Source organism: Thamnophis sirtalis, unplaced genomic scaffold (assembly GCF_051295495.1).
Source record: "Thamnophis sirtalis isolate CommonGarterSnake01/CBP01778 unplaced genomic scaffold, rThaSir2_p1.2 scaffold_1, whole genome shotgun sequence".
Taxonomy (NCBI): Eukaryota; Metazoa; Chordata; class Lepidosauria; order Squamata; family Natricidae; genus Thamnophis; species Thamnophis sirtalis.
The window spans coordinates 102,292,103-102,436,281 of record NW_028261381.1 but is presented as its reverse complement, the minus strand read 5'-3'; the positions used below and the strand labels follow the sequence as shown (position 1 = coordinate 102,436,281).

Here is a 144,179-nt window from a genome sequence, read left to right as displayed (position 1 = left end):
ATTCATATGTCCCAAGAAAAGTAAAACAACATCATCAACAAGGAAGTCTTTTCAGAAAACACTTTTGGGACAACCATGACCTGGACGATTGAAAATTTCCATAGAGATTGACCAGATTCATACATCACTCATGATCTACTGAAGACATCACAATTGGCTGGAATTATAGGTAGCCTTTGATTTATGATGACAAGCGAAATCAGAATTTCCAATGTTAAACAAGACGGTTGAATCATATCTGATTTTACAAGCTTTTTTGCCATAGTTGTTAAGCAAATCACTGCAGTTAACCGAATTCAGCTTCTCTCATTGACTTTGCTTGTTGAAATCTGGCTGGGAAGGTTATAAATGGTGATCACATGACCCCAGGATACTACAAACATTGTAAGTGCTGGTTGCCAAGCATCCAAACTTATTGATAGCTTAGTGTGCCCATCAATACCCAGTCAATAATGATTTGTTCAATAAACAAACATTGCTGCTTAGTTCAACTGATGTTCCACATATGTAGGTGATATATAGCATATATTGTGGCCCTAAGATAATCTGATATCTTCCAATGGAATAGAAGTAGCCCATGTTAAAATATGCTTGTTTAGTCAACTTTTGTTTGTGAAACTAGGGGAGGAAGTACCTTCCTGTCTTTCATCTCAGGGCAGCAAAAGGTCTGGGACTTTATTTGGAATTCAAGCACAGAACCTCAGAATGTAGAATATTCCAGAATGGTCAGGGCAAGTACAATCATCTATAGGGCAACTGAAATGCTTATCTTATCTATCTATCTATCTATCTATCTATCTATCTATATCTATATCTATATCTATATCTATATCTATATCTATATCTATATCTATATCTATATCTATATCTATATCTATATCTATATCTATATCTATATCTATATCTATATCTATATCTATATCTATATCTATATCTATATCTATATCTATATCTATATCTATATCATCTATATACCTATCTCTATCTATCTATCTATCTATCTATCTATCTATCTATCTATCTATCTATCTATCTATCTATCATCTATTGCCAAATACGACTCACTTATTACTAAATCTCCAGAACCGTAAAGCCTACAAACTTGAAATTTGGCATATATGTTCCTCTTGGCTTCTAGATGATCGCTAAGAAAGGCTTTTTTCAAATGACTATCAAATCATTAGTATTTCTTATACAGTAATTAGCACGTTCCGATGCTAAGGAGTTCTATTCCCCCACCCACCTGAAAAGAAATCTGTTCCAACTGCCAGTTGCCTCTCATTTCATTAGCTCAGTTGAAACAGGCAGACGTTCCACTCCTTCACTCACAAGCAGTCTGGGGTTGCTTACAGTACTAAATGTCGGTACCTCACCAAAATGTCTACGCCTTCCACCTATGGAACTACTTCTGGACTCAGTGGCGGCAGGAGCAATATTCCCTTATGTGTTTCAGTCACTGACTACCACTGAGCCAACAGATTGAACCCGAATGAACTGGATTTCTCCTGCATTGCCCGATCACATAGTTTTGTCGCGAAGCACGGGTATCCAGCTAGTACTTCATATTACAAAATGGCATGAAAAAGCAGCATTCTTTTTTTTTTATTAAGACCTTCATTCATTTTCAAAGACTATTGGGCAGGTGAATAATTGGCTAATATGGGGAAAATTTCAAGGTGTATTCATTAATCCAGATTGTTCATAATTCCAGCCCTTACCTGAAGGATGCTCATAATTCTACAGAAGATGGAGAAACTATCTGATATACTGGCATCACTTCTGACTTTACTAGAAACAGCTGGCTGATAAAATGAAATAAATAGTTATCTGGTGGGGAAGAGGAAAGGCCATGATATCGTTCTACAATGTGTGTAAAACCTTAATATGGATCTTTCACAAACTCGTTTCAAAGAGCTCAGAGAAAAAAGGGGGGGTTCCAAAGAGGAAGAAGGGGAGAAAAACATTTAGAGGGCACAAATGAAAGAAAACTGAGAGGCATCTAAGAAAATGAATGTACTCACAAAAGGAATATTTTTGTGAGCTGAGCTTTTTAAAAGGGTAAGGACAGGAGATAGAAACAAGGAGCATTTTAAAATGATGAAAAAATGCTCTAACTCAAATATAGCAAGGATGATATCAGGAACACTGCAGCCCAGAATGTTCAAAGGCTTGCAAAAGATGACTAAAATTAAATGAAAAAGAAATATTAGGTTAAGATGCAAGGAGGGCAAAGAAGAAAAAAAAAGACCGTTCCAGTGCTTGGAGGAAATAATAACATATGATTAAGAGAATGTGGAATCACTCAATTAGCATACTACCTAAGACGACTTCCACAAAAACAGAAATCTGTTCTATATACAGTATTACAAAAAGAAAAATAAGAATGTAAGGATAACTTTGAATTCAAGGTTAGGAAAGAAAATGGCTGGAAAATTCCCCAGTTTTTTTTAGAATGAATATGTATCTTTCCAAATGTATGCGTTTGAAAAATCAAGGGGAAGTCATGGATATTGAATATTATACAATATCTTGATTTCAGTAAAACACTTAATATAAGTCACATTTATTTATTTATTCATTCATTTATATTTCTAGAAAGTGACAGCTTTGGGATAGCAGATTGCAAACTGAAAATGAACTAGCTGCATGCTGGAAAATTGCTAAATTGCGGGGGGGGGGGGGGGAGAGCCAATGCTATGTTAGCGACTTCTGTGAAATATTCTGCAATGTCTTCTGTGCCACAATTTAAGAAGGACATAATATTGCATATCAAGTGGAGAATGGCTAGGATGATTTTAAAAAGTCATTCAAGGTTACACTTGTTTATTTTGGAGCAGAGACTATTGAAAAAAGTGTAATAGACGAAGTCAATGTTACTTTTATAAATTAGACTATAACTACTCATAGGAGGCAGGTTTCAAGTAAACACATTAGGAAATCTCCTAAATGGAGAAGTCTCAGGAAGTGGTGGGTTCTCCACTAGTGATTCATAATCAGAGGTTGAACATCCATCTGTGAGAGATGCATTGGGCTGGAGAAATTATCCCAACACCATTTTCACCTCTGCATTTACAGACAAATGTGCATAATATTTTAAAGTTTAGTTCCATATGAAGTGGTTATGGACCTGTGAGATCCCATACCAAATTATCTCTTCCATATTCCTTCAGTTATGACTCAGCCTTGAAAATATGCTTCTATCCTGATCTACATATATACTTCCTACTTAAGCTGTCTCTCACATTGTTCATGCTGAGCAATGACTAAAGTGAGATGAATTTATTAATTTGTAACTACAGATAGCTTCTTCTTTTTCTTGTTCAATAACAGTGCCAAGATATAAACTTAAATAAAATAATAATTCTATGTTCTCTTTCCAAAGCTAGAATGTTTATTGCATGAGTATTGGTTTGTTGCAGAAAATCAGGAGATTCGGACTGCGAGATCAAGAAAAACTTTATTTGGCTAAATAGTTCAGATACAGATAGCAATTTCTAACATCTGAACAGCGTTCTAATCCAAACACACATTCTTATGGTGTGTTCAAAGCATCAAAAACACGGAAATATTAAAGTATTTCAAATGGCTAAGAGAAGTCAGAGAAGCATTCAGGAAACACTAGTTTCATTCTGCCTTTTGTGGCTAAGCTCTATGTCTGATTCGCAAGCGAGACCTCCAACTGACTTGGCCTACTTTCAACAGGTGTCACAGTTTGACATTTGAAACTTCCTGTGTTCAAACTTCCTGTTTTTCTTCAAGACTAGAAAATGTATAACGAGCTAGAAGAGATAGATGGGGGCCCCAAGAAATCCTCTAGTCTGACCCAGTTTCATGTTCAATCTTATGTCCAAATCTCGCTTTATGTCCTGCCTTATTACAGTCTACAGTAGATATTGGAACCCCTCTTCTGCTAGCAGAATGATGATGGTAGGGAAGATAGGAAAGAAATGTTTTAACCAATTAATGCTTATTAAGTAAATTGCTGGCAAGGAATAACCATAACAGATGCTAGAGGCATGCTGTTGTTTTTAAGGAATTTGTACTGTTTAAAGGCTGCTGCAGTCTGGAAATAAACATATGTCATGAAGACATAAGACTTCGGTGCTGTCTCCTCACAAGCTCACAAATCGTATGAAAGACACCTACAAAATTTCTATAGTAAATGCTCAGTGAGAAGTGGAAAGCTAAGGCAATGTGACTTAAATGAAATACAAAGTGATAAACATTTTCGTAAAAAGTATAGCCATATTTAGTGAATAATGATATTAATAACATTGGCGCCTCTGCTGTGAAACGATTTGTGCACCCCTATTCCCATTCATCAAAACAATTGCAATTGTATTAATACAGAGTTTTCTCTGGAGAAGCTCAGTAATATTAATTCTGTCAGATAGATTAAAATTCTAATGCTAATAAGAAAGATTGGGAAAAAGCTATCTTCTCCAGTGTGATAACTGTGCAGATGTTACCAAGTGTATACTTTCCAGTATTCCAGGCAACAAGTTCAAACCTTCTGGATCTTGCTGGATTAAGAGGACTGGTCTTACGTTGTCAAAGCCTTAAACTTTGACCAATTCTAGAAAGAAACACAGAATTATAAAATCTACCACTTCATTGGTGCAATAATTTGCATTATACTGTAGCTTCTCTGTATAAAACACAGGATGGCTTTGCTTCAGAGCAGTATTATGTGGCTGAGCTTGATTAACTATGACAATGGAGCTCAAAGAATTTAGAAAGAAATCAGTGCAGTCATTCCTCCAAAGATCTCACATACCCTGTTTCCCTGAAAATAAGACCTCCTTGGATAATAAGCCCGATTGGGCTTTTGAGCACATGAGCTAAAATAAGTCCTCCCCCCCCCAAAAAATAAGTCCTCTCCTAAAATATTTAAACACATGCGCAGCTGGTCCCTGCCATTTTCTTGGGACAAAGGGGAACATGCCCCATGAGCCCCACATGCACCTGCAATCCACACAGAACAGCCTCACGGAGGCCACTACCGCAAGCCCTAGCTACCAATCCCCTTCTCTTAGTGGTGGCTGCAAAAAGAGCAGCAGGCCCAATGACTTTAGGGCTGGCAAGAGTGCGCCAGAAACAGATACAGAACCTCTGGCCCTCTCTGGATCAGCTGATTCACAGGCCACGAGTCGAGATTAAGGGGCCTTCTGCACCACAAAAATAATAAGACCTCCCTGAAAATAAGGCCAAGCGCTTATTTTTTTTTGGGGGGGGGGGTTGTCAAAAGAAAATAAGATGCTGTCTTATTTTCAGGAAAACACTATATATACCCTCGCCATCTTGCCCTCACTACAGCCCTTAAAAGAAATTTGATCTCAGAGCTTGTGACTGGCAAAAGGTTATTTGGTGGCTGTGTAGGTAAGTGAAGATTTGTGACTGGATCTCATCAACCTTCATTAAAACTCAGAAGACTTGATTAAAAAAAGAACAATGGGCAAGAGTCTAGCTCCATCTGTACTGGAACATTGCGTCATTGACTAGATCAAAATTTTGATCTAGTTTTGTTTGAAGTGTTTACTTTTTTAAAATTTAAATTAATAATGTTTCCCTTTCCAGTTCCTACATTTCTGACACAAGACGACACAAGATGATATCAGAAATTGCTAATTTTTTAAGACATTATAGAGTACGGCCAAAGAAAAGAGTAGTTATATTGATAGGTGATGGGACCCTCTCAATCAATCCAACCCTGACCTTAGATCTCACCTGCCTTGGTTTAAATTTGGTTATGCAGCAATTTCTATTGCCACTATCCACCTTTTTTGGAGGAAGGAAATTCCTCTCTTTGGCTTCTAATCCTTAATACTTGACTTCTGAGAGAGGTGGGCTTCTCACAGCCTGACATGCCAAAATACTCTCTGTGTGTGCGTGCGCACTTGTGTGTGTGTGTGTGTGTGTGTGTGTGTGTGTGTGTGAGAGAGAGAGAGAGAGAGAGAGAATGATGATGGTGATGATTTGCCAATATAGTGAAGTGATGATCATAATGGAAAACAAAAACTAGCATTATTACTACTACTAGCCTTAGTAGTTTCAAAATGTTGACCAGACAATAGTTTTCCATGCAATTTCAGTGGAATTTATTTCTATTCAGATTTCTATAATTACGATTGTAAACCTACCGGCAATCCTGTAGCATCTTTCCTAACATGTTTTATTAAAAGGCATAAGCTTTTATGAATTTGGGAAAAGTTATGCCTTTTAATAAAGTGCATTATTCAGGAAAGATGCTACCAGAGTCCTGATTTTTTGCTACTGTTGACTAACAGTTCTCCTCCTGTACTGATTACAACTCTAATATCCTAATTACTCCATAAACACATTGCATATCCCAGTCACTAGCTTCATCACCTTCTTATCTCCAAGAAGCCAACAACACTTTAAACAGCATGAAGCAGAAGGCAGACACCACTGAAAGAATTTGTTGTCTAAGGAGATTTTCAGTCATCCAGGTCATGGTTGTCCCAAAAGTGCTTTTTCAAAAGACAACTGGACTTTCTTTGTTTCAGGAACTGAAGACGTTTCTTGGGTGAGAAGTGAAACGTCTTCAAGCAAAACAAAGAAAGTTCAGCTGCCTTTTGAAAAAGCTCCTGAAAGAGTTGTTTTCTACCTACAAACATGCAGCCAACCCCCCCCCCCCCTTTTTTTAAAAAAAATATTGGGACTGTAACGTGGATATTTAGCTTTCTCCAATTCCATATAGGTGATCTCTGAAATTTAACAAAACCTGGATGGCCTTGATTTAGCTTGAAAATACTAAATATAGAAAGAGCTGGTAGTACTTGGATGGGAGACTATTAAAAAAAATCCCAAGGCTGTATGCTAGGCTGGGAACTTGAAAACAATCCAGAAAAATACATTAGGAAAACTCTTCTTACTTTTACAATTTGCATGAATACATTCCTGCAATCATTAGGAATCTTGCTTGAGAAAGGAGGATTTTCTCTTCCTATTTTTCTGTACTTTAAACAGACTCTGAAATGCTTGATGGTAAAGCATTTAGTAGATCATCTTTCAGCAACAGTTTCCTCCAAGGAAAAGGGGTGTTGACTCCTTTATCTCCCCTGGCTCAGCTGCTATCATATCAGAATGTTGTGCTTTAAGTTAGAGCTACATGTTGACTTCAACAGAGAGTACATGATCCCACCCTTCCCAGCTGCCTTTCAATAGCATTGACAAAGTCGCTTAGAAATGAGATGGGTAGCATATAAATTTAATAAGTAAATAAATAAATAGCAAAACACACCTGCTGCATACACATTGTAAACCGCATCACACTGCTTGTCTAAATGCAAAATTTCTCCTAATAGAGGTGAAAGAGGAAGTGGGTATAATCATCTTTTAAGAATAAGAGAAGGTCTCATAACCCAGATCACCCTAGAACTGAAACTATGTCAGTAGGCTATGACATAATTTACTTTAACCACAGCTTGTTGAAGAAGCCATAGTGGCTTTCTTTATATATAATACCAAACTATTAATTATAGAGTACAATTTACAAGGGGATAGCCTTATGGGCTGGTTAGGTTAAGGTCAAACAAGCCAATTTATGGATTTAGCATAATTAGAAAATCAGTTTCTCAGAGGCGGGTTGCTCCCAGTTCAGCCCGGATTGGGTGAACTGGTAGTAACGGTGGTGAGAGGCTCTGCTCACTCACCTCGACGCTTCTGCCCATGCGCAGAAGCATCACGTGTGCGAGCGCGCCCGAACTGGTAGTAAAAATATTGGAAACCCATCACTGCAGTTTCTGCTCATTTTGATGGGAAGTAGCAATTTAGGATTTAAATCAGAAATGGACATTTCCAATTTTTCATGGCTGTTTAACTGAAGTCCTAAGGATTGTTCATCAGATCTTTGAACAAAAGTAGTTTCATTTAATTCAATTCTTCTAGTAAAGGGATGTCAAACTGGCAGCCCATGAGCCACATGTGTCACACACAGCTACGCCCACCCCAGCTCTGCGAAGGGTAAAACATTGCAAAACATCATGTGACTGCAACGGGATGTGGCGAATTTGACACCTATGTTCTAGTAGATATTTGAATATTTAATATAGGAAAAAGCAACTTTCCTGTAAATCGTAATATGTATGATTGGGCTGGAAGAGCCATTATGCTGTAACAATGAAGACATCAGGCTAAGAGACCATGAGTTCCACTTCCACCTTAAGGCATAAAGTTAGCTGGGTGATGTGGGCCACTCTTTCTCTTTCAACCTTGGGAAGAAGATAATGGCAAACCACTTTTGAAGAAACTTTGCCAAGAAAACTGCAGAGACTAATCCAGGCAGGCATCCGGAGATAACAATGACTGAAAAAGGAGGTCTTGGGGATACCTTAAGGGGGAAAAAAGTACTCTTTTGATATACTTACAGGCTCTGCCCTCATGGAATGTATAGCGAACAATTCACAAAATAACATTCTGGTTAGCCTTGCTTCAAATTCACTTCATGGAGAGGATTTTGTTTTGTTTATTACATTAAGGACATTCCAGTTCACTGACCCACTAAAGACTTTAAAAATTATAGTAATATCAAGGCAGAGAAACCCTGTAAATACAAGCTAAGAATAGCTCAGTAGAAAGATGGATGACATATTTCCATTACCGAAAAGGAAAATGGATAAGGGAAAAAATAGATACAGAGGTTTTGAAAGAAAATTTTGTGCAAGAGAGATATTCTTTATGTTTTTACCAGAATCATAGCTGATAACAAGAGAATATATCTTCTCATAACTTTAGTAGCAAGACAGTTTACTGAGTTTAAGTAAACTGAGTTAAAAGGCTTTTTTTTTCAATTTACCGCTTGACAGGATTATTCTTCAAGAGTGTCCATATTACAGAGTACTCTTTTCTTTGAATATAATCAGTTTATAAAACAAGATCCTTCGGGTTTTTTAACTGATAATGAAGAATCGATAAAGAAATAAGGATGAAGAAACTTCCAGCAACAATGGATACTAAATAAATGCTTGATTGGTTGGTTGATCGGTTTGATTATGTGCCATTATGTTGGTCTTGACTCTGAGCTCTAAGATAAGCAAAATTCATTTGTATACATTGAATTATATACATTTGTGCATAATTAAATATATTAGTTAGGTTAATTAAGCAAATAATTCAACACTAATTTTTAACAAAGCAAAATAAAAAAGCACCAAGATGCAATTCTTAAATATATTTAGTGGAGTCAAAAGTTGTCCTTACAAAACAAATAAGTCATTAATCACGACTAATAAACCAAAGTGGCTGTGTTCACAGAATATATTAAGATCAACCAAGCTATAGCTTAATATGTTGACTTCATTTATACACCATGCTAAGGTAAGTCATTCATTTGATTTAGATTATATTGGTATATAAGCAAATGGCTTATGATTTAGTGTATTCTATAAAAGTTATTTCAATTGTAACTTTTGCTTCATTGATTGAGTTCACACGCAACACTAACCATTATATTACAGGTAGTCTTCAACTTACAACAGTTCATTTTTTTAGTGATCGTTCAAAGTTACAACGGCACTGAAAAATGTGACCTATGACAATTTTTCAGTTACCATCTTTCCTGCATCTTCATGATCATGTGATCAAAATTCAGATTCAGTAACTAGTTCATATTTATGACCATCGCTGTGTCCCAGGCTCATGAGATCCCCTTTTATGTCCTTTTGACAAGTAAACTTAGTGGGGAAGCCACCTGTAGTCACCATGGGTCACCATTGGGCAATGATATTAATTGGATGGATGGATGGATGGACGGACGGACGGACAGACAGATAGAATGAATCAAGATTTGTTCAATAAACTCCAGGGGCTGGGTTAATATAATATATACTGTTATTCATGATATGAGAACTGGTTTACACATTGTCATGAGCCACCATTTGTTAAACATAAATTGTTTTTAATATAGTTATCTAGTATCACACATTATGCTAAGCCATTGTTTGCAAACCATTCTGCCTCCACTTTCACAACACTAGGGCTGCCTTATCTGGACTGCACAAATTCAGGCAACTACTAGATGGCAGCAGAGAGGTCAAAATATCTATATTTGCCTCCATCTAGTGGTCATCTCAGGTTTTGCAGGCCAGTTGTGGAAGCCCTATACAACCCACATAAGCCAAAACTAAGTGAACCATATTCATGTATTGCTTGGCACAACATATAAACCAGCTAGTGACTGAAAGATATAAGTGGGATGTTTCCAATAACTTTTTAATTTTCAAGAAAAAATATAGCATAAAAAGAGTTGATTTTAGATTAATATATCCAAAAGCTCCATGTTTCCAACCAGGGGTATCTTGTAGAGGTGTAAAAAAAATGGCAGAATGTGTAAGCTTGACTATATGATTGAACTCCTGCCCCTTTTTAATGTGCAACACACCTCACACAGGTATTAAAAAGGGAGAATTATGTGCCTTATTGATTTCTGTGATCTTCCCAACAGATGCCCTTTTGCCCAGCTCAAAAGATGATGCAATGATTCATATATGAGAGCAGAAATGAATGTTACAAGATTCAAAGTAGCACTTATATCCATGCACCCAAGATCTTCCATGTTTGATAATAGAAGAGGGCATCTGCTTAGCTAACCCCGTGATAAATATCCACTTTCCACTGCATGGTACAAAGCTTGTGGTTCAGAAAAACATATTGTGTTAGTTTGGTGAGTACTTAGATGGAAAACTACACAAGAGAAGCCTTGAATTCTACTTAATCAATATATTTAAATAATATTTGGATCATCTTTCCATACTGCATATGTGCAAGGGTTGCACATATAGGTCTAATTTTTGAAACATAGCACAGCAAATTCCTGTGTTATACAGGATAAATCTCACCAGCTTCTCAACTAGGCAGCTCTGTGCTATTAGCAATTCAGTATGGAAATTAGCTGTTATAATCTTTATCCTGACTGTGGAAACCTAGACTGATTCTAAATATTTAAGATGTTTACTTACTGTGTTACATAAACTATATCATAGAGGTTTACAAATTGTTAAGCAGTGATAAACAACACTTAATAAGGATGAAATCTGTCTGCTCACAAAATGGGAAAAAGGGGTAGAATAGTCACCCTGATTTTAACAATCAGCTGGAATAGAGTGCACTGTTTGTGCTTCCTTGTAGACAGTCAACAGGGGAGATGGCTGTATACGCATTTCCTTAGAACTGAGTTACATTATGTAACAGTAGAACTGCAAAGAAAAAAAATTGCAGTGGCTAGGGAAAAAAATTGGAAATACAATACAATGGGATATATGCCATCTTTTTCCAAGAGTGCCAGACAAAGGAACACTGGATTTGGTCAACAAGCCAGACTAAAAAGTAGTTGGCAAGTTGGGGGGCTCAGGATTTTGCCAATTCAACCACTGTGGTTAGTTTGTAGTCCAATGTATTATGTGAATTCAGGCAGTTGGAATAACTGAGTGCACGGTGTTCTTTTCATCATGCTTTATTACACATGCATATATATGGTTTGCATCACTGCAATTTGTTGAAGAAGCTATAGTTCAAAACAGCCCCATTTCCTATGCAACGAGGTGCTGTTAAAAGCACAAGATTGGATGTGCCTTTTCTTGACCAAATCATTCTCCTTCCTACAAAGGATGTTTGGTCCTGGGAAACACCAAGGCAGGCATTGGAGGAGACTACAGAAGAGGGGCAAAATGGCAGGAGATTGCTTTGGTCTGGCAGTGTGTCTATCATGCTCACCAGAGGTGGTATTCAGCAGGTTCTGACCAGTTCTGGAGAACTGGTAGTGAAAATTTTGAGTAGTTCGGAGAATTGGTAAATGCCACCTCTGACTGGCCCCACCCCATCTATTCTTTGCTTCCCAAATTCCAGCTGATTGGGAGGAAATGGGGATTTTGCAGTAATCTTCCCCTGCCTTGCCCACCAAGCCATACCCACAATAAAAAAAATGAATCCCACCACTGATGTTCACCTATCATTATCTAATGCAAAATTATGATTTTATGCAATTCACTAAACCCAATAACTAAATTAACTATACAGGCTGTGTCAACAGAGTACACTTCATTTTTATTTGCCAACATTAGTCCCATTAGACTACTGTACTACCAAGACTGGGCTAGCACATTATAAGCATATTGTGTTTAAATTATGTACTAGATTAAAATGTGACTTGGTGTATGTGGTACCAAGGCAGGCAAAATGGGGTTAGTTTGTCATTTAACATGTATGAATCCAAGCAATCTGGTTAATGAGATGAACCATGATTCTGATTTTGTGTGTTGCTTGTGTATAGCTGAAGAGTTAATATACGGTATTCCACAAGAGATAAGGAGGAGTAAATTCAATTCCAGTATATAAACATGCATCACTCATTATATATAATTTATAATGTTATTCAGATACTTAGTATTTTAAAAATCCCATTTATCTTCTTTTTCTTTTACTCCTGTGGGAAGTATACCCCAAAAGGACAGTGCCAGAAATCTCACAGCACCAGAAACCTCAGAAAACAGCCTTCTCCCTTTAAGAAAACCCCAGGCAAAAGCATCAGCTGAAAGGAAACTTAAGTAGAACCATTAAGATAAGAATTTTCTTCCAACACTCCCATCCTCATGAAAATACTGAATCCCAGCAGCTTTTCTGAATTCAGACCAGTTTATTGCCTTGGTTCCTTAGAATTAGTTTTAAAACAGCATTATCTACTAATTTATGTATTTATTTTCTGAAATAAGGCTCTTATTTAGTTCTCTGTGAAGAATAGTTCTCTTTGAAGCATATCCTAGAGTAACTGCTTACCCCAAATATTTAGAAAAAGTTAACAAAATTTCAGCCAAGTTCTACAGCTCTTTCTTAATGTTATTTTGATGTGCAACATTTGATTATTAAAGGGTTGCAGCCCTTTCTTCTCACAATGCACTGAAACAGGAGAAGGAGTTTGTCTTGCTATCTCAGCTCCTTACAATAGTTTGCTTCATGTAATAGACATAATGAGGTCAATTTTTTAAAAAAAGTAAATGCCTTTGAACAACAGGCTTAAGTGTTTTATTTTGTGTGTGTTTGTGTGTATGTGCTGTGTGTGTGCGTGTGACTTAATATGTTCTGAGAATCCGTATCTTACTTATTTTATTATCTAATGTGTTTGGTGGACCCAAAAATAAGTAATTAAATTATGTATGCTGTATTGTACAAATCCAGCACTATTTGTTAAAGAGATCATTCAATCACCATTTACTTCCTGTGTTATGAATATTAAATTGCCTTTAAAGATACAAAGTTTATCAAGCCATTTATCTTCATCTCTTTCCTACTTAGCTCTTCTGGCAGTCTTATAATCACCATTGTTAAAAGTTGTGAACTTTTTCTGGTAGAGAAAATACCTTGACATACAAACTTTATTCAAATACTGCATAAAACCATGCCTTAATTATTGATTAAACCACAATTAGCTGGATTTGTGCCATATGCCAAACCTAGAATCAGGGCTAACGAACCAAGCACATCACAAAATGGCTTCCTATGGTACATGATCTTGGTGACATTTATCTAAATGTAGCAGCTCTTCATTTCAGGATGATTTTTGTCCCCTGCAAATATGCTCAGGATTATTTCCTCTGTTTGATAATTTTGACTCACACATCAGATCTTTGGAGTTCAAGATGGAAAAGAAGTTAAACCTGGTGAGAATAAAAGGTTCTTTAAAATAAAATAACTATTTTGCTTATTTCTTAAGGGTTTGATTTAAGGAAAGGTGCTTTCTTAATTTGCATACTTTAAGACTTTCAGCTGAAAAATGATAGTTTCTACATAACCCTATTATGGATCTGTGTTTCCTAGTCTGGCAATTTCTGACATGTTGGAAGACAGCTGAAGCACTCAAAACCTCATTTCTGTTTTTCTCTCCCATCTGTTTTCACTCTCACTTAAGTATGAACAAGGCTTAACATCACTGAAAGAAAGTATCCTTTTCAGCCAAATTTCAACAAATATCTTCAGCCTCTCCATGGACATTTTTTTGTTAATATTAGGGGGTGGGAAGGCAAAGGTTATCTCTGTTGAGGGAAAGCTATGCATTACTAAGAAAAATCATACCTTTTTTTTGCATTCAGCATCCTATCTGGGCTTGCAGAGGAGAAAGAAAAGGCAAAAAAAAAAAAAACAACCCCACCCCACAACCCTGTCTTTTTCAATATGTACAAATTATGGTAATACGCCAGAAAAATATTAAACATCTTCTTATGCCTCTTGATTCGTTTGAGCATTCATCATCTCTAAAACATTTGTCTAGATTATCTGGGTGGATATCTTCTGCATTTTAGCTTTCGAAAGATAGACCTATGAAAGAAATAGATACAAAAGGAAGGTAGGTGATCCATTTTTCTTTTTTAAAAAAGTTGGGCAAGCAGCATATGAACATATATTCAATAAGGAGTCTAAAAATTCCTGGATAAGTTATTTCTCAGCAAGAGATCCAATTTAGTTGTCAGAGAGTAATGGAACTGGATCATAGGTGATACCCATAGGCACCAGATAACCATATTAAGGTTCCCTTGAGTTGATTCCTGGTGATTTCACCAGTGCATACCTGTAGCTTTTGGGGGGGGGCAGCAGTATACAAGTGATTTGCCACTGCTTTTTCTTCTGGAAATATTTTCCCCCGATATCCTTATCTAGCTTAGAGTCCTGGGCTCTCCTAATGGTTTTCCACACTACTACTAACCAGGAAAGATTAGTCATGATTAGCTTTTGGAGGATCAGTCAAAGTTACCATACCATACCTGATTTCCAAAAGTATGGAGAATTAGTAGATGGCACCAAGAGTTGGTATTTCTATATCTAGATATGTCGTATTTTTCAGAGTATAAGACGCACCTTTTTCAAAAAAGAGGCTGAAAATCTAGGTGCGGTTTATACACTGAATACAGCATTTTTTGCCTCCTGAAACCCTGCCCCCATCACCAAAAGTTGCCACACATAGCCTTTAGAAGGCTTTCAGAGTGCTCCTGGCAGCTGGTGAGGGCAGAAATGAGCAAAAAACAGGCCATTTTTGCTCAATTTTGCCATCCTCCCAGGAGCACTCTATAAGCCTCCAAAAGGCTATGCATGCCTTTTGAGAAAAATAGGCCTGTTTTTGTGAAAAATGGGCCATTTTTTTCCTCATTTTTGCCCCCCAAGGAGCACTCTACAAGCTCCTAAAGGCTATGCATGCTATTTTTAAAAAAAATGGGCCAATTTTTGAGAAAAACCGGCCATTTTGTGGAGGTCTGCAGAGTGCAAAAACTTTTTTTTAAATTTGTCTCTTCAAAATCTTGGTGAGTCTTATACTCCGGTGCGTCTTATACTCTGAAAAATATGGTATCATCTATATATATTCTATATTATGTAAGTAAAGGTAGCAATAGCAATAGCATTTAGACTTATATACTGCTTCAAAGTGCTTTACAACAATATTTAAGTGGTTTACAGAGTCACCATATTGCCCCCAACAATATGGGTCTTCATTTTACCAGCTTCTGAAGAATGCACCACCATGGCTCCCATTTTTCAAACCCTGGCCCGGAGTTTGCAATACTTGGGGAGGAGGGACCCCAGCACAGGAGGTTGGTGGTGGGAAGACCATCTGTCAAAACCTGAAGCTGCAAGCGGCATCCCAAACCTGAAGCTGCAAGATTAAAGTGGCAACCAATGAAGAATAGCTGATCTAGGCTGAAGGCAAGACAGCTAAGGATCAGCTGATCGTGGTTGCTTGCAAGCTGGCCAAGTGCCAATTGATCAACTCTGCCGGCAGCCTGATGATTGGGTCTGCTGGGTGGTCAGCTGCTCCGGAGGTGGAAGGGCACGCACGGCTCCAGCCTTCAAAAGGTGCTGGGAGGCAAAGGCACCCAGCACAAACTTTAGTCCTTATTTTTAGTCCTTATTTTTTTCAGAACTCACCGTGTGCCTAGAATACGGCTTAATAAACCACTTAGAATTCGAAGCAAGTGATGTCCTAATTGTGGGTTCGGTCCGGAGCTTGGACCTTTGAGACCCATAAGGTAAATGTAAAGAATTTTCTGTCCAGGCCGTGTCCAATTCTAGGGGGCAGTGATCGTCTCCATTTCTTGGTCTTCAGCATTGTCTGAAGACATTTTCTGTGGCCAGCATTGCGATAGGCCAAACATGCACAGAACACTGTTACCGTTCCACCAAAGTGGTACCTATTAATCTACACACATTTGCATGCTTTCAAACTGTTAAGTGAGCAGGAGCTGGAGCAGATTATCCAGGTAGAGTAGGAGTTGCCATCAGCTATAAAATATAGAGTTATCCAATTATCACTGTGATGATCTACTAATGAAGACCAGCTTCATATTGCCATAGCAATGGTTAAATGATAATTTAAAATACTATTACCATTTTCAGCCTTGAAAATGGTAATTTGTAAGCGAATAAGAAACAACATCTTGATCAGGCCTATTGTGCTCTCAAAATTAAAAACCAGCTGTCCGAGAAAAGATCAAGCAGAAATTGCAAATACAAGGGTTTCCAAATTTGGGGTTCTTAGCAACTTCTTCCCATGGTTGCTGACATCAACATGGCTTGTTGCCATTGTAACATTCTAATATTGACAATTATTTTGTCTTCTCTTCCTAATGAGTCTCAATATTGCCTCCTTTTTTTTACAGCTACCCATTGGATCGATTCATTTATCATATCATCTACCATGAACCCAGAACTATTCAGGTTTGATAAATTTAAGATTTCCTGATATTGAGGTTGTCCTTTAGATATCACTCTGAGGACTCTCAGTCATGATCAGTATAACAAATGAACTTCTTATCTATTCTTTTTATTTTTATATTATATAGTATACAATACACAATCTAATTATGAATCTAAATCTGACCTGTGGTGACGCAGTAGTTAGAGTGTAGTACTGCAGGCTTCTTCTGCTGACTGCCAGCTGACTGCAATTTGGCAGATCAAATCTCACCAGGCTCAAGGTTGACTCAGTGCTCCATCCTTCCAAGGCCGGTAAAATGAGGGCCCAGATTGTTGGGGGCAATATGCTGACTCTATAAACCACTTAGAGAGGGCTGTTAAGCATTCTGAAGCGTATATAAGTCTAAGAGCTATTGCTACTGCTAATTATAATACTTAAATATATAATTATAAAATAATATATTATAATTCCAATGTAAGTATTGTAATTATATATTATTAGTACTATTCCCTGAAGAGCCGAGGTGGCGCAGTGGTTAAATGCAGCACTGCAGGCTACTTCAGCTGACTGCAGTTCTGCAGTTCGGCTGTTCAAATCTCACCGGTTCAGGGTTGACTCAGCCTTCCATCCTTCTGAGGTGGGTAAAATGAGGACCCAGATTGTTGTTGGGGGCAATATGCTGACTCTGTAAACCACTTAGAGAGGACTGAAAGCCCTATGAAGTGGTATATAAGTCTAACTGCTATTGCTATTCTCTTTTCCTGAATTCCCTTTTAGTATCTTTGTGAGAATTCATTTACAGGACTTTGGTATGGAGACTGATCTTAATATACATTACAACTTTTTTAGAAGATAAAAGATTACATTTGAGGTCAAGGATATGGACTCCTTTGAGGCATTCAAGATATGCTTTAATTTATTTTTAAATATTTACTATTACCATTTTTCCCTAGGAGAGATTAAAAATCAAAACTCCTTAAATTCTAGACAGGAAGTTAGTGAATGTTGGTGTAATGGACTAATTAAAAAATTAAAATAATTTTAAATGTATATTGGTAGTGAAACCACAATATCAGGAGAATAATTTCAAATGATATTTGTATTTTTTGCCTAATTACTAACAAAAACTGCACAAGAGTTGGGACAGTGGGTTAGCTGATAATGTAGCATTTTTGACCTAAGACAGGCCAAATGTCCTCCCTAACTTTGTAGGGAATATTCCATTAAATTCCTTTACCAAAGCCAAATAATATTTTTAACCTATTTTTCATATTGGCTACAGTCTTAAATTACATGAAGTTTGGGTTCTTTTAATAAAAACACTTTTAATAAAGCAAATCACACCCTTCCTAACCAGCGGCTGTCCTCTTCATAAGAAAGACTTATATTGTCTAGAACACTGTTGCAGGCCAATGTGCCAAAACTATACATTAGTTTTGGGCTTTTTCTGTCTTTCCCTTGCTATACTCAAAAACAAATTCCAGAATTTGACTCAGAATGCTTACCAATAATTCCTCTGATCTATATCAGCATACTCTCCACGTGAGGGCTCTGAATCCCTGAATTATTTAGAACAAAGACTGAAAGATAGATGCCAATGGGCATAAGGCCATGTACACTGTATGTGGATTCTCTTTTTCTGACAGTTATGCTGAGTATGCACAAACATTGCAAGGAAACTAATATCACTTAAGTGGAATTGGGTGGAGGTGGGGGAGGCTGTACCAGAACTTTCATTATAACACACCCCAGTTTAGATCATTCCTGAACAGTGATCTAGTCATCTTGTGATCTTCTATTGCGGACTTTCCCAAATAGTCTAAAGTTTTCTGCTACTTTTTATGTTTGATATTTCTGCCAAATTAGATCTCAGCTGCTTGGTAACATAGATTTGTCATTTAGATACTATCCTTTATTGGCTCCTACTACTGGCATCTTATTACTGAAACATCACTAGAATTATCTGTGCATAATATAGCCTAACTCAGTAACAATACAATGTAAACTGTATTTAAACAATTACGCTAAGGGATGTCTCCTTTTAACCACTCAAGTGAATTCTTTGGAATACAGAAAATGAAGGCAACTGGATACAATTGCCAGCTATTACTGAATACCTTGGTTGTAGATTATCATTTTGAGTATTATTTCACATTTAAGAATCAGTCATTTCTGGCAATATTGTGAAATGGAGCTTGCTGGGACTTTAATGTCTGTACAAATCAGTTAAATTTCCTGGTTTGGATTAAGTCTCAGCTGTAATTGAAAATCCACATATGTATTATTGACATTTAAATCAACCACTGGAAATATATAATCCTCCAGATGAAGAACTGTCATTCATGATTTATTTCACCAGTGGCCATGTTCTCTGCATTCTGGATAAATATTTACATGTTGTTGGAATTGTTTTATAGTCCTGTATCCATGCTATTTTCTATATGAAGACTAAACTAGGATAGATAGTATATTCCTAAGAAATGTAAACCAGCTTAGCTGATTTTTTTTAATTAGGACAATGTAGCCCTTCTGTTGGGAAATGTTTTATTTTAATAACATGGAACAATTTATTGGAATAAGTTGCATTATCTCAAGAGCTGATATTATGTATCATTCTTGATCAAATTTCCAAACTGGAACTTTAAAGCATATATTCAGTAAATCTTTTTCCTGTACAGAATGCCTGTTGCTTTCTAACAGCTCCTGGACATTGTGCAGACTTTTCTAATCAGTTCACAATGGCATTTATTAGGCAAGAATAATCTGTATCAGTAGCAAAAAGTCAATGTCAGAATACAGAGCACACTGGAAAGCTCAGGATTATGATTATAACAAACTGAGATAATTCTCAACTCTTTATAAATGCTTCATTTATATTTTCAGAGTAACCCTGCGAAGCCAAATTTCATGAAGCACTAGGGTGGAAGCATTTGAAACCTATTCTTTGTTGTGAATATAAATGGTCATTATCCAGCTGCAGTTAAATTACATTTCTGTATATAAAATTGTGGCTAAAAGAGCCATCTTTGAATCTCCAAACCAATACAATAAATAAAGAATCTCTACTGGTTTCTTACACTACAAATTATGGAGAAAGTCTGCTAAGTAGGTGAACTAATAAATAATATAAAATATCTTAAGATATAAGATTGTTTCATTTAAGCTTGGATTAGTAGCTTCCAGCTTTCTTAAATGAACTTTTTTTCTAGATATTGAAGGTTTTTAATATTGATCATGAAAGTAGTACTTTCCTGGCTCATCCTCCTGTATGTTAAAATCAATGTTTTTTTTAAAAAAATTCCCCCATTAGAATGAATGAATGAAATATATACACACACACACACACACACATATAGGCACAGCTGTAATTCAAATGCTGTTTCAGTGGTGCTTTTCAATGTTGCCTACCAATTTGTCTGTCTTACACAGGAACACTGGAACAGAAGAAAGGTATAAACAACCCAAATTTACCACATTTAGTGTTCAGGTCTTAGTGCATTTTGTTTTGCTGAATCTATAGACTTCAGCAAATCTTTTTAATTTACATTTGTTCCCAGAAAAATCTGCCCTGATATTTCAATTAATTCAGTAAGCATCCAGATTGGCCAAGGCCTTTCCAGAAATTTCCCCAAATGTACTACCTCTTGCAATTAGATGATCAAATCTGGCAGAATAAAGTAGAATAATACTGTAGAAATACACTATGGCAAGAATGTTTATGTGGCAGATGAAATAATATATAAGCCAAAAGTGTATTGATATTCTGACGCTTGCTAGAAACTAGCAACAGTATTTCTTCAGTTCTGAACATGTTATAAAAAAGACTGTAATTTAAAATTAAAAGTAGAGAACTATGTAGAGAGAAAGGGAAAAGGATCCAAATGCTATGCCCTTCTCATAAAATATTGATTTCTCATCCAAATTCTTGTGTGCCTTGCATAATAAACAGCATCACTACATCTACTCTGAAACTTGACAAACATTTGCCTGAAGTGTGTGTGTGGGGGGGGGGGGGGGGTGTATGCCAAGCCTTAAGAGACTATTTTGGGGAAAAAAGCAATTAAAATATCCAAAGCAAATACAAATGGTTGATTTAAAAACACAGTAACTTAGAGTTGATGGAATAGGAAGTCAACTAATAGTTAACACAGAAACATTTTTGTTCTTAACATACTTTCATGTTTATAGCAATTGTTTCTTTATGACAAAACTCTACAGTGCCTTGGCTCCACTCCAGATCACTGTTTCCGTGCAATACCATGATTGAAATCCATCAAGGAGCACCGTCCACATCAACCAGTCTAAGTGCATTGTGCAAATATATCAGCTTTATTTCTCTTTTGTGGAAATAATTACAGGCATTCAGGTAGAAACATATTAAATTAATGCAGTCTAGAGTTTAAATGCAAAAATAAATATGAAGTCCAGCAGCTGATGGCATTCATAAAACTTTATTTCCCCCTTCAACCGTTTAGAAAAAGATGTGCAATTTTCAAAATATTTTCTTCATATTGCAAAGGAAAAAAAAATCTCAAACAGCCAGGCTAGAAACATACAAGCACTTCCCCCACCCCCCAACAAAATATTTCTCTTTCAAGACTGCGCAGATTTGCAGACTGCTCTTCGAATCTACTACATTCATACTGGATCTTATTGTCGATAAAGAAAAAAAATAAGAAAATAAGAAGTGGAGGAGGGGATTCCCATCCTGTCAAGTCTCCTTGCAAGGATTTAGATTTATCATAACAAAATAAATCGGAGCGTCCCAAAGGCTATTTTTGTGCCGGGAGGGAAAGCCGAAACGAAGGTTTATTTCTCATCAAGTCTTTTTCAGAAACCGTCCCTTTCATTTCTCTCCCTCCCGCTTTCGGATGCTCTTCCACAGAGTTCCTCCGCCAACTTCAGTATGAAGCAGAGAGCCGGGCGTGCGGCGGGGCGGGTACACAGTCCAAGGCGGCAGATCCGCTTCTCCCCCGCGGTGGGTGAAGCGCGTCCCGAGCCCAGCCGAGGCGCAGCTCCCGTCTTTCAGAGGGCCGAGTCGGAGTCGGAGGAGTCCAGGCTGTTCCTCAGGCGGCTGCAGCTGCTCAGCTTCTTCTCCTTCTGCAAGCTGAGATTCTGGGTGCTGCGGCGGAGGCACTCGAGCGACTGCAGGAACGACTTTTTGGCTTTCTCCTCCTCCATGGGGGAGACCCCTTCCTCCTCCACCTCTTGGATCTCGTCGAAGGTCACCGGCTGCGTCTTGAAGCGGGACTGGCGGGGTCTGCGCAACTTGCCCTTGGCCAGCTTGGCGGGCCGGATGGGTTGAGGGAATTCCTCGGCGATGCACAAGAAGTGCGGCATCACCGCCTGGTAGCTCGAGCAGATGCCCATTAACTCGGCGGGCTTGGCGGCGGCGGCGGCTGCCATCCTGCTGTTGCTGTTGCCTTCGGTCCCCCCTTCCGCGCAGGGTCGAGGCGCAAAACTCCCGCTCGCGTTTGGCACCGGCCGGTTGTGGTTGCTCCCCCTGGGGGGACTCTGGCTCCGCTCCGTACTGCTTGAAGTTATACTTGCTTGAAGGAGCAGAAATTGCGCGGGAAAGCCGCCCAGGAATCTCTCTCTTCTTTTTTAAAGCCGAGGAACTCCGCCGAAAAAGGAGCCCGGCGCGCGCGAGGATCCTCGAAGCTCCCAGCGACTCGCGTCGGCTCTTTGCTTGAGAGCTCCGCGCTGCGTCCCAGCCTTTTTTATACCCCTGGCCGGCCCACTCAGGAGCATGCTCAGATGACACGCGATTCCATTTAAAGGCGATGAGGCTGCTGTCCTTCCGCCTGAGGTCTTCCCGGCTCTCTCCTCTTTCTCTCTTGAGAAAAAAATAAGCAAAAAAGCAACAATGACAAAGTAACGGGGACAACCCCCGCGCTCACCCACTGCGGAGTCGGAGGAAGAGGGCGCGTTTCTGCCTCGCCTACACACCAGGCCCGCCGAGACGATTGTTAAATGCTGGAACAAGACTAATGTGGGGGCCCCTCACCTACACATGGACCGCGCGTTTTTGTTTTTCCTTGCATTGTGGAGCTCCCGATTTTTGAGATGACATTTCACAACCATTCATAAACTGAAATGAAATATAAAATACATTCCTAAACGAAATGAAACTAAACTTGCAAACTTAAATTAATAAGTAATGAAATTACAATTCAATATATTCCATAAAGAATTGTTCACTGAGTTTCAGATTAATAAAGTTTATGTCAAACAAGGCTACAAGGCGATTTTTCTATACATATGAACTATATAGCCAATGTTTTTTTCCTTTAAAAAATGGTTTTGTAAAAATCTTTTTAAAAATCCCCCTTCATAGCCCCCCTTTGAGCTCCATGGGCCCCCGGCTGCACCTCCCTCTCCTCAGGCCTGCTACACACACAGAGAGAGACGTTTTGCAGTCGGCAGAGAGAGACGGGGAGTGGGGGGGGCAGATGGGGGGATGCTCTCCCCCGCAGCCAGAAAAGCACCTTTAGAGGCGCCCGTGCCGAAATCTAGGCGGGCGCATCACCCCAGAAGCTGCGCGGTGGGATCCCCGACTTCTAACACCGATTTAAGCAACTTCGACGAAGCCCCAGGGCGGCGATTTGCTTTTGCACCTGGTAGCCGCTCTCGACTGGACGGGTCATTTTTAAAACTGGATCGGTGGCGCGGGGACATATATTCCAGACTCCTAATTTCTGATCTATGCCCCGCTCGTCCCCTTCCAGCGACGCAGGTTGTTACACCCTCCTATTGCAATCAAGAACAGATTGATCCGTGTATTTAAGCCTATGGCATTTATGAAAGAGAATTTTTTTAAATCTTTCTCATTGTTGCTTCCCGGGTCGCTGAAAAAGCGAAGCTTTAAGCCTTGTCTAAAGGTAGGAAGGTGGTGTCGGTTTCTTTGGGTTCACTCACTCCCGTGTCACTCCCATCTCTGGTTTTGTTTTGCTGGCATCTACAAGACCGCAAGAGGTGCCATCCAGCCCCGCAGCGAGTCTATGTTGATGGCTACGGTTGCTTCACAATCATTTCTGCAGAAGAATAGCAAGTTTGTGGGAGAAGGGATTCAGGTAATTTGTTACAGTAGTGCAAGAAAAGGAGCATCCATAACCGTACATGTTTTATAGGTGCATCCTAGAAAAGCTAGATAAATTGATTAGTTAAAATCATTTCAAGTGACTAAAAAGTGCCTAAGAAAAAATAAGCGCAATCATATCTTGACTGTAATAAGCTGGTTTCATAAGTGTACATGTTGTGCATGTTGTTTCCTATTGTATTCCACAAATCTCAGGACCAAAGACCATACAAACATATCCTGCTGGCAACATTTTTAGGCCATGTCTCATGATGTTGTTTTCATCTTGTTCTCAGCCCAGGAGTTTTTATTTAAATAAATAATACATGAACCCAGGAGTGAGACAGGTGTAAATTGTCCTTAACTATAACTGTTGTACAAATATTTACCAACTAAGCCCATAGTCATCCAAAGGGACCCTCAAGGGTATACATTCGTAATTAGTGATTTATAACTTTATCCCTTCATATCAGTGAAATAAAGCTTGTTTTCATTACTAATATAGTGACCCATCAATGGCAGAAAGATGATGATGATGATGATGATGATGATGATGATGATGATGATGATGATGATGATGATGATGATAAAATCCCAGGTGAAAAATGGCCTTTGTCATCCATTGACTTGCCAGGAAATCAAATGATCTGCAACAGGTAATTCAGAGAGGATGAGATTTGGCACTGGAGGCAGCAAATTTCACATGCTATAGTGTTCTATATATATCAGTGGTGGGTTCAGCCAGTTTGGCCGAAACAGTAGTAGCGGTGGCGGGAGCCCCAACCCCCGCCCAGATGCTTCTGTGGATGTGTTTGCAGGAGCATGCCCAAACCAGTAGTAAAAATATTTGCAACCCACCACTGATATATACCGTTGCTTGTGGTGGTGCAGTGGTTAGAATGCAGTATTGCAGGCTGGCTCTGCTCACTGCTACGGGTTCGATCCTGACTAGGTCAGACTTCCATCCTTCTGAGGTTGGTAAAATGAGGGCACAGATCGTTGGGGGCAATATGCCGACTGTAAACTGCTTAGAGAAGGCTATAAAGAATTATGAAGCAATATATAAGTCTAAGTGCTATTGCTATTGCTATGATCCACAACACACGTCTTTAGCTGAGGATTTTTATTCTTTAAACTTCTCACAAATCTCCTTTTGAAGAATTTTCTATTCCTTTTGGTCCAATTGGTTCTTTCTTCCTACATTTATTTTGCTATTTACTTCTCATTAATTCTCTCTATATCAAACCATCATATCGTATTTCATATGGATGATTTAGTTGTAATTTAATCCATATGTCCATTATCTCTCCAAGATCCAAACCAAACAATGGTCTGTTTCACATTCAGAGCCTCCCAGAATCTTCTTGCTTCCTTCACTAATTATCTCAGTTTCTTATAATAAACAATGAAATCAATTGTACATTTTTATTTACAAATTATTTTCATTGATTTATTTTATCGCATATGAATAGGTTTGTTTAGTGTATTGGAAACTAATATAGATTTTTCTGTAAACAGTTACCAGTTGTTAATTCATTCTTGAATCTCTCAATAGCCCACCAATTTTTCTGTTCTCTCTGATTTAAGGATTATTGGAGTTGAACTCCAATTCATTATTCAAATTGGAGAAAATTACACAATTTCCCCCAAAACTCACTTGTTTTTTCTGTTCCACCAGTGGAATGTAACCTGTACCCATGACCATCCTTTGAAGAATGACTTTCATGCAACTCACTATAATCTCTTATTCCAACTTTTTGACATTTTTTTTCCTTTTATTCATAATTAAGTCAGCACCTTCAATCCCAGCCATGTATTCATCAGCTCCACAAGATCTAACCATAGTCAGTCAGATTTATCAAATCTGAAATAAGTTGTTATTTTGTTTTTTTTTATTCATTTGTTAAGATATGATTTTTACCACTTAGTTACATTCCAAGTCACAATTTTCCAAGTGCCTTCACTACTCATGATGTTTCTCATAGTTACTTTGTTAGTATTGCCTTCAGTCATTGGAGCAAAGATTATGGGAGCTGAATTTCCAGTCTTCAGATTTGAAAACTCAGTTTAATGGGAATCAGATAAAATGTCAAGAGTTATGAAGTTTCTACATGTAAAAAGAAACAATAAAGTGTTGTTTTGGAACATCAGTAGAACAAGAGTGAAGTTTTGGTTAATCAATTAAAACCTAAGTATTTTATTACTTGCATTTGCTACAATATAAAACAATGGAAGCAGCATCTTGGTGTCTTGTCCAGAATCTTCAAGACATTTCCCAGATCACCCTTTCTCAGAAACCAAAGCCTCTGCATTAACCTAGGACCGAGGTTAATGCATCATCTGGCTCGCTTCCTAGATCTTTGTGAGGAGTATGTAGAATTATGTTTGAAAGGAAAAGGAAAGAAAAGAAATAATACTAATTTGGCAATGGTGAATCTTACTACCAATTAAATGAAACTTTATCAGTATTTTAGGACTACTATAGAAGGATTTTTTTAGACTCATGGCGTGAATAGTATATTATTATATGATGGAACCTTTACTAACACTGAGCTCGCTACATTATTATTATATAGCTTCAAACACATAATCAGTTGGCTCAGTCATAAGTACCACCTATGTGTACTGAAGACTACTGCAAGTAAAAATTCAAAGTTGAGATACAAACCAATATTTGAGACTTGAGGGCCTCATGTTTTTTTTTTTTTACAAAGCCTTGGTCATCTTACCTGAGAAATTGAGGAAACATTTAAAACTATTTGTTGGGCATGAAAGGTTTGCACTGCAGGTGCAAAACAAAACATTTCCATCAAGTACATGAAATAGAAAACCTGGAAGCATGATGCTGACCTCAATAATCAGGTACTCCAATAAAACATTAACATAATTGTTACTTCTATTTTAAGCCCAAAGTAAAGTCATAAGTATTTCCAAAATCTATTAAACTAACAAAAAAAAAATCCCTCAATTTCTCCTCAATGGTAATTATATATATGATATGCATACAGTATATAATTTTTAACAAATGAGTCAAGCTTTGTTTAGCTATGTGGGTAGGGAGCAAACAAGGAGGAACAAAATAGGGAAATGCTTATGGATTTAAGAAGAAGTAGGTCCAAGCCACTTAAATCAGATATTATTTTTTTTGCAATATTCTTATAAGCTGTCCCAAAGGTGCTTTTTCAGGAGGCAACTGGACTTTGTTTTTTTCTTTTGAAGATGTTTTGCTTCTCATCCAAAAAGCTGCTTAGCTCTGACAGGACAGTGGGGAATAGTGTCAGAGCTTCTTGGATGAGAAGTGAAACGTTCAAAAGAAAAAGCAAGAAAGCCCAGTTGCCGCCTGAAAAAGCACCTTTGGGACGACCATGTCCTGAGTGACTGAGAATCTCTACAGGTTCTTACAAGCTGCTACTGTTTTATGTGAACAGGTAAATTTACAAGTTGGCTCACTGTTATCTCCGATTAAGAGAGTATCAAATGCCATCTGAAAACTCATGAAATTATCATGAGGTTCTTAGAGATTTGACCTAAACTTTGGAAAACAAGCTATTAATAATACATAATTATTATTTTATTTAAACCATTATACATTTTATTCTTTTTAAATTTTATTTAACGTTTCCTACTTTTTTATCCATTGATAAAATATTACAGTCTAATACAAAATTATGCATTAATCTAATGCCAGCTTTGAAGAGACAAAGAAGGTTTTGCTATTTGCTGGAAAGCTACAAATAAGATAAATGAATATTTATTGCCTGGGAAATCATTCTGTTCTATAAATATAATGGAAAGTGGAGGTGGGAATTAACTGGATTCAGACAGTAACAACATATAATTGATACTTAAGCTGAGAGTTGGGTGGCATGCATATTTAATTAATGATTAATAATGCTAAATCCAAGTGCATTATTTATTAATTTATTAAATTTCTATCCTGCTTTCATTCTAGAGCTCAATGTACTGTACAACTTTGTCCCTCCAATAACACCCTGTGAGAATTAAGGCTAAGCTTAGAGAAACAAATGCCTAGCCAATGTCATCCAGGGAGTTTCCCTGGTTAATGTACTTGAATGAACCTGAGTGTCCATAACCCTAATCCTGGACCCACCTCTTAATCAGTACACCACACTGACTTTGGAGATTTGGCATTAGATTTAGCATCTTATGTAATGTATAGCATTTTGGTTTGTTATCCACAATGGCTCATTTCATTGTCAGCCGCCTGCCAACAATAATGTTGTCAGGGAATATATGCGCAGAGCAGAGCTTATTTTTAAAAAAATCTTTGCGAAGATTCATATGCATCCTGTTTTAAATAAAAGTAGATATTTTTGTGATCTCTTTAGTAAATTGTAGAAGTTATTAGAGATTTCAGAAAAAAGTGCAGATATAGATATGTAGCACTAGCAAAGCATCAGCCATTCAGTATACTGGATCAGCTCTCCTATCAAAAGAGTGGTTTTCTACTTCTTTTAATCAAGATTAATACTCCCCAGTGTTCATCCCATGATACAAATATATTTGAAGCAGATGATCATTCTCATAATAAATTAGTTAGAAGGATTGCTTTACTTATCAGCAAATAAATAGCTGATAAGGGGTGTGAAAGAAGTGCAATGCACCAGAGCATGCAGGACAATGCAAAATACAATAAATATGACTTTATGCTTTTATGAAAAATATATTCTGAACTTTTGAATTATTTCCCATGCTCTTTAAATATGTTCTCTTCTAGAGTTTATAATATGGCTTTGGCAGTGCCAATCAATGGGACTTTAAAATCCACTGAAAAAGAGATAGACCAGAGCACATTACCACTTACAGCTTCAAAATATACTTCTGCACAATGAAAAGAATTGTTATCCATGCAAAGTTGTTATTACAAAGACATAAAATAATCCTGTGATGCAATTAACTATATTTCTCCAAAAATTCATAAACATATTATTCTTGTATCCATTCTTTATTGCCTCCTCCACTGCTCTCTTCTGGAACTCAGGCATCTCTTTAAAAAAAAAACATAGCTTGTTTGCACTCAAAATTAGTAGCTGTCTTTTCAAATGATGTGAATTTTATTATATTAATAAGTCAAAAGGTCCTTATTCCAGTTGTAAAATTAGTGTTAACGAACACGTATTAATTCACATACAGTGAGGCAAAAAAGTATTTAGTCAGCCACCAATTGTGCAAGTTCCCCCACTTAAAAAGATGAGAGAGGCCTGTAATTGACATCATAGGTAGACCTCAACTATGAGAGACAAAATGAGAAAACAAATCCAATCACATTGTCTGATTTGGAAATATTTTTTTTTACGCCATATCATTATGAACATAAATGGGTTTGGATAATTTTCTGCTGAGCATGTTCCATGTAGCTGAGACTGCTATTTGCTAAGCATTGGGGCTGCATAGCCCCTTTTTTGTTAATATGATCCGTGCAGAAATTCTCTTAGCCATACTGAAAAAAGAATATAAGATGCGTAACAGGTGGGCAGAGTAGTTTTTGCTCAAGCAAGCCTAAAATTTTTAGTGGAATTATTCACTGATGTAATTTTCTAACTTGGGTTTTGACTTGCAAACTGCCCTAATGTCTATATTTGTTCCAGTGGCTTAAGTCATTGCTTTAATCTCCTGGTATCTGAAATGTGACACTGACATATAAATGACTGATACTTCATGTCACGCAGTTGCTCTAAGTAAGTATATTCCTTGCATACAGTAAATCCAATATAGCATATACATAAGGCATTCTGACTATATCTGGTAACATTTGAACCACTACATGTTATTTAAATCAACGCTAGATAAAAGAAAAGCAATAGCAACATTGTGACTGACCGTCATTCTGAATTATGTATTGTTTTCACTATTTATCACCATCACCAGCTGACTAGATGAGAATGTATTCTGCTGCAATTTTGGCATAGTTCTATTTGGTCCAAAAGCTTCAAGTCCAAAGGCTGCAAGCCCCATTTAGCTCAGGGACTTAATTTTTGACTTAACTTTTTTAGTGTTAGTGAACAGTTGTGAGTGATTTATCAAAGCACCAAACATCGAGGAATAAAGCTGTTTACCTTGAATGTAGAAAAGATTTTGTAAAGGTAAAGGTAGGTTTTTCCTGTCCAGTCATATTTGGCAATAGGGGGCAGTGCTCATCTACATTTCGTAGCGGAGGGAGCCAGCATTGTCGGAAGACAATACCGTGGTCATGTAGCCAGCATAACAATGCACTGAGGCACACATAACACTGTTACCTTCCTGCCAAGTTGGTACCCACTTATCTATTCACATTTGCATGCTTTTGAACTGCTAGTTGGGGCAATGAGGTGAGCTCACTTGGGTCGTGAACCCAGACTGTCAGCTTTCTAGTTGATAAGCTCAGCGTCTTTCGTTAATATTCACCTTTTTCTCAATCCTTTACCATTATTTCACCTATATAGTATCATCATTTCCTAGAAAGTGAAGGGGGTGCACCCAGATCCTCTGAATGAAAATTTGAAATTCCAAATTTCTTTTTTTTTCTTCAAAAAACAAAAGCCTTTATCTGATGTCTTGCCATAATACATCTGTAGAATATGGGTATTTATAAAATTAAAAATCTTGAAGGCTCATTTCATTATACTACAATTAATGTGCATTGCTCCCAATAATCACTTATTAAAGATTTTGTCGGCTGTGACCAGGGGGGCATTTGCCCAGGTTCGCCTGGTGCACCAGTTGTGTCCCTACCTGAACCGGGAGGCCCTCACAACAGTCACTCGTGCCCTTGTGACCTCAAGACTGGACTACTGCAACGTGCTCTACATGGGGCAGCCCTTGAAGAGCATTCGGCGACTTCAGCTTGTCCAGAATGCAGCCGCACGAGCGATTGTGGGTGCACCCCGGTTCACCCACGTTACACCTATCCTCCGCGAGCTGCACTGGCTGCCTATTGGTCTCCGGATACGCTTCAAGGTGCTAGTTGTCACTTATAAAGCCCTTCATGGTATTGGACCTGGGTACTTGAGAGACTGCCTGCTGCCAATTACCTCCCAAAGACCCATCAGATCCCACAGATTAGGCCTCCTCCGTATCCCATCTACCGGCCAATGTCGATTGGCGACCACCCGGAGGAGGGCCTTCTCTGTGGCTGCTCCGGCCCTTTGGAACAAACTCCCCACGGAGATCCGGACCCTCACCTCCCTTCAGGCTTTCCGTAAAGCCGTTAAAACCTGGCTGTTCCGACAGGCCTGAAGTTGATGATTTCCCTTCCCCGCTCGAATTGTGTGACTGTTGATTGTTTTTAAATTTTCTCTGTATCCTGTTTGTTGTTTTTGCCTTGTCTGTGTTACCCCCTCCCCTGGGTTTGTTAGCCGCCCTGAGTCCCTCCGGGAATAGGGCGGCATATAAATGAAATAGACCTATAACCTATAACCTATTTTATTTTTAAGTACTTTGTAAACATACCATATATCCTTTGTCAAATTTAACTAGGAACAAATAAATGAATCTGAGTGTGGTAAAGTATGCAGCACATGATTCTAAGTTGTAGTCCTCATGATTATCTCATTTCTGTAGACACTATCAGTTTACCTACATGATTTTGTTTTAGGTTTAAAGCTTATCTTTGAATTTGGAAATTGTTCACAACTACTAGCATTAGGGCTGTCTCATTTTAAAAACATGTCTATATGCAATTTCATGTACTATGTATATGATGTGGAATGCATGTGAGGAAAATATTTTTGCATCTCAAGTCTATTACGTCTTAATATAGGCACTACTATCTCATTCCCTCTTACTTTTAGCCTACTTCAAACTTCAACTGAAATTCATCATCATCCAGAATTATAGACCGAGATTTATTTGAGGCCTGGTAGTATTCATCAAAGTCAGAGCACTGGTTACTTTCCAACCATATGGTCCCATTACTAATAAATTATCCTGCCTCTGGACAGTATTAATGGGTCACATCCATTGTTACAGCCTGGTGTGTGGTGAATTTTTCTCTTACTGCATCCCTCCTCCTTTATCTGCAAATCTTTTCCACAGAATTTCCCAACTTTCCTGGAGGGAGGGAATGGAAGAAATCTTTATTTTACTGGTCAAAAACTCCACCAGGTTTAACTCTCCATTTAATTAAAAAAAATTTTAAAGCCTAAGTTTTTTTTTTAAAAAAAAAACAGGGCTAAAGTAAAAAGGAAGTGCACAAGTATGAAAAGGGGATATGTCAAAGGATATAAACATTTCAGTTTAGTACAGCTTAACGCAGAGACAAAGCAGAGATAGCTGATTCTGGATGAGAAAAATGAATGTTCCAATATGGGTTCTGATGCAGCAAGTGGCTGATGTAGTTCAGTTAATTTTGCAGACAAATGTCAGACTGAATAACAGCTTGTCTTCTAAACCATCAATGCCAAGCTATACTCATTAATTCAGCAAGTAGAGTACAAATGGTTTTCTGCCAAATGTATAAAACTGGCATATTTGCAAGGATGGTATTTGTATGCATACAGTATATTTTAAAACATGGAATTAAAACTGAATGGCTACGTGAAAGAGCTGTTGACAAATCCGCTTGTTTCCATTCTCTGTGCAGTCGTGGACAAGACACAGCACTTTGTACTTTTATCAGGATTATTTTTAATAGTTGCTTCACTCACATGAAGCTTCACAAATGATTTTATCTCTATAATTTCCAGAATCAACCTTTGTCAGATTCAAACCAATCCCCCAAAGATGTTGTACAAGTCCAAGTAGCTTTATTCTTTGGAAACTACTTCAAAACAATTGAATTGACACACAATTATTGTTCTTATATGAATAATAAGGGGTCTTTTCGGTGAATTTTGTGGAATTCTGACTGGGAGTTACCAGAATCCCTCAATCAACAGTGTGAAAATAGACATGAAGATAAGGACCACACAAACTGTATTTTAGCTTTAATCATCACAGATTTTACAATCTACATTAAGAGTTCCAGAAAAATCTACTTTCATAAGTGAGCCAATGGAGATCACAGGCCTTGGGCAAGAATGGGTGGTGCATCGAACCAACTTGGAAATAAGGAAGAATTTCCTGATAGTGAGAACTATTAAGTAATGGAACGGCTTACCATTCAGCACCCAGATTTGGGTGCTCCATCACTGGGATTTTTGCAAAAAGAGTTGGCAATCATTTGCTTGAGATGGGCAGGGGATTAAAGAACTCCAAGGTCCCTTCCAGCCAGAGGTTGTATTCTGCTGGTTCGCCCTGGACGAACCGGTAGTGGTGGCGGTTCCACCCACCCACCCAGACATCATCACAGACGCTCTATGCATGCACAGAAGTGCCGCGTGCACATACTTCCGGTTCTGAACTGATAGTGAAGATAAGAGGATTTCATGCCTGCTACCAGCCCAGAGGTTGGTTGCTCCAGGTTTAGCCAAACCGGTAATGGTGGTGGCAAGAGGCTCTTCCCAACTGCGGATGCTTCCATGCATGCACATAAATGTCCACACATGCACAGAAGCATTATGCGCAAGCATGAGTGCAAGCACAAGCGAACGGATAGTAAACCGGTTAGCAACTCACCATTCTACCAGCCCTACGATATTATGATTCCAGTTGTGCTGCATCATTCCAGCCGTGTTACTACTTTAGCTTCTATAAATATTTAGAAAATTATAAAAACAAGGAAGAAAGGCAAAGGCTAAAACAACAAAACAAAGTTCAGAGATTGAGCATTATGAAGATTTCCTGAAATATTACCTTTGAAATGCACCAAGTACTTCAACTAAGCCTTGCATTGCCCTCTAGAAAGCTTCAAGGCAAAGCTGATACCAGAAGCAGGAGAGACAAAAGTAAACATAAAGGCAAATTGCAAAAAAAAAAAAAAACCCAACCCTTGCTCTTCCAGTGATGCTTGGCTATTGATTTCCACCTGATTGGCAGGACTCAGCATAGCCTGGTACCGGCTGCAGATAAATACAGAAAGATTGAGGCTCTTTTTAAGCAGCACACAGGAGAGAGGGGAAAAAAAACATATTACTCAAGATGTCATCAAGAGGCATCAAAATTGCCCCTGCACTGAACCCTTTTTTTTTAAACTGCCCTGCAGGCCTCTCAACGTGTTCCAAAAAAGGAAGCTAGGATTCAGGCAGAGGAGGCCAGCTCTTGTTGATTTGCGGGTAAACACCGTTCTTCCTTAATTCAGGCATGTATACATCTGTCAAGTGTCTCTGTGTTCACCAGGCCTGCCTCTTCCTCCCACTCCATTGTTGGGTGGGCAGTTCATTCCGATTATATAGTGCCGGCCATCTCAATGGTGGGCACAGTGGTTGTCCTTATCCCTCCAAATACAATATTAAAAAAGTTTGTGAAAAACATCAATCTAAACTAAACCTAAATAATGGTTTGGGCTTTTATCAATATATGCTTTTAACAGTGATATTAAAAGAAAGCTGTGATCATCCCTTGTCACTGACCAATGCTAATAATGTAGTTGAGTGCAAAACACGAAGGGCCCCCGATTGTCTAATCTTGAAAAGATCATACCACATTATAGCAATAGCACTTAGACTTATATACTGCTTTATAGTGTTTACAGCCCTCTCTAAGCGGTTCAGAGTCAGCATATTGCCCCCAACAATCTGGGTCCTCATTTTACCCACCTCGGAAGGATGGAAGGCAGAGTCAACCTTGACCCTCGTGAGATTTGAACTGCTGAACTGCAGCTAGCAGTCAGCTAAAGTAGCCTACAGTACTGCACTCTAACCATTGCACTCCCTCGGCTCTGTGATTATGATCTAACTTCTCACTGTTTGTGTATAATATAGAAAACAACTTCCCCTTATGAGAATAAACAGAATAACAAAGAATGGGTTAATTTAGGGGGCCTGCTAAATGTATAATGTATTATATATAATGTATTACATTATACCTAGATGACTGCTGAATGGCAATTATCTTTGCTATCAGATTGGGCTCATTTGGATTTTTCAGGCCTATATATGATACACTTCCTTTAAAGAGGCCTCCCCCCCAAAAAACATTCAAAAGTTGAACACCTCCTTTCTAGTGTTATTGCTTTAATTCAAATTGGGGATTCCTGTACTGTAAAAAAAGATATGAAAAGAAAGTCACATATTGTGTACTTCCCAGAAGAAGAGGTCAGGTCTGAGGAACAAAGTCTTTGCTGAAGCAGCAACAGACTTATCAAAACTTCCCCAGCTCTGATAAAGAAACCTGGAACACATTGACATTTATAGAAAAAAATTGGTCTTAGAAGGGCCGATGAGTCCCAAATCAAATAAATAAAAAAGGGCTGCCGTAGAAACAAGATATTTAAAAACCACACACATGCCTACAAATTCATTAATAGGACTTCTACTTTCAAGTGGAAACATTATCTGCCCAGAAAAGGCAATTTGGAAAACTGTGTTTAGTTAAGAAAAAGGTGCCAGCACTGGATGCTGAGATATTTTGGGCTTCACAGACATCCTTCAAGCCTTGCTTTATATTGCCACTTGATGAAAAAAAAAGTTGTCCCAGGCCACCCAAGATTCATTTCTCTTGGTTCCCTGGGTCCTTAAGCATTTTCCTGTCATCAACTATCTGCAGAACTGTAAAGGTATTGGGTGACTTAGTTACTGATCACTCAAGCAATCCTAACGTAATAGATAGAATGGGGCCAACTTGTCAGTTCGATAAAAATGCATGAATGGTTTCAAGGGAAGACAGATAATAAAAGAAGTGCTTAAGCAAAAGAAAGAGAAGGTAAAGAAATAACAGTGGATTGGCTATTCTCTGTTTGTTCTCTTTAAAAAAAAGCTTCTTTCTTCCTGGTGGCATTTGCTTTCATTTTGCTACACAGAAACTCTACCAAATAATGAGGAAGAGGTACAAAACATGTCTCTTTATAGAGGGACAAAAATACTGTTGACCCAACACCCTATTTTTGTTTTAGGCCTGAGGGAAATAGTTAATTAGAAGGTTCCAGAAGGTGGAATATAGATATGCAATGTTCAATTTCATGAACCATTTCATGCTCAGAACAGCTGGTTTTGGACAGTTCCTATACAACCTGAAATGGATATGTTTCAGCTGTATGGGGTCATGTGTGTTAGTAAATCCAGACAGAAGTGGTTGAGGGGAAAAGTGGTTGAATGACAGAAAGGCAAAGGGAGAGAGAGAAGCAAGGGTTTTGAGAAGAATAGCAGTAGGTCAATTAATTGTCTCCCCTGGAAATCTTCCTTACTGCTATCACCAGTAAAGAAGAAACAGATGTACAGGCCAATATATTGCAATAAGATGATGAGGGTGAAAGTTTGTTCTCTGAGCTTGTTGGTTGGCTTCCAAATGTTTCGTTATCAGGCTAGGTAACATCTTCAGCAGAATTTAGGGAGTGTCAGTGTTTTTTTGTTTATAACGGCTTCAGGTGCAGATGTGTCAAGTGAGGATCTTGTGATGGCTCAACTGTGAGTTGTCAGTGGGTCTTGTGATAAGGAGATTACATAAGGTCAGGTCATTGAAAGGTGAACTGCTGGTGGGGTTGCATGGGTTGATTGAGGGTTGTGTGGTCTCTGGTTGGCTGTGGGGTTGATTTGGATTCTGAGGGGTTCATAGGCTGGTTGTAGGTCAATGTGTCTGTTAATGGAATTGCTTGTGGAGTGCCAGCCTTCAATGTAATGTCGAGTGTGGTGGTGGGGGGAGTGTGGCTGATTTTTGTGTTGCTCCAATCGAACTGGTGCTGTTTGGTGTTGGTGTGGGTAGAGATTAAGGATTTGGGATTATGGTGTTTGACTACCTGCTGGTGTTTGTGGATCCTGGTTTTTAATTGACTTGAGGTTTGTCCCATGTAGAATTGGTTACAGTTGATTTTGTAGATTACATTGTTTGTTTCTTCCTTCTGTATTTCTGTATAAGGAGAAGAGGCTGAGAAGATTGGAGAGCTAGGTCATTTGATAGGACGTGCCATCACCCCTAATCAACATGGGAGTGACATGGCAGAGAGGAGGGGAGCTGCTGAGATGGGGAATAAGCTGGTAAACATTTTATAAACAGGAGCTGCTTAGAATTAGGCATGTAGGTGAACCTTTTCTGACCAACGAATATTATTAAAAGGCATAAGGTTTTGGAAACTGAAGCTCATTTCATAGGATGCAGAGTCGCTAGACTGATGCAGGATTTAAATTGGGTTGAGTTGGTAGTGAAAAAAGTGGAAGGAGAGAAGAAGGTAGGTTAACTATGCAGCCTATGTGTAAAACATTACAATAAATCAACAACTGTTGATTTATTGAAGTTTTTGAACTCCTTGTATTGTTCAGACCTTCTGAAATTGCCCACAATCTTTTAATGTATGCAAGTTCAACAACTGTTTGAAAGTGCTGTTAAAGCCCCACTTTTCCAAAATGGTTACTTTGAGGTTTGCTGCAGAACATCTGGGAGGTTTAAATGCTTTCATGTTATGTTAGCCTTGTTTTATCAAACCTCTCGCTACTACATTTTGTCCCTATGTAGAATCTAGAGGAGATAGCTTGCAGATGATGATATACATCAGTTGGAAGAATATGTGAGTATTTGTTGGGGCCTGTGATGTGTATATGCAGGAACCAATTTTTGCCATTTTAACATTATAGACCCATGATGGTAAACCTATGGCACATGTGCTGTCGTCCCAGGTCAGATCTCGATGGTGTTACTTTCATGAGCTTCTGTTTCCCTGCAAACAAAACAGAAGCTCACAAAAGAAAAAGATTTTGACTCTTGCTGTGCTGCTGGTCTCTGCTGCGCATGCACACATGCCTGTACATTGGTGCGTGCACACGTTCATTTGTCCATGCACACCTTTCACTTTGGGCATGCGTGCGTGCACGGTTTGGGCACTCAGTGTCTAAAAGTTTCTCCATCACTGTTAAAGACTAACAAGGGCCTCCTCCTACAATGTCAGAAGCTGCTCAGGGATGGGTGATCAGGGTTAAATGAGGGTGGAAATCAGAGGCAATATATCATCATGCTTGATCTTGATGTTATCTTGTCCAAACCAGAGCACCCTAAGAAGCCCTAAGTTTTAGCTCTGCTGAATTATAACTGATTGTAACTGATTCAAAATAGTTTCATAGAATCTCCAGAACATGAAAGTTTGCTTTCAGTTTCTAGGGAAAACTACTGTTTTCCAGTAAGGTTGTTTATTGCTCCACATATCACCAGGTCAGGGGTGGGTTCCTGCCAGTTCTAACCTCTTCTATAGAAGAGGTTCCACAAATCTACAGTGCCGTTTAGAACCGGTTCCAGCTCCCTCCCCCCGCCCGTCCACACATCATCAAGATGAAGAACGAGAGGAAGAATTCTGGGAGTTGAAGTCACAAGTCTTAAAGCTGTCAAGTTTGAACACTGGAGTTTTGTTTCTAAAGGGTTAGGGGTGCAAGGGTCTTGTAACTTGACAGCTTTAAGACTTGCGTGCTTCAAATGCCAGTTTCTGAGCCAACATTTTGGTTGCTAAGCAAGAGCATTGCTGAGTTCACCACATTTTACAAGTTGGCCACTACCCAGTCACATAGCCGGCAAGCCATTCCCACAAAACAGGCCACACCTACAGAAGAGGTTCTAAAAAATTTTTGAAACCCACCACTGCATCAGGTTCATGAACATATTAAGCCATAACATGACCTGTTTTGTCTTAGCATATCTAAAGCTATTGTGCCTTGTATTGTAGCTTTATTCTTTGTTGTTTGTTCAAAAAATAATAGTGAGATGAACAAGATTGGGTGTTGCAATTTGTGTGTAGTTTATGGTTTAATCTGCCATGTGAGCTAATCATGGCTTATTAAATAATCATGGTTAAACTAAGTTTAGCAAGAGTAATACATTTTGTAAGGTTTGCTCATAGAGCTTGACAAATATTTGCCTGCTGCCTCTTCTATAATAGCAGTCAAAATTTTTGAAATGCACACCCCCCAAAAAATAATTCTACAGAAAGAACCTCCCTTCAGTTACATAATTTTCACTTTCAATGAAAGCTTGCCTTGGACACAGCTGTAAACTGCATTTGAAATAAATTGCTGCCATTTTCCCCGGGGTTACACAAGTCAGATTTTTCAATGACAAAACAGAACTATCTACTGATTGCACAGCTTCATGTCCACCATCACAGGCATTACTGAACAGCAATTCTTTTTGATCCAGTTAGATACTAGCACAGAAAAAAAGGAGAGGGGGATTCATGCTTATTGTCCAGTTACTCAAATTTTTAATGTGCAGAAAACGCTGAATCACACATTTACAATCAAAGCAGGTAATGAACAAGTTCCAAGTAAGGGAGAAGGAGGAAGAGAATTAATAGCATTGCAGCAGCCCCTCTAAAAGCATTGCCACTTACATCTATCTAATATAAGTATTAACATTAACCTACTAGTAGCTAATAATTCAGAAAAGGGGTGGAATTTGAAGACCATCCTGTGGGCATTCACATAATATTCATTGCCACTGAAGTTTACCTTTTCATTAAGCAGTTGGCATGGTGGCACAGCTAATCACAAAAACACCCATTTATCAAAAGGTAAACTCATTGAGGCTGCTGTCTACTACCCAGCTATATTCTTCTCCCTTTTCTATCCCATCAGTTAGTTTGATTTGTCTTGGGGCATGGAGCCTACTTCCAGACGAAGCACTCAGGTGCAATTCTTTATCATGTCTATGGAGATTCTCAGTCATTCAGGCCATGGTTGTCCCAAAGGTGCTTTTTCAGGAGGCAACTGGATTTTCTTGTTTTGCCTTGAAGACGTTCCACTTCTCATCCAAGAAGCTACTTCAGCTTTGAATGGAAGGATTTATACTCCTTGCAGACAGCTGGTCATTTGCATCCTTTTAGAGCAGGAGTGTCAAACTGGCGGCCTGTGGGCCAGATGTGTCATGTGCAGGCCACAGCCACCCCAGCTCCACAAAGGGGAAAACATCACATCAGATGATGGCAACGTGGCACCACAAGTTTAACACCTGTGTTTTGGAGAGTTCTTGAGGCCACTTGGAGGTTTATTTGTGTAGTCAGGGACACCTGAGTAGTGCAAATGGGTGTGGAGCCTTCTTGGCTGCAGGATGTCTGACTGGATGTCCAGTCAGAGCTCAAGAAGCTTCTTGGATGAGAAGCAAAACGTCTTCAAAGAAAAACAAGAAAGTCCAGTTGCCTGTGAAAATGTACCTCTGGGACAACTCCTTATCATGTTTACTTAGTAAGGCCTATGGAAGTACACAGGTTCCTATACATAAAAGTGATATTGAAGGCAGATGCTGTAGGTATTGATAAGCTAGTTTCTCTCATATTTTCAGTTAAGTAAGTAAAAATTATTGGCGTGCAGATCCTGACAGTCATCCTCCTTCAGTATTTTATAGTTGTTCAGTCATTCATAAAACAACAGATTATCAATTACCCTAGCCAAGCTTTTGGAAGAAGCTCAAACTTCAAAAATATGTGGCATTGTAAGAGAAACTTGTTTCCATAAGGTCCACCATTTCCTTTCATTTTTAAATGCATGTTAAAAACAATAGCAATGCATGCTGCTAGATCTCTTACCTTATAATTATACACAAGCTGTTTCAAGGTTATTACAGATTGGCTGATGAAATGTTCAAATTAGTTTGGCCCCCTAAATGGTAGCACCTAATATTCAAAACCCATTTGAGAAAGTTGCAAGATTCTTTATATAAGTATCAAGATGTATCGCCTTTACAATCCCTGAAGTAAAAATCTATCTAATTTACTTAAATTTGAGCACTCGTCCTTTACAGCTACTGCTAAAGCAAATATGTACAGAGATTTCTACAAGTATCCTCTTCTAGCCGAAGTTATAGCAACAATGCTAAAGTGGTCATGTGTTCCAAAAGACTAGTAAATCTCTGCCCCAAACAGCTTAACAAGTTGGTAGGCAGGAGGGCAGCCAATGCTTCACCCCATCTCTCTCTAATCAACTGAGCTGACTGGACTATTTGGGGATACAAAAGGTGTACAAATCTTCCAGAAAACAAATAAACTTGCATTCAGAAATATCCTCACCAGCACTCTACCTTTCCAGCAAGTGCAGAGGTACCTAAAGCCTCCATCCCAGACCATACTCAAGCAAGTCTAACCTACCACACTGAGAAGAGAGTGACTGGTGGAGTCTCTTTTCAGTAAATGGCACTGCATGGGAAGGAAACAAAACAGAAAAATCCACCAATTACTGCCCTGAAATTGGCCCATAGTAAATGTATATGAAAAGGACCAATCAAAGCCCTCTTACTGGGACAGATTACAACTATTGGGAGTACCAATTATGTCATCATATATTTCTGCCAACTCTGCTACTAGAGGAATACAGGGAGTTCTCATTTAACTACTACAATTAGCACCAGCAACTTTGTTATTAAACAAAGTGGTTGCTAAGAAAAATGATGTGGTTATGATCTTACTTCAGCTTTTCTGCAAAGGTCATAAAGTGAGAAATATTTGATACCTTTTCATTATGACCATCATTTTGTGGCTTTCACTGCCTGCTTTGACAATAAAATGAGCAAAATCTTGATAAAAGTAGTCCTGGATTTAAGACTGCTCATTTAAAATTGGAGGGAAGTTATAGCAATGCCAAAAAACGTGAGTTACAATTCATCCTTGGAGTTGCAACCCCGCAGTCACATGTTCTTAATTTGGGGCTTGGCAAAGGGCTCATATTTATGATGGTTGCAGTGTCCTGCTATCACATGATCACAATTGCAACCTTCCCAGCTGGCTTCCCACAAGCAGTCAATGGGGTGGGGGTGAGGGGACATGGATTTACTCAACTGCTGTTCAAGTCACTTAACAACCATGGTAATTCTCTAAATGACTTCAGTAAAAATGGTTGTAAAATTGGTTCCACTCATATGACTTGGTTAACAACCATAATGTTTAACAACTGTTAATTCTGGCTCCCATTGTGTTTCTAAGTCAAGGACTATTTGTATTTGCTTTAAAAAAAATGCTGATGTAAATATATCCAGAGATCTAGCTACATATATCCTGGAGTGCTTCTCAGCTGAAGATCCTAGTTCTGATCCAATCATAACTGGGAATGTAGTCATTCCTTCCCTGTCTTATCTTATGAATAACTACACTTGAGAAGGAACATGCTCCTGACTTTTGAAAAATGAGGCCAAGGTTCCTAGATATATATTTTGAAATATTACTGAAGTTCATCTAACGCAACAGAATGCTGAACTGAATAGCACTGAGTTATTTAAAACAATTTTGTGCTACCTTCAGTTACAATCCTCTTACTGGTATAGGTAGAAGATTCTATTGAAATCATAACAGCTAATTTATAAGGATTACAGCTAATTATATTAGATATTTCTTTCCCCCTGCTCCCCCTTCCCCCCAAATTGCTCCAGCATTGCAGGAAATAGTTATGGACATGGCAACTACAGTTATAAGTTCTGAAATTGGAAAGGATCCTGAGGTCCATTATTAGTCCTTCTCAAGAAAAATCCTTTCTGTTCTCCAATAACATTTGCACTCTGAATTCATACATTTCAATTGGTTTAAACAATAAACAAATAATGTTATCATCAGGATTACATATTAGCAAGCAGCCTAAGAAAATAATACATTGCTCAATGGAAATATGCAAAAGTTGTACGTTCTCTTTGCAAGCAGTCTTTCTTCTCTCCTGAGATGATGGCAGTCAAATGGTGAATCTGGCTGGGTCATCACATCCAAGTCAGCATTAAACTCTGAGCTCAGCAGAAAAAGCAGAGTTCTGCATTTCTTTCAGTCATGTATGCATTGCCCCTGGTTCTGGATATATTGTCCTGAATGTCAGGTTTATACGTGGTTCCCTAGAGTGATACTCCTTGGGAACACGGTGCTGAAAAAGATCCAAAACAGCCCTTCAATTACATAATACATATTAAGGAAATACAAATACTTTGTTTTTTGGTACGAAATGTATCAAATTGTACTTTAAAAAATTGAGTTTCCTTATACTGCTATACTTATGCTATACTTATAACTGCTATACTTGGTAAAAAATAAAGAAGAGGCCAAATCCCATCGTCCTTTTGTTTTGTTTTTTCTGGTTAATAATACATTTGCTTACTGCATTATTTCACAGGTGGTAATCTCATGCCTTCTGGTTGCCCAGGAAAAAAAACTTGTAAGACTTTTGTGACCTATGAAAGACAAGCAGCCCAATCTCATAGCATAGCGTTCCCCAAACTTTGTGGCTTGGTGACCTGGCTGGGTGGGGGGGGGGAACTGGGCTGTGTCAGCAGCAAGCTGGCACATATGTGCACAGCTCCACTCAACCCGCCGTACGTGTGAGTGGAGCTGAATGTGCGCATGTGTGCCAGACTGCTTCTCCAGTAGTGGGCTGCGCCCTCTGGGTTGAGGACCTGTCATAGCAAACAACTTTTTATTTCTCCCCACCTGAATGTGTTTCAGTGTTGCATTAGCCTCAGGTTCCAATCCTATACACAGATGGTCATGTTTACGACCATCGCAGCATCTTCAGTTACATAATCAGAATCTGGACACGTGGCATCTGGTATCTACAAGAGTTGCAGCATCCCAGTGTCATATGATCACCATTTCCCACCATTCAGCCAAGTCAATGCGGAAATAATAGCATGATTCACTTAACAACCACCTTGCTTACCAAGGAAAATTCTGGTCCCAATTGCTGTCATAAGTTGAGGACTACCTAAATATAGATCTGTAAGGAAGTAAACAGCATTTTTATAATTTTTCTCTAGGCTCCTCACCTGCCAGTCTTCTTGAGTAGCTCCTTCCATCATTAGCAAAGTGCCATGATCCAATGGTATGTGAACTCTTTGCACATAGGTATAATCATTGTTATCCTCCTAAAAAAGATTTATTAAGTATAGTTAATCTATAGTCATAAAATTCTAGAAGTGTAAGCATCTACTTAGGTTATTTTATTCAACCTCTGCCTAAGTAGATGCCTTAGTTTCTGCTTGAATACAATGAATATAGGGAAACAAAATGTCCTTAAGCCAAGTGTTCTCATGACCTCTTAAAAGAATTGGTGAATTTGTGCAATCCCTCTGATTACTAAATCTAATAATACCATTTGGGTTAGGCATGGACAACCCCCACTTTTTTATTAATTAAAGTTTAATCAGATAAAGCAATGATACATTTTGCAATTTTATAAATATAAAATAACTCAGAAACTGCAGCTAGTCCACAATGCAGTGATGCATGAAAGGCAGCATCATGTAAAGCAGCAGTCTACATACAAGTAGACTACAATATGCATCATTATGAGAAGATATTCTCACAGTCCATGAAGGAGAATAACTAATATATTACACAAATTTGGGTAAAAGCCCTGCTGGCCACAACTACTACATCATCTTGCAGCAGAAGCTGCAAGTCCAGGAAGATCCCCAATTGCACATTAGGTTTGCCTGGGGAGCTGTGATCCCATTCAGACTAAAAAATGGGAGCCAGTTTTATCTAGTGGTTAAGGTCCTCAGCTAGAAAGCAGGAATCCATGAGCTTTAGTCCTGCCTTAGCCATGAAAGCAGCTGAGCTCTCTTTCAGCCCAACTCACCTCACTGGGTTGTTATGGGGAAAATAGTAAGTAGTAGTTGTGTTGAATATATGTATTGCCTTGAGTTATTTGTAAAAATAATAAAGGCAGGATACAAATAAATAAATAAAATCTAAGGTAGTAGAAGCATTGGGAACATTCAGATTCGGCAGGGAAGCACACCCTCCCAATCCCACCGCCAGATTCTAAACAATCATTGAAAGAAGACCTCAACAACTTGGTCACCTTGGGATTGAGATACAGTTGAGTATCATCCAGATAATGATAGCAAACTCTGTTTCTGCAAATGACCTCAATCACAGGCTTAATACAGATGTTAAACAGGACAGGCAAGAACAAACTGGCATGTGAGGAAGAGCAGAATCACACAATACTGTTCCTCCCATTCATAATCCATACAGTGCATTTGGAAAGATATCAGTACCATATTTAACAAGTTATGACATCTCTGTACTGGCCTAAAACTCTAGATAACCTACTTCCTTCAGAGCCCTCTGAGGCACCAATTCAAGTACCTTCTCAATAACAAAAACGAGAAGGTTGTAGAGTGAGGAAAAAATTCAAAATTGTTTCATCCACTAATGGCTTCTTGAGGAGATGGCACATTGCCACTTCCTTCAAGGCAGGCAGAACCACACCCACATTAAAAGATCCATTCACCACCATATGGACCCAGCCATTTATTAACACTCAACAAGAGATATGAGGGGCATAGATCTAAAAAGCAGGTAATGGATCTTGTCCTTTCTCATGGGGCACAGGGTCAAATATTTTCCAGGGAACAAGACAAGTTAGTGCTTCTGTGAAATCAGATAGGATGGCCCAGTCAGAGTCTAATTCTTAGATTTTATTCAAGAGGGGTCCATGATAATGCAGATAGTTTTATGTTGCAGCCCAGCAGAGAGCATGATTAAACAGGACTGCTGGCCAATAACCATTTATGCTACAATGCAGTATCTAATTCAAGCGCTTATGTGTTTGGTAGATTCATTCTTCTTCTATCCCCAATAGCATACTAAATCTCTCTTTTGTCATTTCATCTCCAGGAGCTCCTCAGAAAACAAGGAAGCTTTTCAGGACCAAGGAAAAAGAAGCCAATGCAATCTGATCCAAGGCCCTTGACATTTGCCCATTCTCATGGGCAACTAAACTCTTAACTGAATTGCCCATCATATCACTAAGTTCTCTGTGAAATCTATCAAGGTTCATTAGTATTGGTCAGCTTGGTCTGTTAGGTCCAAGTTCCCAGCAGGGGTGGGGAAAGGGCCAGTAAGCTGAAGGCGAACCAGAAAGTGATCTAACCATAATGAAGGCCTGCTAATAATATCGTCCACCTTCAGATCACACCACAACTACCACAAAATAAAATCCAGGTTTAACATGTGATCACCACTATGTGCTAGCCTCCAAATATCTGGGATAGATTCATGGTTGCCATGAGCTCTTTCATCAATCCATGCTGAACACCACATGCTGGCTTGAACAGGCAGAACAGCAGCAAGTTCTGTTGGTGTGGAAAGCGCGAGTGGGCCTGAGTTCCGGCAGCTGCTAGCTTCCAAAAAAGATGGAGGAAACCCAAAGTGCATCACCTCTCAATGCATCAGTATAGTTCCTGTTGAATTTCCCATCCTCTTGGTGATCTTAGCTGCCCTTCTCTGATATTTATATCCCATCTTTCCTCTAAGGAGCTCAAGCATTATAAACAGTTCTTCCGTTTCCACTGTAATTCTAATAATACTCCCATAAGCATTAGGTAATGACATAGCAATTGGCCTAAGCTGAGCACACCATGCTTATTAAATAAGAAAACAGCTTGGAGTCAGATGTCTAATTCTAAACAATCAGATATCCAGCAACTCTTGGAACACCTCCAGATGAAGTTTATATTGTATTATATCAGAGTTCAAGATACTGCCACTTTCTGTCCCAGATAGTTCCATTACATGGAGTCCTTATAAATTACAAAAGTAATTCAGTTTAGTAGGAAAAGATGGAACAGTTACACAATGTAATTGGTAAAACCAGAAACAAGTACAAGGAATGCAGAATTTCTACAAGCAGTATTTCTACCATCAAGAAAACATCCAGAAAATATTTTCCTGAAAGAATGCATTTTCTACAGCTAGAATAATCTGCAAGGACAATGTGGAATGTAGATACATGTAGCTTTCATTGACTAAGTAGCATTATGCTCTCAATTAAAAAGTATCCCAACTCTTCCCAGATCCATATTAAACTCAGACTCTTCTTGAGTTAAAAATTCAGCTACTATATCAACTAAGAAAAGCATCTATCCTTGATTTTGATGAATGTGTTCATAATTTTTGTTCCAATATATTTCTTTTAATACTGAATAGTAATAAACACCTCCCACAATTAAGGAGATAACTTTTTCAAGTCTGAAATGTTTAGAGGATATTAGGTAATTGGTTAAAAAAAATACTCTCAGGAAGTTTCTATGTACTATTCCTTAGGATCCATCCACAAAGTGTATCAGACTTCAGAGAGAAAATCCTAGCAGTTTTATTACAGTAGTTATTGATGTTCAAGATACCACAATAAATCTAGTTTACAATTCCATTGTTGCTAGTTCAAGAATAATAACGAGCAAAAACTATCAATCGAGGGAGATATGACTTTGGAAAAACACTGAAGTGGGAGAGAAAATAAGGCTGCAAAATTTCAGGTCAATAGACTCTATTATTTGGGCTTCTGACTAATACAGAAGCCAACAATGATGCATGATGCAAGATATGGCCCTGGAGGTGGCTATCAAGCTTCTGTGTAGGACTGAGTTGGCAGGATAATTGGCTTGAACAACTAAACATCCAGATAGTAATGGCTGAATATTTTGTCATGCATCAGTCAGAGAGTGGGAGGGAGATGAAGTAGTGGTAATTTGAGACAGCAAACTTGCCAACACAGGAACCAAAACTGATCCAACAGGAATGTATTTCCATTGAAGTTCTGGGATGCTGCTAGCATGCCACCAAACTTTTCAAATCTACGCTATAATTTATGCAAGGTTCTGACTTTTATTAATATTTAACACAACATTGAAATCTACATATCTGAAATCTTTGGCAGAAAACAGAACTATCACCTTAACTATTATCCATCTATGAATCTCTGTGCCTATATGTTCCTTTCTTTAAAAGTTAATAGAGTTTTTACTTCTGTAGCAAGACCAAAAAATCTCTCTGCTGTAGTAGTTATCACAATGATTATTGAAGCTATTTTTATTTCCTCAAAGACCCACTAATTCATGAATTCATGTCTCCTGCAGCCTTACAAAACACACCAGCATCCTATTTATTTCAATGTTTTGCTTTTAAAATCAGCCTCTTATGTTGGTTTCCTACATTTTTTTCCAGACATTATGACCAAGATGAATACTCCAATCGTTACATAATCTCCTGTTAGAAATGTAGACATTTATGTCTCATTTATAGCAAGAGATAAAGGAACATGCAGCCTTCCAGATACTGAATTACAACTTCCATCAGCCTCACCTGGAGTAGCAGAATGGAGATTCATGGGTGTGTCACTCTCACTTTGGTACAGCAACAAACAGTTCAAATACAGACTCCAATAGATAGTTAGGACTGCAGAAAAAACAACTTGCCTTCCACAGAAGACCTGTATATTGCAGGATAGCTGAGAAAATATCTACAGACCCCTCACATCCTGGATACAAACTGTTTCAACTCCTCCCACTGGAAGGCCACTACATTGCATGCTAAAACAACTACCGTATTTTTGGAGTATAAGACGCACCGGAATATAAGATGCACCAAGGTTTTGAACAGGCAAATTAAAAAAAAAAAAGGTAGGTAGGTAGAGGGATAGAGAGGGAGCGAAAGAGAGAGAAATGCAGTAGATAAGTAGGGAGAGAGAGTAATTAGGTAGGTAGGTAGATAAAGGGAGAGAGAGGGAGGGGGAGAGAGAAATATAGTAGGTAAGTAGGGAAAGAGAGAGTAAGTAGGTAGGTAGAGGGATAGAGGGGGGGAATACAGTAGGTAGGTAGGGAGAGAGAGAGTAGGTAGGTAGGTAGGTAGGTAGATGTTTCCAGATGTATTTATCCATGTGCTGGAGAAAGAAATCGCTGACAACCTGCAGCACCTAAGACTTGTTTCTGCTGGCACAGCACTTGATCAATGTAATTCTCATCAGTCATTCTAACTAAAGAGCTTTCCCGAAAGGGAAAAAGTTTTTCCACTCTACAAACCTCCCAAAACGGGCCCATTATTTTTCAAATAAAAGGCATGAATAGCCTTGGGTGTGTGTGTGTGTGGCTGCAGAATGCATGGGGGAGGGGGGGCAAAAACGAGCAAAAATGGCATGTTTCTTTTGTCAAAAAATTGCATGGAGGCTTATAGAGTGCTGCTGGGGGGGGGGGGGGCAAAAAGGACAATATTTTGCTCATTTCTTCCCTCCCCAGCCCCCAGGAGCTCTCTGAAAGCCTCCATAAGGGTATGCACAGCCATTTTGGTGAAGGGGGTGGAGCTTCAGGAGGCAAAAAAATGCTGCATTCGATGTATAAGACACACCCAGATTTTCAGTCTCTTTTTTGAGGAAAAAAGGTGTGTCTTATACTCCGAAAAATACAGTAGATACAGAGAAAGTTTTTTCCCTTGTGCTGTCACTCTGCTGACACCTAACTCCCACAGAATTGTCCTGCGTCTAAGTATTTACTTAGTATTTACCATGTGGTATGGCTGCATTCTTCTTATCTTCTCTACCGTTTCCTCTTACTGGTATCATTATTATGATTATTACTCTGTTGTTTTGCAAGTATATTGAGAGAAATAGTGGGTTTTGGCTCCGGTTGCAACGGAAGCAGGGTGTGCACCACGGGCACACACGCTGCACACGCATGAGAACCCACTGCCTGTGATGCTCATGCTGCTCAGCGGAGTGTCATGCAGGCGCCATACACTGTGCGCGCACAGATGGCCCATTTCCTTCAAATACAAGTAAGGAACGAGGGCGGGCACCGTTCTGATATGGTGGCTGCTGCTTTCGGCAGGCACCGGCACGTGCGTACTGGGGCATACCACCTGCAACCCACTACTGATTGAGAACTTCTGCACTAGAGACAAATTCCTTGTGCATCTAATCAAACTTGGCCAAATAAAGTATTCTAATTTATGGAGAATCTATTGTGTCTTGGCTTGGGCTATGCACACTTAATATTCACCCAATAGACATAGAAAAACTTCTGAGTAACAACTCACATGCATAAACCATTATTACCTTCTTATCAATAAAACAAAAGGCCTTCTCTGCAGTTCTTCTTTCCTGTTAGTGTGCGTGCGTGTGTGCAAATAATTAAAACACTTAGTATTCTTCAGTGGAGGGGATCAGACTTTGCTCAATATCTTACAGGAAAAAAACAAAATTATCTAGAGGCTAATCACGTATATCCACTATTATCTAACATGTACACCCTAACTCCTCCTCCTACTCTCAGCTACCTGTTTCCTTGGTTACAATCTTAGTGGCAGAGTTGCTGCCTGCCTACTATTACAGTTTGGCTTCAAAGCTTTAAATTTACATTGCAGTATAAGCTGGGAAGTTAACTGCAGTGAACTAATTCTTCAAGCAAATTCAAGGCTCTGCAGCAAAAGAAGACAGCATAGGTAGATTTTGCAGGTCAGAACACTTGCCATTTATCTCGGCTGCTGTATATATTTATTTTTGGAATGCTTTTATTTTTAAAATGCTTTTATTGTCTCAACTGTTTTTATAGTTTTAGAACTATAAGCTGCCCAAAATCACCAGTTGAAATGAGTGGCTACAGAAATTCAATGAATGAATGAATACATAAATAAAATAAAATCAAAGCTATTTATTCTTTCTGAGATGAAATGCCAAATTGCATCCTGAAAAATTAGTCACATAACATGTCATTTGCTTCCAACCCTATGTATATTATATTTGTGCACGTATCCTTTTTGCAGGAAATCAGAATTCAAAGTTCAAAAAAAGAGGTACTGAGTATATTGAGTAAAAAGGGTCCTACTATTAAAATACCTCATGTAAACCTGTCAATAGTCAAGGTTTTAGTATAAACAAAAATGTTTTTAGTTTTCTAGAGTATTAGCTACCTCATGCAAATCTGTCATCTGCAAATCTGATAAGCATTTTTTCCTACCTCATCATCACTATTAATAAAAATATTGAAGATTAGACCACTCAGATTGGAACCTAATGCCATTCTATTCAATTCTTCCATCCAACTGATGACAAACCATTATTGAACACTCTAGGAGTACTATTTTCAAATAAATCGTGTTTTGTAGTTCTCATAACATCCAGGCAGCATGTAACTAGTGTAATAATTATGATTATCACAGGGCATTTTCCAGATGCTTTCCTGAAAACAAGACATAATATGCTTGCAGCATTTTGGCAATGTATTAAGGAAATTTATCTGATCAAAATATGCAACATTAGTTGACAAGATTTGTTTTTGGAAAATCCACCTTGACTTTTGATTATTACCCTACTACTTTTAAGATGCTTACAAGTATCCACGTCTTTGTAATTTATTCTAGAATCATCCCAGGCCCGCATATCAAACTGACTGGGCTGGTCCTCATTCTCCCCCTTTCTGATTACAGAACTGGCACTTGCTCTGTTTCTGCCATCTGGCATTTTCACTAGTTCTTCCAGAGACAGTAGGCAATGTACATTGTCAGCTCAAATGGCTCCTTTCTTTAATAGATTTAAAAGTGCTGATTTTATTTTCATTTTTTAAAAAGTAAAGCCTTGGACTAAATCGTCTAAAATATCACCTTTCTTTATACCTATTCATATCTTAGGATATTCTTCAGAGTTCCAATTCCATACATCCATGCTAAGACCACATGAGGAGACAGAATAACAGAGGGACCTTGGAGGTCTTCTAGTCCAACCCTCTGATCAAACAAGAGACCCTATACAATTTCAGAGAAATGACTGTGCAGTCTCTTCTTTAAAATCTTCTGTGATGGACGACCCACAACTTTTGGAGACAAGTCATTTCATTCACTAATTGCTCTCACTGTCAGGAAATTTCCCCTTAGTTCTAGGTTGTTTCTCTCCTTGATTAGTTTCCATCCATTGCTCCTTGCTCTTCAGGTGCTTTGAAAAATAGCTTCCTTGTAGCAGCCCCTCAAATATTGGAACAGCAACGGTGAATCTCGGCTTTGTCAGTTTGAAAACAAATTCTAAAGCTAAATTCTCATTGGGCCAATAAATCATTTTCTTTTTTCTGCTACTAGAAAAGAACTTCTAAGTAATAGTTTGCTGTTAATTTTCATTCAAATCATAAAAAATTGAATATTGTGTTTATCACCAAATTTTATTCTTTCTTATGTAAATTACTCAGGAATTATACTGAAGAAATAGATTAAATATTGGAAGATATTTCAAGACAAGGTGGAACATATTTTTATATAAGTGAAAGTCTGCTCATAAATTTTGCATCTCACATTATTTCAAATTATTGATCAACTAATGTATAAAAAGGTTTTTGTAATGGATTATTTTAATTCAATATGGAAAAAAACTGTCTTCAACTGTAATCATCATCTTCACGACTAGGCTATCCTATTCCTCAGCAAAGGAAAACGAACCTTGGAGTTGGCTTTTAAAAATTGTCAGTTATCCAGGGAGCAAAGAATGTCAATAGATACAAGTTTGTACATAAAGTTTTGGTTCAGAAGAAAAAACAAATAAAAAATGGTCTTAACACCAGTGGAAGCTGATCAGTTTCAAATCATTGTTTCATTTGTCTAAATCTTGTTAAACATTTGTTGTACTTTTCTACCTACTTATCTGAATAGGTTTATAATAAAAGTTTGGGTTCTTCCATTTTAAAATGGAAACATAAGAGTTTCTGGATTTAGCTATCAGGTACAGTATATGATTAGGGCAAATGAGAATTGAAGTGAAATTCTGCAATGAGATAGGAAATATTGCTTAGCAGATTCACTACAATTAGGACATTTTCCAGCCTCATCCAGAAATGGCAGCAAAAAACCCTGCATTCAAACTGCACCCTAACACTAACCTACTACCAAAGCATCCCACCTATCACCAAATAGCTCATCAAATGCTATTTAAAGCTATGAACTGGTTAGTAATGGCTTGAACACTGGGTTTATGTGCTACCCATCTCTTATTAGATATGTGGGACAGAAACAACAACATTGTATTATGCATTTAAACTCATTAAAATATGTCTTTCAACTGGATTACATTTCAGCTTTATAAACTCACAGGCAGAGGCTTCTTCCTCATCTCAAACATCCGGGTAGCACCAAAGCTAAGTGATGCAATTATGGGGTTTTTCCCCAGTGTAGGCTCATCATCGCTATGCCAGTCAACACTGTTCTTTTCATTTTGGTAAAGGTTACAGAGTAGGGAGTTGAAAGTATTCTTGGTGAAATCTTCTACAAGATCCTTCAACATGGCCAATAGTGGGTGCCACTGAAATCAGAGGAGAAAAAAAGGAGGTAAACATCACAACTAGAAGCAAAGTCAGTGTCCAGTAAATAAGATAGCTATACTACTAAGAAGTCTGTTTCAAACTGTAATATCACTAATTTGAAACTTAAGGAAAAAAATACTGTACCTAGAACTTGTGGTAAGCATAATGAAATAAAAACCTCTCATCTTACAATATGCAGGAACATATAGCAGTTAAGTGGTTGGACTCTTAAGAAAGTGGGCAGTTTGTCAATATTTCTTATAAGCCAAAAAAGGAGGTTAAAAAAAAAAAAAAAAACCCCAACAACCCAGAAGGTAATAACAGCAATTCATGTCACTATTACTGCCAAGAAAATGGACATATGTAACTGACAGGAATGATTCCAGGTGTAACTCAAGGTGTTGTGATCAACACATTTTAAATCCTATATGGATTGGAGCCAGGCAATCTGAGGACCATTTAGATTTTGTCTTCCCAAGATGTTCTGGTGGTCCCCACCATTTGCAAAGTGGATGAGAGAGGACTCAGGGGCATTCTCTGCAGGAGTTCCCTCATGCAGAATGCCCTCACACTCATATAAGAACTGCACCCTCAGTTTTAACATTTAGGAAGTCTTGGTAACATCCCTTTCCTACTGTATATTTGGAGAACTGAGGTGAGAAAGCGAGATGTACTTGATGGATGCTGTTCTTTTGATGCCATGACTTACAATAACTCTATTGGGTTTTAAGTGGACTATATTTATTGATAACTTTGACAATGTGTCATTGTAACATGAACTGTATTGCTGTAAGGTATTTAGGGTCAAATGACTGAAGCAGCATTCCTTAATAAATAAGCGTTTACTTTTACACAACTGTATCTTTACATATATACAAATACACATTTTGCATCTGATGTCTAGACCCTTAGTTTCTCATATTCTAGAAAGGTAGTGATAGCTTATGGAATCTTTCAGGGCTTAAGTGCCACAAAGTTCATTAATATCTGATTAAATAATGTAAGAGCTTCACGACTAGCAAAGTTTCTTTCATAATCACCAAAGCTTGCATGTTTTGCAATATCATGATTAATTGGTACTTGCCTATAGCATTTGCTACTTTATGCCTGAACTATATAAGGGCTACAGGTAGTCCTCCTTTAGGGACAACTGGAACCGGCAACTCAAGTCATTAAGAGATATGGGTCACTGAGACCACGAGCGTGCTTATGATCTTACTTCACCTCAATTTACGACCACAATTGAGCCCCAAATTTCCATGGCCAAAGTTATTTAGTGAATCACTGCTCTTGTTACTAACATGGTTGTTGGTCACAAGTTGATCACATGACCCTAGGCACTGCAACCATCATAAATCCAAGCTAATTGCCAAACATCAATATTATGATCAAGTGATCATGGGAAAGGTGCAACTGTTGTAAGTGAAAAATGATCATGTTTTTCAGTGCCGTTGTAACTTCAAATGGTCATTAAGTGAATGGTTATAAGCTACCTGTATAGACCTACAACATTTGCAAATGTGAGGATAGGTCACAATTTGTTCATTATTGTCATAATTGTGAACAGTTGTTGTACAAGGCTGCTATTAAGAGAGGATTACTTATAATTTGTTATAAATTCATCTTGTTGCAAATGCATATTGGAGTTAAAAAAATGAAACCAGTTACAAAGTTGCTCAACTAGCAAGCTGCCTAAATAATTCTTCATAGGAGTTATAGTTCAATGTTGCAAAGAACATTTCTAGAATTTCCTCAATGATTTAATAGCCAAGGTAGTTGGGGGAGAGGGGTTCCCTTAGCAAACCATGAAATAAATCAGATTTAAAGTCAGAATTAACACTGCTATTTGACAGGGGGAAAACAGTGTTGTTTTTCTCTCAATTTTAACTGAAGTAAGGAAAAATATTGTACGATTTCATTATGTGACATGAAAAGTGATAGCGACTTTTACTCTGTTCTTTTCCAATACTGCCCTCCAGTGTTTGATAAATGCAAGGTTCCATCATTCATCCAATAGAAATTCAGGTAAGATCACCATATTTTAAAGTATATATTAATTAGGTTTATGTCCTACAGAAAATTCATGGGCTATACCTGTAAGTCAAGGATTGGGAAGAAATCCTAATTAAGCAAAGGAACAAGAGGAGGACAGGCTGAAAATTGAAACTGAGACTCAAGCCACCACCCAAAGTATGCAGGCACTAAAACAGGATCTTTAAAAAAATATTCCATTTTCATAATTCTCCAATAACTGAGCAAGAAGAATGCACGTTCCAAAGGCTTTAACTATGAAAACAGCACAGCAGATGAAACAAACTAGGCTGAATGTCCAATGCTGTAATGCCCTGAAAGCTCAATAAATGCATTCCTTAACCTCCTCAGCAAGGTATGGTAAGACTACCGTGTAGTAAATATTGTTCTGCTAAAACATCAGCTGCTTACTTTTTAACAAACCTCTGTTCAGGAGAGGGAAGAAGGAATGGCCTTGAGAGATAGGAGGAAGACTTGTTATGACAATGGTCAGGAAAAGAGAACTAAGTCTAGGGCAGACATGTAACCTGAGTAAGCAACTCAGACAAGATCCTCCTTAGTAGTCACAACGATAAAGGAAGGAGGGGAGGCACATTCAGATTTGCAAGATTCTGTTACTACAGTTTTTCAATAAAAGTAGTACTACCTACACAATACTGGATTCCTAGTCTGATCTACCATGAAAGGATCATATCATCCCTTATGAGATCATGACAAATTTTAAGGAACAGCTCAGTTTCTGTTTCAAAGGTAATGCTGTAAAGATAATTCAGCTGTGAATTATCCACTAAAAGAAAATCCGCTTTATCCTGTCTCAGGGGATTTACCCCATTCACAATTCTCCACAGTTGCATCAAGAAGTGGCTTTGCTGCTCTCTTATTCCCACTCCCCTGTATCCAGTGAAGTTTTTCCCCCCTTGTTTGAAAAGAAATCACAGTGAAGGAGGAATGCCTGAAATTCAGATCACCATTGTTATTATGGCTTTTTAATGTTGCCAGCTTTAGAAAACTCAAGATCCATACGTACATCAGGGTTTGCTTGCATTTCAAGTCTGGAATAGGTGTAGGGTAGTTTTCCATACCATGCTGTGAGTCTGGGTTCGTCATAAGATCGATCTACAGAAGGAAAATTGGATGCAATAATTAGGGCTACTATGAAAACCAGCAATAAATGGCTATAATTTTTTTTGGCATTTGGGGAATAAATGACGGTAACTCATTTAGCAATTTTTTGCCTTCTCTAGATAAAAAAGCTGAGCAAATGAGACTTTTAACTTGCAATTCATAAATTATACGACCAAGAGAAAATTATTCTAGGCTATTTATACATCAACAAAGTAGTTATGTTTGAAATGCAAATTTCTAGAGGGAAATGTGAGAAGTAACAAAAATGCCCTAAAGTGAACCAAGCTCAGACTGCTTATGGTTTGAATTGGTTTGAAATCCAATAGATAAAAAAATAAACAGAACAATGAAAAGAGTTTGTTGTATGACCAACCAAAAACATCCCATTGTAAGAATCTGTTTTACCACAAAAAAATGTAGCCCCAACTTCATACTGCCTTTTGAAACTCAAGACCAGTTCAGAGCTGAAAAGATAACACTGAATCTTCAGCCTGTCTGCCTTCTCAGAAAATAATAATAATCACCAGCAAAACAATCAACCAGTACAAACAAAGGAAAATCACTAGTAGGGGTACAGAACCTTTCTGAATCTTTAGAACAAGAAAAAAATAATAGTTTGTTTTGGCGATCTCCTTATATTAAACAAAACACAGGTTAGCCCTAAATCTGTGTGTTAAGTAGAGATTAGAATTAGTGGCAGTGGGCCAAGTATTTTTCTGGCTGCAATGGATTCTACTAGAGTGAATATTTCAAGATTTACTGCTGGACCTTAAAAAACAGGAGTCAACAGTTAAAGGAGACTGATAGCAAAGCTACCGTGTTTAACGTGTGTTCTTTGCCTCCATGGAATTTCGTGGAACAACTGATCAAACATCCAATCTGCTTCACTCAAGGAAATGAAGCCAGGAATCAAATGAATCCTAGAATAAAGAAAAGTCACATTACATGTTGATATTTTCTGATTTATTTCAAACTAAGACATTCCAAGTAGGTTCTGTGTCATTTCTTTCCATCAAGCAAAGTGGCTTGCTAAGAAGAGTGCCCACCACCACCACTTAAATATTGTGGGCTGCTTAGGAGTTATCAAGCTCTTCCACTCCCCATTTGCTTATGTTTAAAGTTTTGTTGGATAACTTTTTTTTTAAGCTCACATTTCTTCTTGTACCTTGCCTGGAGGACAAAGAAAATAGTCCCATGGCATCCATTTGGGAAATAAGAACAGAGAAGTAGATGTAAGGAGAAGTAAAGTAGATGATTTATGCTGAAAAGGTGATTGGGAAAATATTGTTAATTCTTCTAGACTTCAATAACTTTCAATATCATTAACCTATTATATCATTTTGAGTCAATAATAGGCCAATGAGTGCATAATGATATAGGCTCCAGGTCATTCAGGAGAGACGTTTGGAAACTACAGATTCTTTGAAACAGATAAGAGGTCAGAAGGATATATAAGTCAAAATGTGCACACAGACTTGTGTAATTTGGATCTAACTATAGTACCAGTTCATTTATTGTTAACTTCTTAAACATATCTGGAATCACTTTGGATCTTGTATAAATAGCATGACAAAATCAATAAACAGAAAACAGAGATTACTTTTTCTGAACACAAGTCCTCTTTTGTAAGTGGCAGGAACTCCCTGTAAGTTTGTCTTCATCAGAAAGGAAAAATTAAGTTCAATCATATCCTTTAGTTAGCACAGATATTTTTTGTGCATCATGGAGAAAGTGAGATTTGGAAAAGGAATGAAGTTCAATATTCTCCTAACAAAAAGTCTATGGGTAAGTTCCCAAGCCCTGCAAGCAGATATTTCTTCCTCTAATAGCATTCTTTGGATCCAGCAGGAAAAAAAAGATTAAATAAGCAAAATACAAGATTTACTCAACATGGAAGGAGAAATACACAAAATAATTGTTAGTCTATTCTTATTGTGGATGTACAACAAAGGGAGATCCCCAAATACGTTGCCTTCCACTTTGGGGTGAAAACCGTCAGAATTTTAAATAAATATAGTTGGAAGTAACTAATAGGAATGGTCTTGATTCAATGATTCTTTTCACCTGAAGATTTAGTAAATGCAGCCTTAAAAACAGTTAAGTTTCAACTACATTGTAGACTTGTATCCATTAGAAAAGCAAGCCAATATGGACAGTCTTATTAGAACACGTTCTTTGATTAAAGATAAGAGGATGTTCTTAACAAGTGAAAGTTATTTATTAAATTTTATTAATAAATTTCTGTACAATACCATGGCTCTCCATGTCTGTGGTCCTTTGTAGCATCTTTGCTATAATGACTTAATACTAATTCAAATACTGAAACATAATCCTAACAGAGCTATCCTGCAAGACACACACACACACACAGACACACACACAGACACACACACACACACACAGTTAGATACTTACTTTGATATTCCTGAGGGCAATGTGCTGATCTCATATAGACCCTGTTTTCTGCAGTGGAGGAAGAAAAAAAAACATCATGGTTGGTAAACATAAAAGGTTCAAACTATTGATTAGGGTTAAAAAAGAAAATTCACGAATCCAAGGGATATGTATAGGAGTAAAAACACATTATACATTATAACTTGACTTATGACCATTAATTTAGTGACAGTTCAAACTTTTGATCGAAGTCACTGTGAAAAGTGATTTAAGACCTATCCTTGTATTTATGACCATAATCATGTGATTTCATTTCGATGCTTGGCCACTGGAATGTATTTACAACAGTTGCAGCATCTTGGGAACATGTGATCACCACCTTAACCTTCCCAAGGAGCTTCCAGCAAGCAAAGTTATTGGGAATCCAAATTTACTTAATGATTGCATCACTTAGTGACAAAGTTCTGGTCCCAATTGCAATTGTATGGACTTTCTGTAAGAGCAACAAAGCCAAATGATCAAGAGATACTGGTATTAAAATGAACTAGAATTAAAATACTTACTCTATTACTCTGGGTTCTGGGACTTTGCATACAACCTAAGGATAAAAAAAATTATGTATGTATATTTAGTTTACTTAATGGGGGAGAGAGTATAAAAAATAGAAATATTGCTGAAAATTCCAATAATAATTGTTCAGTTATACTGCTGATAATGCATCTGAGTTGGGAGACTATTTTTTTAAAGAAAATACACACAAGAAACTATTACAATTTGCTTTCTATGTGTTCAGGCATATTTATATACATATAAACAAAGCAATAACAATATAATACAATATTTTTACCTCTTCAGGTGCTTTAAAAACAAACTGTCTTTTAGATGAAATCTCTGCCTCTCCTTGGAATGTGGATGGTGCTGAATTGGCAAATGCTGGATTTCTAGCATTAGACTTTCTTGAGGCTAACATAAGAAGGAACAGTATCAAACCAGATAACAACAACTTTCATACTTTCAATGTTATTTAATAATTGTATTTTCAAATTAAGAGTACACACACAGACAGAGAGACACGGGTAACATTTTATCATTTTTTATTTCTACTTCAAAGTGCGATGTGGTGACTCAGTGGTTAAAGTGCTGGGTTTGTCAGCTGAAGAGCTGGCAATCCAGGTTTGAGACCTGAACGCCATGTGATGGGGTGAGTTCCTATCCTCGCCCCAGCTCCTGCCAACCCAGCATTTCAAAAGCATGCAAATGTGAGTAGATAAATAGGTACCACTTCAATTGGAAGATAACAGCACTCCATGATGTCATGCTGGCCACATGAATGTGAAAATGTCTTCGGACAGCAATAACTCAATGGCCTTGAAACTGCTCTCTATGATCGGCAATGACTAGCAGAGCAAAATCCACAGGGAGTCCTTTACCTTTTACTATCTCTACTTCAGGAACCGTGATTTTTGTGAGAGGACTCAAAGTTTTGAGAGCACTTATTTCTTTCATGTAGAGCCCCCATGTATGAAGTACTTTGAGAATCTGATATTAAAAATAATAGTCTAAAATCATGTTATTTTTTCATGCTCTTATGAAGGAGGCTTTGGGACAGGCTTTGAGACAGGCTCAAACAAGCATATGAATCACTTCTCATGGTTTAATTTCTTCATGCTACTATTGAAGAAATCTATACATTTGCGTTGAAACCACATTTTTATAGTTCTAGTAAAATCTATCATAGCAAACTCTATGGGTTTTTTTTAATAATACTTAAAAAGCGTATACTATAATCCTATATTTAAGTAACAATTAGCTTCAACATTAAATAGATTTATTTCTGAGGGACCATGCATACAATTAGACTGAAGTGACCTTAGTTAACTGTTCAATTATTTGCCATGGGGAAAATATAATATTAATTTATCACATTTAGTAAACAAACATTTGAAAAGTCCTAATTAAATCTATTTATGACAGTCAAAATTAGTTCAAAGGTTTCTAAGAACTCAGATCAATAATCACTGAAGTTAGGAAATTGTTTCTAGATCTTCTATCGTAAAGATCTTAGGGAGGCAATTAAAGCCCTTGTTTTGACAATCTCCCTTCCGCTGTAGAGATTTAATTGTTTTAAATAATATTCTATTTCCAGAAATGAAAAGCTAGCATGTTTCAAACCAACCACCATCCTCAGTCAAAAGTTGCATTCCTAACTACCTCTTTGCCTTACAGATTGGAGGTTTGGAGGGGGGGGGGGAATCAGGAAGTATACATGTTTATATAGAAGCACAATAAAATAAGGTGGTAAAGAGCAGGATGAGAAGTAATGGGAGGCACATATCAATCTATCTTAGAGGTTTTGTCATAAGGGACCATTTTCTGAGAGTGGTCATGAAGATTCCAAATGTTTCCACTAGCCTCTAAATTTGATGTTTTTCATTAAAACATTTCATTAAATCAAAATGCCTTGTGCCACTAGTACACATGTGCAAAAAGACTTAAGACCTTTAGTGGCCCAACAGGCCAAAAGATGTTTGATCTAAATAGCTGAGAAACCTAGTAAACTAGTTCACAGGCCAAAGGGCCTTCTGTAATATTTATAGGTAGAGAGAAGATCTTTGTGAATAGTTAGTAGTGTTCCTGCTAGGCAACAAGTTTAATTTATTTATATACATTAGAACAAGACAGCATTTACCTGAACATGAAGTCATTCTGCTATTACCCTGGCTGGCCCAGCCACCCTGGACTCTGGCTCTCTGCCTTTTATTTTCCATTCTTCTTCTTTACCAGTCTTCTTGTAAGGAGTTTAACATTCCTAAATCAAAATAAACATATTAACACACTGCTAAAGTGCTTAGACCTTAGTTCCTACTGCTTTTGAAGAAGAGAGTATTAATACATTACTAGGAAACAAAATCTCTAACATTGTATCATTGTTAACAATAAAAAGGTAAGAAATTGCCTTCTATCTAAAATGCAGCAGCACCCAAGTTCACAACCTTGCACTATTTTATAGTAATAGATCTTGTTAAGATCAAAAACATTTATTATTATTATTTTCCTAACCAGGGATTACAAGGGACAGCTCAGAGTGTCTGCCTAACAGGGCCATCAAGCATCCTGGGCAAGGCAGGCCCAAGGACACCCTGTAAGGAAGCAACCTCGTTTCTATATTGGAAGTAACATGCAGAGTAACATTATTGCAGATTGAACAGTTTTTCCCTATGGTCCACAGAATCAATTCCTTACCACCACACCAGTCAAGGATTATAGGTCCTGGGATTCAATACCTCCTAAGGTCACTTTTTTTTGGGGGGGGGGAGGAGGGAACGGGAGCGAGGAGAAGAAATAATAAAAAAAAACAGGCTTAGATTTAAGGAATATCTTTTTGTTCTCCTCCCCCCCCCCCGCCACTCCCACTCTCCCCCCCCCACACCCCGCCAGACCCAAAGCACGAGCTCTAAAATTCCCCCGGCTACAGTACCGCAAGGCTTTTAACACCACAATAACGAAGGTTTCTCTTCTGTCTCTTTCTTTCAGTCCACCTTCCCACTTTTTTTTTTAATCAAGCGCTTGCGGGTAATAGAGCTACTCACACAAGCGCGCCACCAACAACTACACCCTCCGCCGCAGGAGACCTCCACCAAGGGGGAAGGAAAATAAATAAATTAATAATAAAAAAAAAGCCCTCCAAGCCCACCTGCGCGCGCACTTTCCGAAGGACCCGCCCTTTTCTCTACGGCATTTGTTGAGCAGAATAGGCGACTTCCTCGCGCCGGTATCCGTTGGGCGGCAAGACGTCCTTCGGGGCCCCACCCACCCGCAGATCGGAACGGGAGGAGCGGGAGGCGTGGCTGCGCTCATTGTCTCGGAAAAATTTTTGAAGTCGCTTTTCCGCAGAGCAACTTTGTGATGCTCGTTGGAAAACTTTTCCGGGTCCCCATCCCGGGTCGTCCCCCCTCACCCCCCCCAGAAGATGACTAAGACGGCAGGATCTGAGCGGCTGCTGTTCCTTAGCAACTGACATTCTGAGGCGAGATGCTTATGACAGGCTGCATAGTTTTTACCCCAAGTTTTCACCAATGGTGTTAGCAGTTTCGCATTTTAGGCTTTAAAATGAGAAAGAATTAACTTTTCGCCGCGTTTACAGTTCTCTCAGAGATTAAGTGTGCGTGGAACTCCTGATTTATAACTTGACCTGACTTGTTTTACTCAAAGAAGACTGATGCTTATTGGAGAGGGAAACTGGATAAACCTAAAAGCTTTAGTCAGATTGTGACTTACATCTTTTGCTGTTTGTGTTCATTAAAAAAAAAAAACATTTTGATGCACATTCAGAAGCAGCCAGCAGAGAAAAACCTAACGTTTTGCAGGCTGCTAGTGATCAACCCAAACCTAACAACCAGCCCTGACGCTAAAGGAACACCTGGGACATTATTTAAGAGCTCTTTGTTGCACACTGTTGCGTGAAGACACAACCTGACCACATCTTTTTGCCACATCTGTGAACCTTCCCTCATTTCACACTCACTAAATGAGTCAGACTTAAATTGTCCTAAGCAGAATTGATGCAATCGGCTACATTTTGCAGTGAACTCAGTTTACCAATATAGCTAGGATCAACACTTGTGGACTAATTCTATAAAAATGGTATGGGCAAATCCCTTGCCCTCTGGTTCTAGGTTCCAGCTTCACTGGGCACCATGCAGTTTCCCCCAAAGACAGCAACACAATGCCTGTGATGTATCAAAATTGCACAACAGCTGATAGTACTGTGGACCTTAAAGATTTACTGCAAAGCTGAAAAAGCATACACCTGGAATGATGGAAATCCCCTTCGTCACCATGCCCCACCCTGCTTCATATAGAGCCCACAGAAATATGGAAGCTGGCATTTGCCAGTATAAGGAAAGGAAGAGAAATTCTAAGTGTGTGTGATGTTATTGTAAACTAAATCATTTATGTCAAAGAGTTGTGTAACTGTAGTATTGTAACTGCCCACTGCAGTTAAAGCTGAGAGCTGGAATTAAAATACCTCAACTTTGCCTGAGCTAGTGTTAGAATACTTTGATTTCCTTAGACAAACCCCACAATTGGCTTCTGTAAGCAAATTGGGGAACAAATCCTGAACAAGTGTTGATAAATGTTCCTATTTTCCATCAGCAAGTCTGACTTGTTTTTTAAATAATTTTTAAGCACTTTCTAGTCTCTTCCCGGTTATATAATTTTCATGGATAAATTGATAATTTGTCTATATTAAAATAAGCTTATTATTATTATTTATTAAATTTATAGGCCGCTCAATCCCGAAGGACTCCGGGCGGCTTACAGAGAAAAAAGGAAAAAAAAGGAAAGAAAAATAAAAAATAATTTAAATTTCACAAAACGCGCATTCGTTCTAATCGGGGCTGGACCTTAACAATAAGGTCAACAGCCCCAGGCCTGTCGGAACAGCCAGGTTTTAACAGCTTTCCTGAAAGCCATGAGAGTGGGTAAGGTGCGGACCTCTGGGGGTAGCTGATTCCAAAGGGTCGGAGCAGCCACAGAGAAGGCTCTCCTCCGGGGGCCCGCCAGCCGACACTCTCTGGCTGACGGCATCTGAAGGAGGCCCAATCTGTGGGATCTTATCAGCCGTTAGGAGGTATGTGGCAGTAGGCGGTCTCGCATGTACGCTGGTCCTAAGCCATGTAGGGCTTTAAAGGTAATGACCAACACCCTGAATTGCATCCGGAGACCAATTGGTAGCCAGTGCAGCTCGCTGAGGAGAGGTGTAACATGGGTGTACCTCGGTACACCCAATATCGCTCGCGCGGCTGCATTCTGGACTAGCTGTAGTCTCCGTGCGCTTTTCAAGGGTAGCCCCATGCTTCTATACAGAACTCTTTTAGATGTTTCTTTATAATTTTGATATAATTCCAATTTTTTCATGTAAACCTCAAAAAAATTCCCAATTTTATTTTTACCATATCCGTCTGAACCCTTTAAATCTCTTTTGTAACTACTGTTACATCAATCAAACTGTGTGTGTGTGTTTGTGTGTGTGTGAGAGAGAGATATTTATGTATGTATACGTATGTATATATAATCTAAGTAAATAACAGAAAAACCTTCAGATAGTTATTTTATTTTAATCATAAAATGTTATAGATTTCATTCTAAATATGTATTATTATATAGGCATGCCAGCAGATATTTTGCATACTTCCAAATATTCTAAAAATATAAATTGTCATAATTATCCAGTAAAAAATACAGCCATTCTGGACAAAACCAGTTTCTGATTCCTAATCAGCACCATTGCATCATTTTTTGTTTCTTTTCTATGTACAATAAAGTTTAAACACATATTTATTTTCATATCAGTCTTAAGTTAATCTTCAAAGGACAATATTCAAAATTCAGTTAGAGTCTCTTGCATCTATAAAACATGCTGAAATTAATTTGCAGAAATGATTATTTGTATGCCTACCGATAAAGACCACTGTGCCCAATAAAGCAAAGGGAATGGTAGTATGCACTTTTTCCTTTTCCTACTCAGGAAAAGATTGAGCTAACATGAATCTCCCCTGAATATATTTGCCAGACTCAGAATACAAATGAGTTTTCAATAAAGGAAGGAGGCCCATAACATGTTAAAGCATTTTCATTTTATTTGTTCCAAAGGTACAAATAATATGATTTAAGGAAATAAAAAGTCAAATCTTAATTTTCATGTAATGACAGATAAAACTACGTCTTAAGAAAGTGATTTTTCATTTCATTAAGTTACAATGAAGGAATAACAAATCCTTGTTAAATGTATTCTCAACATTTGGTGTGACTTCTTTTAATTCTGGAGGCAAGAACTCTTATGCAAGAAGATAGGCTGTCCAGACATGTTTATCTTCTTTCTCTCATTATCCTTTGTGTTGCAGCCTTCTATAATACATCTCATATCACTCAAAGAGCTCCCCCATCTTGTTATAGAGATGGAATTTCACAAGCACTTCCTGGTCCCAACCCATAAACATTTATATTACGAGAACATCCAGGTAATCAAAATCCTGTCTGCTGTTGCAAATATTTTTAAATATTTGATATGACAGTTCACACAAAGTACAATTTTACTTACAGTATTGTGATTAGTAAACAAACATTGTAAACATATGAAGTCAGTACCAGCATTATATTTAGCTACCTTTGTAACAAATAAAGCATTATTGTGATGCCTGACGCTGACTATTATATAATGAACATTAACATTCATGTTAACGAGATAGATCCTATAGCCAATCTTGTAATTTTTAAAATCTCAATTTCAATAAGGGATATTTCTTGAAATATCAAAATTGAGGAAATAAAAACTTTTAGTTTAAAATACAGAAGTAATGTGACTCTATTATCGGTAGTGATGTTACAAATGCCAAATTGTTATATTTCAATTTCAATCACATTTGTCAAAATGAACCTATCTGAAACACTACTAATGTGCTTCAGTAAAACAATTGAAAATATTGTTTAATAATTATATAACACAAAACATTTTAATAGAATGGTTCCAGAACAGTATATAATGTAAATATTGTTAATTAATTTTTCTACACCTCTCATATATTTTCTTCATACCAGTCTCCAGTTTCCCTCAGAATATCCTATACAAAAACTATAACATAGGGCAAAGTATTTGATGCTTCAAAGTAGATTTTTCAAAATACCAACGTTCTTGTCAAGGCAATGTAGCTTAGTTTTCCTTTAGTTTCTTTAAATGGTAAGCTCTTGATTTTAAGGCTGTTTCTCTGATTGATTTTTTGATATACCAATCGGGGAGCACGTTTGTTCCCAACCATTTCTAAGAAACAGAGGCAGAAAAAGATGTGTTACAAAGTTGTTAAAGACCAAGATATCAATGGATTGATAAATGAAAGCAAGTTATTTCCCTTTAGAAAGGGAAATTCTAATCTCCCTTTAAATATACATACCAAAAAAGCATGAGATGGATATCCACAAGTTATCCTTTCCCGACCAAGAGTATTGAGGGAATATTTTACATATTGTTCAGGAGTGGGTCTGCATATGTTTGTTTTACGAATTTTAGACATTTTTGTCAGGACAAAATATGGTTGAACAGTCTGAAAAAGAAAGAACATTATTTTATTAAATTTATATCTAGCAGTTTGTACCTGTACATTGTCTTATTTAAGAGCTATAACGGACATGTGTTACAAAACAATTTAAACATAGAAACTGCTACAGTGACAACATATTATGATAAGAATCATATGGTTAACATAGGTAGTCCTCACTTACCAAGAACTTCATTCAGTGACCATTTGAAATTATGACAGTGCTGAAAAACTAACTTTAGGCCCAAATGTGTGATATTCAGTGTCATTCATGTCATTACATGAACACGATATAAACTTCCAATGGGGAAATGGTAGATTAAAGAGCTATCCTGAAGTGGCAGCCCGCAATTAGTTATGTTTTGGGCCCAGGTTTCTTTAACCACTGTCTTGCTTAGCAATGAAAATTCTGGTCCCAACTGTAGTCTTAAGTTAAGGATTACTTCTACATATTGAAAGCATTCCAGTACCCAGCTGGAATGAGCATTGAAAAGACTGGGGAAGTAGTTAAGAGACAAACAAAAGAGGAAGGCACGAAACTAATTATTCTTGCAAATTTTGAGTTAGCTGTCCCAACATCAGGGTAAGCTTTCCAAAGGGAGGGGGCATGAGGAAATGTGATTTCCCACTTAGCAAAAGCTTCATTAAATAATACAGCTGCTGGTTCCAATTGTAGTTGGCTTACTTCGCTACAATAAATCATTGATTTAGAAGCAACATTAAATGATCTTCTATGTTCATACATGCCTGAGTTAAAGATCAATTTATCTGATATTAAATACGTAGCTTATGTATCATGGATTAATTCATTACAAACATTGTACTGAGGTATTTTGAAATGGAAATTTAATTTTCAAACAGCATTATTGCACTGGGTAGTACCAAAGTATAAAATATTAAATGTTGTAATACTGTTAAAAGTGGTATCATTTTGCAGTTTTTCACTTAAAAACTGGTCTTCAGGATGTTATTTTAAAAAAATCCCTATTAGCAGATATTGCTATTTTTTCCTCCATTCAATTGTGTCCAATTCTTGGAAATTGCCTGGACAAGTCTCTGCAGCTTTCTTGGCATGGCATTTTGAAAGTAGTTTGCCATGGCCTCCTTCCTAGGGCTGAGAGAGAGCAATGCTACAAGGTCAACCAGCTGGCTTTGTGCTTAAGGCAGGATTAGAACTCATAGTCTTCATGTTTCTAGCCTGATACCTATCACTATACTAAATTGGCTCTTATTCCTAACTTACCCCTTTTCAGCTTAATAAGAGTTTTAAAGTTTGATTAATTTAGTTTCATTTTTTCAGATTATCATGTTTTCCGAAGGTAAAAAAAAATATTTTTTTTGCTGTTTACTTAGCTGTGTAATTATTTTTTTTATAGTTTGGCACAGTGTTATGCTCGTTTTTCCTCATTTTTCCTGGAAGAAGGAAAAATAAGCACAACACTGTGCCACCAACTCCAACACCATTCCAGAGATCATGTTTGAAAGGCCTGAAAGACCAAGAGTGTACCTTCTCATCCTATTTTCACAGACGCCATCTAAAAGTGCAACCAATGCTGTCAAGACCTCAATCAGATATGCAGCAAGCCCTACAGAACAACCCCAAGCTACTTTTGAAACCTAATTTGTTCCATTAGTTACTTGGGACGGACCAATTTAATAGGTGTAGCTTCCCTGCAATCAGGGTGGTGTACAGTCGCTTGTATTGTAGCCCCAGCAATCCTCTTCTGGATGTTTTTAAAAACATTCATTTCATTCATTTTCATTTTATTATATTTATATGCCGCCCTTTTCCCCCGAAGGGGACTCACATGCAGTTGAAAATAAATTATTTAGAAGACTTAACTAATTGCTCTAAAAAAATTCATTTTGGAGGATGTGGCATGTCTTCACAGCCTTTGCTTCTCATGCTCTTTTGATATATCTAATTTTTCACTATACTTTCTTTTGGATGTTTTTGATGTTAGAAAATGCTATAAATCAGGGGTGTCAAACTCAAGGCCTGTGGACCGGATCTGCCCCCCTGGTACTTAGAACTGGCTTGCGAGGATGTGCTAGAAACAGCCAAGGACCAGTCCTTCTGAAAGTGAATATGGAGCTCGGGAGGATAGCCCTCCCAAGCTCAGTTTTTGCTGGCAGAAGGTTACAGGAGGCCGTCGCAGATGAAAACGGAGCTTGGGAATCAAACACAACCCTAATGCAGCCCTCAATGAAATCGAGTGTGACTGCTGTAAATGGAAATATCCTACTGCAGAGGCTGATGAAGGAGGAGAGTAGATTTTAACTTCATTTTCTAAGATGCAAGGTAACCTTCTAGTCAGGAAAAGGGGGAGAACATGTGACCCTACAACTTTAAGTCAATTGGATAAAGGACATTTGCAACCCCAAATTAAGTAGTAATAGAATTCAAAAAGTATTGAAAGTGGAGAACGATCGTATCCCCAAGATGGCAATGACAAGCACTCCCCTTCTGCCAAACAACCAAGATGTCCTTAAAATATATGGCAAAGGATGTTCATGGAAGACTCTAAACTTTACATGGAAAGACGCTGAAGTACTCATCCAAGACCCAATATGTTACATAACATGTGAGGGGTATAATGCCAATGCTAAAAAGTAGAATTCAAAAATGGTCACATAACTCTTGCAGTAAAAGCAAGTAAATAAAAAAAACCAATTTAATTAAAAGCTTTCTATCAGCTGGACAATTAGCAGAATAAAGCTTTAAAGATGGTATTTCCTAAAGTCAGCACTATAATGAAAATACTTTGATTAAAGAAACTGTCTATTAATTTATTTTTGGCAATGGTACCTACAATTGTCTTTCAGATAAGGAATAATTTGAATGTCTTTTAATATTTAGCATCCCATACTATCAGGTTAATTACACATACAGTATCAAAACAGATGAATCACACTAACCTGCACAAGGATACCTTTGTCTCTGTATTCCAAGCCGAGGGATTGAGAAAAGAAATTTCCAAAAACCTAAATACATGTAAAGAAGCATAGCGGTAGGAATGCACAATATGAAACTGAAAATAAATTATATACTGTCAATTTTACACACCTTGCCATTAATTATAAACCGTGTAATGTGGAAAATAGCATTTCAAACTAGGAATTTTGTACATTGTAAGGAAATGTGATTAATACTTTTAATAGAATAACAGAGTTGGAAGGGACCTTGGAGGTCTTCAAGTCCAACCCCCTGCTTAGGCAGGAAACCCTATACATTTCAGACAAATAGTTGTCCTAGCTCTTCTTAAAAACTTCCAGTGTTGGAGCATTCATAACTTCTGGAGGCAGGTTGTTCCACTGCTTAATTGTTTTAACTGTCAGAAAATTTCTTCTTAGTTCTAGGTAGCTTCTCTCCTTGATTAGTTTCCATCCATTGCTTCTTGTCCTGCACTTAGGTGCTTTGGAGAATAGCTTGACTCCATCTTCTTTGTGGCAATCCCTTCTTTTCATTAAACTAGACATAGCCAATTACAGCAACCATTCTTTATATATTTTAGCCTCCAGTCCTCTAATCATCCTTGTTGCTCTTCTCTGCACTCTTTCAAGAGTCTCAACATCCTCTTTACATTGTGGTGACCAAAACTGAATGCAGTATTCCAAATATGGCCTTACCGAGGCATTATAAAGTGGTATTAAATTATTCAAGTGGTAATATAAGTTAAATATATAAAATATATTCTATTATATTTTTGTAAGCTTAGTGAAGTGTTTTTGTGTTTGTTTCACATTTGTTAGTTACATTTATTTTATTATTTAGTGCTACTTAAGCATTTTATACTTTTGATTTATATTTTTAAGCAACATGTCAGTTAAAAAACAAAGCATTCCCTCCTCTTTTTTGCAATAAGCCTGGGAATAGTAGTTTTGACAGACACAATATGACTGAGCCAGCGTTAGCTACTGAGCTTCCATAGCTGAAAATGTTTATATAATTAGTACACTATGCTCACATGTTCCCTCCTCTTTCTTCTAATGTGGCTGCCAGAATAGCAGGGATGTTGGCTTGAGAATAACTGCAGTTTAGAGTATTATCTGAAGTGTAATTTATTATTAACATTTGCTATGATTACTTGAAAGAAACTAGGTTTTGGGAGCCATAATTAACTACAAATACAGTGCATGGCCTTATTTTTGGAGGTCATTATTTTTGAGGTGCAGGAGGCAGCAAACGTGATCACCTCATGGCTGCTGCCATGTTGCGTGTCGCTGAGCCTGCCGCTTCTTGCGGCAGCCATTAGCGTGACAGAAAGGGCACGGTGGCTAGAGTTGCAGGAGCGGCCGTTAGGTAAGGGTATGTGGACATGTTTCCCTTTCCCTCTGCTCCGGCCTCGCTTCCTCACCTCATGTTGTTTGCACTGCAAGCAACCAGAGGAAATAGCGGGGACCGGCTGCACATGTGTTTAAATATTTTTGGGAGGGCTTATTTTAGCACATGCGCTCAAAAGCCTGATAAGGCTTATTATCTGGGGAGGTCTTATTTTCAGGGAAACAGTGTAGTAAAAACTATGTATGTACTTATTGTAAATCAAAATGTATACATTCATAAAAACAATTGGAAGGTTTTAAGAATTGTGCTCACGTGAAAATACTTCCTTAAAAGAGTGGCGTTTGAACCAACCCAAATTCAGACTCCTTGCACAAAGCTGAAGGAGACAACTATATTTTTAAATAGAAGGCTGTCCCACACCAACAAAGTTATAGGTACATACATTTAAAAATCTGAATTCAAGAGACTAATTCAAAGGTCTCTATATTCACTTTCATGAAATAAGGAAAACATTATCCTCTTTAAAGACTATCTCAAATATTGTATTTGCCAATAAGCAGTTCAGTTGAAGAATGGGAAAAATTACACACACAATGTTCCCCCCATATATGTACCTTGCTTGCTGCATAAAGAGTTAAAAATGGAGTTTCTGCTACTCCAGAAAGAGAAGTTATATTAATTATGATTCCCTTGGACCTGAAAGACAAGACAGAATATAAATTATAAATCTGCTGGAATAAAACAGAAGCCTAAAATATACAAATGTTAACTATAACATCCATAAGTATTTGCATAAAAAATCATTGCACTTGACTCGTAGTGACTGCCTAGAATAGCCATGTAGTTTTCAGGGTGACAATGTAGAAATGGTCTGCTACTACCTTCCTCCTGGCTCTTCTTTTTTTAAAAATATTTTAAAAAACAATAAATTCCCAGTCTAAGGAACAAATCTGAGAATTCTTGGTGGTGCCCCATACACATACAATACTCCTCACTTACTGACTGCCTTGTTTAATGACTGTTAAAAGTTGTAACAGTGCATAAAAAACCCTTAAGATTGTGATCAATCCTTGCCTTTATGACTGTCGCAGTATCCTGCGGTCACAAGATTATCATTCAGGCACTTCACAACTATCAAGCATTTAATGTACAACCATCACAATGTCACATAATTGTCATTTGAATTCTTCCCAACCATCTTGCAGCAAGCAGAATGGAGACTGCTTTTCACCAAAATCTGAGCCACTGGAAGTTTCTGGCAATGATTCTTGTACAGGTGACTGGATTATACATTATGCAAAACTATCAATGTGTTAAAATAGTAAAATGAAAAGCTAAATGGGAAGCTTAGTCCTGAGAACGTGACAAAGTTCAACTCAGACACATTCCAAAACTGTGAAACTGATATGGGGAAGACATATTCTTTGTCTCACTTATCAAATCCAGGAGACTGCACCAAACAAGAAGACTTGATTTGATTTGATTTTACTTTATTTGTATGCTGCCCTTTTCCCTGGGGGGCCTCAGGGCGGCTCACAATATAAGGGAAGGGGAAAAACAGACAAGTTACAAACATTAAAACAATACACCGTTAAAAAAGCACAACAGTCATACCATTCGAGTGGGGTTGAAGTCTTTAGCCCCAGGCCTGTCGGAACAGCCAGGTTTTAAGGGCTATGCGGAAGGTCTGGAGGGTGGTGAGGGTACGAATCTCCACGGGGAGTTCGTTCCAGAGGGTCGGAGCAGCCACCGAGAAGGCTCTCCTCCGGGTAGTTGCCAGTCGACATTGGCCGGCTGATGGAATTCGGAGGAGGCCTAATCTATGGGATCTTATTGGTCTAGTGGAGGTAATTGGCAGTAGGCGGTCTCTCAAGTACCCAGATCCTATACCATGAAGGGCTTGTAGGTGACAACTAGCACCTTGAAGCGCACCCGGAGATCAACAGGCAGCCAGTGCAGCTCGCGGAGGATAGGTGTTACGTGGGTGAAACGAGGTGCACCCACGATCGCTCGCGCGGCTGCATTCTGGACAAGCTGAAGTCGCCGAATGCTCTTCAAGGGCAGCCCCATGTAGAGCACGTTGCAGTACTCCAGCCTAGAGGTTGCAAGGGCACGAGTGACTGTTGTGAGAGCCTCCCGGTTCAGGTAGGGACGCAACTGGTGCACCAGGCGAACCTGGGCAAATGCCCCCCTGGTCACAGCTGACAAATGATGTTCAAAAGTCAGCTGTGGGTCCAGGACTCCCAAGTTGCGGACCCTGTCTGAGGGGCATATCATTTGACCCCCCCCCCCCAGCCTGAGAGATGGAACACTTGGCCAATTAGTGGGAGGGAAGCACAGCAGCCACTCGGTCTTATCTGGATTGAGTACAAGCTTGTTAACTTCAGCACCAACTTTAATTTCAGCAAGAGCTTATGTGAAACCAAGGAAGATCTTGCTCAATCAATAAATCCTTTAAATAGCCAAGAAGGAAAAATGTTTTAAATGGCCAACATTTCTAAGTTTTTGGCTTTCTCCGACGATGAAGAGACTTGAGCCTGGGTAGAAAAATGGACTACTTAAGGCAAGGAGGAAAGAATTTGCAGGCAGCAGAAGACACTTTAATGCAGAACCAAATACCATGGTTCAAAAAGAAGTATATCAAGCTGGATCAAGATGAGAGATACTTGTGATAGAATGATTTTCTGTTTCCATTTTGGGGGAATATAACTGGAAGGAACTAAGCAAGCAATAATTTCTAGTTTTCAGAAAAATTATCTACCTCATGTAACAACAGCACAAATGGAAAAATGCCAAAAGTACAATCTACACTAATACTGAAAGGTTGTCATCTCTTAGCCCCCTATTATTCCAGAGTCTTTTGCTTTCGTGCACGAATTTTCTGTACCTGCCATATAAGTAAGCTTGTTCTCTCTAGTCTCTCAATTTTCCTTCCAGTGATACTCAGGAATGGCTTTAAGGTTATTCCCAGGAACATCCCAGAAACATAGCCACCCCCGCAGAGCAGCTTGTTGTTGAGTTCTCACTGATGAGTCATTCAGGCTTTTTAATTCCATTTTAAAAAGAAATCACCAAACAGTGAAAATAAAATAAAAAAGGGAATCAAGTAAAGATAGGCTTTCACGGTCGGATGATTCATGCACCCAATCCCATGACTCACACAGCATTACACTGCCAATAAAACATGGAGGCCTGCCTGATTAGTCATAGTAATGAATTTTTCAAAGAAAGGATTTTCCCCTATAAATAATAATGGCTGTCTGGATGTGTTTATGTGACTCACCTTTCCACCATGCGAGGAAGCACAAATTGTGTCATCTGAAAAAAATAAGAAAAAGATTGAGTAGTATGCAGAAAACAGACTGAGGAAAGCCCTCTCACAAAACAGCTGACCTCTCTTCACCTCAAAAAATTATAGAAGAATTTGAAGGCGGTCATTTGTAAGGCAGTGTATTTTTATTCTACTTAGGCAGTTTGGTTCTTTGATAAAACATGTTGAGCAACTCAGATAAGCTGCACTTATAAACAACTTAATCAGTCTGTATGATTTAGCATTATTACAGAACGGTTTAAAAACTTCTGTATATTACATAGGTGAATTTCCTCAAATATCTAATACCGATGCTAGACAGTGCAAGAAATAAAATGTAATTAATAGCACAGCAAGGAAAGCAAAAGTGGTTGAACTATGCAATTGCATGACAGGTATCAGCAATGGCAGTCTAGACCACTTATAACAGGGGTGTCAAAGTCATGTCATCACGTTGTTGTCACATGACATATTGCCACTTCCCTTCCTTCACTAAAACGGGGGTGGGCATGGCCAGCATGTGATGCATCTGGCTTGTGGGCCAAGAGTTTGACAACTCTGACTTATCAGAATTTGAAACAAAAGTCAACTGATCATGGATTACAATTCCATATGTCTCAGCCAGCACGATTAAGGTTGTATGAGGCACTTCTCATAATACATTCCATCTTAAGAGGAAAAGAAGGCACAGCATAAATAGGCAAAAAAGATGAACAACGCTTTCCAAGTTATTGATCACACAAAGAAATCAAAAGCTTTTGCTTTGTGATTTTTAAAGGTAACAATTTCCATTATTTTGTAATCACTGAGTAAGTTAGGCGGCCAAATAAATGTTCCTAGATAAATAAGTAAATAATCTAGAAAAGCAAGCCACTGAAAGGGCTACAATTATTTTACTTTGCCACAGATCACCTAATGCTGCCTCTTATCTTAAGCAACAATTTGTGTGTTAGCTACCTTTTAACATTAAAAAATGATTCTGAAAGTACTTTTTAAATAAATTGTTATAATATCAGAAAAAAATGGTTCTCCAGCCAAAGCCATGAGAAACTTAATTTATATTTTAATATGTCAACTGTAATACAGCAGTTACCATTAAAATGTATTTTATCAAAAAATATAAGCTACTGTTTTTTTACAGTATAGCCACCATTAGGAGGAACATGATCCAATCTACAATTTTCATTTTGTATCTAATTCAAATTGCAAGTTTTATGGTCACAACATCTGCCCTAATATTGGACTTTTTTGCCACATGTTCCCCTAATACACAGTCTGACAAAGAACTCAAAATGTTCTATGACATTTCATTATTAACCATTTTTTAAAATCATATTGACTGTTTATGATAAATTGCCACGTAATTACTTGAATGAGATAGATTAAAAGATCATACTAGTTTCAGATGATTATATTTCAGATACAAAATGTAATATAATATATTAGAGACCAATTTAGAAGCGAAGTCAGCATTCTAAAGAGCATAAACAAATTCAAAACAAATGCTGGAACTTATATGCTGACTCTGTAAAACCACTTAGAGAGCGCTGAAAAACACTTTGAAGCAGTATATAAGTCTAAGTGCTATTGCTATGATCCAAGTTTGGCTATTGGCAACCGACTCATATTTATGACAGCTTTAGTGTGCCGACATAATCTTTTGCAGCCTACTGACAAGCAAATCAATGGGGAAGACAGATTCACTTAACAACTTACCTAATAGCTTCTGTGACTCACTTAACTGTAGCAAGAAAGGTTGTAAAATAGGGCAACTCACTTAACAACTGTCTCATTTAGCAACAGAAATGTTGGGCTTAATTGTGGTCATAAGTCGAGGACTATCTATATTTCTGATGTAGCATATTGATACTTTCGACATACCTCTTTTCTAGAGTAAGAAAACATTTGTCTAAAAAAAATATCAAAATAGCTTGATAGCCTCTATATGCAAAATAGTCAATTCTCCTGCATTAGCCCAACTTCCCCAAAATGGCACTTACCTTGCACAAAGCTACGGCATTAATATTTATGATCTTTTCAATTTGCTGTAATGGGGAAAAACATAACATATTATGAACTCTTGATTTAAACGTTTGCAGTAACGAAGATGACTAGAGTATATACTACATAGAAATTATTGATCAAACTTTGGAGCCTAATTGGGATCTTGTAATTTATTGATTAGGATTCAGAATTCAAAGTTACAGTACTGGAGAATCAGAAATTTTATATACTTTTCTTGGCAGAGTTTATACCACCACGCTACATCAATGTATTGTCTCAATTTTTTAAAAAAATATTTAAGATATGCCCTAAAATTATCATTTTAGGTCAAATTGTCATGAAAATTTCATGGATATAATCTCCACAATGATAACCACAGTCAGAAGATTTTTGATATCCCTTCTGTTGTGTTTTGATAACAACTACATGTGTATATATTATAAACATATACATGACATACAGTATATATAAATTATTGATGCTTCTCTTCCTTTTCTATAGCATTATAAATTCTATGACGCCCGTAGCACCCCTTCCTGCTGGTGGAGCTGTGTTGCCGGTGCCACCTCGCACAGTGAGCATGAGAGCTAGGACCCACTAGGGCCATGGTCCGAAGAGTACAGGGCATTGAAAATGGGAAGGGGGACTTTCCTGCCTGTCACCCTGTTCTGAAGCTCAGCACAGAACTGAGAACAGGATAAGAGGCAAAAATCCCCCCTCCCCATTTTCAAGCCATTTGCAAAAACACCCCATTCCAAACCTTCAGTGCGAATTTGCAGGTGTGAAATGACCTCCCGTAAAGAAAGGCACGGAAATCCATTCACCTGGGACATCGGAAGAAGTCCTGCAGGGAGATGATGATGCCAATGTACAGGAAATCTCTCCCCCCCCCCAAACCTGCAGATCATCCAAACTCCTCTTTGAAAGGACGATCTGCAGGTGGATGGGGGGGATTTCCTGCACATCAGCAGTGACGTCTCCTTGCAGGGCTTCTTCCAATGTCCCAGATGTATGGATTTTCATGCCTGCCTTTCCTGTTACGTAGACAGAATTGCCTGCTATGACTGTCACTGCTAGGTAAGGAGGATGTGAGGCATGTGGGGCCTCCACTTGGCCTCTGGCTTCTTTTCCAGCCACAGCTGGTTGCAAAAGCATCTATGCTTACTGGAGGCGGAGATCTGAGCGGCACCCGCGAATCAGCTGTTTTGTGAATGGAGCAGCTCAGCTGATCCGATTAAGGCCCGGAGAAGCCGTAAGGTGACCAGGGATGGGAAGGACTGTCTCCTGTGCTGGCCACGTCCTCCCCTTCAGTAGGGCTTCTTTTCGGGGGAGGGTGTATATTTATTTTCGGGACATGTCGTATTTTGAGAAAAATAGTAGTAGCCTGAATTATTTTTCTTGCATGTGAAACAAAATAAAGACTTTTACAAAACTGAGATACAAAAATGTAAATGCAAAATTAATTCAAACAAGACTAATGCACTTAATATTGGGGATTTTAATGAATGTATTGAAGATATGAAGATGTGAAGTATCTTGACTCCTTAGATTAGGATTAGTCATTATACATTTTAATTTGAAGTTAATGAACTATTCATAGGACTGTTTCTAAATCTGGGCAATGGAGGTGCTAATAAGTTCTTATTTATACTTTTACAATTATGATTCTATTAACACATTTACAAATATTGAAATTTAATATTAAATATTAAATTTAAAAGACAAGTGTGGGAGGAAAAGAATACTTACTCTATCTAAATCTGGAATCTCAAGGAAATATTCAGGATAATCATATGAAGCACCCACGTTGTTCACTGAAACATACATAATTTTTAATTATACACCTTGAATGAACTGCTATCAATATCATTTATAGCCCTATTAAGAGTATTTGCTCACAATGTCTAAGAATAAATGATACTCTTCAACTGAGACTGAATTTGACTATAGAACATTAGATGGCAGTATAAACCCACAAATGATGTACATACTCTGAAATCTCTCAATAAAGAATATTTGAGTGGAATGAGGAAAACAAAAAAGACAGAAATATAAGAGTAATGCAAAATAGTATCCTTAAGAACAATTTTATTACATTAAACATTTTCTTTTGGCCACCATTTCTTATTTTTAAGATGTTTTTTCCGTTTTGTTTCCATGTTTCTAAAAGGTCCATTTTTTTTACAGATTAATAAAATATAAGTGTTTTGAATATTTTTTCACACACTTCAATTTTTCACACACACAATTCAAATCTATGATGTTCTAGTCATCACCAATCAATTAGCGTATTTTTCTGAGTGTAAGACGCTCCGGAGTATAAGACGCACCAAGGTTTTGAAAGGGCAGGTTTTTTTTTTTAAAAAAAGTAAGTAGGTAGATAGAGGGATAGAGAGAGAGAAATAGAGAGAAATACAGTAGATAGGTAGGGAGAGAGAGTAGGTAGGTAGGTAGATAGATAGATTTGTTTTCGTAGATTTTCACGGGTGTATGTATGCTGGTCTTGTTGTATTCGGGTCTATATATATATATATATATATATATATATATATATATATATATACCGGAGAAGGAAATCACTGACAATCTGCAGCACCTAAGACTTTGTTTCTGCTGGCACAGCACTTGATCAATGTAATTCTCATCAACCACTCTAACTAGCTTTCCGAAAGGAAAAAAAAAGTATTTACACTCTGCAAAACTCGCAAAAATGAGCCCTCCCCCCACAAAAGGCATGAATAACCTTTAGGGGGCTTGCAGAGTACTCCTAAGGTGGGTGGATGGGCAAAAAATAAGCAAAAAACGGTCCATTTTTCGCGAAAATGACCATTGGCTTACCTGAAGGGTCCTTTTCTGTGCATTGCGGGAGAGTCCAAGCAACGGGTTAAATCCAGTCCTTCTGCCCAATGGACTGAATTGAATTTCCAGCCACACCTCCTTGTCTCCTCACATATCCAGTTTTCAATGAAGACATGGTCTGAGATTAAGTAGATAATATTACATTAAATGTAATCCACAAAAGTCAATCGACCGGTAACAACCCAGTCTGAAGAAACTGTCCACCCAGGGCGGGGTTGGACTCTCCCGCAGCACATGGAAAAGGACCCTTCAGGTAAGCCAATGATCATTTTCCCGTGCGCTGCTTGGAGAGTCCAAACAACGGAACATAACCAAGCAAAGCTATGTCTAGGGTGCGTGAAAAATGGTGAATTCTAATCAGAAGTAGAAACAATGGATTGCAGTATTCTCCTGTCAAAGGCAGCGTCTGTGGAAGCAAAGTTGTCCAACTTGTAGTGTCTGACAAATAAAGAAGGGGACAACCAAGTTGCCGCCTTGCAAATCTCCTTGATTGACGCTTGGTTGGCCCAGGTTGCTGTTGTAGCAGCACTTCGCGTAGAGTGCGCTGTGATTCATGATGGAGTCGGACTACCCTGCTGCTCGTAAACAAGGAAAATGCAAACTTTGATCCATCTGCTGACTGTGGAGGAGGTGACCTTGCGCCCCATGTATGCCAGAAACGAAGAGGGATTCGGATCAACGAAAAGAAGAAGTTCGCTTGATGTACCTCTTTAAAGTTCTACGAACATCAAGGGAGTGCCAATGCCACTCTCTGGGATCCTTTGGTCTCGGACAAAAGTCCGGAAGGACAATCTCATGGGCACGGTAAAAATACGAATTGATCTTTGGCAGGAAGGATGGATCTAGCCGTAGAACGACTCTGTCCGGGTGGACAATACACAAATCACTGTGGACAGACAAGACCGCCAAATCTGAGATTCTACGAGCAGAAGAAATTGCGACTAAAAAGGCGGTTTTGAAGGTGAGGTGCCTCAAGGAAGCATTGCGGAGGAGTTCAAAGGGCGAGTTAGAGAGTGCCCAGAAAACCGTGGCAAGATCCCAGGAGGGATAGTGGTGAATAATTGGAGGCCTAAGGTTGGAAGTGCCTTGTAGGAAACAACGCATCTCCAGAATCTTGTTGAGTGGTTGCCGGTCAGAAGAGAGGATCATCGTCGATAAAGCGGCTACTTGGAGTCTCAGAGTATTAGGTACCAAACCCTTTTCAAGGCCCTAAGGAGAAAGTCCAGTATCTGTGAAAGGGGAGCAGAGGTAGGCTGGATGCAACGGTCCACACACCAATGGGCAAAAAAACGCCAGGTGGCGTCGTATATTCTAGTGGTGGAGGGGCATCTGGAAGCCTGTATGGTTTTGGCGACGTTGTTGGAAAACCCGGCCCTTTTCAGAAGGTCCCTCTCAAGTGCCATACGGTTAAGTTGAGGCACTGGGTGTCTGGGTGGAGAACTGCCCCCTGGCTGAGAGAGACCAACTCCTGTGGAATATTCCATGGGTGCACAATGGAGAGGCCTGTCAAATTGGCGAACCAGGACCGTCTGGGCCAGTAAGGTGCCACTAGCAGGATTTCGGCGCCCACATCTAGAATCTTCCTGATTACTCTGAGAAGGAGAGCCAATGGGGGAAAAGTGTAAAGTAGGCTGGGAGGCCAGGGCATCGACCCCTTCCGTCAGGGGACACTGGAACCTGGTGTAGAAGTGGGGAAGTTGAACGTTCTCTGGGGTGGTGAACAGATCGACCAGGGAAAGTCCGAATCTCGACAGCTGTTGAAAAAATTGCGGGTGCAGGTGCCACTCCAAATGGTCTAAAGTTGTTCTGCTCAGCCAATCCGCCTGTATGTTGATCACTCTGGAGATGTGTTCTGCTCGCAGCGATTCTAGGTGTAGCTCTGCCCAGTGTCCTATGACTTCCGCTTCCGACATGAGGGACCTGGACCTGGTCCCCCTTTGGCAGTTGATGTGCGCCTTTGTTGCTATGTTGTCGGTGAGTATGAGGACATGCTGGCCTGTATGTGCTATTGGAACTGCCGAAAGGCCAGGTGGATTGCCCTCAACTCTAACCAATTTATGTTGTGGGAGAGGTCGTGAGGAGACCACTGACCTTGTGTGACCTGGTTGTGGAGGTGTGCCCCCCAGCCGAATAGGCTGGCATCCGTCGTGATGATCTGACGAACATGTTGTTTGAAGAAGGTGCCCCTCATCAAGGCTGGCGATTGCCACCATCTGAGGGAGCAATGGATCCTGGACAGCAGCATTATCTTGGTCAGAGAGTTGCTGATGTCGGCTCTCTGCATTGGGAGCAAAAACCAATGCAGGTGGTGAGTATGAAGTTGCGCCCAAGGAACTCTGGAGAGACACGAGATCATTTTCCCCAGTAATTGGGATAGGGATAAGGTCTGGACTCTGGGAGAACGGTAAATCCGGCAGGCTAGCTGTTGGAGACTCGCAATGCGATATTGAGAGGAAGACTTGACAAATTGAGGTGTCTATCACTGCTCCTAGGTGTAAAATCCTGGTGGCAGTAATCAGGTGGCTTTTCTCTAGGTTTATGGTAAAGCCATAAGTCTGCAATGTACGCATGGTGACGCGGAGGTTGCGAATTGCCTGTGTTGGTGTCAACAATTGGATCAAAATGTCATTGAGATAGCATTGAAGACGAATCGGTCACTGACGCAGATGGGCGGCCACTATTGTAAGCTTCGTAAATGTCCTTGGGGCCGAGAACAGGCCGAATGGGAGAGCCCTGTACTGAAAGTGGGTCCCGTCATAGAAGAACTTCAGGTAGCGTCTGTGTGCAGGTCTTACAGGCATGGGGAGATACGCCTCTTTCAAATCGATTGATGTCAGGACATCTTGAGAGACCGCCTACTGCCAATCACCTCCACTTGACCTATTAGATCCCATCGATTAGGCCTCCTCCGAGTCCCATCTGCCAGTCAATGTCGACTGGCAACTACGCGAAAGAGAGCCTTCTCGGTGGCAGCTCCGACCCTATGGAACGATCTCCCCGTGGAGATTCGTACCCTCACCACCCTCCAGACCTTCCGCACAGCCCTTAAAATCTGGCTATCCCGTCAGGCCTGGGGCTAAAGACTGTAACCCACCCGAATGGTATGAATGTTGTGTTTTTAATGATGTACTGTCCTACATGTTAAATGTTTGTCCCCCCCCCTTTTCGAGTTGTAAGCCGCCCTGAGTCCCCTCAGGGAAAAGGGCGGCATATAAATAAACTTCTCAATCTCAATCTCCTTGATGAATGCAGCTCAGAACGGAGTGGAGTAACTGCATTTTGAATTTTTTGTTGGCCACATATTTGTTTAACTTTTTTAAATCGAGGATTGTCCTCCACCCCGCCGAGCTCTTGGGGACCAGAAATAAGATGGAATAGAAGCCCCTGTGTTCCTCACCTAGGGAAACTGTTTCTATTGCCCTGATGTCTGAGATGGTGAATTTCGGTCTCCATGAGGCCCCGCTTGATGGGACACTGTGGAGTTGGGAAACAAATGAAGTGGCGCGGAAGAGAAAGTCCAATGAGATCTCCTCCCAGGCGGTGGCGAATAGGTGAAGACGCCCCCCCCCATGGGAGGGTTGGGGTTATGGTCACTTATTATGTTTGAAGGGTCTGTTGCCAGACCCTTCTCGAAAGGGATGTCGGGAGAAAGACTGGAAACGGTTCCTGTCCTAAAAGGACTGCCTATCGTGCGCTCGATCCTGAGGTTGTTGATACTGCCTCTGGTAAGAGGAAGTAGAGGGCTATGGGTCAGCCTGGCATGGGGCTTGGGGACAAAATAGGAGGAAGACCTGCTGTCTGCTTTGTGAGACACGGAGGGTATGACCTTTCTCTTATCTTTATTTTCTACTAGCACAGAATCTAGGGCTTCTCCAAATAACTTGCCACCCTTGAAGGGAGCTGAAGCCAGCTTCCATTTTGACCTCATGTCTGTGTTCCAATGACGGAGCCACACAAGGCATCGCGAGGTAACATTGGAAGCCATAGCCCGTGAGGCGAACTTTGCGGCATTTAAGGTAGGGTCCGCAGAGTATTCCACTGCAGCCACGATCTTGTTAACATCCTGGTGCAGTCTGGACTCTCCTGGGGGTACTCTGGTGATTAATTGGCGAAGCCAGGCAATGGAGACCCAATTGAAGAAGGAAGCAGAAGTGGTCGCTTTGATGGCCCACGCTGTGGCCTCAGGTGTCTTATGACAAGCTCGTTCAGCACACTTATCTTCCGCCTTTAGGCCTTCCAAAAGGTCAGGAGATAAAACTGATGTAAAAGTAAGGGCAGCGACTACATCCTTAAAGAGCTTGGGTGACGGCACTATTTCCTGAGCTGGAAGTTGTTCACCAAACAAACCTTTACTGTGATCAGGAGGGTTAGAGGTACCTGGAACAGGAGTGGATTCTGACTCCATATGAGTAGCAATTTTGGCCTTGAATAGGATGGACTTGAATAAGGTTGGTTTGAACAGACCAGCAAAGGCTGGCTTGTCTGCTACCAAACCCTCGTCCTTGGACAAGTCCTGATCCCCCAAGTCCTCATCCTCCCACACTGATTATGCAGTTGCCAATTAAGAATCAGGGGATGAAGGTCTCTGTGGAGGAACCTTATCCTTGCGATATCGGGGAGCTTGTTTATTAGTTTGGGGGGGGCAGGACACTGAGCCTCCCTCTGCTGTAGGCCTTCGGCGATTGGATTTGGATTTTATTCAATTTGTAGGCCGCCCTATTCCCCGAAGGGACTCAGGGCGGCTGAACATAGCCAAGGGAGGGGAAATTACAAAAAGTAAGACAAAGACAATCAGACAATACAAACAGTTTAAAAGCACAACAGACCCTGGGTAATCACCGTAGCAATTACTTCGCACATCTCCGCTGAAAGTTTTGGGCCCTGATCTTCTCTTGGGCAGGTTCCCGCTGCTGTAGGACTGGGAGAAGGATCTCTGTCCAGGGGAGAGGGGTCCTCCCTGTCCAAATCTAGCTCACAGTCAAAAAGATCAGCATTACCCCCAAAGGAAGAAGGGGATCTAGATCCTGCTCCAGCAACATCAGGTGATAAAACTCGAGAGGGCCCCTCACTGTCCGAAAGGGACCTGGTGGAATGAGCCGTTCCCTAATCAGTTGGGGATTCTGGCTGGGCCGGTTGATGAACCTGGGTCACCACTTGTCTTTGGGCCTTGGCAATCTGTTTTTTGATTGCTTTTGGCACCTAAGGGACCTATCCTGACCCCTAGTGAGCCTGTCGGCATAGGGTTTGCCGGCTCTGGCCCCTCTGATGGCCTCCCTTGCAGCCATGCCCACCTTCTGGTAAAAGGTCTGGCCTGATCATTGGTAGATTGGCTTGCCAGTTCCAGGGCTTCCACGATGTCATCGGCCATGGCAATGGGGCTGAGCGACCTCTGAGCTTCGGTCTTGCAGAAGGTAGGGTCGCAGGGAAGGTCCTCACTGAGAATCTGGGCAAGCGTGCGCCAAAATCAGTCACGACACGACCGGGGCGGAACAGGTGGTTGCCAATTTGAGGTAGGGCAGAAAAGGGAGCTTCGTGGAGAATGGCTGCAGCCAAAAACTCCAAAAACGTTGCCTCGCTGCTTCCGATGCTTGGGCAAGAAACCGCCGCCGCTAGAGTGCTGCTGGAAGTGGCAGCAAACGCGGGAGAAATTTGCGTACAAAATGGCCACCAGAAGGAGAGGAATCCAAAATGGCCACGCCCAGTGAAGATCACGCATTGATCTGTCAATTGATCAGTCTCTGTCAATTAGGAAAGGGGCTGCTCCGAGCCTTGATGAGTTGCAAGAGCCGAACAATGCAATGAGGCAGGCGATGAGAACAGAAAGCCGTGCAGGTCACTAATGAATGGACAATCCCGGCGGTGAAGATCCACTTAAGGCAAAAGCTGTTCCTGTGCCCGGGCAGAAGCCCGGGTGCACAATGGAGCTGTGTTTGCCTGCCTGAAATCCGATTGCTGACAGAGGGAGGGGAAGCTAACTTGCTATCAATCAAAAGGGAAGGAAAAATCAACACTTTTGAAATCACTCACACCAAATAAAAAAAAAACTTATTGCAATAATAAGAAGACACAAAAGATTTGTCCAAATGGGCAGTGGACTGAATTGAAAACTGGATATGTGAGAAGACAAGGAGGCGTGGCCGGAAATTCAATTCAGTCCATTGGACAGGACGACAGGATTTAACCTGTTGCTTGGCCTCTCAAAAAAATGCATGCATAGCCTTTAGAAGCTTATAGAGTGCTGCTGAGGGCTGGGGGGGGGGCAAAAAAGGGCCGTTTTTCATTCATTTCTGCCCTCCCCAGCCGCCAGGAGCTCTATAAAAGCCTCCATAAAGCTATTCATAGCCATTTTGGTGAAGAGAACGAGGCTTCAGGAGGCAAAAAAACGCTGTATTCAGTGTACAAGACACATCCAGATTTTCACCCTCTTTTTGAGGCAAAAAGGTGCATCTTATACTCTGAAAAATATGGTAAATAAAACCTAGATTTCAATCTAGGTTTTTCATGGTATTTCTGGTTATTGGAATTACCACTCACTTTAAAAAAGTCTTTTTCCAAAAAAAAGAAAGAAAACCCCCAGTATCACTATGTGGGCGGAAAATGTTATGTTTTCTTGGGCTCAAGAACAGAGATACAGAATGCTGAAGCACTAAAGAGATTACTCCTCTAGAAGAAGGCAATGGCAAAATTCAACAATGAGGAATGAAGGTACAGAAATGACAAAAATAGTTTGTGGTAGCAATATATGGATGAGAAAATTGGTCACTCATAAAAAGAAAAACAGAGGCCCATAAATTATGGACTTAGAGGTTATTGCTAAAAGTACCATGAACCTCAAGAAGAAGAAATCAATCAGTCGTGGATTAAATAAAGGCTGCAGCCTTGAACAGATGGCCAGCAAGCAAGTGTACATCTTTAGACATATGATGTGAGTAGATGGTAGATTGGAAAAATGATTGTTTCTCAACACTGAAAAGGAACAAAACACTGTACATTTTTTTTCACTGAATGAAACTTATTGGCTAAATAATAATATGATGTTTTATGGATTTGTTTATAGCTAAGAGATGAGGTATGGGATGAAGAGAGAAATGTTTGTACCTTTAGAGAGGTAAATTAAATTTGTTTATACTTTTGTGATGAAGCGTGCAGCTCACTTCTTTATACATTTGTTTCCCCTTTTTTGTTATATTCTTACCTTTTCTTTTCCCTTCCACTTTTTAACTCTATTCTCTTTCCTTTAAGTTTACTTTGTATTATTTTTCACGATTATAATCAAAATTCTTAATAAAAATAATAAATAAATATCCCAGAGTTTCTGGTCAAAAGACAAAGATCTAATGATAGAAAATTGATTGCATTTCAGGGAACTCTTTTTTTTTTGTCCTTTGTCTCACATGGAACCACATCAAATTCTCATGAAAGCTTAGGGTTCCATGAACATAGTTTGAAAAATTCTGAGGTAAAACTGGAATACAACAAGATGAATGGGACAGATGTTATTTGAATGTCCTCATAAGAGTTATTATTAATGACTGGAAAGAATTGAAGTCTCCCAGGCATTTGGCATGTCCCACAGGTCAGCTGCTTTGCACATCATTACGGAGGCTTCATGGGTGTAGTCCCTTTTTGCTGTACTGCTGAGCCAAGCTGGGGTGCTTATGGCTTCTTTCCCTGGCTTCACTGCACTCACATCACACTACAGTTCTCCCCCCCCCGCTCTAGAAACTCCCCAAGCCCCCAACGCCCTCAGCTCCACATAATTGTACCTAGGAGAGACAAGATGCCATCATAAAGTCATTTCATGTCACATGGTGACCCAACTTAACAACCACATTGGCTTACAACCAAAATTCCCCGTTCAATTGTGATGGTAAGTCAAGAACTACCTGTAAAGTAAGAAAAATAAAAGGGTAACTGACATTACAATGATCTTTGGCCATGTCGTGGAGGGAAATTCCCTGGAGAAAGCAATTATGCTTGGAAGAGTTAGTGAGACCTGGTGCGGAGAATCGCCAAGAGTCAGACACGACTGAATGGATAACACCATCATTATCATCTCTGGAAGGAATGCTCTATTTTTTGTGTTCGAGATATCAAGCTTTGTTCCACAGAGAACAAATACAATCAAAAAGTGCATTTTATGAACCCATTATGGTTTCCTCACACCTTCTCCAAAAAAACCCAAATAAAATGAATTTAAGACACAAACCTAAAACACCAATGTCAAGGCCTTCCAAGCCTTCTTTTATTTTGTTGTAAATAGTTCCTCGGTTTTCAAAGTCAGCAGCAATTGTTTTTGTTTCCACCTTGTATTTGTCCTCTGAAATAAAGAACACATACATAACAGGTAACTATGGAGCACCGTGTCATTACTATTATACAATAAGGTGAAATGGTAAAACAGCCAAGATTTTAAAATATATCACTGCAATGAACCTTTTATCAGATTGTTTGCTCATTTTAAAGGCTTTCAAGAAATTTTAAATTTCTTATTTTTCAATGAAGAAAACATTTTTTTTTAAAAAAATAGTTATTATTCTAAAGTACACAAAGCCTCTTCTCCTGAAGGTCTAATAGGTTACTTATTTAATAGTCATTTACAATTATTCTTTTCTAGGCATTCATCATTGACTAGTTTTAAGCAATCTACCTTAAATACTGGATCAGATATTTAAAGGATAAGTAACTATGAATCGCAAAAGTATTTCATAGTTTTATTCCTTACTTAATAGCAATAAAACACTAACGACAACTTGGGAGCAAAATAATCATCTGACAGTTAAAAGTTGCTTCCTGATACTTTTTACTTGAAAGCAACAGCTATAACACTACACACCATACAAAATAGCAATAGCAATATTATTATGGAGTAGCCATTAGGCAATATCAAATATAAAATATAAAACACATAAGATTAATAAGACCATAGATAAAATAAAAGAAACAAATTAAATAAAAAATAAGAATAAAAATAAAGAATGCAAATTATATTTCTGTAACATCCTTACAACTTATCCGAAATCAGATGCATAGATCTCAACTGAATTGATTTTTTTCAAATAAAGAGCTATATGATATGTAATTTTTGAATTCTGACCTCATATGAAATATGTTCTTTTTAATATAAGGATCCCATAGATATAGTATGTGTCCAGTTGCACAAATGTTGCTTGAATAAATACTGTTCAAATATGTTTGTGCATTTCTGGGTTTAATAACTTGGCAATTTGGAAGGTTATGTTTGTAGTGTCTCAATAGCAGTAGACTTATATACCGCTTCATAGGCCTTTCAGGCCTCTCTAAGCGGTTTACAGAGAGTCAGCATATTGCCCCCAACAATCTGGGTCCTCATTTTACCCACCTCGGAAGGATGGAAGGCTGAGTCAACCCTGAGCCGGTGAGATTTGAACCGCTGACCTGCTGATCTAGCAGTAGCCTGCAGTGCTGCATTTAACCACTGCGCCACCTTGGCTCTCATCCATTTCAATGTGCCAATCTTATTGAAGATGGCTACATCTTTGTGTGTCTAGCCAAGATTCTTTGTACAACAATCTTTTTAGCTAGTTTTCCAATTATACAAGAGATAGGAGACCACAGCTCCTAACATTATTTCCCAGTTGTACAATCCAAAAGATCTTGAACTGAAATGATGTTCTAACAGACACAATTTTGGAAGTCTATCAGTTTCTATAGTATTATTTTTGCACCAATAATTTCATGTCCTGATTAGACAAAGAACAAATTTATAAATTCCCCCATTTAGCTCTGAATGCAGCAACTAAAATCCTTTTATCCACACCAAAATACATCTTAGATGCTGTGCTTATTCTAGTGGTTATATATATTTCAAGTCCCAAACCTTTGCTACATATCAGAGAACGCGGAAAACTTTGGCCCTACATATTTTAATAATTGGAGCTAAGTAACCTGGACAGCTGTGGTTAACTTACTTCACTTTTGTATTTTGTTCTGTTACAAAGCTGAATGCCATGCCTAGTTACAAGCACTAATAAAACATATGGCTGACTCAATGGTAATGGCAATGGAAGACTAAGTTTGGGACAGATCATCTCAGAGAAAATTCATCTATGGGGCTGTTAAGAGTCAATTTCATGGTTCATCATCATCGGTATTGTATAGGTGGATCAAATATTTCATATTCTAGTTGAATTTGGATATTGAGATTCTTCGCGCTCTATTTTGTTTGTTCCTGCTATTCTAATATACAAACTCTTTTATGGGAAAGAGCATGTCTTATCAAATGATTTATGTTTTAGATATCTCACAATCAAACCTTCAGCAAAAAGATTCAATGGATCTCCTTACTAGGCATTCACCAACATTGCACTGGTTCTACAATGTGTGATATTCTTTTAATATGCTACTGATAACATATAGATTAATAAAGAGTATAATTATTTATGGCTGTTTATCTTTGTCGATATCCCTTAAAATCTTGGATTATTTTTAGTAGTAATAAAAAACCCACGAGCTTTTATAATAAAGAGATATGATCTAGAAATAATGCTCATTGAGAAGATGTCTCTGCTAAAACTCTGACCACAGGATTTCAAAGCAGAGCAGATGTAGCTAAAAATAGCAGCACTCCACCTCACTCTAGAGATGTTCAACCTGTTGTATTCTTTTTCCTGATGTGATCACAAGATTGCTACTGCAGTAGGAACTATTTACGTCATTATTTTGCATAGCAGCGTGTCCCTGGGGACTTGAAAATAATACTCGTTTTGAAAAGATGAAATACAAAGGGAACATTTGTATCTTGCTGTAAGGGCTATTTATTTAGGAGGTGGGGATGGAGAAAAAAGTAACTGAAAACAATGATAATTTCCCATGATTAAATAAACAATGGACAAGCAAAATAAGTGTGCACCATGTGGTTTGGTCCCAAGGTACAAGGTGATTAATTGGGAAAACGTGGAAATCTGCAAACATTTGCAATGACAGAAGGGAAAGGCAAGATTAAGCTCTGCCCTCCTCAAATGCAGTATTTACCAATCTAACAAGAGCACAATCAAGATATATAGATCTGCATGCCACTTCACATTTTTCTTTTAAATAAATGAATACAGAAGATGGTTTTAATTACAGAGATACAATTTGGTGTCTAACTATGATTCAGTGTGTTAAAGGCTATCAGCAGAATGCACTTACGTGCTATTTATGGAACGTAAATGAAGATTAAATATTTCACATATTACTTATATTAATGCTAATTTGTATCTAGTCTTTTTGCTTAATTTGTCCTATAAGGTGGATTACAACAAATAAAGAACAAACTTAAAACAAAACAAAAAATTAAAGACAAATTAAACCCAATACAGGCATGTTTTTAAATTTTAAAATCTAATCTAGGAAACCAGTGAGTCTGTATTTTTATCAAGAAACCAACAAGCTGTATTAAGATATTTAACAATATTATTCCCCTATTTTTGAAGCTCTATTATGTAGTCCAATTAATAGCTCTATTATAAGCAGTATGGCCATATGCTATGAGTAGCACCCTATATCATTGCCTGTGTTGCCTCCCATTTTAACGCAGATGGCAAAGCGCATGTGGGAAAGGACGAAGCAAAGATGGCAAGACACAATAAATGCAGACATGAACATTGCCCAGTTCGACCCAGATGTTGCATTTGATTGTGCAAGATGGCGTTCGTAAATTTGAAAAACAGACCCTGCACCTGCAGGAACACTGCTAGGAAGATGATGATTCCCTTGGTTAAGTAGTCCTCTAGCAAGACAAACATCTCGCCAATTTATTGTCATCAGGCATGTGGAAGGTTCTTATCTACACGTCATGCTATAATATTGTGCAAATACTTTCCAATACATGTAACTAACATTTTAAGATCACTCTTCAGACAAAAATCATCTATAATGGTTGATGGATGATGATTTATGTATGTATTTGGCTAACATGGCTACCGATCTTTAAAAAAAACACACCTCTATATGCCTTATAACACGAATAAAAGCCAAAAGCCAATAGAACAAAAACCTTTAGTAATATATCCAGCAAAACCATCACTGAGCTTGAATCATATCCTCAAACTGTGATGGAGAATTATGGCCCATGAGCCATCAGCTCTGGGGCGCATGCTCATGCTGGCCAACTGATTTTCGGCCTTCCAAAGGGCTGGAGTAGGCCGTTTCCGCCCTCCGGAGGCTTCAGGAAAGCTTCAGGAGCCTGGGGAGGAAAAAACTCCCCCCCCCGGGGGATTGTACACACATGCGCATGTGGGTGGCGTGCATTGAATTGTGGGTGTAGGCATTCATACGTGCACAATAGCATGCACGCACACGCTTTTGGCACGCCTTTAGAAAAAGTTCGCTATCACTGCCCTAAAAATTGCAGTTGTGGGAAGAGCCAGTTCTTATGGCCTTCTGGAAAGCTACAAAGCCAGGGACCAGCTGAATCTAAAGAAAGTGGTTCCTCACAGAATTGGGACTGCTATGGAAAAGTTTCCCTTCCCAAGTCTTGTTAAGTGGCAATATTACCCTCAGGCAGAGATAGTTCTGCAAATAACCTGATCCACACCAGGTTAGCAAGTCATTAAATAGCAAAATTTAAGAGGCAGTAATGATGACAGTTTGATTATTCTTCTCTTCACAGAGCAAACTCTGAGGAGAGCAGCAGTAACATGTGACTAATTATTTTTAGTTAAGGACTATAAACTAATTTTGCATTTTCTTATTATCTACAATTAAATGACCAAACTACCACAATTTTTAATCAGATATTTTATATGCTGTATATGTGTACATATGTATTGCTAAACGTTCTATTAATATCAGCAAAGTATTTATGTACTGCCTTACTAGCTAGTCATTCACAGAAAGGTTTGTAGGTAGGTAGAATTCTTCTTCATTAAGAATCATCCTGGCAAAAAATATAGTTCACTAGCTGAATACCCAAGCTCCGCTACGAAATTATGTGAGCGGGCTTGATAAATTGTCACTTACAGCTTTAAAATTAATGAGTAGTTACCATCAACCTCTCCTCTTCCCTTCTCTCCCTCAGGCTTGTCCCACAGAAGCTCTTTTCCTCTCCTTATCCACTTCTCTCCCTCAGGTTTGCCCCACAGAAGCTCCACCTATCTTATCACCTTCTCTCACTCAGGCTCCTCTCCAAACTCCCAGCCAGCAGGCCAGATGAGTCACGTGCTGGTCATGCCCACATCCAAGTTTTCAGGTTGGGAGGGGGAGTAGAACGTCAAACTCCTTAACATCAGAGTGTGTTAATAATATATGAAATACTAATGCTCTGATGTCATTTTGAAAAATCCTTTGTTACTGAGCTCCTAGAAGCCAAGAGGAACATACGTGCAAAATTTCAAGTTTATAGGCTTTACGGTTCTGGAGATTTCGTGATTCTGCATGAGTGTTTTCGCCTTTATATATATATATATATATAGATTATATGTAAAAAGTATAGATAGAAGGGGCAATTCTCTATCCCCTCTGTCTTCATTTTTGTTAAATATCACTATAAAACTCAGAAAGCAGTCTGCCTGGAGTTGAGTTGAGTTTGAGTTTATTATTATATTTCTATGCCGCCCTATTCCCCGGAGGGACTCAGGGCGGTTCACAACCAAGTCAGGGGGGGGGGGGAAGGGTACAAATAAGAAAAAAGAACACGAACAAAACAATACCACAATTTAAAACACTCAACAACCATACCATTTGAGGGGGGACAAAAACTCATTAGCCCCAGGCCTGTCGGAACAGCCAGGTTTTAAGGGCTTTGCGGAAGGCCTGGAGGGTGGTGAGGGTCCGAATCTCCACGGGGAGCTCGTTCCAAAGGGCCGGAGCAGCCACAGAGAAGGCCCTCCTCCAGGTGGTCGCCAATCGGCATTGGCCAGTGGATGGAATTCGGAGGAGGCCTAATCTGTGGGATCTAATCGGTTTATTGGAGGTAATTGGCAGTAGGCGGTCTCTCAAGTACCCAGGTCCAATACCATGAAGGGCTTTATAAGTGACGACTAGCGCCTTGAAGCGTATCCGAAGACCAATAGGCAGCCAGTGCAGTTCGCGGAGGATAGGTGTAACGTGGGTGTACCGAGGTACACCCACAATTGCTCGCGCGGCTGAATTTTGGACAAGCTGAAGTCTCCGAATGCTCTTCAAGGGCTGCCCCATGTAGAGCATGTGGAGAAGCCTATCTCCCAACATTTGTATAACTGCCAATCTAAAACCACCTCTAGATGGCCTACAGCCAATAAAACAATATTTATAATCTTAAAACCAACAATTAACAATTTAACATTTAAATCTGATTTTAAAAAATCACAATGCATGAACAGATCATTTGGATCACAACTAATACAAATTAAAAGAGAAAGCATTACATAATCGTTTATTTCTGTAGTTTGAAAATAGTTTTATAACTCAAGGTTAAGGTCACAGATGGGAAAAAATACTATCCAAGGGGAAACTTCTGTGACACATTAGAATGGGCTGAATCTAGAAGTGTGCTCAATAGAATTCCTATAGTAGCTTTTTCTTATCACTTTTTCCCCCTCTGGTTCCCATCAAGTCCCCACCTGTGACTTTAGGAACTGATTAGCAGTTTGTCTTACCTGAACTGTATATCTCGTAGGCTTGTGGAAGGGTCCAGGAATTGGGTTATTCTCACATCCAATCTGCCCAGAGACTGAGTTAAATTTGAAGCCACACCTCTCTGCTTCCTGTGCCTGGCTCCACTTTCAATGAAAGTCACGGCTCCATAGAAAACCTGTAAACCTGTAAACAAGGCAGAAGGGAAAGGCCTTCCCAACCCCATGCACTACCCATAAGACCTACAGAACCTACATTAGGGTGAGACCTGGACCCTTCCACAAGCCTACGAGAAATACAGTTCAGGTAAGACCAACTGCTAAACTCCGTAGGAGCTTGTGGAAAGGTTCAGGTTGGGAGATGCCAAAGCTGCCTCCCAAAGGAGGGAACTAAGAAGCAGGGGAAGGCTGGGTTTCCAAAACGCTTTGCAAAACCCTCTGACCGAAGGAAGCTTCAGCGGAGGCATAGGCATTCAGCTGATAGTGCTTAATAAATGGTGTAGGTGAAGCCCAAGCAGCCGCCCGACAGATGTCCTCGAACAGGCATGGGACGACCAGGCCACTGAAGTTGTAGCACTCCTTGTAGAGTGCGCAGTTATGCCAGCTGGAACCAGAGTGCCCCATGCCTGGTAGTCATTAGAAATAGATGACCTGATCCAACACCCAATGGCCAATGGGGTAACCCTATCCCCTAAGGAGGAAGGACGAAAGGAGATGAACAGCACCTCCATTCGATAGAACAAAGCAGTACACCTAAGATAAATGTGCAGCGCTCACCTGATGTCCCGTCTATGCCACAATCACTCTCTATCCCTAGGAGGAGCCGGACAGAAATCCGCAGCACCACCACCTCATGAACCCTATGAAAGGGCTAATTAATTTTTGGCAAAAAAGAAGGGTCTAAACAAAGAAAAGAAGGTCTGCCCTCGAGGACAAGGCACTCAACTCTGAGATATGTCTGGCAGAGGTGACTGCCACTAGGAAGACCACCTTGAGCATGAGGTACTGTGTACTAACCATCCTCAATTGCTCAAAGGGTTCCTCCATAACGGCCTGAAGCACCAGAGGCAGATCCCACATGGGGAACCTGTGGACCACCGGGGGCCTGAGATTAGCAGTCCCTTTGAAAAACCATTTGATCACCTAATGCTGAGCAAGGGATCTGTTTCCCACACCCCCTAGTACTGTGGATAGGGCCAGCACCTGCCTATGGATGGTGTTGTGAGAAAGGCCTTTATCCAGCCCATCCTGCACGAACTCTAATATCTGAGGAACTGTGGCCAAGGCAGGCACCACATGCACTCCCCTGCACCAGTTTGTGAAGATGGACCACATGGCATTATATACACGGGTGGTGGACTGCCTATGCAATGCCTCGATTGTTCCAATTACCCTATCGGAGAAATTGGCAACCCTCAGACATTCCTTTCAAGTGCCAGGTGGTCACCTGGAGCCACTGTGGCTCTGGATGAAACGGGACCCCTGGCATAGGATGGCCTCCTCCCTGGGAGTCCTCCATTGGGAGGATATTGGGAGGTCCAATAGATCCGCAAACCACGGGATGAGGGGCCAAAAGGGCGCTACCATAATCACCTCTGCCCTCTCTGTGACCACCCTCCTAAGGACCCCAGGAATGAGGGGAAGGGATGGAAATGCGTAAAGGAGACCCTCACGCCACCAGCAGCACAGTGTGTGCATGTCCTCTTCTCTCTGAGCTGGGAACTGGGAGATGAATCTGGGAAGCTGGGCATTGGTCGGTGACGTGTAGAGATCCATGAGCGCTTGTCCAAACCTCCGGAAGATCCAGCGAAAAAGCTCGGCCTGAAGTTGCCACTCCCCATGGTCGACGGTGGTCCTGCTGAGCTGGTCTGCCTGCTCATTGTCTACACTGGACATGTGTTCTTCCGTCAGGGACAGAGATGACGTTCCACCCAGGTCCTCATCCTGAATGCCTCTTGCCACAGGGCCACAGAGAGGGTGCCCCTTGCTTATTTATATGAGACATTGTCTGTCAGTGTCAATAAATGGTGGCCAGATACCAGTGCTGTGAAGTGTCTGAGGGCCAGGTGGACCACCCTCAGTTCCAACCAGTTGATATTGTGTGTTAAGTCCACCAGGGACTATTGACCTTGTGCCAGCTGAGAGTCCAGCAGAGCTCCCCAGCCGAAGAGGTTCACATCCATTGTCAGAGTGAGGTGCATTGGATCCTTAAAGACTGAGCCCTTTCGAAGAGCCGGTGATAGCCACCATCTCAGGGACAAGAGGACCTGGGGCGGCACCCTGATCTTGAACGACGCATTGCTGGTGCCACTGCATTGATGTGGAAGAAGCAGCCACTGCAGCATCTGGGTGTGCAGGCAAGCCCATAGCACTATAGCGATGCAGGAAATATTTTTCCCTAGCAGCTTGGACAGAGAACAGGGACAGGCCGCTCCCTACGGACATGCCTAACCAACTGGACAATGCTTTCCCTATGCTCGGGAAAAAGGTTTGACCCTCTGCAGCATCTATAATAGCACCCAGATGTTGTAGCATATTGGAAAGGTCCAAATTGTTCTTTGCAAAATTCACAGAGAACCCATGTGTCTGCAAGGTCCGAATGGTTAAGGCTAGATGAGACCCTGCCTGCTGGAATGACGATACCTAAACTAAAATATCATCCAAATAACACTGAATTTTAACTGGTACTGATCATAGGTGCGCAGCCAAGGTGGCAAGAACCTTGGTAAAGGTCCAAGAAGCTGAAGCGAGGCCAAATGTAAGAGCCCTGTACTGGTAGTGGATGCCCCAATAGGAGAATCTCAAAAACTTCCTATGCTGTGGAAGGATCAAAATATGGAGGTAGGCCTTTGTAAGGTCCACCAAGGCCATAAAGTCTCCTGGCCTATTCCCCGTTAGAATGGTCTTGAAGGAGGCCATTTTGAACCTTCTAAATACAATATGCAAATTCAAAAGTTTAAGGTCCAAAATTGCTCTCCACCCCCCCTCCAAACTTTAGGAACCATAAACAAATTGGAGTAAAATCCCAGTCCCTCCTGATCTTTATAAACCAGTTCAATAGTCTGAATCTCAAGGAGTTGTTGAATGGCCACCTTCATGAGATTCCGCTTGACGGGATTCCTAGAAGAAGAGAAAACCCGAAACCTGTTCAGGGAGTGGGAGATAAATTCCAGACGAAGGCCGAATTTAATAGTGTCTAGAACCCACTAGTAATGGAGTCCCACAGATCTGCAAACAAGGAGAGTCGGCCGCCAATTGGAGGGTTGGAATACAAATCACTTGCCTCTGTGGAAGGGGCAAACACCCCCCTTGAAAGAGCCTCTTGTTCTGGGACTGGTATCTGGACCTGTCTCAAGGATACAATCTGTCTGTCTGCCTATCCTGTTGCCTATCACTATGGGGAGGAGAATTCCTGGATTGTTGGAGTTCCTGGTCCTGTGATCAAAATGAAGGTCTATGGTAGTATGGGGCTGGCCTCTGGTCCGCTGTGGGCAAAACTTTCTTTTTGTTCTTGTCTTCCACAAGAATGGGGCCCAGAGGTGCCCCAAACAACTGAGTCCCCGTATAGAGAGCAGCTGCCAGGAGCCACTTAGACTTGGCATCCGCCTGCCACTTGCGAAGCCACAAAAGCTGCCTGGAGGTCACCAAAATCGCCAAGGCTCTGGATGCATATTTCACTGCATTGAGTGTGCCATCTGAAGAAAACTGAGTGGCAGCCATTAATTTGTTTAAATCTTGCTGCAACCGTTGGTCATTCGGGGGAATATGCTCCTGCATCTGACACAGCCACAGCAATGTGATTCAATTAAAGAACTAAGCTGAGGCCGCTACCTTAATGGAACAGGATGCAGCCTGAAAGATCTTCCGCAAGGTAAGCTCCTCCTTTTTATCCTCAGCCTTGAGGTTATCGGCTATATCCCCTAAGACAAGGGAAGAGGAAGAGGCCAGTGCAGCCACCAGGGGGTCTATAGCAGGCATTTTCTTACTTTGCCTGCTCGCTGGTGGCTTGCTGCAGGTACAGAGGCTGTCCTCCATCACACAGGAGCTCGAGCCTCAGCAAGTCCATAGGAAACCGCCCATGCTGCTGCCAGTGCCTCAAAGAGTCGCTGTCCCACAGCGGCACTCAACGGGCTCCACGTGGCCTTTAGGGAGCTGAATCAGCCCACCTGCCAGTGCCTCCGACCCCTTATCTCTAACTGCGAAGATCTACTGCCACTTTCAAAGGAAAGGCCAGGGGAGGTAAGGAGGGGTAAGGATAAAGGGTCCAGAGTTAAACTAGTCCAATCTCAGGAGCGAACAAGAAAGGTGTCTCTCTTGGGCCAGACTTCAGTGGAAAAGTGGAGCCAGGCACAGAAAGCAGAGAGGAATGGCTTCAAATTTAACTCAGTCTCTGGGCAAATTGGACGTGAAAATAACCCAATCCTGGACCCTTCCACAAGGTCCTACGGAGAATGGAGGGAGTTCAAAAAAATTAATTACCTATTTTCTCCAACAGGGAACATCTATAGGACTCTGATTTCTTCCACAAATGAAGAGAAATTCATGGATGGGTAAACCCCAATACTATCAAATATGCATAAGAGGTTTTTCAATCATCTTACCATATTTACCTTATTACCTTACCATATTTTTCAGATTATAAGACGCTCCGAAGTATGACGCACCTAGCTTTTAAGGAGAAAAAAATCTGCCTCTGTCTCCCAGCAATTTTCCTCCTTGCAGCAAATAGCAAACAGTACAGATGATATACACTGTTTGTAGTGTTACATTTCAGACTATACTTGTACAGATGCTGTTAAAATTGATGTGGCTTTCTGGAAGTATACATTATTCTCTGCTATTTAAAAGTGTCTTCATTTTGTTAAGTTGTCTAGAATAATAATAAATCAGTCTTTAAAAAATAAGTCAACTAATTTGAACATTCTATAGGCATTTATAGTTATTGGCTTACCTCCTTTGCAGCAAGCAGCCTGATTAGCACAAGAAAAAAAATCTGCCTCTGTTGCCCAGCAATTTACTGTACTTTTCGGCCTATAAGACATACCAGTGTATAAGACGCACCAAGATTTCGAAGAGGAAGTAAGAAAAAAAAGTTTTTGTCCTCCCCCGCTCCCAGGAGCACTCTGCAGGCTTCAGCAGGCATGGGGGCAGGCAAAAGTATCTGTTTTTGTGAAAAATGGGCAAAAAATGGGCCGTTTTTCACAAACACAGGGGCATTTTTGCCTTCCCCCAGCCCTACTGAAGCCTGCAGAGTCCTTCTGGGGGCTGGAGGAAGGCAAAAATGCCTCATTTTTTGCAAAAACTGGCCTGGTTTTTTTTGCAAAAACGGGAGCATTTTCCCCTTCCCCTAGCCCTGCTAAAGCCTGCAGAGTGCTTCTGGGGACTGGAGGAAGGAAAAAATGCCTCTGTTTTTCACAAAAATGGGATGCGGGCGTGGGGCTTTCAGAGGCCAAAAATGGCTGTATTTGGTATATAAGACGCACCAACATTTTCATGCTCTTTTAGGGGAAGAAAAGGTGCATCTTATACTTCAAAAATTACGGTACCTCCGTGCGGCAAACAGCAAGTCTCACTTTCAATTTCATCACGGACCTCCCAATCATCAGCTGTTTCAGGCTGCAGGAATTGCCATAGCCTATTGCTGTCTCCGCAAGCCCCATTTTCTCCATTTGCTGCAAGGAGGTAAATTGCTAGGACTCGGGGGCCAAAGAGTGGGGGGGGCTGCATTCGATGTATAAGACACACCCAAATTTTCACCCTCTTTTAAGGGGGGAAAAGGTGTGTCTTATACTCCAAAAAATGCAGTATGTTTCAGCATTGTTTAAAATCAGGAAAGCAAAAGCTACTCTGCATTTTCTGTGGACAATATTTTGCACCAATTTACTGCAGTATGGAATACTACCTTACTTTTAGGTAGTCTTAGTGTCTTTGTATATAATCATATCCAAAAGGCATCAATCATTTACTTATTTAATAAACTTGTATGACACCTATATCATAAAGGCAACACTAGATAGCTACCAGAAGATGGCAGACAAATCAACATAAAAGCCAAGCCATAAAGTAATGTGGAATAGAGCAAATCACTTGTCTTTTAGCAAACAAAAACACTGGCAACTTAAGACTTTTTACTTCTTCAGTGTTCTTCTATTAAGAGTAATTTATTTGAGTGATTTACCTGTTTGAATTTCTCTGTATAAAAATTCTTTGTTGAGCAGTCTTTAACAACCACATACCGTTCCTGCATATACACATACCTTACTGCCTTGCCAGTATATCCATACGAGTCACATTATAATATCAATATGTCACATTTTATTTCTTGTCTAAATATAAAAAAAATTACTCCAATTTCCACAGGTATACTCTATCCAAATTCTGCATTAGATCTGCACAAAATTTACAGAATGTACCTTGGAGCAAAACCATTGGAATGTCTTATGAACATCTTAGATCAGTGATTTCCAAACATAGATAAGCTACCCAAAATTGGGTAACACTGGTATTTCTTTGGGTAATGACACACAAACCCATTATCCAAACACAACAGGGAAATAAGTAAGGATTTTCTGATAAGCGGTTTGAGTAATGAAAGAAAAAGTTTGAGAGGTATCGCTTTAGACTTTACTGCACTGGAAAAACAGATCCGTTTGGGTTTTTTTAAAACTGACTTCTTCCATGTGAAGTATTTGTCTTTCCTTGTGGAAACATCAAGCTTAATTAACCTTATGCTACTTTGAAGTATTTTTCCTCCTAGCCTTCTATGCCATTGACACATTTTTCTTATGCAAGCAAAAATTGGATTATTCCAGGAACTGTTTAAAAATGCATAGAAAACATACTGCCCATGATGCAGTTGAAAAGTAGGGAACCATGCTTAATTATTGATATTACAATATGTTTAATTTTTACCATTAGCCTATGGTTTGTACAGTATTATTCTACTGTTGGCAAACTGCCAGCTAGGTTCGAAGCAGGAGACAAGTGGGGACCCAGCCTAGAATTGCTGTGCAGCTGCAAGCAACATAAGCTTGACCTCCTCGAAGATCCATGAAGCTTTATCTGGTCTTTCTCAGGGGAAGACAACCAAGTTGGGGAGATTCTTGTAACAAAGGTAAAAGGCAATATATTTGCTCACTTAAGCCATTTATGAGTGGCTCTGATTGCTTGTGCCTGACATCTACCCTGACATCTTTCAAATCATTGGTGGTAATGAGAGGGCTCGGGAGGTTTGTTCTGCTACTAGAATGACATCAAATATTTTCAATGACATCCAAGGTGATCTGCTATAAAGGGAGCATTCCACTTGGAAAACAGCTGTTTTTATCATCAATGTTTTATCAATATAAGGAGGGGGAGAAAGTAAATCCCCTATCTTTTCAACTACTGCAGAAGAGCTGCAGGAAACATTACTCTTACTAAAGAACCTTTCATACATTTGAACGATTTAGCACGAGGAAGATTATATTCCTTTTAAACTTCTTCCACAAGGCTGTCATGATGCTGCTCATGTTTAAGTGTGTTCCTCATGCTTATGATAATGAGGGCTATTTTTAGCCTTGTTGAAAGGCAGACACCTGCCCAGAGGTTCCTGTATGAATTGTACCGCATACACACTCTTGTGGATAGCTAAGCTTTGTTTTGAACCTTGAATGCATATGATGGTTTTAGTAATGTGTTTAATTTTTTTTTTGTAATAGCTGATTTTTGAAGTTGCATCTAGAAAGAATTTTGACATAAAAACTCTGATAATTCAGAGACACTGTGCATAGGAAAGCCAACTACTCTAAATGAAGTACAAATAGTGTTGTTCTTTTAGCTGTACTCCAGATTCTATGAAAGCCCAGATAATCATGTCTAAAAGTGTCTCATTGTTGAGTTTTCAAAATCATTTTATGCTAATTCTGTCTTTGTCAGAAAAGTGATCTTGCTTCTTATCCATACACTTGCGCAAATGTATAATTTCCCAAATGTGTTGGACTTCAACTTCTATAGTTTTAACTGATATTCCTATGAGAAGAATGAAGTGGCATCCAAACTGGATAACTATAAAAAGCTGGGGCTACCTGTGACAAATGTAACCAAATACCATTTTATTTACACTATACTTATCCTCCTTCATACAGAATTTAAGACAGCACTCAAATATCACTGTAAAGAAACAAACTTTAGTCAAGCACTTCAATTCAAATACGGGTAGTCCTAGACTTACAACAGTTCCTTTAGTGACTGTTCAAAGTTACGACGTCACTGAAAAAATTGACTTATGACCTTTTCCCACACTTATGACCATTGTAGCACCCCCATGGGCACATGATTTGGATACTTGACAACTGACTCACATCTATGACGGTCATAATGTCCCAGAGTCATATGATTGTTTTTTGCAATCCTCTGACAAGCAAAGTCAAGAGGAAAGTCAGATTCATTTAACAATTGTGTTACTAATTTAACAACTGCAGTGATTCACTTAACAAATGTGGCAAGAAAAGTAATACACTTCTTGCACAAATTTCTCACTTAACATAAATTTCGGGCTCAATTGTGGTCGTAAGTTGAGGACTACCTGCACATCTGATTCTTCTTAAATTGTAAAATACGTGTGGTAAATAAAAATTGGTAAATAAAAATGGAACATACTACAGGTAATCCTAAACTTACAATTGGACACTTAACGACCATTAGAAATTATGACAAATCTTCTCAGAGGTACTTACGACTCACTTTCAAAGTTACGATGGCAACCCATGTTCATGTAATCACATTCTGAGTACGTGGCAAAACTTTACAGCTGTTTACGCTGTTCCAGGGCCATATGACCATGATTTGCAACTTTTTTACAGGTTCTGACATTTACTTCTGGTTGTTGGCAAAAAGTGCCCATTAGGGAAAATGGATTCACTTAACGACTGCCACATAAAATGTAAAGAATTTAATCTGGCCATGTGATACCTTGACTGCCAACCATAATTCCAAGATCAATTACTGTTGTTAAGTCAAGAACTACCCGCATTAGGTATGTTTGCCACCTTGAGTTATCTATAAAGATAATAAAGGCAAAACAAAAGAAATTTTACATAAATTTAAACATCACCCAGGTTACCAGAGATATGTCACAGTGTGCTTGGGGCCACTTCGCTGTAGGAGAAAAAAGGCTACTGTGGTACAATATGTTTCTGTCTCTTGTGCCCATAAACGTAGACATCACTATGATCTGAGGGAGGAACTTCTATGATGTGACCAGCAGGGAGGAAGCTACCACAAAAGACCTACCTAACCCAGACTGCATCTTTGCTCTCTTGCCCCACCCTTCCTGCCTGTGACTGGTAAATAAGTAACTCTTTCCTTCTAGCCAAAAGAGGTGGAGGTAGCTCTTTCTTGTCAGCTCTACCTTGTGGTGATGAAGAATTGATGTCATAAAAACTAAATATGGCCATGCATGTTTAGTACTTGCACAGAAGACTACCGGAAAATTCAACAGTGTCTAAAACAAAAGAATGCTGGAATAAAGCAATAGCGAAATACTTCTGTTTTTGGGAAAACTATATGAACATTCTCTCGAAATCACTTGGAGTCAAATTCAAATGATTTTTTTTATTGATCAAGAAAAAACAAGAAAAATACTCACCTATTTCACTGGCAGTCTTATCTAGTTTTTCTTGAGATCTGCTGATAAGAACCACTTTCATTCCTTTTTTTGCTAACTGAGAAAATAAAATAAAAAAATTACAAAAAGATTAATTCCAATTCTGTACAAGCTCAGAATCATTATTAAGAATTGCAACTGTGGAGTTGATTCCAAAGATTCTGCCAGAAGAAAACTTTAGTACTCACCTAATTCCAAATAAGTGTCTCAAATGGAAAAAAAGGGGGAATTTTATACACAGATAGTCTTTGACTTATAACAGATTGCTTAGCAATCATTTAAAATTATGAAAAGGGGTTTAGGCAAAACAGCGAAGGACCGGCCTGCGGTGCCTCTGCCAGCAAAAACGGGCTCTCAATCTCCGTTTTTGGCTGGGATGGCCTCCTGCAACCCTCTGCCAGCAAAAACAGAGCTTGAGGGGGCCACACACTTACTGAAATAAATTCTATTTAAAAAAACTGAAAGAGGTTTAGGTAACTGAAACACAGGAATTTCTGTTTTGGAGATTACTATTTTTTTATAGAAGTAGGGCAAAATTTAGCTAGAAAATTGTGTCACTGTTTTTAATTTCTTTTTACACTGAGTGCAGCTGAAACAAACCTAGACTTCTTTTCCACACAATCTAGGAAATGGATTTTCATCTTAACCTTTTATTTTCAGGCTTATGATACAAAATCTAAGCACAACTTTCAACCCCTCAGCAACATTCAGAACTCCAGATTCATCAAAAGAAAACTGCTATGTCAGGAATATGTCCATAAGGATATTGAAAGGAGTGCAAGCCCTAGAGACAGTTAGCTATGCTTAATAAGTTTCATAACCACATTCAAATGGACATATAGAGAGGGCAGACAGAGAATAAATAATTTTGTAAACTGAACTTGATATTGTTGGGATGTGATAAAATGAATAAAATCCTCTAATGTTTACCAGAGAATGGGAAACAACAAGGATGCAGAAAAGGCACCTTTGACAGTCCAGAGAGTGGCAGTAGACACCCAGGGGCCTGTCAACTTCAACCATTCTTAAGAAAGCAATATGTACTGTGGATTATGCAATTAATCTATTTTTAAAAAATATATATCTGAAAGTTCAACTTTTCCTCAGGTCATTGGGAAGCACTTTTCACAATTGTATATATTGGCAGAACATTTTCTTCCACAACACACATTGCTTCCACCCTACACACCTTTTGGTTTTATTGATTTGAATGTTCTACACAGCCTGGACTCATTTGGAGTTAGGCAAACTTTTAGATTAAATTGATGAATGGATGGAGGTTAATCTGGATTAAGGCAAAGTGTAAATCAAGTCTTGATTGAGTTGTTTACCAGGATAGGATAGCTGTTGGAATCATGATAGATATAGCAATTACTTTTTTGTAAAGGGCAATGGAGAAGTTATAGGCCACCTACGGTATAGAATATTCTTATTTCAGACCCTTACCTTCTCCAAACAATTTGCATAATTGTTGAGAAGTTAAATGGAACATTTGGCGCCAAGAAAAATCCAATAACGAGTTTGATAGTGCTAGATTTCTTGTTTTGTTTAGTTGGGATTTTTCTTTTCAATCAAAGTATTGCAGAAATATCTGAAGACCACTGGAACTGATGCATTATCAAGTGAGAAAGAAAACATAAGCAGGCTGGACTTTTAAAAGCAGTATAGGAATTGGTATAAGGAAGGATTCACTGGAGAAGAGCCTAATGCTGGGAAAGATTGAGGACAAAAGAAGAAGGGGATGACAGAGAATGTGGTGGCTGGATGGAGTCACTGAAGCAGTCAGTGTGAGCTTTAATGGACTCCAGAGGATGGTACAGGACAGGAAGGTTTGGAGGAACATTGTCTATGAGGTCGCGATGGGTCAGGCATGACTTCACAACTAACAACAACATTAAAACTAGTAACTTGAATTATCATTCAAGTATCAGTTTCTAAGTGTGGTCTGATTAGCACATCTTGGCAGTGTTTTCGTGTTTCCCCGAAAATACAACCTGTCCTGAAACTAAAGCCTTGCCACATTTTTTGCTTGGGCAAAAATAAGCCCACTCCCCAAAATAAACCCTCTGGACAACCCCCCCCCCCCCACCTCCAGCCAGGCAGAGCACCACTCCCCAACATAGCGGTATCCTGAAGGCGCTAAGCCCCAGGAGCCTGGGGGGAGAAAGGCGCTCACATGGCTTGCCTCCTTTGGGATACCGCTAGGTTGGGGAGTGGCGTTCTGCCTGGCCAGAGGGGGGAGTTGTCTAGTTTTTCCTGCAGCAGCAGCCGCCACGCTCCGAGCATAATGTCTTCTCCGGTTCCAAACTCCCAAACTCGGCTGCCGAATGTTCCAGCAGCAGCCGCTCTAGAAGTGCGCTCTATGGTTGTGGGCTGGCAGCTGGAAGACTCTGTAAGAGAGTCTTCTGGACAGTCTTCCAGCAGCCAGCCCACAACCAGAGCGCACTCCTAGAGCGGCTGCTCCTGGAAGACTCGGCAATCCAGTTTGGGAGTTTGGAACCGGAGAAGACATTATGCTTGGAGCACGGCGGTGGCTGCTGCAGGGAGAGCTGGGCCCGGATATGTTGAGGCTAGCATGCCTACTGGGGGCAGAACAGATGCTCGCGCAACCCGCTTCTTCAGCCGGCAGATCTCCATGCACTGACCTATGGGGTATCCCTAATGTGGCAAGCCACGGGAGCTGGGGAACAGGCAGAGCACCATGTGGCTTGGCGCCTTAGGGATACCCCATAGGTCAGTGAATAGCGCTCTGCCCGGTTGGAGAGGGAGTTTGCCGGGTGGTTGCTTGTGAGCTTGGTCACCTCATGGCTGCTTCACCCCTGAAGCTGTGCCTGGCTCTTTGGGAGCCAGTTCACAAGGGAGCAGCCACCCGGTAACCCCAAAACAAGATGCCCTCCCCTATAATAAGCCCAAGGCCATATTTTGTAAGTAAAAGGAAATAAGACCCTGTCATATTTTCGGGGGAAACACAGTATGTTAATATAAACACAAAACTTTAAGACATACCAGTAATTAATTTCAAAACTGTCACATTATGAAATATAAAATTCATTTATGTAAAAAAGATTATAAGTAAAAACTCTAGTGTCCCATTGTAACTCAGAATGTAGGTAACTGACTTACAATACTCTTATGATATCTCCTTATTGCCCAATTTGGCTGGGAGAGAGAGACTGTTCTGGGAAGGATGAGTGGATAATGTCAGGAGTGTATGCCAACAGTATATATTCCCAACAGGGTCACCTAAGGCGTGAAGGTCATCCCAGCTGCTCAGGTAAAGCAACAAGACAAGGTGGCGCAGTGGTTAAATGCAGCACTGCAGGCTACTGCTAGATCAGCAGGTCAGTGGTTCAAATGTCACCGGCTCAGGGTTGACTCAGCCTTCCATCCTTCCGAGGTGGGTAAAATGAGGACCCAGATTGTTGGGGGCAATATGCTGACTCTCTGTAAACCGCTTAGAGAGGCCTGAAAGGCCTATGAAGCGGTATATAAGTCTACTGCTATTGCTGCTATTGCTATTTATAGTGGATAGCAGCTATATATAAAGCATTGGTCTCCACAATCACTTTAGTGAAGATAGCAAAGACATTGTTTTATACTGTGCGGGAGAAGGCAGCCATAAACCACTCCTGTATTTTTACCAAGAAAACCACATGGATGGAAAATATCAATTGACTGAGGACATAATGAGCCTCTCAGGTCAGATGGCATTCAAAAAGCTACCGAAGAGATGCTGAAGATCTTTTGGAGTGCGCTAACAGTGTTTATGACATAGCTAGATTAAGTCTTTAGGACATTTAGTTGCTGATTCTGTCACAGAGGAAAAGAAAATCGATTGCTGCAAAGATAGTATATCAGGAACACGGAACATAAGAAGCATGAATATGAATAAGTTCCATACAGTGAAAGATGAAACAACTACAAATTGATATCTATGGCATCAGTGAATGGATCCAGACTACACATTTCATTCAGAATATCACACTGTTTATTACTAAAAAATGAAAAATAAAGAAGAAACAGTGTTGCTCTTATAGTTTGTAAAAGTATAGTAATAACAGTACTTGGCTACAATGCACATCAATAACCAAATTATATTGATCAGATTTGGTGAACAACCCTGTAATATGACAATCATTTGCATAAATGCTCCACCCACAAAAGCAGGAGAAGAGGTTGAGTTTTATGATCAAATTCCATTTGAACTCAACAGAATATGCAAGGAAAATGTGGTGCTTGTGACTAAAGACTGAAGAACCAAAGTTAGAAATATTAAAGGGGAAAATGTGGTTCAATTATATAGTTTAGGAAACCAAAGCAGGAGACTAGTTTAGCCAATCTCTGCTATTCCAATGAATTCTTCATAGCTAACACTATCTTCCAATAACCAAAATGATTGCCCCAACACATGGACATCATCAGATGGAGTATATAGACATCAAACCAACTGTATTATTGCTAAAATGAGGTGGAGCTCAATTATAACATCAAAGACATGGCTAGGTATTGCCTGTGGAACAGATTACAAAATGCTCTTGTGCAAGTTCCAAGTTAAGCTAAAGAAAAAGAAGAAAGCTGGTCAGTTTCCATGATACAATCTTGAACATATACCCACTACTTTCAAGGAGAACATCAGGAATTGGTTTGAAGCCCGAAACTCACTGATAGAAAACCAGAGGAATTATGGAATGAATATAAAGATGTGTTAGGGATGAATGCAAAAAGAAACCGTCAAAAATGAAGACAAGAAAGAAAGCAAACTGGATGTTGAAATAAACTCTTGAAATTGTTGTGAAGTGAAGAATAAAAAAACCAAAGCCAAGAAAGATTAAAAATCTGAGAAAGGAATTTAAGACATTTTTCAGAGAGCTGTTAAAAGAATCAAGAACCAGTATTATTTTAATGACATCTCTAAAGACACTGGAAATGGAAATAGGCATGAAAAAACAACTAAAGTCTTCCAAAAGATCTTTGAACTGAGAAAGAGCTTACAACCTCAAATTGGTATGCTAACTAAGAGGGCAGGAATAAACTGAAACACTGCACAACCAAGGTGTCAACAACCAAGATAGCTTAGAAGATATTCCCTTCTTGCAAGAGTTTATAAGTAGTAGAAGATAACATTAGATCAGTCCTCTGATCATTACCAACTCAGAAGCCTCCAAGAACTGATGAAATACCACTGAATTCAAAGATTCTAACCAAGCCATGCCAACAAATCTGGAGAACACAACTGGCTAACTGATTGGAAGAGGTCAATCTACATTCCAATACTAAAAAAAATAAACTTTTAAAGAGAATGCAAACTTTGTACAATATTAATTTCACACATTAGTAATTCAATGCCTAGAATCATACAATGCACTTTAGAGCTTTGGGGAAGGGTTTTGGATCTGTATAATGATCTACTCACAAAGTTGTCCTAACCTCAACCCTTGGACTGTTTCTATTACTTTGGACTCTGGTTAATGAAAATCCTTTGCAGATAAGTTTCCAAAGGATTTTGAACTAAGCACGTGAGGACAAATGACTGGCCTGTCATTGCCTGTATTTGCACCATTTAAAGAGAAATCTTGCATACAAACGTCTGCATGTATGCCTGGTTCAGGTCAACATACCAAGTTAGAAAGAGACTGTCATAGAAAAATCTATATGATTGTTAACAGTTTGTACCAACATGATGGCACACAATCAATTACAAAAAAAATAATATTGATCAGGTGTGTATACAATAAATATATTGTATTTATTTTCAAAATTTATATGCAAAACAGATTCAAGATATAATAAATTAATTGAAAAAAATTCAATTCTGTCGAGATTTGAGGTGGGCCAAAAGCAATACAAAACACAGTAGCCATATCTTTCATGAGTACAAATTTCTGTGTACTGTCAGTCACCTGTTCATACAAGACCTGACTTATGGGAAGAAGGCGGGGCTTAGCAGTGAGAAGACGGAGTTTCAGGCTATTCCTGAAATTCCCCTATCCCGAAGGAAATTGGATGGGTCGTTTTCGATCCTAGCTGTCCCGAAGAGACAGTGAAAGGTTTGGGGAGATCCAGTGACCTCAGAGACGTTCGCAGGTCTCTGGGGGGCTTGGAATTCAACCCCTTTTGCCAGCTCCTTCTGGATTAGCTATATGCTGCAGGTTGCCCCTAAGAATGGTGGAAGTGATTTCAACTGGTAAGCTGATTTTATTACTCAAAGAGAGACGGTCTGCACTAAAATTTAAGCTAATTGAAACCAAAGAACAGAAGAATCTAGCGGCGAATTGGTTTTTCTTTAATGGATTTATGGCCGGGGGTTACCCTATTTCTTAAATGTTTTAAAGATCTACTTCAACATTCCCTCTGACTCTTTTTAAGTGGGCTATAAACTAATTTACTACAAATTGGCTTTTTACGATCTGACACTTTTATTGCTTGGCTGTGTTGGTCTAAGATCAGATAAGATCGCACAGCTCCTAGCGTGTTTTTACTTGCAAATATTTTAGAGCTTCTAACTGCGTCACAACATGGTGTCGATACATACTCCAAAAGGTTCGTTTCAAATTATTTTCTCTGACTCATATGAAAGATTTGGAAAAAAATTGGACTATTTGACATTAAAATATGAAGAAAAAAGTGAGAACGTTGAATGTTTGAATGTTCCTGAAATACAAATGAAGAATGTGAGAAATGAAGTCTCTCAACTTGCTGACACGCAGGGCGTCTGGTTTATTTCGGAGGGAGAAAGAGATGCAACGCTGGAAAGGGGGGCAGCCATACAGAAGATTTATTTTAAAAGACAGAGCGCAGGAGGAATGAGAAGCATTAAAGAATCTACACTTTATGAAACATCATTTGCAGAATTTTTAATTCCACCCTTGAGAATTAAAGACAAATTGAAAAGTGTAACAAGCCTGGGACAACGTTATTATTTTATCAGAGGCATCCTGAGTAAAAAGGTGCGAAGATATCCCTGTTTGGACTTGCTTATAAAAACATTTAGTAAATCTGTTCCACGAATGGCAATAGGATTAAGAAGGTTTTGTTATTGGAGAGATATAGGCTGATAGATGGAAGAATACAATTTAAAATTAGCTAAATCTAATTACTCTTATTTGTAATAGATATAGCTGAATAATAATTGATATTGATAGTAATGTATATAATGTGGAGTTGATATGATAAATAATAATTGGATATGAGAAGGGAAGGTTGGAAATATTTTTGGACCATATACAAAGGTTATTAATCACAATAATTGTTACTATTAAAAAATAAAATAAAATATATACAGTTAAATGTTAACTAATATGAAAATGTTAGGGGAAAATGTTACGATATACGATATAATTACATAAAGAAGGGAGAATGATAATAAACTACACTGCATGGAAGATGGAATTTTTGGTATTAAATATTATGGATGTTCAGCTAAAACAGGATATGAGGATTTGATGTTAATAGAGGATTTTACAAACAAGTAAATGAAATGTCAGCATGTGGTTATGGACTAAATCTTTGGCATAGTTAAGGATGAAGGATGTTTAAATAACTGTAGTCAACTAAAAGTGGAGGTATAATGATGTCAATATGGTAAACATTTGAGTTAAGATATTTGAATTAATATGAATTATGATATGAATTAATTATAATATGAATTAATGGAAGAGATGCACCAAAACATGTTGTAACCAGCTGATATACTTTTTTTTAATATAATATATACCTTTTTTTGTTTTTCCTTTCCTTTTTTCTTTTTGTTCTTTTTGTCTTCTTTGGTTTTTTTTTTCGATTTGTTTTTTTTTTATTTTTTCTTTTCCCACTGGTGTGGGCATGTATTGTTTAAGAAACAAAAATTATTATTATTATTATTATTATTATTATTATTATTATTATTATTATTATTATTATTAATAATAATGTTATTATAGTCAAATGAAAATGGATATATGATGATGGTGACATGTATGAATATTTAAAATGCTCGAGTTAACATGAACTATGTTTGTTGACTGTGGAAGAGATGCGCAAAAGTCTATTTGTAACCAACTGATACACTTTCTATAGCATGTAAAGAAGGATGTTGTATTTGTTTTAAATTAAAAATTAAAAAACTTTATTAAAAAAAAAAGACCTGACTTATGTAACCTAAATTTATACAAGGAAAGACCATTGGCTTACCTGAATGGTCGTTCTCTGGGCACTGTGGGAGTGTCCAAGAATGGGTTAACTTCAGCTTGCTGCCCAAGGACTGAGTTTAAATCTTTAGTGTAGCCACGCCTCCAGTTCCCCCTGGAGGTCAGTTTGAAAAATGAAGAGATGTAACCTGGAAGGATGTCATTAGAAAGTGGACTATGTCTTCCGGAGTGGTAACTCAAGCTCCACTAAACTACCCCAGGGTGGGGTTGGACACTCCCGCAGCGCCCAGAGAACGACCATTCAGGTAAGCCAACGGTCTTTCTCCTAGGTGCTGCTTGGAGTGTCCAAGCATGGGACATACCCAAGCTATGCAGCCCCGGGGTGGGAAGAAGATAAGTCCCCTTGTTCCGGAGCCACGAGGACCCCCCTGCAAGACTCTCCTCCCAAAGGAGGCATCAGCAGCTGCGAATGAGTCCAGTTTATAGTTGCAAATAGATGGCGATGACAAAGTCGCAGTCCTGCATATTTCCTTGATGGGCGCCTGCATTGCCCAAGCAGCCGAGGTCACGGAGCTCCTCGTGGAATGAGCGGTTATGCAAGGAGGAACTGGTCAGGCCTGATACTCGTAGGCCAACTTTATGCACAGCCAACATCTGATAGTGAAGGAAGAAACCTTTTTGCCCATCGAGGCAGGCTGAAAAGAAACAAAGAAGGATTCAGACCTGCGGAAGTACGCTGTCCTCTTCTTGTATATGTGTTCTGTCCGGCAGATGTCCAGCTTGTGCCAAATGCGCTCCCTGGGATGTGGGCAAAAATCAGGGCAAATCACCTCCTGCGAGGTGTGAAAGAAGGTGTTGATTTTTGGGAGGAAGGAAGGATCAAGACAAAGAATGACCCTATCCATGTGCACGACACAGAGGTCCTCTCTGATCGATAGAGCCGCCAGTTCAGAAATTCTGCAAGCCAAAGTGATGGCAATTAGAAAGGCAGTCTTAAACGACAAGTGTCGCAAGGTGATGGAATCAATCAGTTCGAATGGAGTTGAGGTCAAGGTCTGCAGCACAACTGCCAAGTCCCATGTCGGGTACCGGTGAACCGTTGGGGGGTATAGGTTGGTAGCTCCCTTCCGGAAGCTGAGTGGTATAGTGTCGTCTCTGGACAAGATGGTGGCCAAGGCGGCTGTCTGCCTCCACAGTGTGTTTGAGGCAAGACCTTTGTCCAATCCGTCCTGGAGAAATTCAAGGACTTGCAGTATGGTTGTTGTGGTGGCGGTCATATGACGCGACCAACACCAAGATGAAAAAGCAGTCCAAGTTGCGTCACAGATGCGCACCGTGGAAGGCGGTCTGGATGCCTGAATGGTGCAAATGACCTTGTCTGAGAAGTTGTCCTGCCTCAGGATGTTCCCCTCAAGTGAGAGACGGCCAACTGGAACCACTGAGGGTCTGGGTGAGGAATGGCCTCCTGGCTGAGGGAGATCTGCTCCTGAGGAATACGCCAGGGTTTGGTCACTGAGAGATCGACAAGGTCGGCGAACCAGGATCGCCTCGGCCAATGCGGTGCGCCCAACAGTACTTCTGCACCCCCTAACAGGATCTTCTTGATCACTTGGGGGATGAGGTTGAGAGGCGGAAAGGTGTAAAGAAGGCCGGGAGGCCAGCGGCATCGAAGGGAGTCTGTCCCTTCGGCTCCGGGGCACTGGTATCGCGAGAAGAACCAGGGAAGATGCATGTTCATCGGACTGGTGAAGAGGTCTATCGTTGGAAGGCCGAATCTCTCAGATAGCTGGTGAAAAAGAGATGGCTGAAGACGCCATTCCAAGTTGCCAATTGTAGTTCTGCTCAGCCAGTCTGCAGTCACGTTGTCTTCCCCCGATATGTGATCCACCCTCAGAGACCCGAGGTGGGGCTCGGCACAACTCCCGAGGGCCTCTGCCTCCACCCTCAGGGCCTTCAAATGAGTCCCGCCCTGATGGTTATGTACTTCTTGGTGGCAATGTTGTCCATCAGTATTAGAACGTGCGCACCCTCGACATGCTGACAGAAGTGTCAGAGGGCCAGCCTGGCCACCCTGAGCTCCAGCCAATTTATGTTGTGGGTGAACTCCGCTGGCGACCACCTGCCTTGCATCACGTGTGTCTGAAGATGACCGTCCCAGCCGTACAGGCTGGCATCCGTCGTTATAAGGCGTTCCGGGTCCTTGAAAATGGAGTCCTTTTTCAGCGCCGGTAAACTGCCACCAACTGAGGACCGGATGATTCTCAGAGGTATATTCACTATTCTCTTGGAGTTGCTGGCTTTCCGTCATTGAACTGGAAGCAGGAACCATTGAAGTTCCTGTGCATGCAGTCAGGCCCAGGGAACTACCGCAATGCATGAGATCAGTTTTCCCAGTAGTTGGGATAGAATCACGATAGAGGCTGACCTGGATGTCCTGATTTGTCGCACAAGGGAGATAATGCTGTCTGCTCACTGCTGCATGAAGACGACCTTGCAGGTGCTGGAGTTGATCACTGTGCCCAGATGCTGAATTCTGAAGGTTGGTGTCAGATGACTCTTTTTCCGATTGATGGAGAAGCCGTGTTGTTCGAGAGTGCGAATGGTGAGGCTAAGTCTCGATGTGCTTGTGGAATCGATGGCGACAGGAGGAGGGTATCATCCAGGTAGCAGATGAGTCGTACAGGAAGAGATCGAACATGTGCTGCGACTGCAGCCAGAAGCTTTGTAAACGTCCTTGAGGCTGATGAGGGGCTGAAGGAAAGAGCCTTGTACTGGTAATGATGATCTGCACATTGGAACCTCAAGAATCTGCGATGCGCTGGGTGAATGGGAATGTGCAGGTACACCTCCTTCAGGTCGATCGATGTCATGAGATCGTCCTGCCTGATGCAACTCAATATGGTTTGGAGTGATAGCATCTTGAAGCGCTTGTACACTAGATGGATGTTGTTTCTTAAGGTCCAATATTGCTCTCCCCCCACCCGATGCCTTGGTGACTAGGAAGAGGATCGAGTAAAACCCTCTGCCCTTCTGACCCGGGGTACCTGCTCTATGGCCGCTATATCCAGCAAATGTCTGATCTCTGCCTGCATTAACTGGCGCTTGAGGGACGATTTGGGAAGAGGACAGAGGACAGTGGGGCATCGAGAGGAATTCTTGGGTCAGTCCGTACTGAACCGTGTTCCGAACCCCAAAGTCCGTCGTTGTCTCCTCCCATTGGTCGGCATATAACTGTAGCCTGCCCCCAATGGGAGGGGTCTGGTGACGGTCACTTGGTCCGGTTGGAAACCCCCCCCTCGAAATGCTCTGTGGTTCCCCTGCTGTCTATTCCTATTTCTGAAGGAAGACCTATCCTGGAACCGGTTGTGTGACTGAGTATAAGGCCTGCTGTACCTCCTAGAGGTAGACAGGGTGTCTGCACTCCAAAAGGACTGTTTGCGAAAGAACTGATGACCCTTACGGTCCAGCTTCTTGGTGACAGCTGGTAGGACCTTGTGCTTGTCTTTGAACTTGATTAATACTGAGTCCAAGGCCTCCCCAAAAAGGTTGCCACCCTTGAAGGGGGCCGAAGCTAGCTTCCATTTTGCCTCCCGATGCAGCCTCAACCGCCTGTGATCGCAGAAGGCTGTTTCATTCCTAGCTGCCTAATCCACACATGAGGGAAGCGAAGAAACTAAAGGAAAGCTGTTTCCGATGGTAAAAATGAAAGACTAACTATGGCTATACAGTAAACAACAGAAATAAGAAAAGGCTACACTATCAAATTTTGAGAGTCCAGCTTTCTGTCCAAGGACTGGAACTCTCCAGTGCATCCTTTTAGGATGATTGAGTTTTTCAAACTGACCTCCAGAGGGAACTGGAGGCGTGGCTATACTAAAGAGTTAAATTCAATCCTTGGGCAGCAAGCTGAAGTTAACCCATGCTTGGACACTCCAAACAGCGCCTAGGAGAATGTAAAAATGACAGCTGGCTTTTTCCATGTGCACACAGAACACAATGTAACACAGAGAACAAATAGAAGAAATTACATAAGAATTACTGGAACTGAGTATTTCTGCAATCAGGGGACTGCTTATACATAACTTGCATTTCAAGAATTTTCTTTTCACACATTATGTCGGTATATCAACATGTACACATATCACCATATACAATAGGGACATGCAAAATATTTTCAATATGAATTCTCTCATTTAAACAGAATGCTTCAATTGCTCTAGAAATTTCTGAGCTTGAAACTAATGCATAAATAACTGGTGTATTACAATAACATATAGTGACTCACTTCTAATATACACGAAGGGAATTTTAAAAGGAAACTTTCACTTCTACAGTATGAAATAATAAACTTTATTATGAGTATAATCAATCATCCTAGGGAAAAATACAATGTACATATCTTCCAGTAGCAAAACCTAACGTTTATTACAGTTAATGACTATCAAAGGCTAACCATAATCACAGCCTCCCCCTTTTTACATAGTCGAGTTCATCCTTCCCATTCGAATTTTCTTGTAACTTTTAAATGTATTTTGTGGTTCCTTAACATAAATGAAGGAAACATTTATTCTTGAATTACTTTTATAAAGGGAAACAATTCCAAAACAGATCAGCACTAAAAGAATACCTACAATCACTATTTGGGGCAGGGCTGAGGTATACAAGCTTAAAACTTACCGCTTCTGCATAAGCCTTTCCAATTCCATCTGTAGCTCCTGTGATAACTATAAAATAAAGGGCAGAGAAGAAATTAGAAGAAATTAGAAGTATGAGAGTGAATTAAGATTTCCAAAGTACAGAATCAAAGTACAGTATCATACACACCAGATATTAATATTCTCTTTAATTCCCCCCTTAATTGAAGGATTATACAGATAGTGCTCAACTTATAACCATTTGTTTAACATCTGTGCTAAAGTTATGAAAGCACTGAAAAGAGTGACTTATGATCAGTCTTTGCACTTATGACCATTGCAGCATCTCTGTGCGCAAAAATTGGGCACTTTGAAACTGGCATTTATTTATAATTGCAGCATCTTTGTGTCAAGTGACTGTCATCTGCAACCTTTCCAAGTGGCTTTTCATAAGCAAAGTCAATGGGGGAAGCCGAAGTTGCTCAGTGCCTGCATGATTTGTTCAATGATTGCAGAAGTTCACTTAACAATCACAGCAAAATGATAGTAAAACCAGATGGTCACTAACTTAATGACCACATTGCTTAACATTGGCAGGTTCCAATTATGGTTGCAAATAAACTACAGATATTTTACATGTAATATCTGCATTATTTTATCATCTCCCTAAGAATTAGAATTCGAGACTATTGTGAATGAATTAACAATATTCAGATGCAAATGATTCCATTACCAGTTAACATGAAATAACAAGTTCCTGTATACCCCTAACACAAATTACCAGTCACTATTATTTCACAATAGAAAAAGTAATCTGATTTGCCTGACCTGTTTCTTTTTAGACGGTTTAAAATGTAGAGCACTGGTATACTATTTTAACTGGGCCTTGGACCATGCGACAAACCAAAACAGAACCAGCTTTGGTGATAGTTTGGCTCCAATATATATATATGTTTTAAAACCTCGGAACAGTACTATCACTGTTGAATGAAGAAACAGAGTAATGGCAACTGAAGACCAGATATGTCTGGGACTTTAGAATTCAAACACCTGCCTCATAGACCTAACAATTGTTAATAAGAAAGACACAAAAGAATGGATAGCAGATGTGGCAGTAGCTAGAGACCGCAAAGTAGAAGAGAAAGAACTGGAGAAAATCACAAAATACAAAGACCTACAAAGAGAACAACTGTAGCAGAAGAAACAAAGATCGTACTAACAGTAATAGGCATCTTGGGTGCAATCTCAAAACATCTGGAGCATTACTTGAACACCATCAGCATTGACAAAATCACAATTAGTAAAGGCAGCGCTATTCAGAACAGCTTACATCCTGCGATACCTTCAATACCATTAAACATCTGCCTTAGGAAGGATTCAATATGTGGATAAAAAATGCCAAATCGTTTAAACATCTGGTTGAATTGGGCAACAAACCAGAGTAACAACAACATCAACAACAACATCAACAACAAATATCCCAATATTTCCTCCACAAATCACCATTAAAGTTAAACTAAGTCCTTCACTTGAAAGCAGCGGAAATGCCTTTAATATACTTAATGCTGGCACTTGACCTGTATGACTGCAAGATTCTCTGCAGTCATAAATGAATTTTGAAAAATTAACTTCAGCTGGTTAAAATATATGTGGTTTTAGCCTACTGAATTTATTTTTATTAATAATATATCAAAATCAAAAAGCACGTTATAGGAACACAGTTTGCCCTCTATCCACTACCTGCATTATACAAACTGCTTAGTTACTTGAAACTGGTTCAGCTCATGCCTTCCAGCCCCTTGAACACTTAATGCACAAACACTTGATTGATTAAATATTAATGCTGCAGTAAGCTTTGACAGCTCTCTTTTGTCTGGGTGCTTTTGGGGAGGGGAAATATATGCAATGACAGAGAGCTTGCATCAATATTCCTCTTGGGATCTATTACATGGAAAGCAAATTGCTATTTCAATTCTCCTTTCTTGCTAAAAATAGCAGCCCGATTGATTCAAGCAACAGAGCATCAGCCTAGCAGTGCCAAATTTAGAAGCTACTGAAATCCCTAGAAGTGAAAGTTAATGGTGTCTAATATATGCTAACTCATATTTTAGTAAGAACAAAGAAGATAAGTGTGCAGACCCTGCAAGCTAATATCAGTACCAATATACTACATCAAGAGAAGCCCCCCCCCAAAACCTGTTACAATAATGACACAAATGTGAATTTTTAAAATGTCTTTCATTCACAGTGTAACAGAACACCTTCAGACTTTGCACCTTATCTTTCTTTTGTTCATTATGCTTCCCACACATAAATTATGCAAAGATATCACGACATCATAAAATTTGTGCAAAGGAGAATCACGACATCGTGGATTTCATATTAAAAGAACACAAGCATGTAAAGTTTAGGAAGCTGGACCAAGAGAAGTGCAAATAAAATAATGCCTGTAGAAGGGAATATTTGTTATAGCTGTCCCCTGACTTCCCACTCTTACTTGAAGCTATATTGATGCAGGTTTTGGATGAACCATAGAGGCTGAAATAAGCTTAAGATTCCCAAACACCTTAGAATCAAAACTAAAAACAACAGATGTCCAGACATTCTGGAGCACGGATGTCAAACTTGATCATGTCAAGTGACATATCGTGACATATTTTTGCCTTTGAGGAGCCACCAAAGCCCCTGTTCTAGAGGATTGGGAAAGATTGCAGATTAGTTGGTTAATTTAATTGAAAACTTTAAAAGCAATTTTAAATAGACCTGTTCCATATTCATAACTATACATGCCATGAGCTTTTTACTTCTGCTTTCCAGTATTTTTCAATAAGTTTTCAGATCTAATCAAATAAGTTGCTTAGCTTTTATTTTATCGGAGGAGGACGAACATCCACATGAAAGGCTGCCTTAACTTGCGCCCACTACTAAAGTTAGGGCCTTCTTGATGACAATATCCAAGTTACAAATCACTCTTTAGTACTGTGAGAAGATTATCATATTGATGCCTGGACGCTATTTTTTTATTTTTCCATATATGCATAATGTTTTAATAGATATTTCTTTTAGTTTAGACTGTATTTTTGTATTGATTTCATAATTATAATTTTTTTTTCAGGTATTTTATTAAAATTTATAGGCTGCCCTTTTCCCTGAGGGGACTCAGGGCGGCTTACAACCATTAGGGAGGGGGTACAATACACAATAAATGATATAAAAACAAGATAAGTAGTAAAAACACAACATGCATTCTACATTCAACACTCGGGTGGGGCAAATTAAGAACTTATCCCCAGGCCTGTTGGGAGAGCCAGGTCTTGAGGGCTGCGCGGAAGGCCTGGACGGTGGTGAGGGTGCGTATCTCGACGGGGAGATCGTTCCACAGGGTCGGAGCTGCAACAGAAAAGGCTCTCCTCCGTGTAGTCGCCAGTCGACATTGACTGGCGGATGGAATTCGGAGGAGGCCCAGTCTGTGCGATCTAATCGGTCGGAGGGAGGTAATCGGCAATGGCTGCATTCATTTGATATAGAAATATGCCTGCAAGATACTTGAAAAAAATACTAAATACATCACACTTCCTTGCTCTACTAATATTCAAGTAGTCCTTGACTTATGACCATTCATGTAATGAGTGTTCAAAGTTACAACAGCACTGAAAAAGGTAACATGACCATTTTTCATACTTATGACTATTGCAGCATCCCCATGGTCACATGATCCAAAATCAAACACTTGACAACTGACATTTATTTATGATGGTTGCAGTGTTCTGGAGTCACGTGATCATCTTTTGCGATATTCTAATAAACAAAGCCAATGTCATATTCACTTAACCATATTACTAACTCAACAACTGGAGTGACTCACTTTACAAGTGGCAAGAAAGATTGTAAAATGGGGCAAAATTCATTTAACAAATGTCCTGTTTAGCAATGAAAATTTTGAGGTCAATTGTGGTCATAATTACCATCACAGGACTACCTGCAATTAAAATTCTGTTGGATCATCCTATGGCCTACATACTGGTATTATAATATTTCCAAGAAAGCAAAAAACACGTATGTCTTCTCTGCGAACCTGAGTGATTGACAGTATGAGAGCTGTGGGCTCTCTGTGAGATTCTGATGGAGCAACATATAGTTAAGGAGCTATTCTTTTTTTTTGGTCTAAATGATCTCTATAAAAGAGACAATAAATATCTAGGAAGCGAAGTTATGCCATTATAAATATATATGCTGATAATATCCTTGATCTTCAAAGTTTTTTTTAATGAACCTGTGACCTTATCCTTAATATAGGTATAGTGTAGCATATAAGGGACAAACTACTTCACTTCCTTATTCTGGAGATGAATTTCTGGAGACAAAATATATCTCTTTTATTCTGCTTTTCCAGCTCCTAAGAGACAGCTTCTTAATCATTTTAACTCTAACTACTGGCATTGCAAAATTGTTTGGTCCATCACCAGAGAGTTCAGAGTATGTAAGATCACTAGTTGGCTTGTATAACAATGACTCAGATAGTATTGCTGCCAAAGCTTTCTCACTGTTTTGAGTGTATAATCTGCATCATTTGCACTTATTTGCTATAATTGAGCTAATCTCTTATTATCTTGTTATTGGCTAATTGTCAAGTAAACCATTTTACCATTTTAATTTTTTGTTTAGCTAAACCAATTTCATTTGTAAGGAAGGAGCAGAACAAGCACTTTGTCAAGGTGCTCTTCTGCCACTGTTAAAGAAAAATATGGTTTAAGTTCAAATATATGTCCAGAGTATTCATGTGAAAATATATGGCAGAGTCATTTGATGTGTAACATTTTCTATTGGTATTTCAGTGCTAATGCTACAAGTCAAAAAATCAAGGTGGAAAGTGGATTACTTTTTAAACCACATACTTGTATATATTAGGCTTTACAGAACTTGGTGAAATGGAGACAACCAGTGTAACACGCTGCAATAGGAAAAATGGCATGAATGCGATCAGCGTAGAGATGAAAAGGGAAACAAGCACCTGGGCATTTATTGAATTATAACCATATTAATTAAATACTGGGAATTTTAGATTCACATCTAGTTGGCAGAAGTTCCCCATTTCTGTTTCGAAGTCTTTGTTTCCTTCTCAAGTTACCAGTTACTGTAAACCATGAAATCACTAAATTTTCAAACTATGTTCTGCAGTCCCCTAAGATTCTATGATAATTTGATGGGATTCTGTGAAAAACTAAGGGGAAAAAAAGTTTATTCAAAAGTAGCCAATTTTCTATCACAAGAGTTTTCCCTCTTAATAAGGGATTCTACGTTTAAAAAAAAAAAGACTAACAGGTTCCACTGCCTGAAAAATTTAAAAACCTCTGCCCCAAATCACAAATAAAACTTCTACCGAACTCTAATTTTCACCAAACCACTATGACCAGTGTAAAAGACTGAAGTCTAAGACCTCCAGACTGCCCACCACTGCTCCAGCCTATCTATTCCAGACACCTTCAGCTACGCAGAGAGCTCAGAATTGCTGATCCTCTCACTTGCTGTTAAATCACCTTTGTTCGTAAGGGCTGCTCCACAGAGGAGGTGCCTGGTTGTCCTCCTTCATCAGAGGTTCATCCATAACATCAAGTCCTTGCCTGCTCCCAAACTTTGACATCCATTTCTAACTGTGCAGGATCATGGTGAATCCTTCCCTTCCTGTTTACTTTCCATATTGCAGGTAATATTGATGTGTATCCATGCATGCACATGCCATAAAGTAGTCTATGTATAATCAAAATGGCATCCCTGTGAGCTTCACTAAATTGTGTGGAAATTAGTACATTTAGGATTGCGCTGCTCAGGTTCAGTCGTGTGTGTCTCAAATCCCTTTGGAATGTGACTTCTTCTGGATATAAATGAAGATTGTATTTAAAAGGAAGGAGAAAAATGAGTGTTTAAGTGGCTTCAGACAGGCAATGGGAGGGGGGAATACAACACTTATCCTAGATATATATCCTCAGTATATATTATTTAAGTATTATTTTTACTTTGTTTTTTATTAGATATTTATTAGATATAAAATGCATTTTTCCAGATATGGATCACTCGCTACAAACTGGAAAAATTGCAGATGGAACTGAAAAAGCAGTAATAAAAAACTGAAATAAATTCCAGGGCTGTTAGTTTTGCTGTTGCTTCTTATGACACATATTTTGATAAATTAGGTTCAAGCCCAAGTAAGGAACTGAAATATGAAAACAAGTTTTTATCAACTTTAGTTTTACATGGAATGCAAAAAAGATTTAAGGGTCATTCCATGTGAAGTGGTCTGATTTCAGAAAAGTGCCCTGCTCGATCATCATGGATTTCAATGAAATTTTGTGTGAACATGCACACATATCCCCAATGAACTTTCGTAAATATCTCTTGCGGAGATATAATGATTTCTTTGACCTCATATCGCAGCCTTCTACAGTATGACTCTAAGGTTCCAGCAACTTTGAGACATAATATATCTGGCAATATTTTGTTGAGAAAAACAAAACTTGGCCATTTTGTACAACTGCGTGTTCTATTAAACAAAATAACAAAAACATTCTCATGAGCGATGTCCATCTAGATAATTTGGAGCAATGTTGGCCGAAAATATTGCGGCTTGAAAAAAGGTTGAAGTTTGGCTTTTTATATCTCTGGAAGGAAAGGTATGATAAATGTGTAACTGTGTGTGTAACAACTTAGTAACACAATGCTTTCAAATATAAAATTTCATTCTCCTATTGCTTTCCAATAGTTTACAAAATGAGTGTAAAGTTGACACTTTTTGTAAAAATGCCAAAAATAGGGTATTTTCAGCCTACTTTTACAAAAAAAGACCTTCTGGAAACTCTTTAATCATTAAAATTAAATTAATCATTAAATCATTAGAATGAGAATTCATTAACCCCTTAAAAATGTAGGGTTGGTTTTTCATCGCTGATGTATAAAGCCCTAAAAATAAGGACAAAGTATTTTTAGGACTTTATAAGTCAGCCATGAAAAACCAACCCTACATTTTTAGGGGGGTTGAAACATGCTTTAATTAACAATATTTTAATTGTAAATTAAAAGTACTGAATATTCTAAAACAAAATGTACAGAACTCCATGTGAAAACAATGACATTTTTATGTAACAAGACAGATGTCTATAGTATTTATTTGATTAAAACTTTAACTTCTCAAATAATTGAAAAATTAATGTTTTAGTTTTGTGCATTAGAAACACTACTTTTGCATTACAAAGAGTTTTCATTTTATTGCCAATTTTCTATCACCAGAGCTTTGCCTCTTGCTTGGGAGTATCAGAATTGAACTAACAGATTCTGCAGCCTGAAAAAAATTGAATACCCTTGGGGTAGTCAATGTTCATGCTATTTGAATCTCAAGAGGATCACATTAAAAATCTGACTGGATAACTACTATACCCATAAAACAATCTATAGTTATTCAGATATACAATTCAGAAATGTGGCCATGACTTAGCTCAGTAATATTAATTAGTTCTCAAATTAAGTTTGATATGTATATAGCTAAGAATTCCTGTTAATATGTAATGCTTTCAACGTTAATTCCATTGTTTGATTGTCATAGTCTATGTTTTATATACAGAAACATCAAAGCAATAACTGATGATTATTTCACTAAATACTGTATTCAGGTGAATTTATCACTATTATAATCAATAAGAAACCATGACTCAGGGCTACCTTGAAATATGGTTCCCAAGCAGAAATAGTAAATCTAGTCTCAAATATAGAGCAAACTTTCAACCTAATAAGTTTAATATACTGATGTTTTATCAGAATCTATCATTCAAATATGCTTTTTTTGGGGGGGAAGAGAAAACACATTATTTACAGTCATTAACACAGATTACTTCAGCTTATTTGTGGATGTGTTGATGCATGTGTGGAAAAAAAATTGAATTCCGAATTCTAGCAGAGGCATCTAAATTGATTAATTTGCCCCTCCCATGCCTTCAGTGTTTGAGCAATAGAACAATTCAACCATAATAGACAATAAGCAGAGATGCGTAAGCGGCTGTGAATAGAAAACGATGAATGAAATGCATGACGTTAGAGAACTATGAATTGGGGAGTTTACTGCATGAATTGAAATCTAAAGTAATCTGCCCCTCTGCTTTGAACTGAGCATTGCAAAGTAAACTAGAAAGATGCGAAAAAGGGGGGGGGGGAATGGTCTCTGACACATTTACAGCAACTGATGGCCTGTCACCTAGACGCTGATGAGTATTTTCACTGGATAAAAATGGCAAGCAACAGTCTAAAAATAGACTAGTGTGCTGCAGACCTGTCTGGCTTGGCTACACTACCAGAATACCAATGTAATTTCTTGTAAGTATGCTTGTCCCATATTTGAACAGTGAAGGTGAGAGGAAAAAAAGTGATTGTATACTGTTATTTGCCAGAATTTGAAAGAGCATACAATATATTAGGTGTGTGTTTAGTTTACATTTTGCAAAAGAAATAAAATAAAATAAAAATATAACAAAACAAAGTGCCTTTCAATATGCAGGGAACACGAAAAAGTCAAGGAAATGATCTTTCTGCCAATGGGCAAAGATGGTGAGAAGGTGACAGGCAGCAGGGTAAAAGCAGAGCCACCGTATTTTTCGGAGTATAAGACGCACCAGAGTATAAGATGCACCAAGATTTTGAAGAGGTAATTTTTTTTTTAAAAAAAATTGCACTCTGCAGACCTCCCAAACCCTCTGTACACCTCATTTTTTGTGAAAAACGGGGCATGCAAAGAGTTTGAGAGGCCTGAAAAGTGCTCTTGGGTCGGTGGGGGGACAAAAATGAGCAAAAAAGGTCAATTTTTTGCAAAAACGGGCCCGTTTTTTGCCAAAAAAAGAGAGCATGCATAACCTTTAGGAGGCTTGTAGACTGCTCCTGGGGGCTGGGGGGCGGAACAAGCAAAAAATGCCCCATTTGTCAGGCCTCCTAAACCTTCTACAAGTCCATTTTTGTGAAGGGCTAGTGTTTCAGGAGGCCAAGAATGCTGTATTTAGTGTATAAGACGTGCCCAGATTCTCACCCTCTTTTTTGGAAGAAAAAGGTACGTCTTATACTCTGAAAAATATGGTACCTAATACCTTCTTTGCCTTTGTCTTCATTCAAAAGGAAAAAAGAGTAAGTCCAGCCTACCAAAAGCAGCAGTGTGGGAGAAAGAATAAGAATGCAGGTCGAAATTGGCAACAGGACTCCTATGCATTCCAACTGAGTTCAAATCACCAGGACCAAATTATTTTTACATCCTAGGGTTCTGAAGGAGCTAGCAGGTGTGATCTCAGAACCAGTAAGCAAAATAGCAATAGCACTTAGACTTATATACCGCTATAGAGTGCTATATAAAATCTCATCAGAATTTCTAAGTGATGGGTCATAAAGTTGGACATCACGTTACCTTATTCTTAGTGACAGCAATCTCGGCACTCCCCGCTGCTGTCATTAAGCAAATTTCACTAATCATTAGTCAAGGAGACATCCCAACCCAAACATTCTTGGTTCAATCAATCCTAGCCCTGAGCCTTGGTTCACCCACCCCTTCAACTCATCCCAACTGGTTATACTCTCACATCTCTGCCCTTTTGGCTGCCCCACACCTTATCTGGCAGGGCAACAAGCAGTCCCAGAACTGCACAGCTCCATGACTGCATGTCACAACCCTCAGGGGTTTCTTGGGATATTGCACCTTTGGGACGGCAAAAAGTCCTTGAGCCACCCTTCAGTACAAAGTTGCAGCTGCCCTGGAAGCCTCAGCTAACCCACTGCACGTCCATTTTTGCGCAGGATGGGGTTTCAGACCAAAAATGCTGTATTCAATGCATAAGACACACCCAGATTTTCACCCACTTTTTTGAGGGAAAAAGGTGTGTCTTATAGTCCATTGCTAGAATAAATTAATAAATAGCACATACATTACCAATAATTTTGCTGATTAATTAAGCTGAAAAACAGCCAAAAGCGAGCTCTATAATTAAAGTACAATTTAAACCTGATATCCAAAGTGTATTAAACCAAAATGCAAAGGAGAAAGCACTTTAAATAAGCATTTCTTCTTTAAGATGAGCATTTTACAAGCCTCTTATCAGGAAAATTTTGCTCCTATGTCTACCTCACCAAAGCAGACATAACATATATCTGTAAAGCAAATAACTGCCTTGCATTTTCTTCCATATGGAGTAGTTGTCTGTCAAAAAAATTGACTATTTCAAAAATAAAAAGTACCAAACCAAATTGGCAATAGGGACTAAGTAAGTGGGAAGCTACAAATTAACACTTATCTTTTTTTAAAAAAAAATGTTCAGAGTAATTTCTAACTAGAGATAAATTATAAAAACACCAATTTTCTGATATACTGTTTGATTGAAAAGCTACACAGAAGGCTACAGTTTCTAAAGAACACTACTTCTGGTTAAATAAAAATTTAAAGCCATTCACAAATTAGCCAGCAGAGGTAGCAATATACTTTAAAAGCATTTTTCTGTAACAGAGTTAACACCTTTTTCAGATGCAGAATGGTATTATGTTTTTGTATAGGTTCACTGAAAAAAAACTTACTTTTAAATGTGGCCAAATATTCTATTTCAGCACTTAAGCCTTGAAATTTCATGTTAAAAAAATGCAAATGTCCCAGAAGCCATATGTGAATATCATAAGCAATGCCCATGGGCACTAGGTTGCTGAACCAAGCAAGACAAAACGACCAAGGGTCCTTTTCTGGGTCCTGCGAAGGAGAGTCCAAGCATGGGTTAAATACAGCCAATCTGCCCAGGACTGAATTGAAACTTTAAGCCATGCCTCTGGTGCTGACTAATCCTCAGATTTTCTTCAATGAAGTTGCGCTGAGAAGTTCAGGAACCAAAGCAATGAAGGTCGTAAAAAAAACATCCACAAGTCCAGAAGAAATCATATGATAAATGACGGAGCAGACCCCAGGGTGGGGATGGACTCTCCTTTGCAGCACCCTAGAAAAAGACCCTTCAGGTAAGCCAATGGTCATTTTCCTGGGTGCTGCTCTAGAGAGTCCAAGCATGGGACATATCCAAGCTAAATGTCACTAGGGCGGGAAGCAGAAGCATCCAGGGTCTCTCCGCTGGTATGAATGCCCTGGAGAATTCGCCTCCCAAATGCCCCCTCCGCAGAAGCAAATTTGTCCAGTCTGTAGTTTCGAACAAAGGGAGACAAAGAAGTTCATGTGGCAGCCTTGCAAATCTCCTCTATCGGTGCCTGGGTAGCCCAGGCCACCGTGGTGGCAGCGCTTCTGGTAGAATGTGCAGTGATATGGCGTGGCACCGGAATAGATTGAAGAACGTGGGCCGGGGTAATACAGGCCCATATCCAACATACGATGGCCTGAGAAGAAACTTGGGAAGCAGGTTGAAACGAGACAAAAGTGATTCAGAGCGACGGAAGGCAGCCATACGTTTGATGTATTTACGTAACGCTCTACGAATATCAAGCATGTGCCACTTTTTCTCTTTGGGCTGTTTGGGGTATGGACAAAAATCCGGAATTATGACCTTCTGGGCCCGGCGAAACCAAGAGTTGAACTTGGGTATAAATGCCGGATCCGAACGGAGGAATAATCTGTCAGGTTCTATCAAGCATGTCCTCGTGAATTGTCAGTGCTGCCAATTCAGAAATTCGCCGTGATGCCAATCAAAAAGGCTGTCTTAAATGTCAGATGTTTGAGGCTGGCCGATCGGAGTGGTTCAAAGGACAGGCCAATGTAACAACACATTGAGATCCCACGAGGGGTACCTGTGAACGACCGGAGGCCTCAGGTTGGTTGCACCCCATAGAAAACTACGGATGATGGGATGACGACCAAGGGAAGAATGCTCGTCTACTGTCAAGATCATGGACAAGGCCACCACCTGTCGTCTGAGTGTGTTAGGGGCCAGGCCTTGGTCGAGTCCATCTTGCAAAAAGTGTAAGGTCTAAGAAATCATAGCCGTAGTCGCCACAGCATCGTGCTCTCTGCACCAGCTGTCGAAGGACTTCCACGTGGCATCATATATTCTGGTTGTAGAAGGCAGTCTGGATGCCTGAATGGTGTGAATGACCTTGGTGGAAAGACTACCCGTACTTAGGAGGTTCCTCTCAAGTGCCAGACGGCTAGTTGTAACCACTGGGGCTCTGGATGTTGAGAGACCTTGTGCTGGGGAATCTGCCAAGGAGGGTTGACAGAGACTCACTAGGTCGGCGAACCAGGTCCTTCTGGGCCAGTAGGGAGCCACGAGTAGAATTTTCACCTCCTCCAACAGGATTTTCCGAATCACCCTGGGAAGAAGAGGCAATGAGGGGAACGCGTATGTCAGTCCCAATGACCATGGACAGTGGAGAGCATTGACCCCCTCGGCTTGCAAGGTATGAAACCTGGAGAAGAACCTGGGGAGGTGCGTATTCTATGGGGTGGCGAATAGGTTGACTAGAGGACAGCTGAACCTCTGAGACAATTGGTGGAACAGATCTGAGTGCAGGTGCCACTCCGAGTGATCGACCGTGGCCCTAATCAGACAGTCCGCCTGCATGTTGTGGATCCCAGAGAGGTGCTCTGCTTGGATCAAGCACAGGTATCTTTTCACCCAGGCGCTCTGTCTCCTCCATCAGGGACCTGGAGCGAGTGCCCCCCTGGTGGTTTATGTGTGCCTCTGTGGCACCCCTTGATGTCATCTTGGAAGTGAGCGAGTGCGAGCTGAACCACTCTCAATTCTAACCAATTGATGCTGTGGGACAGTTCGGGCGCTGCCTTGCACAATCTGGTTGTGGAGATGAGCACCCCAGCCGAATAGATTGGGGTCCGTCATGAGGGTGAGACAGTCTGCCTCTTTTAAGAGGGCGCCCTTTGTCAGCGCGGGGGAAAGCCACCACTGGAGAGACTGATGTACCTTTGGTGAGACCCGAACCAGCTGTTGAGAGTTGCTCATGTTGGCTCTCTGGTAGGGCAGGAGAAGCCATTCTAGGTGTCGAGAATGAAGGTACTATTGACAGGCACAAAATCATCTTGCCGAGGAGTTGTGCACAATCAATGCCTGCGATGACTGCAGTACTTGCAAAGGAGTTGTGCACAATCAATGCCTGCGATGACTGCAGTACTTGCAAAACCTGGCTTCTGATGCTTGCCAACTGCTCTGGAGACAGGGAGACCTGGCAACTGGTGGTGTCGATGATGGCGCCCAGGTGCTGCAGTCTGGTGGTTGGATGCAGATGACTCTTTTCATTGTTGATAGAGAACCCATGATGTTGGAGGGTTCGCAGTGTTTGTGCAGGTCTTGCACCGCTTGTTGCCGTGATGATGACTGAATGAGGACGTTGTCCAGGTAGCAATGCAGGCACACCGGGCGTGATTTCAGGACGGCCACCACCGCAGCTAGGATCTTTGTAAAGATCCGAGGTGCCGATGACAAGCCTGCATAAAAGAATCTCAGGAACCTGCGGTGAGCTTTATGAATGGGCATGTGGAGGTAGGTCTCCTTGAGATCTATGGATGTTAAGAGATCTCCCAGCCTGATGCAACCCAGAATTGACTGAAGGGACTGCATCTTGAACCTTCGGTATGCTATATGATGGTTTAGCTTTTTTAGATCTAGGATCCCCCTCCACCCCCCGGAGTTCTTTGGGACAAGGAAGAGTATTGAATAAAACCCTGTCCTTTCCTGACCTGGTGGAACCGGTTCTATGGCATTTATGTCTCTGAGGTGAAGGATCTCCTGTTCCATGAGTCCTCTTGACCAGACAGGAGGGGCTTGGACACCGAACGAACTGTCGGGGGGGGGGGGGGGAATGAACTCTAACGTTAGACCTATGCGTATCGTCTGAAGGACCCACTGGTCCAATGTAATCCGCTCCCATTGGGCGTGGAACAGCTGGAGACGCCCTCCTATGGGAGCCATCCGCTGATGGTCACTTATAATGTCTGAAGGGTCTGGAATTGGACCCTCTGTGATAGGGACATTTAGAGAAGGACTGTTGACAGTTTGTCACGAAAAGGCTGACGGTCCTTGGACCTATCCGTGCCTTGAGAATAGGGACGTTGGAAGGAACTGGAGGTAGATGGCTGCTCCAAGTTCCGAAAGGGCTGCCTCCTATAAGTCTGGGAACCCTTGCAGTCAGATTTTTTGTTGACCAAAGGCATGACCTTCTTTTTGTCCTTATTTTCAACAAGGGCAGGATCTAGGGTCTCCCCAAAAAGCTTGCCGCCCTTAAAGGGAGCCGAGGTGAGCTTCCACTTGGGAGTGCATATCCGTGTTCCAATGCCTGAGCCATAAGAGGCGCCTGCTGGGGAAATTAGAGGCCAGGGATCTAGAGGCAACCTTAGCAGCCTTCAGAGTGGCGTCAGCAGTGTATTCTGTCGCTGTGATAATTTTGTTAACATCCTGCCTCAATTTGGTATCCCCAGCTTGGCAAGGAGCTGTCTCAGACAGAGTAGTGCTGTCCTGGACAGAAAGAACACAGAAGCGGAAGTTTTAATAGCCCAAGCCACCGCCTGATGAGTCTTGTGGCAGACATTCTCGGCCCTTTTGTCCTCCGCCTTGAGCCCTTCTAATAGTTCAGGGAGGAGCACTAAATTGGAAGTGAGCGCCGCCACAGGCGCGTCCATGGGAGGCAATTTCAATAAGTCTTCTATACAATAATACAATACAATACAATAGCAGAATTGAAAGGGACCTTGGAGGTCTTCTAGTCCAACCCCCTGCCTAGGCAGGAAACCCTATACTGTTCCAGACACATCGCTATCCAACATCTTCTTAAAGACTTCCAGTGTTGGGGCATTCACAACTTCTGGAGGCAAGCTGTTCCACTGTCTCACTGTCTAACTGTCAAGAAATTTCTCCTCAGTTCTAAGTGGCTTCTCTTCTTGATTAGTTTCCACCCATTGTTTCTTGTTGTACCCTCTGGTGCCCTGGAGAATAGTTTGACTCCCTCTTCTTTGTGGCAACCCCTGAGATATTGGAACACTGCTATCACGTCTCCCCTAGTCCTTCTTTTCATTAAACTAGACATATCCAGTTCCTGCAACCGTTCTTCATATGTTTTAGTCTCCAGTCCCCTAATCATCTTTGTTGCTCTTCTCTGAACTCTTTCTAGAGTCTCCACATCTTTTCTACATCGTGGCGACCAAAACTGAATGTAGTATTCCAAGTGTGGCCTTACCAAGGCATTATAAAGTGGTATTAACACTTCACGTGATCTTGATTGTATCCCTGTTTATGTAGCCTAGAACCGTGTTGCCTTTTTTGGCAGCTGCTGCACACTGCTGGCTCATATTTAAATGGTTGTCCACTAGGACTCCAAGATCCCTCTCAGTTACTACTATTGAGCAAGGTACCACCTATACTGTACCTGTGCATTTTGTTTTTCTTGCCTAAATGTAAAACCTTACTCTTTTCACCATTGAATTTCATTTTATTAGATATGCCCAATGTTCAAGTTTGTCAAAATCCTTCTTTTTCTTAAGCCTGTCTTCTGGAGCGTTGGCTATTCCTGCCAGCTTGGTATCATCTGCAAATTTGATGAGTTCCCCATTTATTCCCTCATCCAAATCATTGATGAAGATGTTGAAGAGTACTGGGCCTAAAACAGAGCCTTGGTGTACTCCACTGCATACTTTCCTCCATGTAGATGCAGTTCCATTGGGGACTACACGTGTGGTTGGTCAGCCACTTACGAATCCATCTGGTGGTAATGCTGTCCAACCCACATTCTTCTACTTTATGAGCCAAGGTGGCGCAGTGGTTAAATGCAGCACTGCAGGCTACTGCTAGATCAGCAGTTCAGCGGTTCAAATCTCACCGGCTCAAGGTTGACTCAGCCTTCCATCCTTCCGAGGTGGGTAAAATGAGGACCCAGATTGTTGGGGGCAATATGCTGACTCTCTGTAAACCGCTTAGAGAGGGCTGAAAGCCCTATGAAGCGGTATATAAGTCTACTGTTATTGCTATATTGCTATTGTAATAAAACTTTAATTTTATAAGTCTATTTTCATTTATTTTGAGGTATTGCGTTATTTAACATAGTTACCTAAATTGTCAGGAAACGTGATGTCCTGTGACAAAATGGAGGTCATTTTTGGATTCAGCGCACCAAAAACATAAAGATTACGTGGAATAACCAAAACAACTCTCGAAAAATTTTTTTTTGCAGACCTGTGTAATCAGTACTTTGAATTGCAGCCAGAACCCTACTGGAAGCGAGTGCAACTCATGACGTAGTTGGTGTTACATGGATGTGATGAGTTGTGCCAACTTGTGCAGCCAGATTGTGTAAGATTTTCAAGAACAGCATGTTGCAATAGTCTAATTGGGAAATAACTGAGGTATGAAGTGATCTCGAGGAGATCCATTATAGGAATTGCAATTCAGATATTGTTATATCTGAGTTGTTCAAATTCATCCCCCCCCCACTACTCCCTATAACTACCCTCTGCTCTTTAAGTAGGAGCTGTGCGTTCAGAGGAATCCGTTGGCATAATCTGAATAAGGTAGTATCACCTTATTCAAAATCAAAGATAGAAATGTTCCAACTCCCTGAAAACCTGATCTGAGGAACCCAAACCCTATAAGGATTTAAGCTACAACCTGTTGTTTTCCATCCAGACACAGGGACAGAAATACTTGGAGCTTTGCGCTGTCTAAGGAGAAAATTTCATCATTGTGGCACTTGTACCAAGAGTGCTGTCGGAAATCACAGCAAACTGCTGACAGATGCCTAAAAAAAGCAGCCTGAATATATTTTAATTTACCAGCCAGCACAAATTCAGATCTGTGATTGATTTCACTCTGTAGTGCTCAGCTACCAGAGGCAGCCATGAGATTACATATACAACCCAAGGCACTAAACACAAGTCATATTCATTGACTGAAAAACTACATTGTCTGCCAACTTCGATATCCCTTAACTGGAAGCCAAATATGTAAAGTGTCTCTTGAGCATATAACCAAAGTGATAAAGTTCATTCATTCACTTTGGTTCTGTACTATGTAACTTCTAAGCAGAACTTAGCAAACAGGCCCAGACATGCACGAGCTTCACTGAAAAAAAAAAAGAATACTGTACATTAATGGAAATAATGAGTGACTATTGAGAAAAATGAGTTGGTTTGTTTGGTTTTCTGTAACATCTTTATAATGTTCCACAGATCTACTACAGTTGATATGAAATGGTGCAAGTAGTTCCTCAGAGTGTGTATTGCTATGACAGGGGAAGACAAAGTGAAAAAGGAAAGAGGAAATGAACACTGAAAGAAAATGTTCAGATTTAGAGAAGTCTAATGATGGACAAAGAGAAAAATAAATACTATAGAATTTGAAAGGGAAAGGAAACTAATAGTTATAATGATCTGGCTAGAGGAAAGATAAGGAATAAATGACACTCTTAAATTATTCTGAAATTATTAAGAATATAAAAGATAAAAGATTTAAATTTAAAATTCACATATATCAAGAAAATCTACTTCACAAAAACTAGATATAAACTATGGGTTTTGAATTTGAATTTTTGATAAATTCATATAAATATATCAAAACACAGAAAGAAGTTAAAGAGACAAACATCCTTTTAGACAATCAATTGAAAGTAAAGCAAGATATATAATTGAAATATAAGTTTAATATACAATCGTAATTGAAATACTGCCTAAAATTCTTGTAACTTATCTCCACAAAAAGATCTACCAAATCTAGAAAAATACAGAAAAGAGCAATTAATATAAATATTAGAAGGCTTAAAGGGGAGTGTAGGAGAGAGACTTATAATTACTTTGGTATAATCTCTATGTCTGAAAAGCAGTACTCTTCTCAATATCAATATCAACTACTGCAAGGGAGTGTTATGAAAATCATTTAGACTAATCCTTGGAAGCAAATTCTGGATCGGATTACCACTTTGTTTTAACTGATCAAGACTTCTGATATATTCAAGAAGAATAAACACAGAATTATAGAATTAAAAACCACTGAAGAAAGAAAACCAGTGGGGGAAAAGTATGTTAAATGATGTAGATAGAGAATAGAGTAGCAAATAAATGTTTTTCTTTTACTCTCATTAACATAATAGTATTCTTTCAGACTCTTAAAAATACAGTCAAGTAGTGTTTCCCTGTAATATATACAATTCTTATCACTATATTAAAAAAATTAAACTTGTGCAACACAGTTTATCAAATTTGACTTGTGCAAATGACAGGACACATACTCATATTAAAGCAAAATTACTTTAAAGATGAAACAGATGCCATGTAAGAATTTTAACTTTTGTGTAAATATGAGTTACACCTTAACTGATAACACTATGAATAATTGAAAGATAATTTCCTTTAAAGAAAAAGTCAACGGTGGGAAAGTGCAAATGTTACACAATGCAGCTTGTACTTGGAACCATGATAATGTAACATTCAGCATTTCTTTTTGTTTTTATTATCTTTTTTAATTAAACATTTATATCATTTTGAATGCATGCCAGTTACATTAAAGTATAGGACAGCTTTAACCTCCTCAGATTTAAAAGTTGTAGAAACAGGAAGGATTTTGCTCTGAGAATTCCACACTACCACTGAAATACTCCAAATGTAAGCTTAATTAACTAGACCTTTTAGCAAAGAAATAGACGGAAAAGTGGTCAGCCTCATAAGCCCTTTGATGCGCTGTTCAGTAGATTACAGGATTTCTTTATCTTTCCATCAATACCATAGTAAAGAATGATAAGATTATGTTTTTATCACTACATCTATAACCTATATAGAGGCAGACACTACACAAAAAAAAGGCGGGGGGGGAATACAGCCTTTTTTCTCCTCGTTTATAAAAGTAAGCAATCGAAAGGAGCATGTGGACGACCTAAAGCACAACCAAGTGACCTTGAATGCGCACCATTCCCGATTTATGCCAAGTATCACACAGGTGCAGCAGACAAAGACAAATGCCCCGAGCTAAGAAACCTTTTAGGGTGTAATTTCAGAGAGAAACTGGGCTCGAGGACAAAAAACCACAATTAATAAAAAGGATTTTTTTTAAAAAAAAAGACCAGAGAAATGAAAAGGCGCCATTTGATCCGCGGGGCAGCGTTGCATACGCAACAGCAGCTCTTGCCAGAAACCGGCAGGAAGCCTCGAGGAAAGAATGAATGGACTCACCTGCCCAGGTGTTCAGGTACGGGTCCAGTACCGCCGTGTTGTCCAGCAGCCACACGCGGATGGCACCCATCAAGTTAGAAAGCAAACTATAAAACAAGTAGCCGACTACCAACACTCCGACCCAATAGTAAAAACCATCAGGGAATAATAAAAAAGAAGAAACCTCCATGGCTTCCCCAACGATGCGCAAACAGCTACTGGAATGATAATGGCCCGGCAATACTAAACCCTCCAAGCTTGGGTCGGACCCGCCCACAAAACAGTCCCGCCCCAAAGAGCAGCTATTGGCTAATTAATACAATGTAGGATGGCAATTGGATATCCGTCGTGGAACACATGGCTCCTGATCTCGCGGTACTTTCTCCCCCCCTCCCCCCCAAAAGAAGAAGCGCGTGGTTGAGATAAATTCCCGAACAGACGGGCAGAATAGTCCAGCAGGCGCTTCGCGCGCCCATGTGGCGAACGGCTCTTCCGGCACAGCTTGCTTTCTCTGGCTCTTATTGGCGGAGAATGGTGTCATTCTTGTGGAGCCTCGTTGCTATTAGAGTGTAATTGGGATGAGCTGGCGGTTGCGAAAGAGAATTCATTTCGCGGAATTAAAAGTTGGAACTAGCGAAGGGGCGGTTTTCTCTCCCTTTAACTTATTTTTAAATCTTGTCCTCTTTCGGTCCCTATATAGTCAAAGTGTCATCTTATTGGCATCTTGCTTCAACTCACTATCGTTCATTCTCCATTCATTCCTGACCGCCTTACTAGGTATACCTACAACTGGTTTTTCCCCCTGTAAGATTTGAGATTGTCCTGGCAACGTTTGGGGAGGTCTCACTGCCAGCATCAGGCTGGTTTTTTTGGCTTAACATGTGATCGGAGCTATCATCTTTCTATAAATCTTGGTGGGGGTGTGTGGAGTGCTGGCTGTTTCAGTAAGTGGATTGATTGGATATGTGGCTGTATCATGATTGGTAGATTGGTGCTGGCTGTGTGTCCATTGTTGTTTTGTGTTGTAAGGCCTGGGTGGTGGGTGGGGTCATTACAACACAAAACAATGGACACACAGCCAGCATCAATCTACCAATCATGATACAGCCACATATCCAATCAATCCACCTACTGAAACTGCCAGCACTCCACACACACACACACACCAAGATTTATAAAAAGAGGATAGTTCCGATCACACTTTAAGCTGAAAACACCAGCCTAAGGATGGCGAGTGAGACCTTGCCAAAACTTTGCCAAGACATCTCAATCTCACATGGGAAAAGACCCGAATGCAACAAGACCAGATAGATATATTCAAAAAAGCTATTTGCACTTTCCCTTCAAATTTATTATTGCCAAACCCTCATGGGTCATATGATTCTAGCGTCCACAATCCTTTGGTATATGCTAGATTCACTTAACAATTATGTGGTTTGTTTAATGACCATATGATGTGCTTAACAATCTGACTAGCTTTATGACCATTACAAAAATAGTCATAAAATCAAGACTGGTCACATGGTGCACTGACTTATGACCCCTGTGACTCACAACCATAGGCTCCATTGTGGTTGTAAATCAAGAAGTACATGCATATTCTACTAAGGCTCATAAATTCACCAACTTGCTTTAAATTTATGTCATTTGTATGTAACCTGCAAGAATTCACTTTTCCTGACAAACATAACTTAAGTTATTTTAATTTTCAGATCTACTACTTGCAATATTCAGTCTTTCCAAACACCTCTAATGTTATTACAAGCATTCCTTATACATTTATTCCATAAACATTAAACATCTATGAAGTATATCACGTGAAGTGTTAATACCACTTTATAATGCCTTGGTAAGGCCACACTTGGAATACTGCATTCAGTTTTGGTCTCCACGATGTAGAAAAGATGTGGAGACTCTAAAGAGAGTGCAGAGAAGAGCAACAAAGATTATTAGGGGACTGGAGACTAAAACATGAAGAACAGTTGCAGGAACTGGGTATGTCTAGTTTAATGAAAAGAAGGACTAGGGGAGACGTGATAGCAGTGTTCCAATATCTCAGGGGTTGCCACAAAGAAGAGGGAGTCAAACTATTCTTCAGGGCACCTGAGTGTAGAACAAGAAGCAATGAGTGAAAACTAATCAAGCAGAAACGCAACTTAGAACTGAGGAAAAATTTCCTGACAGTTAGAACAATTAATCAGTGGAACAGCTTGCCTCCAGAAGTTGTGAATGCCCCAACACTGGAAGTCTTTAAGATGATGTTGGATAGCCATTTGTCTGAAAAGGTATAGGGTTTCCTGCCTAGGCAGGGGGTTGGACTAGAAGACCGCCAAGGTCCCTTCCAACTCTGCTATTGTATTGTATTGTATTATCCAACAGGACATTGTACATTCTTATCTTTGTGCTCAGTGCTCAGGCATTTGTTAAATATTCCATTTATTTTCACGCATACCTTATTTTCCTGATAATACTGCTCTTACCATATTTGGAATCAATTTTCAATTTACGCTTACTAATGTTAGCATGAGCTTTTTTAAAATCAAGAAATACGCATTAAAATTTCTTTTTGTATAATGCTTAATAACCTATGGAAAGCAAAAATCTAGTGTCCACACATCCCTGCTAATAGCATAAAGCTGATCTGCACAACTCCTGCTTAGCATTCATTATTTGTGTATCTTGAATATGGGATTGTATTCAGAGTCCATTTTTCTCCAGCCTAACTGCACATTTAAGCAATATCAGGAAACCATTCCATTGCAGCCTTTATCAATTATTGAGTCTTATTTAGAAAAGCTAATTAATGCAGCAATAGAAGATATTTAATAAAGACAGCAACTTCTCAGAAAATTATATGGTTACTGGGGGAGGAGGGAGAACCTGTTTGTACCTGTACAGAAGGCTCACCCAAATTGTTTCATCCCTGCAACTGGTTATATGAGTTTTTCTGCTTAAATAAAAAATACATCAGATCTAATGATCAACATATTTCCATAATCTTTTCAGAAACTTTCTAAGCCTATTTCTTTAAACAAAAGTATCAAGAATTTAAAAGAATATAAATATTTTTTGGCTTATCTGATTTCTGATAAACCTGAGGTTGTTTTGATTGGTAGTTTAAAATGTTTTTAAATGTATAATACTAATTTGTATAATTAGTATGTATATAATGTTAGTATAGTATTATAATGTATAATACTGATATTAATTTGATAAGATTGAACAAGATAAATGTGGGAGTGATTGGGATGTTTATGAGCTTGGGCCTGTTATTTCCAGAATTTCTCTTTCCCATAGAAATAAACATAAAAGAGTATAAATTTTCACAGGAAAGTTGAGATTAAAAATACGTAAATCAAGATTTCTATATTTAAAAAGTCATTTATTGCTAAGGTTGGCAATATATTATGCATGGATACTTTATCTACCCAGATGATATTGCATATATTCAATTTTCTGCATTCATACTTTCATTTAGCACAATAAGAATAGGATGTCACAATTTGATTAATAGATTTAAAACTATTTGTTCATTTCTGGATGATTCTGAATTAATTATATACTGTGTACTATTACAAATTACATATATTTCTGCTTTGGATCAACAATTCTGTATATGGTGGTATGTGTTAATGTGTGGAATTGTTTTAGTTATAAACTGCAGTATAATTAATAAACTGTTAACAGTGTATTTAATGTGTTTTTTAAACATTTTTGTATATTTTCAGTATTATTTGATGAAGGATATTTTTCTAAAATGTGTTGGGAATTAAACATGCTATTTGAAAAGTCAAGGCTATTTTCCATATTGAGCCAAAATTATCTTTAAAAGTTCAGAAAGTCTTCTCAAAAAGTAAGACTTCAAGTCTTATGGTACCTACCATTTAACTTCATTAGTCCGAGCCAGGGGTGGGTTCTAGCCGGCATTACTGCTAGTTCACTAGTGTGTGTGTATTGTGTGCACGCTGGATGTGCACTTGATGTGTGCTGGATGTGCAGTTCAATAAAATTGAAACCAGTTCAGAGGCAGGAAACCAGTTTGGAGTAGCCTGGGTCACTGCTGGTTCTGCAACCCAGGCTGGCAAACCACTACTGGTTCGGTCGAACTGGGCCGAACCGATAGGAACCCACCACTGCCGGCCAATGTCGGCTGGCAACTCCCCAGGGGAGGGCCTTCTCTGTGGCTGCTCCAGCCCTCTGGAACGATCTCCCCATTGAGATCCGGACTCTTACCACCCTTCCGGCCTTCCGCAAAGCAACTAAGACCTGGTTGTTCCGGCAGGCCTGCGGCTGTTGAATTTTCCAGCCGCATCCGAGGTTACGACTGTTGCTGTATTTTAAATTGTTTGTCTTTTATTTTAATTTTGTACCCCCTCCCCTTCTGATTGTTAGCTGCCCTGAGTCTTCTGGGAATAGGGCGGCATACAAACCAAATAAAACCTAAACCTAAACTAAATAAACTGGTCCTAACATGTCCTTGTTGAACTATTGATGTTGACTGAATGCTGGTCAGATGTGATTGGAAAGAATATTTTTTAAAAAAAACTCTGAGGGTAGTTCTTTTTTTTAAATCAAAATTTTTTATTTTCATTTTCATAACACACACTCACATGTATACTATACATAGCCCATATCATATAGTATTAAATAATAATTATATCAGTTCCTCTTGTCAACAATGCCCCCCCCCAAATAGAAACCCATTCTAGCTCTTCTGCTCTCCATACACCTCTAATATAGACTAAAAGAAATGTCAGGGGAAGATGAATGAATGTGACCTGGAGAATAAAAAAAAGTCCAGGATGACATGGTATGGTATAGTATGGTATGAAGAGGGATGCATGAGATAAAATATTGTAGTGGGAGGAAAAAGGGAAACTAGAGGGAAATGCAAGTGGCAAAAGAAAGAGAAATGTAACTAAGTTAATTAGATTCAAACTAACTTCAGGCAAAAAGTAATTTGGAAGAAGTGATTTAATTGGCATTGACATGGGAAAATAATTTATTTTCTACAAATTTGAAGTTTTGCTTTCTGTTAAGTGGCTGAACTTATAGAGAACAATCAGTAAAGTTGGCAAATGATGCAAGAGCCATTAATAGACAAAAGAGACAATAATGATCTCTCAGTCCCAGAAAAGGAGGGAGCGTGAGAAAGACACTCCAGATAATCCAGCTTGATTCTGTATAAGAATCTGTGAAACTGAGGCAGGTTTTCAAGATTCTGTTATTATAATCTAGAGCAATAAGGTGGAATTTTAGTAATCCTTGTAGCATCTTTCCTGACTTGATTCGTCTGAAAGGCCTGATGTCAATTATGAAAGCTTCACCCTCAAGACACTCACATATGCAGAACAGAAGAACAGCTTGCTGAAATTGTTACAACATCAATAGTAAGTTATATATAATAACAAACCTCTACAATGCCAAGATGTAATTAACACCACATTTGAGATGAGGCTTGCCTAAGCCAGGAGGAATTCAACAGCTTACAGTCTAATGAAGATTACTTTGCTCTCATGGAAGCTTGCCAGATAAGCTTGAGAAGCCCAAGATCAATTTCTGACTTTCATTATTTAGTGCAAATTGTTTATAACAGGCCAGCCAGCAGAAATTTGCTCCAGGTTGACTTGGAGTTTTGACTGTCTATGCTCCTCACTGAAGGTATAATCCATTGCTGGATAATTAGCAGAACTGAAAAAGTTTGTTGGATGAGAAGCGAAACATTTTCAAGAAAAAATTAAGTTGTCTTTTTGAAAAGGACCTTTGGGGACAATCCTGACTTGGATGATTGAGAATGTCCATAGACACAAAAGCTGTCCTTGTCACCTACCACTATTATCAACAGAAAAAGAATCTTAGGACAAAGAAGATTCAATGCTGCCCACCACAATAGCCTCTCCAGTAATAGTTGCCATGCATAGGGAGGGGCAAGATTTAGTTTTAACCTTAAGAAACTAACAAGCAAGAGTGGGGGGGGGGATGATTCTGTCCTCATTTCCCACAACAACATGCCTGAGACAGTTTCACCCATAGGAAAAAAAAAACTGGTTCTGAAAGGAGGGGGTGTAAAGGAGAACAGAAGTAGAGTTGGCAAAAGTAAAAGGTGCTCCACCAATGCATAGAGGTTGTACAAATCTTCCTGTGGAAAAACCGGTTTCAGCTCAACCATGACAAGGCTGTGGCTTTGACATCCTCTGCATCTACTTAACTTCCATTGTTCACTTTGCATGAGGTTACACTCCATGCTCAATCTGGGAGTTGTCCTAGACTTGAATCTCATGCTCATGCTGGTGGCAGCTGTGGCCTGGAGAACTTTTTCACATGCATTAGTTCTTCCCATTCCTAGATCAGAAGCCCCTTTTCATGACAGTTCACATTGTTATTGCTTCCTGCTTGGACTATTATAACATGCTATATGTAGGGTTGCCCATGAAGAACATTCATAAATTTCAGTGGATGCAGAATACAGTGACTTAAATGTATGCTATTTTGTGTGTACAACAATATGCCTGTGTAACACTGCTGCACTGATTCTCACTAGGCTTCTGGTTGCAAATCAAAGTTGTCACCTTTAAACAGTGACGTGTGGGTGAGGTTTATGGCTGGTGAGGCAAAAAGAAAGAAAGTGGCTTTTGGCCGCCCTGCCGCTATGTTTGACATAGAGGCATCCCGCGCTATGTCCGACATGACGTGACGCCTCTATGTTGGATATAGCGGCAGGGCGGCTTTTGCCTGCTTTCAAGAAAGCTTTCTTGAAAGCGGGCCGATGCTATGTCTGACATAGCGTGCTCCCAGGCACTAAGTCCGACATAGAGGCAGGACGCCTCTATGTCTGACATAGCGGCAGGGCAGCTTTTGCCCGCTTTCAAGAAAGCTTGAAAAGCAAAAGCCACTTTCAAGAAAGCTTTCTTGAAAGCGGGACAAAGCCGCCCTGCCGCTATGTCCGACATAGAGGAGTCCCACCTCTATTTTGGACATAGAGCCGGGGCAGCCAAAAGCCGCTTTCTAGAAAGAAAGAAAGTGCCAGCCCACCAGCAGAGATGGGTAAAAGACCCGCCTCTGCTGGCTTCCCTGACACACAGAAAGAAAGCTGGCGGGCTGCCCTCCCTGCTTCTCCCTCTGAATGAAGAAAAGTGCCCGCGCATGCGCACACACACACACACACACACACACTCTCACAACTTACAATTACTTACAAATTATATTAATTTTGAATTCCTCCCCCTCCCTCTGACCCACATACCTTTTCCAGCTGTTTCACAACCACAGAGGATTTCAACTCTGCTCTTGTCTGCCATGATGAAAATGTAAAAATATAAAAGGAAAAATGCAAGAGCTGCTGAGGTCAGGCTGGGTTAGCTGCTGCAGAGTTGCCAATGGATGACTCTGCTTAACTGTTTTTAAAAAGCCTCTAAAAAACGCCCTCTACAGGGGGAGGCAAGAGAACCACGTGCCTCATTTACCTAAGGAATTTTTCGGCTTTTAACCCTTGCTTAACTCTGCTCGAGTGATCATAAAGGCACTAAGACTAAAGACTAAATGATTAACCCTTGCTTAACTCTGCTCGAGTGATCATAAAGTCAGACTAAATGAGGCACGTGGTTCTCCCACCTCCTCCTGTAGAGGGCACTTTTTAGAGGCTTTTTTTAAACAGTTAAGCACTAAGCAGAGTCATCCACTGTGACTCTGGCAGCAACTAGCTCAGCCTTTTTCCTTTTACATTTTTTTTTCTTTTCATGATGACAGTGGTGAGGCTCTGTCTCCCCTGCCTCCCCTGACTGCACGTCACTGCCTTTAAAGCCCTATGTGGAATTGTAAGACTATCTACCCTTGATGATTTCTCTCTGTCCCCATCAGATCTGGCAGAATGGGCACTTTTTAGGTTCTCTCAATGAAGTGCTATTGTTAAATATGTGAATAGAGAGTTAAGGTTTCCTCCCGGTTCGGGTTAAGAGAGATTAGCATACCCACCATGCATTGGTCCATTCGAGCAGCGGGAAAATAAAGTGCTGTCAATGGCTGGACTGCCTGACACAGCCCTTTAAAAGAGGGCGCTGTCAGCCAGCCTACCGAAAGTTTCCCCAATCATAAAATAAAGAGTTAATCACTTTAGGAGTTCTGCCTCTTCACTCACCCCCAACTTAACAGATATTATCTGATGGTCCCTTTCTGTAACAGCATCTGCCTTGTGAAATGGATTATTTCCAGAAATGCACACAGTCTCGTTCTATTGGTCTTACAGAAACCTGTGAAGAATTAGCTATTCCTCAGGCAGTGAGGCTAGGATATTAATTCAGTGGAGATCTGGCTGTATATGTAGGTTGTAGGGTAGAAATGATATTTTTATAGGGGCCTCAACTTGGATTTTGTATTTCATTTTTCATGCATTGGGATTTGTTTGTGAATTTATTTGGAAAGGTGGGAGTGACATAGAAATTTGATTAATAAATGAAATAAAAAACTAGAAGACAAAAAGAATCTCTCAACCCTGAGAAAGGAGGGGAAAAGAGATTCAAGATAACCCCACCTTTATTCTGTAGGGCAATGGTTCTCAGCCTCTGGTCGGTGGATCCCAGGGAGGGGGGCACGATATCATTATAGAGGGTTATTATAGAGTGTTGGCAAAGGTTTGAAGAAATGTTATGATTTAAATCAAATCTTGGTGGTCCGTGGCCATCATCCGTGGCCACAAAAGGCATTTAAAGGAGGTCTGTGGGGAAGAAAGTGTTGAGAACCATTGCTGTAGGGTATAAGAAAGGGCAAAGGGAAACATAGAAGCTTTCAAAATTCCAAGAAGCTAGGATGAGCCTAGAATCATATCTCCAGCAATAAAGCGGAAGACCTGTAGTTCTCGTAGTATCTATTTCCTGATTGGCCTGAAGGAATGATAGAAGTTTTGGCCTCTCTGCTTTCATAATCACTTTCTTTTCCCCTCCCTCCTTTTTTTTCTTTTTTCTTTTGACCTAGCATTTTTCCTCCTACAAAGTTGTAAATTTGGAAAGAGTTTCCAATATGTTTAGCGTCATGCAACAGAAAAGTTGCAGAGTCATTATATCTGCCATTATCCTTTAAAATATTAGTTGCAAGATGTAATTTGCACGTGCCTATTACTCATATCGTTCATCTTTTAAGTAGTACCATATTCTGTAA

At 39.6% G+C, this 144,179-nt stretch overlaps 3 protein-coding genes across 5 annotated transcripts; all 3 read right to left on the bottom strand.

Moving 5' to 3' along the window:
• Positions 1-21,004: 21,004 nt before the first annotated feature.
• Positions 21,005-22,396, bottom strand: CUNH11orf96 (chromosome unknown C11orf96 homolog). Its single transcript, XM_014061445.2, has one exon. The coding sequence runs from the start codon at positions 22,100-22,102 to the stop codon at positions 21,722-21,724; it is 381 nt and encodes a 126-aa protein (XP_013916920.1). The 5' UTR covers positions 22,103-22,396; the 3' UTR covers positions 21,005-21,721.
• A 16,046-nt stretch (positions 22,397-38,442) lies between these two features.
• Positions 38,443-62,175, bottom strand: ALKBH3 (alkB homolog 3, alpha-ketoglutarate dependent dioxygenase). Of its 3 annotated transcripts, XR_015697302.1 has the most exons (11): positions 61,943-62,061; positions 61,042-61,161; positions 59,200-59,315; positions 58,916-58,950; positions 58,374-58,421; positions 56,775-56,878; positions 55,861-55,949; positions 52,592-52,801; positions 43,509-43,607; positions 42,386-42,613; positions 38,443-38,928 (listed from the first exon to the last, which is right to left on the bottom strand). XR_015697302.1 is itself a non-coding variant. In XM_087719911.1 (10 exons), exons 2-10 carry the CDS (start codon positions 61,118-61,120, stop codon positions 42,521-42,523), a joined length of 873 nt encoding a protein of 290 aa, XP_087576037.1. In that variant the 5' UTR covers positions 61,121-61,161; positions 62,047-62,175; the 3' UTR covers positions 38,963-42,520. The 3 variants fall into 3 exon arrangements, 2 of the variants coding, with proteins under 2 accessions (XP_087576037.1, XP_013916922.2); XM_087719911.1 differs by lacking the exon at positions 38,443-38,928 and having other exon boundaries at positions 38,963-42,613; positions 62,047-62,175; XM_014061447.2 differs by lacking the exon at positions 38,443-38,928 and having other exon boundaries at positions 38,963-42,613.
• Positions 62,176-64,973: 2,798 nt separating this feature from the next.
• Positions 64,974-135,297, bottom strand: HSD17B12 (hydroxysteroid 17-beta dehydrogenase 12). The gene is made up of 11 exons (XM_014068228.2): positions 135,051-135,297; positions 115,932-115,978; positions 103,111-103,186; positions 87,116-87,226; positions 77,797-77,861; positions 76,044-76,088; positions 74,017-74,051; positions 71,348-71,429; positions 69,368-69,433; positions 66,305-66,454; positions 64,974-66,174 (listed from the first exon to the last, which is right to left on the bottom strand). Exons 1-11 carry the CDS (start codon positions 135,217-135,219, stop codon positions 66,067-66,069), a joined length of 954 nt encoding a protein of 317 aa, XP_013923703.2. The 5' UTR covers positions 135,220-135,297; the 3' UTR covers positions 64,974-66,066.
• Between the last annotated feature and the right edge of the window lie 8,882 nt (positions 135,298-144,179).

What these genes read in the sequence shown, in the direction of transcription:
- HSD17B12 (XM_014068228.2), bottom strand. Translation starts at nt 135,219, where the DNA reads ATGGAGGTTTCTTCTTTTTTATTATTCCCTGATGGTTTTTACTATTGG. An exon ending in CCTTGACATTGGTGTTTTAG is followed by an intron (nt 77,862 to 87,115) that starts GTTTGTGTCTTA and finishes TGTATGTTTCAG; the next exon opens with TGAACAACGTGGGTGCTTCA. An exon ending in CTTCCTCGCATGGTGGAAAG is followed by an intron (nt 71,430 to 74,016) that starts GTGAGTCACATA and finishes CTTGTCTTTCAG; the next exon opens with GTCCAAGGGAATCATAATTA.
- CUNH11orf96 (XM_014061445.2), bottom strand. Translation starts at nt 22,102, where the DNA reads ATGGCAGCCGCCGCCGCCGCCAAGCCCGCCGAGTTAATGGGCATCTGC.
- ALKBH3 (XM_087719911.1), bottom strand. Translation starts at nt 61,120, where the DNA reads ATGGAAAATAAAAGGCAGAGAGCCAGAGTCCAGGGTGGCTGGGCCAGC. An exon ending in TTGCCCTCAGGAATATCAAA is followed by an intron (nt 56,879 to 58,373) that starts GTAAGTATCTAA and finishes TCTTTATTCTAG; the next exon opens with GATTCATTTGATTCCTGGCT. An exon ending in AAGAACACACGTTAAACACG is followed by an intron (nt 55,950 to 56,774) that starts GTAGCTTTGCTA and finishes TTCCTTCTGTAG; the next exon opens with ATCGATCTTATGACGAACCC.